At 44.4% G+C, this 144,179-nt stretch overlaps 1 protein-coding gene across 4 annotated transcripts; it reads right to left on the bottom strand.

Moving 5' to 3' along the window:
• Nucleotides 1-101,508: 101,508 nt before the first annotated feature.
• On the bottom strand, nt 101,509-140,111 carry TLE5 (TLE family member 5, transcriptional modulator). Of its 4 annotated transcripts, none has more exons than XM_073593848.1 (7): nt 139,931-140,111; nt 135,089-135,186; nt 128,376-128,439; nt 116,546-116,590; nt 110,696-110,758; nt 110,400-110,474; nt 101,509-102,114 (listed from the first exon to the last, which is right to left on the bottom strand). In XM_073593848.1, exons 1-7 carry the CDS (start codon nt 139,961-139,963, stop codon nt 101,896-101,898), a joined length of 597 nt encoding a protein of 198 aa, XP_073449949.1. In that variant the 5' UTR covers nt 139,964-140,111; the 3' UTR covers nt 101,509-101,895. The 4 variants fall into 4 exon arrangements, with proteins under 4 accessions (XP_073449949.1, XP_073449955.1, XP_073449963.1 ...); XM_073593854.1 differs by having other exon boundaries at nt 101,509-102,111; XM_073593862.1 differs by lacking the exon at nt 110,696-110,758.
• Nucleotides 140,112-144,179: the final 4,068 nt, after the last annotated feature.

Raw genomic sequence — 144,179 nt, 5'->3', positions numbered from 1 at the left:
CGGTCTGAAGGAACTGTTCAGGGTGCTGGCATAGCAGATGTGTTGTCCACAGCCCAGCAGCTCAAGTGTCAAGGTGACAATGTGACTTGTAATGACCTGCAGCGGCTCACTGACACTGGTGCAGAAGGGATAAGTGTGAGACATGTGTCTGACAGCGCTCCAGGGGAGCAACAGGCTGTGATGAGGGGTACCTCCAAGGAGTTGGAGGTCTCTTCAAATGTCTCAACCTCACAAGCTGCAGTGGATGAGCCCCTCTATGTCTTGGATAGGGAAAAAGACCCTAGAAAGCTCTGGTATTTAGACATGGGATGTTTAGAGATGACAGAAACCTTACTTGAAATGCTGGAGTTGGTAAAAACGCACTCACTGTACACTTGGGTGTCTCCACCGCAGTCAGACCAGGTGGTGCTGCGTGGTACCAATGGGTGGAGCCAGGTGGTATAGCCTGGGAAGCCTTGATCAAGAATGGTATCGGTGGGACCAGTGCTTATTAACAGTATGGCAGATAATCTTGAGGTTCTCTGAGAGGGTGCTCCCAGTTACTGAGTGGTATGGAAGGCGCTCAGGAGAACTGTTGGAGACATCAAAGGTTTCTCCGGCTGGTGCAGTGACTAGAAACATCTCTGCTAGTATGGTCCAAGGTGTGGCTGAGCAGTGGTCAGTAGAGGGTGTGGATACTGTCTCACCCGTTAAACCTCATGAGAAGGAAGGGCCCAAAATAGACGCAGCACTAGCAGAGATGCTTTCTATCACTCAGAGGTAGAACTTAAAGTACCCGGAGACACTGTAAAGGAAAGTGCTAATGTTGGTTGCTGCAACAATGTAATGTGTACATCAGAAAGAAGTAGTTTGTGCTTGGATCAGTGTCATTTGTTAGATCAGTTACCCATGGAGTGTTGGACAACAGGTGAGGTAAAGCTGTGCTATGGACCCGTAGGGTGTAATCACTTGCCTGTGTTTTGTCCCTCCTCAGGTCTGGTTCTAACAAGTACTGAGATAGATGGCACCGATTGTGTTTGACAGGGTGTCATTGAAATGTTTGATGCTGTTAAATGTGATGTGGTTGCCGTGGGTAACCAGAGAGGTTTTTGAACCTGAAAGACCTGTGGTGAAAGATATAAAACTGACTTCTGTAAGCTGAAAGGTAGGATCAGGGAAGGCAGAGTTCCCCCAAGAGAGGAGAGGATGCTCAGGGACCCCAAGAGAAGAGAGGGAAGGCAGAGTATACAGAATTATAGGACCCTGTTAAGATCCAAGGTGGGACGTACCTGGAAGCACACCAGAAAAAAGGGTTGGGCCTATGTGGCTGATGGCCAGCACAGAGGTGTCCCAACTTCTATGGTGGGTGCAGGTGTTTCTCCCTCCAGATCGAAACAAGAGGGGGGGGGCGGGGATGTGGCAGAGCAAAGCTCTATACCTATGAAAATGGGGTTAAAGTGGACATGGGGTCTGCATATTGGCTGAGTGCAGAGCTACAGAGCGTAACAGAGAAAAACAGACTGCTCTGGCAGTTTTCTCCAGGTTTTGCTAGTTCCCTATGGGGCTCTGCTGCTGAAGAGTAGCCAGGTGGGCTAGCATTTTCATTTGGATTTTGTGTATTTAATTGGGGCTTGGATCCCTGCGTGGGATTCCTGGATGGACTTGCTTTGTTTTTCCCTTTAATAAACGTGGGCTACCAGGCCCCTAACTTATAAATGCCTATCTGATGTGGACTCACTGCACCAATATCCATATCCATCCACTTCAGCTGAATATATGACGGTATGCGAGGTGATATAGTGGATAATCGCTACATTTCACCTCGCATTCGTTCTGTTGTAGGGTATTGAACTGTAATCCGGCCCGGGTTTTTCCAGCCTCTGTGGCAGGCTAGGTTCCGGTCCGGATGTTCTGGTCCACACTCAGGTGGACTTTAAATAACCAGGAAGAGCACTCAAACTCTGGTTTTGAGACTCGGGAAGGACCCTGAGTGATAGGAGCTCTGGCTATTGGACTATAAGGTTTGCTTTTACTGCATGTTTTGTGGGTGATGGGGACTGTTGTAGAATCTCATATTAGCCAATGTATTTCATATTATTCATATTGATTTGCATGTATTTTATTTATTATTATTATTTATTATTATTATTATTCATATTATATAGTAGTGGTTTTATCAATATTATTATTCAATAAGTAAAGCAACAATTATTAATCTTTAATAATGTATACTGTGTTATCCAGATTTAGAAAGTCTTCATTTTTAAATGCTGAACTTTGGATGACCTCTCTGCTTCTTTCTTATACTTTTATAGTTTACTGGGTGAAAGTTCATTAGAATAGATTCAAGTAATATAGAATTGTCTCAGACAGATAAGAAAACATGTGGTTAAAATAATTAGGTGGAATACAGGAAAGTTATGTACAGAACATTAATTAAGTTTGACAGGGTCAAAGGTCTGCTTGTGCCTTCATTAAAAATGTTAAAATACATGCATATAGTGAAACATATAAAACATCTGGTGGGGTTATTGAAAGTTAATTGTCTCAAAGTCGTAAATCTGCAAATCCTTGAAGCTAGTTAAATCTTATCAAGATAAGGAGAGTTTGATAACACAGCTGGGTGACAGACTGTCTCTATACAGGTGTTTTTAATTGGACAAAAACAGTTATAAATCACTTTAATGAACATATAGGAATTTTGGGAATAATTAAGTTTATCTGGTTGTACAACAGGTGTCAGATTTATGGTTGGTTACTTTGACGTAGATCTTAGCGACCAATCATATGTAAGAGAGATGGTTGAGATAAGACTTGTAAAATGGTATATAAATGCAAGCTCTGCAATTGTTAGACATACAAGTCAGATAGGAGCTCATAAGGCTGAACTCTGTGTATGCTGCCCTATTGCACGGGTCATAGAGGTCAGAACCAATGGGCAAGTATCTGTCCTAACTTGTCTCCTCGTACGAGTCAGAGAAGACTTCTTGACTTGTTCCAGAATGTGGTCTCAGGTGAATTTCCCTCACAAACTTGGTCGAGCTGGAACTCAGAACTCTGTGAGGGGACCAGACCACCGGCCAATTGGCTGGTCCCTATCAGGTGACAGGTTCCCAAGAATTGGCAGTAAAGACCCATTCTGGTTCAAGGTGAGAACAATTCACAATTGTTTCAATTGGGTTAGAGGATAAGAATATTTATATCTAATATGCATGCATTGTAAGGACCTGTATATTGCAATACTTTGAACATAAACCTGTATGTTATCAGCTGTTAATAAACCTGCATTGCTGAAGTTCTGCCTGATTCGATACTTTACTATTCTACTTCATTTTGTGGCCCGTACGGGGACAGCATAACCTCAACTCCGATCTTGCCTAACTCCATGCTGGTGAGGCACTGAGCTCAACACAATTTTGCGCAATTTATATCAGGTTAGCAGACACCTATTATTAGTTCTGCATTGTGTTGTGCCGTGTTTTGCTAGCGTTAGGAGGGGCAGGTGGTTGTTGTTGGGGTATCGCTGTCCACCAGGCAGATCTTTGTGATGGCAGGTTGGGCTTTCTCAACTGTAGGTGCCTTAAAGTACATTGTACAGGATGAGATACTCTGGGTAGAAAATGTATTTATTTTATTTTTTTTTCTCTTTTCCCTTTTTCTTTCAATTCTTTCTTTTCCGAAGGGGTACCCCTGTAGAGGGTTAATTACTCTCTATGTAAACCTAGGTTTAACATGCATGTTGGTTCCCTGGACTGCAAAAATTAGTCAGGAAGAGGTTTTGGGGATTTAGGACCCCTGGAGAACCTATGTTAACATGCATGTTGATTCCCTGGACTGCGAATTTAAGTCTGGATGAGGTTTTGGGGACTTAAAGACCCCAGGAGAACCTGCGTTAACATGCATGTTGGTATCCTGGATTGGTAATCAATCAGGAGAAGGCTTTGGGGTTATCAGATCCCTAGAAAGCCTAAGTTAAAAAAACAAAAACAGTACTGATATGTAGCTACTAGAAGAAAAAGGTACCTTTTTGTGGTGTAAAATAATACTCATGAGTTTAGAAGGTTGATGTCAGGAAAGGTAAGTCCTGACAGGTAAATAAGGTGAAGGTTTTGGAGCTCCATTTGTTAACAAAGTTAAAAGGTATGTATCGTCTTTGTGCTATAAATGTATGTGTTTATATGTATCTGTTATAACGGTCTGTGTACTAACTGAGTTAAGATCGGGTTGAGACATTCCTGATCGCCGTGGCAAGCAGGGCTTGGCGGTTTTTCGTGTCTTGAGACAAGCGTTTTGGTAAGGAGACGTATGCGCGTACGGTGCCTATTGGCTTTACTCTGAGCACTGCTGTCCATAAATAATTACTACATAAGCTGTCAGTTTTAATATTCTGTAAATATTTATATATAGTCAGGAATTTGTGTTCATATGTATGCATACTTTGCTAGGTGGAGTGGTTGTGTATTGCTATATAGAAAACATAAGATAATGACATTTTGTTAATGAATGTTCACAAATGTAAGTTAATTTCTTTGTAATCTTTGTAGACTGTTAGGGAATATTGTATGTGTGAGGGAGACTGATCATCTCCCAAATTAGGTTAGAATAAGTCTGTAGTGGTTGTAAAAACGTTGGTATGGAAGGACCCTGTGTGTTAGTTCTATGAGTGAATTGTAAGAAGTATGCAACTGATGCTGAATTCTGCATCGTGTATGATGAATATGGAAATGGTATGTATCTTCCATACAAATATAATTAGAATTTTCTGTGTCATATCTTTGATTTCGTGACACTTGTTCTTAGTATTTGATAGGAGGATTTATATTTATATGAGTTAAGTGTGTGTGTGTGTGTGTGTGTGTTTTTTTTTTTTTGTATGAGGTGTAAAATGAATCCCTATGTGAATGATTGTATGTCTTTCATGGAGAGGCTAGGGATTGATACATCTATGGTGACTGATTGACTTTAGCGTCAAAGTTCTAAATGTTATTGGCAGTGAGTGTGTGTGTGTGGAAGGCACGATTCATTAATGTTTTTATAATCTTTTGAATATGTACCTCAGCTAGTTAGCACCATGAATGAGCTGAGGGAGTTAGAAGTTATTTAAACTGTAGAAAAAAGAAAGTTGTTTGTTTTAAGTAATTTACGACACAAAGTTCTCCCATATTTTTTGTATCCAGCATACTGCTTCTGGAAGGAAAATATCTGTAGATAAATTCAATGCCGCTAATGTAATTAATGTCATGCTTAAAAGATTTTACAGTTGTAGGTTTTACATGTTAGACAAAATACTGTATTTTTTTTTTCAGTATGTGTTTAGGCGCTTATGTGCAACAGCATTAAATCACTTTTTGTGACAGCTCATCTCAGTGCTCTGTACTGAGATGAAAGGGGCACGTTTAGGTGCCTTTAGACAGAAACTGGATGAGCTGACCAGAAAATAAATAAAATCTCAGAATACGTTCTTATTCTTAAACATTTGTTGATTTTTTATTAGAATATAAACTGTAGATTATAATAGGTATTCTATCTTTTATATTATGGACTGTAGTAGTGAAAGGTGCATTTTATTTTTAGTGTATCACTCTTGTAAGTAGGGTGCTTATTCTCCCTTGTAGCTTTTGCTGTTTATTTTGTCATGTCCCTATCTTATTGTACAGTATTATGTATACTGTCATCTTTATATATTTGCCTACTTAGTAGTAATCACAAAGATAGTAATGGGATTTATTTGGTACAAGGGAACTCCAAATTTATTTTTGTTTCTTATTTTCTAAAAAGAATAGTGATGCATGGTAACAACCGTGCTACCATCTTATTATATGTGCTATATGTAGCACATACAGGGGGGTGAATTAGATAATTAGAGTCTTAATTTTTAATCTTAGCTTGTAAGCTCTGGTGAGCAAGGTCCCTTATTGGTATTGGCTATAACTTATTTTGTCTTACCTGATTACAATATTTAGTAATCATCAGGCTGATTATTAGTTTGCTTAAATAAATAATTTGTTTCTTTATTCCAGGAGCAGCCAGCACGTTTTCATATGTAAAGTTATACTTTGTAAAATTTCACTCCTTTTGATTTTTTTTTTATTATTCAAGTTCCTAGTTATGCTACTACAGGTGACAAAGTCAGTTTTTTGATTAGGGTCACTCTGCATTAATATGATCTAATTAACAGTAAAATTTGTATATAATTATTCTTAAGGAAGGGACATAGTAATGCACATTTTCTTAACCTCTTTAGATTTAACAGACTGTGCAAGTGACCATGTAATTTTATTTTGATTTCTTTTTAAGTATGAACAATCACAATGTAGTTTCACAAAATGTAGTTCTTCAAAGTCTATTTTGTGTGCCTGTATATAGACTTTATTGCAATGAAAGAACAAAGCTGTAGATATAGATATACTTTAATAAATGTCTGCTCCTTTTTAAAGTAAATCACAGTTTTTCATATGGTCATGCAAATGTATGAGACAACAGCTAAGTGTCTGTGTGGGAAATTTTTCCCAGGATTGGAGTGTATACAGTACTGATATCAGATAATCGTACCCATTTTTATGAAAAATCAGTTCCATTTTGCTCGCATAGACAATAGAACCTTGTGTCCACACTCATATTCATTGGTGGATAGGTTGTATGGGCTGTTGTAGACCAAATTTAAATACAATTTGCTGGGCCATATGAAACTTTGGATAGATTTGTCACTAAGTTTAGGGGTTCTAGAGACAAATGATAGTTGCTTAGACTTCATGCTGTACAGTGGGAGATAAAATGTTCATGTTTTTAAAATAATTAACCAAATTGGTGTAGTTTTGTTTCTAAACAGATCCTTGTTTTAGATGTGAACTCTTGTTCCAGTCAAAGCCACTAAAGGAATGTATGTCCGTAACTCTTGACTGCAAGTACATTTAAAGATCATAAAAGGAAGTGGAAGAATTCACAATTCAAGTGTCCATTTAAATCCACATTTGTGACAGTGACATTTTCAGTTTCTATAGTAGTCAAAGTCTGAGTGAGATTATCATGAATGTTATTCACATAAGTGCAAGTGGAATACATACAAGAGACTGTTGCAGACAAAGACATTGGAAGTATTTCAGTAATGGACAATGCTAATTAATTATATGTGATACTTTGTATGTAGAGACTTACTGTTGTTTTGTGTGTTATATATGTTTTAAGTATTATTATTGTGAACACCTTGAAGTGGAACTTTGGTCAGAAAATTAATTCCTGCTGGGTTACTTGAGGCTGACCCCTTTTGCAGGTGTAGCTATGAAACACAGTAAAAAAAAATAAGTGCCTATACTGTTTAAAATCCACTGTTCCACCCTGCTCTACACAAGCTCATTTGTGCTCTATTTTTTGCAATACTTAAAATCTAGAGGCCAGCCTGAAATTCTACTGCTGCTCAAAGGTTCTGGGCTTCAGTAAAATGGTAGCATAATAATTAATGTGGAATGTATTTTTCTTGCTAATGAACCTTATTTTATCACATTTTTGTGAGTAGAGTTCCACTTTGAATAAATGTTCAATCATTATAAACAAATAGTTTTTTTTTTTTTTTTTCAAAAAATGATAAAAGTGGGGAGGTGTAATGTAATGAGTATGACATTATCGCTAAGGACTGTATGCTATTGATGCTTTATAGAATATGTTATGATATTTGTCTTGATTTTGTTTTATAATTCATGTTTTAAGACATAGAAGAGGTAGGCTACTGACTTAGACAGTATAGCAGTGACTGACAGAAGAGACCCATGCTGACTGTTATTGTATAATATTCTGCAGTATAGTATGTGCAGAAATGGACAAAAAGTGAAATGGTTTTGGGTTTAGCAAACTTTGTGGGAAGACTACAAAATTAAAACGAATGAAATATCTGGACTGACTATATTGACAGTATGATATGACCAGGGTAATAGTGACTGATAGGTGGAGTCAAGATTAAGAAATTATAAGAATTTTACAATTATTGTATGGGAAATAGTATAGGTTGGGAAATGTAAAAGAATAGTCTATATAAAATACTTTGTACTGAAAACATGTACTTCAAGGGATTTATAATAATTATTATTAATATTGTAAGAGTATTGTATTATGATAAAACTATATAGATACATGTATATTATTTTAGCGTAAGTTGTAGAAGTAAAAGGAACACACTAAATTAAGTTATTAAATAAAATGAGAGTGTAGGAGCCATTGCTGTGTAGGTTGCCCTGAAGTGCTTGCCGGAGACCTATTGTATCCTGACACAGACTTTATTTTTACTTTTATTTTTTATAACTATATTTTTGAAGTGTATTTTATATCCAGACAAATATCGGGTGATCGCAGAAGACATGATGCAACTTGTTACAAATGTTAATTGCTACAAAGGAAGGATTTCATGCAATAAAGGAACATCTGAGACTTGTACCTTTGCAGAACAGGTATGCACTGAACTTGTGTCTTACAGCATCCAAAGCAGCTTATGCTATGATACTGGACCAGCAACTGATGATGAAGAAGGAGATCTCTACAAAAAACATCAAGCACTTGGCTAAGCTGAAAAGGCCTATGCAGGAAAAGGCAGAGCCTTATGGGACTGAGTCTGCTGAATGCTCCTTGGGACCACATACTTGGCTTTAATTCACTAACTAAACGGATTGTTCCTCTTCCCTGTTATCCTTGATGTGATGTTGCTGAGTAACTGTTGCAAGAAGTTTGTGGCAAGAATGATCACGATGCCACTGACAACTATGTTTTCCGTGCCACATATGGAGAAGGACTTTGCAGCTACAGAAGAAGATGCAGTGTTTTTGATTGGACTGATTTATTTATTTATTTTTTTATTTTTTGGACAATTTGTGATAAGTGTCGGGTGCATGGGGTCTCTGAAGAGCATGGTGGGTGATCTGTACTGTAATTGCTGTGAGGCTTATGCCTCAACAGGGGGGAAATGTTGTAGAATCTCATATTAGCCAATGTATTTCATATTATTCATATTGATTTGCATGTATTTTATTGATTATTATTATTATTATTATTATTATTATTATTATTATATAGTAGTGGTTTTATCAATATTATTATTCAATAAGTAAAGCAACAATTATTAATCTTTAATAATGTATACTGTGTTTTCCAGATTTAGAAAGTCTTCATTTTTAAATGCTGAACTTTGGATGACCTCTCTGCTTCTTTCTTATACTTTTATAGTTTACTGGGTGAAAGTTCATTAGAATAGATTCAAGTAATATAGAATTGTCTCAGACAGATAAGAAAACAGGTGGTTAAAATAATTAGGTGGAATACAGGAAAGTTATGTACAGAACATTAATTAAGTTTGACAGGGTCAAACAAAGGTCTGCTTGTGCCCTCATTGAAAATGTTAAAATACATGCATATAGTGAAACATATAAAACATCTGGTGGGGTTATTGAAAGTTAATTGTCTCAAAGTCGTAAATCTGCAAATCCTTGAAGCTAGTTAAATCTTATCAAGATAAGGAGAGTTTGATAACACAGCTGGGTGCCAGACTGTCTCTATACAGGTGTTTTTAATTGGACAAAAACAGTTATAAATCACTTTAATGAACATATAGGAATTTTGGGAATAATTAAGTTTATCTGGTTGTACAACAGGTGTCAGATTTATGGTTGGTTACTTTGATGTAGATCTTAGCGACCAATCATATGTAAGAGAGATGGTTGAGATAAGACTTGTAAAATGGTATATAAATGCAAGCTCTGCAATTGTTAGACAGACAAGTCAGATAGGGGCTCATAAGGCTGAACTCTGTGTATGCTGCCCTATTGCACGGGTCATAGAGGTCAGAACCAATGGGCAAGTATCTGTCCTAACTTGTCTCCTCGTACGAGTCAGAGAAGACTTCTTGACTTGTTCCAGAATGTGGTCTCAGGTGAATTTCCCTCACAAACTTGGTCGAGCTGGAACTCAGAACTCTGTGAGATGACCAGACCACCGGCCAATTGGCTGGTCCCTATCAGGTGACAGGTTCCCAAGAATTGGCAGTAAAGACCCATTCTGGTTCAAGGTGAGAACAATTCACAATTGTTTCAATTGGGTTAGAGGATAAGAATATTTATATCTAATATGCATGCATTGTAAGAAACTGTATAAATTAGACCTGTATATTGTAATACTTTGAACATAAACCTGTATGTTATCAGCTGTTAATAAACCTGCATTGCTGAAGTTCTGCCTGGTTCGATACTTTACTATTCTACTTCAGGACCAGCCCCGCACTGTCTAGAGAGTAGACTGTTTAGTTAGCGCCGGACAGCAAGGATTTACTTTACTGTTTTGTTTATTTTGCAAACCTCCTTGTAAATAAACTTGGCATCCGCCATATTTTTAAGAAAGTGCCCGTTTGCTGACTGTCCTTCAGAAAAGGTGAGCCCCACAAGCTAATCTTCCTACAATAAAAAAATATATATATATACACACTGCCTGCACTGACAAAATATAGAGTAAACACTGGAGAGAGAGAGAGAGAGAGAGAGAGAGAGAGAGAGAATATATATCTCTCTCAAGTACACTGCCACTTACTGAATAACCTGCTTAATCTAAATCAAGCTATCTCTCTGTCCACACCAACAACACTACACATGGCCGCCGTATAAGCAGCCTTATATAGTGTGGGGGTGGACTTGGTCCCCCTGTGCCATGATTGGCCAAAGGCACCCTGCCTTTGGCCAATTATGGCTCTCTTAGCAAAGCACTCTGTGATTGGCCAAAGCATGCAGGTCAGGTGCATTTTTTTGGCCAATCATGATACAGCAATTCACTGCAAACTCGCCTTGCCACAATTCTGTCTCTGAGCTCTTCAGGCAGTTCCTTTTGACCTCATGATTCTCATTTGCTCTGACATGCACTCTGAGCTGTAAGGTCTTGTATAGACAGGTGTGTGGTTTTCCTAATCAAGTCCATTCAGTATAACCAAACACAGCTGGACTCAAATGAAGGTGTAGAACCATCTCAAGGATGATCAGAAGAAATGGACAGCACCTGAGTTGAATATATGAGTGTCACAGCAAAGGGTCTGAATACTTAGGACCATGTGATGTTTCAGTTTTTTCTTTTAAAAAATCTGCAAAAAATGTCAACAATTCTGTGTTTTTCTGTCAATATGGGGTGCTGTGTGTGTACATTTAATGAGGAAAAAAATGAACTTAAATGATTTTAGCAATTTGCTGCAATATAACAAAGAGTGAAACATTTAAGGGGGTCTGAATACTTTCCGTCCCCACTGTATATTTGAAATAAATGCTTTATTATATTTTTGGCAACAACATGGTGTGGGCAGATTTCTGTCAGTCACAGGCTGTGTCACACCTAGGGATGAGCCGAACCCCCCCCCCCCCCCCATTTCGGTTTGCACCAGAACCTGCGAACGGACCGAAACTTTGCACGAATGTTAGAACCCCATTGAAGTCTATGGGACTCAACGTTAGAAATCAAAAGTGCTAATCTGCATGGTATTGTCCTAAAAATGGTTTGGGGACCCGGGTCCTGCCCCAGGGGACATGTATCAATGCAAAAAAAGTTTTAAAAACGGACGTTTTTTCGGGAGCAGTGATTTTAATGATGCTTAAAGCGGGGAAAAAAAAAAGTGAAATATTCCTTTTAAATATCGTACCTGGGGGGTGTCTATAGTATGCCTGTAAAGTGGCACGTGTTTCCCGTGCTTAGAACAGTCCTTGCACAAAATGACATTTTTAAAGGAATAAAAGTCATTTAAAACTGCTTGCGGCTTTAATGTAATGTCTCGACAATATGGATGAAAATCATTGAGACAAACGGCATGGGTACCCCCCCCCCCCAGTCCATTACCAGGCCCTTTGGGTCTTGTATGGATATTAAGGGGAACCCCGCACCCAAATTAAAAAAAGGAAAGGTGTGGGGCCCCCAGACCCTATATACTCTGAACAGCAGTATACAGGCGGTGCAAACAAGACAGGGACTGTAGGTTTGTTGTTAAGTAGAATCTGTTTGTAATTTTGAACTGGTACATTTTTAAAGTGTAGCTCCAGCCAAAAAATCTATTTTTGTTTTTTTGGAAAACATAGGGAAGGGTTATCACCCCTGTGACATTTGTTTTGCTGTCTGTGCTCCTCTTCAGAAGATTTCACCTCACTTTCTGTCACAATGACAAATGTTTTTAGAAAATTTTGGGTTTTTAGTGAAACAAGGATTGGTGATAAAGCATCAGTGGAAAGGAGAAACATTTTTCCCATATTAACTCTTACAGGAGAGAATTTCCCTTCCTAGGGGTAGATTTAATCTCACTTCCTGTTGTCTCCTTCCGTTTGCAAGTAGGAGTCGTTTGTAAGTTGGATGTTTAAAAGTAGGGGCCTGCCCTATATACTCTGCAGAAATTGTGGCCTTAGCTGTTGGTGTTGCCACAACACTGTAAGCCCTCACAGGGCCCTGCTGTGTAATATTAGATCAAGAATTGTAATTACATGCCCCTGTTGAACAGGGGCAGAAAAATTGGGCCTTTGGTGATGCTGGTGCCACAACACTGTAAGTCCTCACAGTTACTCTTGGTGGGCGCTGGAACGGGCCCTGCTGCAAAGAATTGCATCAAAAATTGTAATTGTTAAACAGGGGCTGAAAAATTGGGCCTTAGCCACTGGTGGCGGCGTCCAGAAACAAAAATATTCTTACAAGCTATCAGCATGATCATTGAGGAGGAAGAGTATAGTCATTCAGCATAACAGGATAGTCACTCAGCATCAGCATAGGCAGTCTTGAAGGGATCTGACATTTCAAAATTTATTCGGGTTACATCAGCATTAGGTGCTTGGTATCTGGTGGTGATTCAAGACTGATTCATTTTTATGAAGGTCAGTCAATCGACCGAGTTGGACAGGCGCACCCTGTGATCGGTTACAAAGCCTCCAGCAGCACTGAATGTGTGTTCCGAAAGAACACTGGATGCAGGACAGGCCAGTAGCTTAATTTCATACTGTGCAAGCTCTGGCCAGTGATCCATCCTCAAGACCCAGTAACCCAGAGGATTTTCGGTGGGAAAGGTGTCCAAGTCAGATCTTGCCCCAGGTATTCCTGCACCATGTAAAACAGACGCCGGCGATGGTTGCTGGAACCGATCATACCTTGGGGCTGCGGACTAAAAAATTGTCTGAACGCAACGGTCAGACGGCCACCTTCTCCACCTCTCCTTCTTTGACTGACCGAAGCCTCGGCAACATGTTGTCCAGGAACAGAAGTTTGTAACCTCCCAGTCTCTGGGAACGCATTGCACAGACCTTTCTGCAAGGCCTCCCGAAGATGTTTCATCCCCTGCTCCCTCTGCAATGGCAAGATAAGGTCTGCAACCTTACTCTTGTAACGTGGATCAAGGAGGGTTGCCAGCCAGTATTGATCCCTCTCCTTGATACCACAAATACGAGGATCCTTCTGCAGGCTTAGGGAGGCCATGCAGCGTAGGTTTGCTGAGGCATTCGGTCCGGAGTCCTCTGGGTCACTAAGGCTGACATTATCCGCAGCCACCTCCTCCCAGCCACGTACAAGTCCATGGGTTTCTTGGGACTGTAAATGATCCCTTAAAGACTGCTGCTGATGCTGAGTGCCAGGCTCCACCTCCATGCTGACACAATCCTCCTCCTCCTCCTCCTGTGTGATCTGCGGGCACGCAGGAACACTGTCTGGATAAAGGGGGCCTTGAGAGGTAAGGAAGTCCTCCTCTTCCTGCCTCAAGTGCCCTGTCCATTATTCCATGCAGTGTGTGCTCCAACAGGTGGACAAGGGGGACAGTGTCACTGATGCATGCACTGTCACTGCTCACCATCCTCATGGACTCCTCAAATGGTGACAGGACAGTGCATGCAATCCTGATCATGGCCCATGGCGTGAGGAAAAAAAAAAAAACAAACTCCCCTGTCCTGGTGCCATAGTCGCACAGGTACTCGTTGATGGCCCTCTGCTGCATGGCACCTTTTGACATCAGACCCCATGGTTGGACCTTATGTGCCCCTGGCTCCCACCATTACATACAGACATGCCACATCCCTAAACGACTTATTAGTCAAAAGTGAATTTCAGAGATCAGGGAGGGGAGACCCGTGTAAAACAATGGGAACGTTTCCCTGTGGCTCATGTGCGTATTGCAAGTACATGGACCACAGAAGAAACCTCTATTTACCCAATGGAATGCGATTCACACCCAAACCTTTTTCTAACTGTCAGCCAATGCAGTTGTCTATTTAATAATATGCAGCTGCAACTGCTTTTATGTGGGCAAGGCCATACAGAAACTTTGGCAAAGACTGTATCGTCATATTAAAGCTATGCAGACTGGTGACCCTGATGTACCCCTAGTTAGACATGTTCGACTTGCCCACAATGGTACTTGCCCAAGGATAAAAGTATTGGTCTTGGACAGAATACACCCCAGCTCTCGGGGAGGAGACCTTGACAAACTCCTCCTGCAACGAGAGCTTAGGTGGATATTTAACCTCAATGCCACGGTGCCCCCCGGCCTCAACGAGGCCTTTAATCTCAAGCCCTTTTTACCTGGTTTCATGTCAGGCTTCTATGACAAAGATCAATAAATAGAGGCAATTCATTATTCTTTTCCTTCTTGGCCATTATTTTTTCTCATTCTTCCCCCTTTCTTCTTCTTCTTTCCTTTCTTTTCCTTTCTTTCTCTTTTTCTGTCTCCTTTTTCCTTCTCCAAATCTATCAGCACAATATGATTATATGTGTTATTTGTCATTTGCTGTATTTATACTGTATATGGTTACAGGTTTATCTTACAATGTCCAGCAATATATTCAAAACCTGTACTGCATTTGTTACATTGTAATAATTGTTTTCTTCTGTTTTTAGACACCAAATATAAATGATTGGAGTTTAATTTTAATCGTCTAGACAGTAGCCGATGGATCGGATTGCTTGTGGCCATATCTAATAGTTCATTTTTCACAGGGTCCATTGGTGCCCTTGATGGTCTACCGAGGCTCCCCGGCACGGGGGGGCCCCACGGTGGCGCGCTCAGTGTGCCGCTTTGGGGCAGCTTCACCCCCGTTATGGGGGTGTCCTGGGCCAGTACACCTGTGGAGACAGTTGTTCTGCGCACTGGACCTTTCCTTCGTCCAGTGCATCCGCCCACTTCCGTGCCAGCAGCCGTGTCGACGTCTGACGTCACTGCGTAAGGCGCAGTGACGCCGCATCGGCCGGAGGATTCCCATTGGAGACTAACGTGGGTCTGGATTCAGCAGCACAGGTGATGCAGGGAGACTTCAGCTGACTATCCCCAGCACCTGTGTCAGCTTGTTTCCCTCTCCCTCTTCCTACTGCCTTAATAGCATGGCCTTAATTGGCCCTCCTTTGATCCCTGGGCGTATATATGCCTGACTGTGTGAGCAGTCATTGCTACACAGCCAGGAAACGCCGAGGATCTCTGCGAATACCAACTCACATGTTTACTGCAGGTATTTACACAATACTCATTTTTACTTATCCTTTGCACTTTTACAAGTGCAATGTTTGTCTTGGGGCAGTGACGTTTTGTTCACTTAACCCCATACAATACCTCCAATGTATGTATTCTCATTGCCACTTATTATTTCTATATTTCCTTATTCCACTAGATGTCCGTCCCCATCCATTAGGGATATCCCCGTGAGCATTGTTGGACCGCCCGGGTGCATCCACTGGTCATATCCACTTAGCACGGATTTTCCAGCATTCATTTCAACCATATGAGAGTGTTTTCCTCAAATACGTGTACATTTCGAAAATACGGCTAAGCAATACCCAAGTCCCGACGCTCTGTCTACTGGTGTGTGAAGTAAAAATATAAACACTGCTATGTAAGTACAGGCTACTTTCATTTACCTTACATGTACCATAATCAATCAGTTTGTTATAATAGATGGTGTATGTTAACATGTATTTATGTTTTTCTTTCAATAGAACTGAAGCAGCACGTCTGTTTTAACCCCCGAAGAAGGAAACATACATATCTTAAAAATCCCTCTTTTTGCTCTCCGAAACATGTTGGGATCCTTGGTACATATGCCCCACTAGTCGAACTTTATGTTTTGATCTGTGGTGCACTCCAAGCTCAGCGGCTGATTCCTTTTTTTTTCAGGTGTTCTATTCTTCATTGTTTTTAGGTGATTTTTGTATAAGATACTCCTGTATTGTATATTACTACTTTTTGTATTAATAAAAATATATACTTTTTTATCTATGGGTATACCCTTACTTCTCTCTGTGTCCGCAATATCCTTGGGGCTTTTTTCTTTTCTCCACATAGCCCTGTCCAGCGCGGCCAAGACATTGCCTTCCACATGCTGGTAGAGAGCCGGAATCGCCTTCCGTGAGAAAAAGTGGTGTTTGGGAACCTGCCACTGAGGAACCGCACATTCCACAAACTCATGGAAGGGGGCAGAGTCTACCAACTGAAAAGGTAGCCGTTGAAGTGCTAGCAATTTTGCCAGCTAGCATTCAACCGCTGGACATGTGGATGGCTGGGAGCAAACTTCTTTCTGCGGTGCAGCAGCTGCGGCAGGGAAATTTGCCTGGTACAATCTGACGTTGGTGTACCGATAGCAGATTGCCCGCAAGTACTTGGCTGTGACACACCTAATTGTACACCTTCATTCCTCTCAGTGCAGGTTTCAGAGGACTGAAGGTATAGTGGGGTTGGAGATCCTAGCTGATGAGGAGCAAGGAGAGGTCCTCTTTGTTCTTTGGTGTGGGTCTTTTAGGTACACTTGCCAACAAACTGCACGTCAGGTCAACATATGTCTGGTCAAGCATGTGGGGCCCAAGCAGGAGATGTTTTGGCCATGCGAGATACGCAACATATGTTGCAAATAGCAGCAGTGGGATCTGATGCACTCATCTCAAAAAAGGCCCACACCAAAGAACTTTTGGAATAACGCGCAGAGACAGCAGCGCCCTGCACATGCGGAGCTCTGCGGTGTGATGCAGTCAGTGTGCTGCCCTTAGGCTGGCCCCTGGAGGGCATCCTGCCTCGTTGGTGATGTGCATCCTCCTCCTCTCTCCTATCAGGCACCCATGTGGAGTCAGTGACCTCATCATCCCCTCCCTCCTCATCACTGGAGCAAACCTGGCAATATGCTGCAGCGGGGAGAACATGACTGCCCGATTGCTGTCCTTTCTTGGACACCCCCTCTGTCTGGGCTCATGTTACTGCCTTCCTCTAGCTGAGTACCATCATCAGAGCCTTCAAAATGCTGGGCATCCTCCTGGAGCATGTACCCAACACTGTGGTCAAACAGTTCGGGGGACTCCTCAGGAGGACATGGTGGGGCTAGGGAAGGAGTGACTGATGCCATTGAGCCGAGGGAAGAGGCCGTGTTGGCAGCTGCTTTGCCAGACAAAGTACCCTGAGCCTGGGTGAGAGAGGATGAGGAGGATGAGGACGGCTTGGTCATCCACTCGACCAAGTCTTCCGCATGTTGCGGCTCAACATGGCCAGCTGCCGAAAAAAAGGCCAAGCATGTCCCACGGCCACGTGCTGATGAGGATGCAACGTGTCCACGACCAGCACTTTTGCCTCTAGACACAGAGCCTGCTTGCCCTCTTTTATTGGCTTGTGACTGTCTGCTTCTCCTTGTTGGCCTTTTGACGTGAACGGCCCATATCGTTCGTAATTCCGCGAACGACCGAACACACAATGTTCGAGTCGAACATGCGTTCGACTCGAACACGAAGCTCATCCCTAGTCACAACCCTCCAGCTTGTGTCTTAGAACAAGAGGGAGGTGAACCCTCCATCAATCTACATGTCCCCCTTGTGTTTAGCTGGTTTGTGGGCATGAAAGAGGAGGGAAGGAGTGGGCTGTCATTTACCACTGTGTATACGCCCACATATGCGACTCTATAGTCACATAGGCTGCTCAGATGTGATAGGGAGGAAATGCTCAGCATAGAAACTCACTGAAAACTGAGCATAAAATATGCAGAGCTGCCAACACTGCTCTGCAAAATCCCTAGCTGCATTGGCGACTTGGACAGAATGGGGAGATATAGAACAGCAGGATCAACCAGGTTTTTGTTTGCAGAATACAGAAAACTAATCTTTTAGTTACTGAGTATGAACAGCATGTACAGTAATACACCATTTATTGATAGTGTTTTATGATATGGGTTTAGCAACATTTTAACTGTGTGTCTAGAGTCGATAATCTGCGCTAGTGCATGCTCTACTGAATCTTGTATAGTAGCAATAAACAGATGAAAGCACCCTGCACTGAAGTACAGCATTATGTATAACCTATTTAATCAATAATATCTGCTTTAATAACTTGCTGACTACAGTTTTACTGCTACAGGGCAGCAGCTATTCACCGGATCACGTATACATGATCCTCACTCTGTGTGTGTTCAAATTCATATGAATAATATGAAATACATGGGTTAATATAATATTCTACAACAGTTCCCGAGCCGGGGGCGGGCGCTGGTGCTGTGATTCGATCCAGCACCGATCTGTCATCCTGTCCACGTCCTGGACCAGCTGATTGGTTCATGGAACAGCATGTGGAACAGGCACAGGAAATCATATGCAGCAAGAGGCAGGGAAAACTGCCCAGCAGTGCATAATCCTGGAGGGATAGTTGTAAAGCAAACTGCAAAGCAAGTATTGTATAAAATGTCAACTGACCTCTGAAGAGGGATCCACTGCAGAGTGCTCTTCAGAGGGTAAAATATGTATAAATGTGCCAAGTGTGGTGGCGATTACCTTATTGGTGGGAATGAAAGGGTCTCAAGGAAATGTATGTGTGGCAATGTAACAAACCATAAAAGATGATTGCAAAAGTTGCAAAGTAAAAACTGAGAGACAAAATATAAACAAGAGGCGGGTAGCCCAAAGCACTATACACATTGTCACTGATTAGCTAGTAGGTGCAACTTGAAGCAGCCATGGGTGATTGCTGGGACACTATAAAAAACAAAAAAACAAAAGAGAAAAGACAAGCGCAACCTCTATAGTGTAGTAAACAAGGTGAACAATGTTTATTAATGATTAAAAACATACTCGCAAAAGGGGAAGCTTGTGGTAAGTCAAAGCTGTTGCCTCCGGAGCCGCTGTGGAATCCCCCTGCTTCAGTTGTGAGCAGGGGGAGAAGAGCACAAGGAGGGAGATACTGCTTCAGGAAGACAACCAGGGATGGATGCCAGAGCCTGGATGGAGAGGATGCCTGACACTGCTGGGAGTGCGCTGGGAGATATGCTTTGAAATACATCCCTGTCGCTTCTTCTACAGCCTATCTAAAAGTGGCTACCCGCTGAAAATAAATACAGCACTATAGGGGTGAGTCCAGGAATGGCTGCAACTGCGCACCAGGAGGTTCAAAAAGCCACAGGTGCTGGTTACAGGAGCCAGCTTGAGCTGCAAATGGCAGTGCAGGAGCAAGGGGTGAACTACTTCACATGTCATATACCCTGATAAGAGCAAATAATAAAGTTGTGGCTGTGTCATTGTAAAACGTATATGTGTGTGTGTGTGTGTATAATATATATATATACATATACATAGTATTCACCCCCCCCCCCCCTTGGCTTTTTTTTTTTTTCAAATATAATTTTTTTTTTTTTTTTTATTTAGAAATGCCCTACGTGGGCTTTAGACAATAAAATACATACATATATATTAGAAACAACTGGGGAGGGAAGGGAAGGAACACAATCTACTTCATCACGTGGAGGGAGAGAGAGGCAAAGTTCATATACACTTCAAACTTATCTTTATATATCTAGTGACAAATACCTCCCAACTAACCGCTGAGAGGCGAAAGCCCCCCTCATCAATAAATCCTCCAATAGGAGGCGGCAGAGGAAGGAAAGCCTCAGTCATCCTCCGCCTCCTCCCCCACCCCACCTGGGCGGAGCCTCATCGCCCGAGCCGGAAAATGAGGGGAAACAAAGGGGGAGAGGGGGTATGGGGTGGGTTGCAGGGATGGAGGGGTATGGGCCCTGGTTGATTCGGGACGGTCCTGGAGTCCATGTTCGCTGGGGTATTGACCTCATCAAGACGTTCTAAGGGTGATGCCTTCCGAAGAGAGAATGAATTGGTGCCAGAGTGCTCATGTCTTGTTATATTTTTCCTGTTGATTTCTCGCAGTGAGCACCAGGTCTTCCATTTTACTAATGTCTTCTACCCTCCGGATCCAACTCGCCACCGTGGGTGGGGTTTGACTTTTCCATTGAAGTGGGATACAGGGTTTAGCGGCATTTACCAAGTGGTGTACAACAGACTTTTTGTATCTTTTAATTGATACTATGTTTACATGCAAAAGGAAAAAGGCCGGGTCGTCTGGGATGTTATATTCCGTAAACTTCTGGATAGTTCTGACTGTAGACCAGAAATGGGATAGCTTCGAACAGGACCAAAATATATGCAACAACGTACTCCTTTCCACCCGACATCTCCAGCAAAATGCTGAGGTGTTCGGGTAGTATGTAGAGCATGTGGGGTTAAATACCACCTTGTTAGGAGCTTATAATTGGTTTCCTGTACTTATGTACAGATGGAGGATTTTAGGGCAAACATTATGATACATTGAGTCTGGTTCGAAGTAAATGTACAATTCAGATCCCTCTCCCACTTGCTCAGGAAGGTCAGGTGTGTGATATCCGTCGGGGCAATTAGGAGGTTGTACATTATGGACAGCGTTCTCCGGAGTGTACAATCTGCTGAGCAGTAGTCTTCAAACATAGTTAAGGGTTTGATAAACCCTTGCGGGTTAGGTATAGATGTAAGAAAATGTCTTAGTTGAACGGCAGTCCAGAATGGCAGTTTAAAGGGGACTGTTTTATTGCTTAGTGTCTCTAAGGAGGGCCAAGAGTCATTTCAGGAAGTGTCGTGCTTGCGTGCAATTTATGTTAGTTAATGTATTCTTAACTTGGGGGTCCAATCCTGAAGGAAATTGCGGGTTCCCTTTAATGGGTATAGCGGAGAGTTAGGTGTGGATTAGTGACTGCGTGAGACAGGTTTGTGACCCTACACGAAGCGTTGTCCCTATCAGTGGGTGTTTCTTTGCCGTAAGATGTTCATAACACCAAACAGCTCCTTGCAAGGACACCTGCTTTTGAGCTTGTTCCACGTGCATCCACAGTTTCAGATCTTGATGACGGGACCAGTCTATAATTCTACCTAGATGTACATCCTGGTAGTATTTCTTCACGTCTGGGATGGCTAGACCTCCATTAATCTTAGGTAAGATTAATGGAGGTCTAGCCATCCCAGACGTGAAGAAATGCTACCAGGCTGTACATTTAGGTAGAATTATAGACTAATAGGGTACTGGGTAATCTTGGTTTTATTATTTGCCCATGTGAATCTGTTGAATTGACTGTGTACCTGTCTGAAGAATGATGTGGGGATCGCAGTTGGGAGTGACTGTAATAAATAGAGGAATTTGGGTAAGATGCACATCTTAATAAGATTAAGATATGCCAAACCAGGAATGGAGGCCCTTATGCCATGATTCAAGTAGGGTCCGGGTTTTAGTTAGTTAAGGGGGAAAATTCAAATTAAAAGGTATGGATTAGATTAGTTTGGACGGAAGTGCCCAGGTATATCAGGGCTGAAGATGTTCATTTAAAATTAAAGTTGGAATGAAGTGCTTGCATTGCAGTTTGCAGAATCTCTATGCCCATGGCCTCCGACTTTTTGTAATTTATTTTAAGGTTGGATATGTTTCCGTATTTGTCAAATTCTCAGAGGAGGTTTGGGAGGGAGATTGCTGGCTTTGAAAGGGAAAATAGCAAATCGTCCGCGTATGCGGAGACCTTGTACTGGGTATCTCCAACCACAAGGCCTTGGATGTCTGGGTTATTCCTAATTTTACATAAGAATGGCTCCAATGATAGGGCAAAAAGGAGTGGAGACAGCGGGTAGCCTTGTCTAGTCCCGTTCGTAATTGGGAAGGGGTCCGAAAGAATTCTATTCACTTTAACTTGTGCAGTAGGGGTAGAATATATTTGGGCGATCCATCTAATCATCGTTTTGTTATGGAAATGATTAAGAGCTCCAATCGAGCTCAAGGTTATCTGCTGCTGTCTCTAATTTGAAAAGTGTTGATATGCATGCATATAAAAGTAAACACACTGAGACACGCTCAGTTTCGTTACTGTTACACTTCTAATTTATTCAAGGCGGTGTTAATGTTTTATACACACAAATACGTCATTGCTATGTCAGTCTAATAGGTACATCTCATTGGTTAAGATAGAAAAGAAGATGGATAATTTTCATAACGAGGTTTGGCTCTCTCTGGTCTTATCTCCAGTTCCGCATTCTTTTGATGTGTGGGAGGTAGGGGGTAATCGCCATCTTGAGAAAATATAGGAACAGAGCAAATCTGTATACTTATATAATGAGTAAGGAGAAAAATATGTATGCACATAAGAAAATAGACATTTTCAGATTACTATTATTATTATCTACATCACATTCCTTCACAATCCCCCCTAAAATGACTATTTTCTCTTTTCTGTCCCTAATACTAAAGGTCCTACTTTTTAGCCTGGCCCTTCTCCTCAGCAACTCTTTTAGGCTGTATATAGAATTGGGCAGCAACTGTTCACTTCCCTCCTCGATACAGCTGGAGAGGTGCAGTCAGGCGCTATCTATCCCTATAACCCTATAGGATTGTGAGATTATGGACAGGGAGTGATTGTAGAGGAGTGAAGGGTTTGTCATCTTCCATCATAAGGGGGTCCTCTTCTTCTTGGTGGAGAAATGTAGGTGTGCTATTGTCTACAGCCTTGCTCATTAACTTTTTTACAAAAGGTAGAATACAGCATATAATCAGGGCTAAAAGATCCAGGATTATTAATACCGTTACCCGTATCTGGGCGAACACCTTCTGCCACCCACTCATCCAGCTAAAATATTGATCCCATGGGTCTGTGATACCTGAGTTCTTCTTCAACTCTAGTGACAGATCTTCTAATTTCTTTATAGCTAAAGTAACCTTACCATTTGGGCCAATATTATCAGGAATGTATGTACAACAGGTTCCCGTTTTTTCCTATGATTTTACAAAACACCTCCTTTCCCAGATAACACCATGTCTAAGGCCATCCGGTCCTGGAATGTCATGTAGGAAGTGGGGGCTAACTGATCAGAAATTCCCTGGAGGGCATCTTTAGAGTAATTTACAAATCTCTGTTGGTTATAATATGTATAGTGTCAGGTCACCTAGACCTGACACTGGGTGACAGATGCACACCGTTGGGATCAGGAGTGCACTGCAAGGTAGTGGACCCTACGGGTGACTGCTGCGGATTGTACCTTGGGAGGTTCAGGAAGCAGGTCTACTGGATCACTGACACAGATCCCACTGGGAGCTAGAGCATAGATTCCCCAGGGCGCGGAGTCTAAGAGCCAGCAGGTGTTCACCAGAGCCTCTAGTGGTGAGGATGGACTGCGCTGCAGTCTGGCTCCAGGTCGCGGCCCCCAGGGTCTCACAGCTCACGCTCACGGTAGACTACAGGAGCAGAGGAAGGAGGGAGCTGGCTGGAACATCAGGGTCACAGGCAAACAGGGATGGCCGGGAACAGGCCAAAGTCGGTAACAGAAATCAGATGTAGGAAACATAGCAAGTACACACATAGGCTAACACACAGTGGTTGATCAGCACTGCTGGCTTGCAGTGCACAGGTTAATATAGGGTTCCCTGATAGGGCCTGGGGTGGGGCCATGCTTAGAGGGGAGGTTACAAAAGCAGTCAGGTGAGGGTCAGCTGGTCTCTAGAGATGAACACATGGAGACAGGTAAGCTGATCGACAAACTCTATTGCATAACCATGACATGTAGTTAATTCAATCTACATTCTTGCTGACAGTTGTTATGGGGATCAAAGACTCAAAACCAGCTTTTACCTGATCCCTGCCTTTAAACTCATCAGGGACCCCCCTTGTAACCCCTATGACATGTATGTATACATGGGGATCAAAGCTTCCGGAGAGAGCTGCTCGCTTCCTCCTCTGACTGTGTGCTGGGTCAGTGTATGTATCAGGGGTATCTTTGGTTAGGATATGGGGGCTTTCTATTTTCATCTTTTTTGTCTAATGCACTCTGTGGTCGCCCAGTCTGGCCCTGTGTTCCAACCCACTGGCCCCCACAGAAACCACAACTCTGTCCCCAGTAACTGTATGTATGGCATACATATATGTCCTTACCGTCAGGGATATCACTGTACCAATGGCATCACCATGAAGGGTCAAACGGACAAGGTACTATGTCACCGTAATCTAAGGTAAAGGTGGTCACATGTGTACCTGAAGAGTTACACCAAAACGTAATTATGTTATCATTTTTGTGATGGCCACCTCCTGGGCCCCTCTCCCCTAGATCAAACAGAAAAAGGATATGCAGCACCCGAAAACACGCTCTCCTGCAGTGATAAGCGTGCATTCAGGTGTTCTTCCTGGCCAACTTGACTGAGGTGGCTGTGGTCAGCAAAACTTGGAATGGACCATCATAACTTGGCTCAAGGATCTCCAGACAGTAGTTGGTGTGTTCCTGTATCTAATTCAGGATCTGGAATGGAAGAAAACACCTGGACATGCATTCAGGTTAATTCTCGTGATAATGTGGTTACATAATTAGTCAACACATCAGACTGTAACTGTAACTGTTGTGGAAAGTAACAACCAAGTCTGGGAGCTGAACCAAACAAAATTTCATAAGGGGATAGGGCATGTTTCCCCTGGGGGTGTGTCTGACACTGAACAGGGCAATGGGCTAACTGTCTGGCCAACTCATGTTAGTCTCTTGGGCCATCTTTAACATCCTGTTTTTAGTGTCCCATTCATCCTTTCTACCTTCCCGCTACTTTGAGGGTGGTATGGGATGTGTAGTGCCAACTGAACCCCCAGTGCTGCCCAAATCTCTTTAGTAAGGGTTGTTGTTAGGGCTGGTCCCTGATCTCTCAATATCACCTCTGGGACCCCAAATCTACATACTATCTCACTCAGTAATTTCTTAGCTGTGGTCCTGGCAGTCATGACCACTTCCACTAGGGCGTATTCGAATCTGCCACTTCTTGGCACTTGAGAATGATCAATTTGCATCCTCTGGAATGGGGTATAGGGCTTTTGCCAGGTGCTTCTTCTGTGCATTCTGGGTTACATTTGGTGCAGATAATGCATGATCTGCAGAAGCTGTCGGTCAGTGGAGTAACTCTTGGTGCAACACTTGTTGATAAGAGAGTTCATAAAAGTCTTTGTCAAGTGGGCAGCTCCATGTGCCCATTGCACCACGGCTGGGTACATACTCCTGGGTAGACAAGGCTTCTTGTTGCACTCGAATAGTCCATTTCTGAGAGTTGTTCCTCTCCGTTTCCAGCTTTCCTTCTTATCCGGACTTGCTGTTTCCTGTAGTTCTTTTAGATAAACTCTGTCCACTGGGAAAGTCTGTAAGGTAAGCACGGGGTGGTCTTCTTCTACCACCCTGCTGTCCACTTCCCGCGGACCACCAGCTGTCTGTTTGGCAGCTGTATTGGCTCGATGATTGCCTTAAGCTTCTTTTGAGTTCATTTTGTCGTGTGCTTTTACTCAGAATAGTCACTTGGGTTGGGAGAAGCAAGGCATCAATCAATTTTTCACAGGTGTTCCTGCAGCCATCAGGAATCCTCTGTCCTAGATAACACCATAATCATGGGCAATGCTGAAAGCATATCTTGAGTCCATGAATGTTGGCTCTTTTTCCCTCTGCCCATTTACGTGCTGTAGTAAGTGCTTATAGCTCTGCCTCCTGTGTAGACATCACCGGTGTTAAGGCTTCAGCTTGTAGAACAGTGTTTTCAGTGGTGACCGCGTGTCCTGTGCGGTCACGGGGGTAACAAGTCAAGACTCTACTCCTCCTCCTCCTTTCCCCCCTCGAGAAGTGGAAGAAGGGTGGTAGGGTTCAGTGTTTGACAACTTAATAGAGTAATGCTGTCCAGTAGGAGGGAACACAGGAGTCTCAAGTGTCTGGTAGTGGACAAGTGTTTCGGCTGGATCTTGGTTGAATATGGCAACAACGTCATGGGGAACAAGCAGAACGAGGCAGTGTCCGAGGACCAAGTTCAAAGTTTTGTCAAGCAAGTCTTGTGTAGCAAATCCAGCTCGCAGACACAATAGGCCTCCTCTTGCTACCGCATCCAGCCGACAGGAATAATATCCTATGGGGCGTAGGCTGATGCCGTGTGATTGGGTGAGTACACCTGCAGCATGTCCCAGACGTTCGGATACAAAGAGCTTGAGCGTTTTGTCGTAGGCTGGGAGCCCTAGCGCCGGGGGTGGCGCACTCAAGGGTTTCAAACTTTAGATATTTCTTCAGGAGACATCTGGAAGGGTCTGATTGCAGAGCATCAGTAGGAAGGCTTCTGGAATCCATGCTCTGCACTAGGAAATTAGTCCAAGGAAAATGACAGGTGTTGAGCACCACTGCAATTTGGGCTTTGAGGCTCTGCAGCCCTGGTTGGCAAGATAGCACAACAGGCTTTCTGAGGTGACTTCAACAGGGGGTAAGTCAGCTACACAAAGGAGAAGGTCATCAACATGTTGGAAGAGAATCACTTCCGGGTGTTCCTCTTGTCATGTGTCAAGGATGATAGCCATAGCTTTTGCAAACTGGCTTGGAAAGTTCTGTGCCCCTTGTGGCACAACGGTTTAGGTATGTTGCCGTTTCTTTCCGTGGATGAATGCGAAAAGGTACCAGCAGGAGGGGTGAGGGTGGACACTGAAGAAAACGTTTGTAAGGTCCACCTCTGTGAGGTACTTTGCAGTCAAAGGCATCCACAGTAGGTACCTGGTTCTCTTTTTAGGATTCTCTTCTTGGGGTTATTGTGGTTTCCGGGGCAATGAAGCGCCCTCTTTTAGCTTGACTGAAACTGGTGGCACCTTTTAAGTGACCGTTGTCTTCCGGTCCTGTGGACCATAGGCACGCAGGGATTCTGTCAAGTACTTCCTGCAGTATTGAACCTGAAGTTTTTGCTTCATTAAGTGTCATCAGGAGAGGCTGAGAACACAAAGCAGATGAGTCTTCTAAAAATAGGGGAGTATGTAACTTCACCCCCCCTTCAGGCGTGTCCTGATTGAGGCCTGTAGTCTGGACAACACATCAGCTCCTAGTAGATTCAAGGGACATGTAGAGGACACCACAAATTTGGCAAGCAAATCAGGAAGTGGACTGGAGCGGGGCACCCCATCCATTCCTACGCAGGAAACATCAATAGTGGAAAGGAAAGAATTATCAGGCAGGTCCACAGCCCTCAACACGCTTCTGGCTGTACCCGTAGAAAGGTGGTAGGTTTTCCTTGTATGGGTAACGTGACTTTTGCTAAGGGTCCCCCGGTTCCACTTGAGGACACTGCCATAAGGGGTGACACGGGTTTGCCCATTTCCTAGTGAGAGTTGGGGCGTGGTGGTGGTGGTTCATGTCCCCGTTGCCCTGCATAGGGTTCCCTGCCTCGTCTGGGACATCTTGGGGCTCTGCATTCTTTCTTTATGTGGCCCCGTTTCCCACAGTTGTAACAGGTGATCCTTTCCCTGGTATTGGGCAGTGGTGGTGGACGAGTGTAGGTGGGATCTTCGTCATGGGTTACCATGAGGGGCGTTGGTTTTTTACCTTTTTGATTTTCTATACCTCTGGCCACCAACAATAAATCAGACATTTTCATTGAATAGTATTCAGGGCGGGCCACCATCAGGCCTTTTCTGATATCCTCTCTGAGCCCTGAAACAAAAGCAGTTGATAACATGTGTGTGTGTGCCTTTATGAGTCTAGCATGATACTTCTTCACAGACTCCCCTTTATCTTGGGTAATATCTTGGATTGTGGTCTTCTGATCCGTCAACTTCTCCTTTGCCCAGTCGTGGAGTTGTGCACAGAACTCCACGCCTGAGGTGTAGGAAGTGGCACTTGTCAGGCAGGCATCATTGAAGGCCATCTGCATGACTGGCCAAAAGACATATCCTGCTTTGATTTGGCATAGGCTGATCAAGTCTCTCCAGGCAGCTGAGTAAGTTTCTTGTATTTGCACTATCCTGTGGTAGAAGGGAATTGGCTGCTTCTCTGGGTCAGGCAGACTTGTCACTAAGGCCGCTGCTTGTGATAGAGTAAAAGCGACATACATCACTGGTGCCCCTTCTGGTAACCGAGACTGTTGTTGGGGCGGGGGCTGACAAGAGGCACTGTTCTTTACGGTTGCCAGCATGTGTTTGAGATCCTCTCGGAACTGAGAGTCTGGAGCCGGATTGGGGGTTAAATCAGTGGGTGGCCTTGCTGCCTGCTGTCGGGCTTCCCACTCAGATGCTTCTTCATCATTAACATATCCAGCCTGGGAATGTGATGCTCCCGTATTGGGGAAGACAGGTGTGTGGTATGAACCATCTTGGTCTAAAACAGGGAGGGCTGGGTACAGGCTGTTTAAGCTTACTGGGTGTACCAAGATGGCCGCCGGCAGGAAGTGCACTGGACTGGGTAGAAAGTGAAGGCATGGGTGCACTAAGATGGCCGCCGGGCTGAGTTGTCACAGTGGGTTGTGCTTGGGTGGTGAGAAAGGAGTGGTTGTTAGACGGAGGGCAGTGCTGTCCCTCCCCTCCTTTGTTTAAAGTTCCAACATATCATCAGCTATACATACATAATACAATCGCCATCTTTCTTAACTTCCTTTATCCAATTTTCTTTATCACACAGGATTTTTCTCCCTGTTTCTTCTGCAACATAACTTTCGTCACTTCTTTCAACTTTGTTAACTATTTCAACATCTTCTTCTCTCCTTCTTTACAATATCACTTTCATTACAATATCACTTTCTGTTTCTCGGCTAACGGCTTGAGAGGGGAATACATACAACCAAGGAGTTAATATTTTTCTCAGCGTTCTTATCAGCAAATTCCTTCGGTGTGGGCACATAAGACTAATGTACAGTTAATCTCAGAACAAGAACAAACACATCAGGGGTAGTGAGGAGCAACGGCCCGCGACCCAACAGATCCCCCGGGCAGCCCCCCTCCCCCTCTCGTGTATATCAAACAATAAACCACAAATACAATCACGACAGGACATTACACCTGCCACTCTTCGAACTGCAAAATTTCAGCAGGCTAAAATAACCACAAGGGCAGACCACCCTGCAAAATAAACACGTTTATAGACGTTTGCCACAAGGGAAACAATCTCATGCCAGAGGCCAAAAGCTCATCTGGAGATGAGACTACCCATTCACACATGTAGCACTTCAGGCTGCAAAGCCAGCAGCTGAAATTCCCCTCAAAGGTTCGTCGAACCTAGAGTAACAAGTCTACAACGTTTGCTACACGGGAAACAATCTCATGCCAGAGGCCAAAAGCTCATCTGGAGATGAGACTACCCATTCACACATGTAGCACCCTTAGACTGCTGAGTTTCGTAGCCCAAAGAATGGCAGACAGTGAACAAAGAATACAGTCAGCAGAAACCCATTGGCAGGTTCGTTAAAACAACCTCAGGCGAGGAAATACCTGCCTCTAAAACAGTCTCAGCATACCGACAGAATCCAGCCGTCAACCGAAAGATAAGAGAGTCGTACAGTGGTAAGAATATCAATCAACTCACCGGTACTGTTAGGGCTGCGCAAACCCCACTCTCATTAATCAGTTAACGCCCGAATGCTTGTCGCGGTATAACTTCGACCGTAGCCTGAGATCCCGGGTTTTGGCACCATCTGTTATGGAAATGATTAAGAGCTCCAATCGAGCTCAAGGTTATCTGCTGCTGTCTCTAATTTGAAAAGTGTTGATATGCATGCATATAAAAGTAAACACACTGAGACACGCTCAGTTTCGTTACTGTTACACTTCTAATTTATTCAAGGCGGTGTTAATGTTTTATACACACAAATACGTCATTGCTATGTCAGTCTAATAGGTACATCTCATTGGTTAAGATAGAAAAGAAGATGGATAATTTTCATAACGAGGTTTGGCTCTCTCTGGTCTTATCTCCAGTTCCGCATTCTTTTGATGTGTGGGAGGTAGGGGGTAATCGCCATCTTGAGAAAATATAGGAACAGAGCAAATCTGTATACTTATATAATGAGTAAGGAGAAAAATATGTATGCACATAAGAAAATAGACATTTTCAGATTACTATTATTATTATCTACATCACATTCCTTCACAGTTTCCCCTAGCCCTATATATTGAAGAACTGTGAACATATAATCCCAATTAACCCTGCTGAAGGCTTTTTCCGCATCAGTATTTATAAAGACGGAGGGCGTGTGGGTCTGGTTGGCTATTAGATTCAGTACTTTAATTGTACTGTCTCTAGCTTCCCTAGTGGGGATAAAGCCCACTTGATCTAAGTGGACCAGAGTTTGTAGATGACGGGCTAGTCGGGTCGCTAAAATCTTGGCAAACAGCTTAATACTGACACATAATCACACACATAGGTTGGACTTGATGGACTTGTGTCTTTTTTCAACCTCACCTACTATGTAACTATGTAAGATCTGTGTTTAAAAGGCAAATCGGCCTGTAGCTGCTGCAAGCTGTGGGATCTTTACCTTCCTTTGGGATGACCGTGATATGTGCCTGCATAGTATCGCTGGAGAAGGCTGCCGTGTTCCCTATCTCATTAAAAAAGGTTACCATATGGGGGCCAAGGGATGGGAGTAATGTTCTGTAGTATTGAAGGGTAAGGCCATCTGGCCCAGGAGCTTTACCAGGCTTGTAGGTATCTGGGCGGAGGATAAATAGGCCTATATCAGGAGTTGTGCTCACGTTGGGGCCAGTAAATTATACAGGGTTTCATAATATTCCTTAAAGGTGTTAGTTATTTGATGTGCCAAGCTGACCTTCATATCTGTTGCTGTCTTAATATGGGAGATGTAGGTTTGCATCTTAATATCTTTGACTGCTCTGGCGAGAATCCACCCGCATTTGTCTCCTGATTCATAAGCTATGAGACTATCTTTTTCTAGCGCTGCTTTGGCCTTATAGCCAAGGAGGTCATTGATTTGATTGCGGAGGGAGGCAAGTTCAGCCTCCACCAGGGGGTCAGGGGAACTTTTATGTTGTGACTCAGTGGTATGAAGTTTGGCGAGGAGTAATTCTAATTGTTTTCCATTCTCTCCTTTTAATACGTGCGCCGTGTTTTATGAAGATACCCCTAATAACCGCCTTGTGTGGCTCCCATACCGATCCCAGGGTGCAGTCTACTGCTGTGTTAGTTTGAAAGTAAAATTTCAGTTCTCTAGTACCCTCCTCCAGGACTTCTGGTCTCTGTAGGAGGCTTTCATGTAAACGCCAGAAGCGGGTCCTATGAGAGGGGTTATTGGATAGCGTGTAGGTCAATGTTATAGGAGCATGGTAGGATCATGTCCTATGGCCTATAGTGGAGTTTTTAACAGCGTGTAGCTGGCCGTGGGGTATAAGGAAGTAGTCTATTCTTGTATATATTTTGTGGGGAGGGGAATAGAACATGTAGTCCCTTTCACTCGGGTGTTGAAGACGCCACACGTCGATCAACTGTGTTTCGTGTAAAGTTTTGGTGATTCGTTTATGGGCCCTTGTCGATATGGAGGATGATCCTGAGGAGGTGTCTACATTAGGGGCTAGAACGTTAAAGTCTCCTCCCAAATCAGTTGGCCTTCTTGAAAATTGGACAGTTTAGAGTGTGTCGCATAAAAGTATCCTGACAGTCGTTTGGGGCATATATGGTCGCTAACGTCAATTGCACATCCCCTATAAGACCCTTAATGAACGCAAATTGTCCCTCCCTGTCTATCATAGAATCGCGAGGGGTCCATTGTATTTTGCTGGATAGGAGGATAGAAGTCCCTCTAGATTTAGTTTTGTTGGTAGAATGATAGGTTGGGGAAATAATCTATTTTTTAAGGACTGGCAGACGGTCCTCTTTAACCACTTGACAACTGGGCACTTAAACCCCCTTCCTAACCAGACCAATTTTCAGCTTTCAGTGCTCTCACACTTTGAATGACAATTACTCAGTCATGCAACACTGTACCTAATATGAAATGTATGTCCTTTTTTTCACACAAATAGAGCTTTCTTTTGGTGGTATTTAATCACCGCTGGGTTTTTTATTTTTTGCGCTATAAACCAAAAAAGACTGAAAATTCGATAAAAAAAAAATTTCTTCGTTTCTGTTAAAATGTATTGGCAGAGTATTGCAGTGTTGCAGAGTATAGCACAGTGATGCAGAGTATTGGCGAGTATTGGCAGAGTATTGCACAGTGTTGCAGAGTATAGCACAGTGATGCAGAGTACTGCAGTGTGTTGCACAGTGTTGCAGAGCATTGCAGTATTGCAGATTATTGCCATTTTTTATATTGAGCAGCGCTGTGGGCACTAAACATCCAGCCCACAGCGCTGCCATCTCTCCCCCTCTCCCCCGCACTGTACCGATCGGTACAGAGAGGGGAGGGAGGAACCGGCGTCATGACGTGACGCTGGTTTGTTTACATGTGATCGCTCCGTCATTTGACGGAATGATCACGTGGTAAACGCCCGCGATCAGCGGCTATTTACCGTGATCCGTGATGCGCCGGGTCCGGTCATGGATGTTCCCGAGTGCGTGCCCCAGGGGGCGTGCGGGAGCAACATTCTGGAATGACGTCCATGGACGTCCACCCAGAACTAGCCGACCGCGCTGTTGCCATCTTTCGGCAATGACCCGGTCGGCAAGTGGTTAAAATGAGTTTCTTGAATAAAGGCTATATCAACCCGAGCTCGTTTTAAGTCATTCACCCACATACGCCGTTTCTCTGGCGTGTTGAGACCCTTCGCATTTATTGAGTATATTTTCAGGCTGTCCATTCTCAACCAGGGTAAAAAATTAAAAAAATTAAAAGGAGGGGGGAGGAAAAGGGGGGGGGACGGGATTTAGCTGCAGAGGAGTTACAAGAGGCCTCTACGGTGAGGTAGTATAATCAGTTCCTTTATTGGGGAGAATACAGCTTAAACTGGGATAGTTTATATAGTGGGAAAAACAAAACAAAAATAGAATTCAGGTCAGAGGGGAAAGAGAATAGCTACTAATGGCAAGCAATATGCTTGCATTTGCACTACTCAACCTACATCGGTCAAGGGATGTGCTGGCCTATGTGGGGGAGTAACTGGAGTAGGCTGCGGGGAGGTGCTCCCGACCCATCCCGTCCAGCCCGAGCCATGGGAGCTGCAAGTATTTAGTCCATCTCATCTTGTTTTCAGGATCTCCCCTCCCCTCTTTTTGGGGGTCGGGGGGGGAGAAGGAGGAGAAGGGGGCATCGACCCCCGCACCCGGGGTCTCCCCACGTGCCCCTGTCTTATATACAGGTAACCTTACCCTGGCTAACAGCGGGCAGACAGTATGTTGAAGCATTCAGAATCATTTCAGGCTGACATATATTTAGTGAAACCAACAGGAGTTCCAACGAGCCAAAAGGATTAGCATTTCTATCAACAAAATGCCAGTTATGAGTTTTTAGGTTCTTTGGCACCCTGGCTCCTGCCAGTTATCTGGCTGCATAGTATAAAACTGTTTGTTCAGCACACTACAAAGTGGGATACCCTTTATCCTACGACTACAGAGCAGTTTTAAGACCTGTATGACCTATTAGAACAAAGAAGACTATATTCAAAAAGATGTCCTGCATAATGATGACCTTCTGTGTTTTAATCAAACATATGCAGTATGTTTCCAGAGGTATTATAACATATTACAGTCCAAATCCACTGTAGTAAAAAATAAAAAAAGGGAAAAAAAAAACCATATAACAGGTAACAAGGCGCAGGGTGAACTAAAGGGGGGGGGCAGAAACCCGCCCCCACCTACTGTACTCGGGGTTCAGCCTCCTCGCCTCCCGGGCAAAAGGGTGTTGGTCTTCTCTTGAATGGCTGCATCTAGGAGCCATGTCCCCCCCCAGTCCCCAACAATGTCCCCAAAAATCAGGTTCTTTCGGTTAGTTTTTCAGATCCGTACAGCCACTCAGGTTTCACGTCTTGTCAGATCGTTTCATCTATGCGGTGGCGTCTTGTACGAGTCCAGAGGAGGGGGCCTGTGTTCCGCTCACAGCTAAAGCTACCCATATGGCATATGCAAATAACGCATTATCAGTATGATATCCCGAGGGTCTGTTCCCTCTGAGGGCGGGGGTGGGGTAATGGGGGACAGCTCCCCTCGTACTTTGAAATTCCATGGCAGGGGTCAGGTACTGCAAAGTCACGGCAGTGGGGCACCTAAGGGAAAGTCATATAGTGATCTCCTAGGGGCTCAGGGCGGAGATGTAAACACACATAAGAGGGAGAGGCAGCGGGGCAAGGTAAACAATGAGAATGGAAGTCTCGTGATCTTCGGCGCTGCATCTGCAGTCTCGGCTGGAAGTTCCTCTGCAAGGGCTGCGGGCCGGATCAGCCTCCCGACTGTGAAAGGAACATCAGCCAGTTCTGTATCCTGACGGGGGCCGTGTCCAGGAACGTGAATAGAGACGGTAGGTCTCTTGGAGAGCGGATGTTAAATGATTCCTGGTCTCTTTTGAAAGTCACTGATAGTGGGTACCCCCAGCGGTAGGTGGCCACCTGCCGGCGGGCCATCTCCAACACCGGGCGGAGCATGGCTCTTCTCTGTAGAGTAGCACGGGAGACATCTGGCAAAATCTTAACGATCGCTCCATCTAAATCTATGTCTCCCGCTACCCAGGCCTTGCGATGATAGATTCTTTATAGGAGTAATGATGGAGGCGACAGATAACGTCCCTTGGTCTGTTTGGGTCCTGCGATCTCGGTCCCGGTGTTTCAGTGAATACGATCGAACTCCCAGACTCTGAGGGACCGAGTCGCCTGAGAGTCTGCGGAAGATGGCTGTGGTAGTAGCGGCCAGGTCCTCTGGTCCTGTCGCCTCCGGAAGGCCGCACAGACGGAGGTTGTTTCGTCTGCTTCTGTCCTCCATTTCCTCCAGATGTAACATCGTTGCGGCATCTTGGAGATGTTCCAACGCCAACACCATCCTCTCTAGGTCGGTTACCGAGGTCTCTCCCGCAGTCAGCCTAGTGGCCAAGAAACCTAGTTCTCCCCTCACCTCCTGGATATCCTTGCGATGCTGTGCCTCCAAACGGCCGATGAGGGATTTCCATATCTGCCTTAGTAGGAAGGGCTTTAAGAAGCGCCCACATCTCGGCATCTCCTCTGGCTCTTTTAGAGCTTAGTAGCGGGGTCTCAGATCCCGATTGTAGAGCAGCAGGGACATCGGAATACGAGTCTAATTCCAGCGAGGCGGCTGGGGATGCCGGCCGGCTTCCTTGGGCCTCGCTCGCCTCTCCACGTGGTTCCGCCATCTTAGGAGCAGAGGGGGTGAGCCGGGGTTGTGTCAGAAAATGTTCTATAGTTCCCCCAGAATTGTTCGGTCTCGATTGTTTAGTTCTCCCCTTTGTTCTCCTCTTCTTAGAGTACATGCCTTGATCAAAGGGTGGATTTTAGAGCATAATAGGCTCAGCTAGCCGGGAGAAGGTCGGGAGCTCGAAGTAAAAGCGTCCTCACCCAGCCATGTCCAGGCCACGCCTCCTCCCCCTTGGCTTTATACCTATTCTGTTACATTATATGTGATGGATCAGAACACAATAGTCTAAGTTGGTGAAGTAAAATTAGAAAAATATATACATAAAACAATTTTTCAGAAATTAAAAACTGATAATGGGCATGTGCGTATGTATTTACCCCCTTTGTTATGAAGCCCATAAAAATTCTGGTGCAACCAATTACCTTCAGAAATCACATAGTTAGATTGCACACAGGTGGATATCATTTTACTAAGTGTCACATGATCTTTCATTACATATACACACCTTTTTGAAAGGCCCCAGAGGCTGCAACACCTAAGCAAGAGGCGCCACTAACCAAACACTGCTATGAAGACCAAGGAACTCTCCAAACAAGTAAGGGACAATGTTGCTGAGAACTACAAGTCAGGGTTAGGTTATAAAAAAAAAATATCCAAATCTTTGATGATCCCTAGGAGCACCATCAAATCTATCATAACCAAATGAAAAGAACATGGCACAACAGCAAACCTGCCAAGAGACGGCCGTACGCATAAACTCACAGACCGGGCAAGGAGGGCATTAATCAGAGAGGCAGCACAGAGACCTAAGGTAACCCTGGAGGAGCTGCAGAGTTCCACAACAGAGACTGGAGTATATGTACATAGGACAACAATAAGCCGTACGCTCCACAGAGTTGGGCTGTATGGCAGAGTGGCCATAAGAAAGCCATTTCTTTCAGCAAAAAATAAAATGGCACGTTTTGAGTTTGCGAAAAGGCATTTGGGAGACTCCCAAAATGTATATAGAGGAAGGTGCTCTGGTCTGATGAGACTAAAATTGAACTTTTTGGCCATCAAAGAAAACGCTATGTCTTGTGCAAACCCAACACATCACATCACCCAAAGAACACCATTTGGGACTGGGAAACTGGTCAGAGTTGAGGGAAAGATGTATGGTGCTAAATATAGGGATATTCTTGAGCAAAACCTGTACCACTCTGTGTGTGATTTGAGGCTAGGACGGAGGTTCACCTTCCAGCAGGACAATGACCCCAAACACACTGCTAAAGCAACACTTGAGTGGATTAAGGGGAAACATGTAAATGTGTTGGAATGGCCTAGTCAAAGCCCAGACCTCAATCCAATAGAAAATCTGTGGTCAGACTTAAAGATTGCTGTTCACAGGCGCAAACCATCCAACTTGAAGGAGCTGGAGCAGTTTTGCAAAGGGGAATGGGCAAAAATACCAGTGGTAAGATGTGGCAAGCTCATAGAGACTTATCCAAAGCGACTTGGAGCTGTGATAGCCGCAAAAGGTGGCTCTACAAAGTATTGACTTTACGGGGGTGAATAGTTATACACATTGACTTTTTCTGTTATTTTGTCCTATTTGTTGTTTGCTTCACAAAAAAAAAAATTTTCAAAGTTGTGGGCATGTTCTGTAAATTAAATGATGTAAAGCCTCAAACCATCCATGTTAATTCCAGGTTGTGAGGCAACAAAACACAAAAAAATGCCAAGGGGGGTGAATACTTTTGCAAGGCAGTGTGCGTGTGTGTGTGTGTGTGTGTGTGTGTGTATACACACCAGTTGTATTGGAATAAAAAAGTATAGTAATTGCATATACATTACAAAAGCGCACAAATAAATATGTATATTTATCTCTCTTGAGACCATACAATAAAATTCAATAAAAAATAGAGAATAGAAATATTTTGGATGAAATCAGAGACAAAGACTGGGTACAGCGGTCTGGGATAGAAACAAGTAGCATATAGCATATAATATGGTGTATGAACAGAGAAATATCTGATCACCTACGTACCTACAGTAGAAACAAAAAGTCTACACACCCCTGTTAAAATGTCAGGTTTCTGTGATGTAAGAAAATGAGACAAAGATAAATAATTTCAGAACTTTTTCCACCTTTTTAATGTGACCTATAAACTGTATAACTCAATTAAAAAAACAAACTGAAATATTTTAGGGGGAGGGGGAGTAATACAAAAAAACTAAAATATTGTGGTTGCATAAGTGTGCACACCCTCCTATAACTGCGGATGTGTTCAGAATTAAGCAATCACATTCAAACTCATAGAAGTCAGTACATACCTGCCATCATTTAAAGTGCCTCTGATTAACCCCAAATAAAGTTCAGCTGTTCTAGTAGGTGTTTGCTGACATTTTCTTAGTCTAATACTACAGCAAAAGCCATGGTCCGCAGAGAGCTTCCAAAGCATCAAAGGATCTCATTGTTAAAAGATATCAGTCAGGAGAAGAGTACAAAAGAAATATGGAGAAAATATGGCATGACAGTGACATTACCAAGAACTGGACGTCCCTCCAAAATTGATGAAGACAAGAAGAAAACTGATCAGGGAGGCTGCCAAGAGGCCTACAGCAACATTAAAGGAGCTGCAGGAATATCTGGCAAGTACTGGCTGTGTGGTACATGTGACAACAATCTCCCGTATTCTTTATATGTCTGGGCTATGGGGTAGAGGGGCAAGACAGAAGCATTTTCTTACAAAGAAAAACATCCAAGCCCAGCTAAATTTTGCAAAAACACATCTGAAGTCTTCCAAAAGCATGTTTGAAAATGTGTTATGGTCTGATGAAACCAAGGTTGAACTTTTATAATTATTATATAATAATTCCATAATTCCAAAAGATACAGTATCTCACAAAAGTGAGTAAAACCAGGGCTGCCATCAGGGGGGTACAGCCCATACACTTGTAAGGGGCCCGGCTCCAGGAGGGGGCGGTACAAATGCCCATTCTCTTGTGTGCTTTGTCCCTGATCCTGGACCATATCAGCAAACAGCTCGTAATCCCCGGCAGGACTGCCCTCTTGTTCCTCCCTAATCTCTGGACAGGCAACCCCTGCAGGATAACGGCAGAGCTCCAGATGGGAAAGTGTAGGCAACAGGAGTGTGCGGGCTTTGAAATCTTAGGGGAAGAAGCTGGTACTTGTCACTCCGGGACGCCTGCTGCATGCTCAGCCCAGCAAAGCACTCCCGACCTCCCCTCAGCCCCTGTCAGCAGAGTGTAGAGCTGGGGTTCCACGGTAGGATAATGAGCATGTGGGGGAGAAGCAGCTGGCTAAGTAGAGGATGTCTCTGAGAGAAGAACGCCATGCTTCCCGATCATTCTGGTCAGTGCTGGCACCCAGGGCAGGCTGAACTCCTTCAACTATGGCATCCTGCTGGCCATTTTTAGTAGGATATGTGCTGGGCAGAGCTTCTCCAGTACTAACCCACAAGCAGGGAGTGATTGTTGCCTTAGAATGTCCAAATTATGTCCATCTTATACATTATATTTAATATACTGGATAGACTGGAAGTGAGGGGAAATCTCAGTATATTGCTGGCTATGTCCCCACTGAGATTTCCCCTCACTTCCTGTCTTTGGTGTCACCAAGGATGGGGGAGGAGGAGGACATTGGATTGGGGGGTGCGGGTAACTGGAGGAGGAGAACATGGGATGGAGGAGGAGGAGATGGGAGAAGGAAGACATGGGATGGGACTGGAGGAGGAGAACATGGGATGGGACTGGAGAAGGAGGAGGATATGGGATAGGACTTGAGGAGGAGGAGGATATGTAATGGGACTGGAGGAGGAGGACATGGGATGAAGGAGGAGGAGAACATAGGATGGGACTGGAGGAGGACATGGGATGGAACTGGAGGAGGAGGACATGGGATTGAGGAGGAGGACATGGGATGGGACTGGAGGAGGAGAACATGAGATGGAGGAGGAGGGGATGGGACTGGATGAGGAGGAGGACATGGGATGGGAGATGGGACAGAAGGAGGAAGACATGGGATGGTGGGATGAGACTGGAGGAGGAAGAGGACATGGGATGGAGGGAATGGGACAGGAGGAGTAGAAGGACATGGGATAGAGGAGGAGGATGACGACAACATGGGATGGGGGGATGGGACTGGAGAAGGAGGATGAGACTTGGTGGGGCAGCCAGTGGGTGGATTCGGTGGGATAGCAAGTGGGGGGGCCCTGGGGAATTATGGTGGTGAGGCCCAGGTGGGCCCAGGCCTAAAGCTGTGTAAGGGGCTCCAAAATTTCTGATGGCTGCCCTGAGTACACCCCTCACATTTTTGTAAATATTTGAATATATCTTTTCATGTGACAACACTGAAGAAATGACACTTTGCTATAATTTAAAGAGTGAGTGTATAGCTTGTATAACAGTGTAAATTTGCTGTCCCCTCAAAATAACTCAACACACAGCCATTAATGTCTAAACCGCTGGTGTTAAAGTTTTGAACGGCACAACCAGAGCCCAGACCCAAATTCGATTGAAAATCTGTGGGGTGATCTGAAGAGGGCTGTGCACAGGAGATGGCCTCACAATCTGACAGATTTAGAGTGTTTTTGCAAAGAAGAGTGGGCAAATATTGCCAAGTCAAGGTATGCCATGCTGCTAGAATTATAAACAAAAAAACTGAGTGCTGTAATAAAATCAAAAGGTGCTTCAACAAAGTATTAGTTTAGGGCATGCACACTTATGCAACCATATTATTTTATTTTTTTTTTATTTTTTACTTCCCTCCACCTAAAAGATTTCAGTTTGTGGTTCAACTGAGTTGTACAGCTTTTTAGGTCACATTAAAGGTGGAAAAAGTTCTGAAATTAATTTTCTTTGTCTCATTTTTTTACATCACAGAAACCTGACATTTTAACAGGAGTGTGTAGACTTTTTCTATCCACTGTGTGTGTGTGTGTGTGTGTGTATATATATATGTGTGTGTGTGTGTGTGTATATGTGTGTGTGTGTATGTATGTATGTATATATATATATATATATATATATATATATATATATATATATATATATATATATATATATATATATATATACATACAGTTGTGCTCCTGAGTTCACATACTCTGGCAGAACTTATGATTTTTTTTTTGGCCATTTTTCAGAGAATATGAATGATAACACAAAAACATTTCTTTCACTCATGGTTAGTGTTTGGCTCAATCCATGTATTATCAATCAACTGTGTTTACTCTTTAAATCATAATGGCAACAGAAACTATCCAATTGTCCCTGATCAAAAGTTAACATACCCCATTTCTTAAAGCGGAGGTCTGCCCACCTCTGCAAAAATTAAAAGCCAGCAGCTACACATACTGCAGCTGTTGGCTTTTAATAACCGGACACTTACCTGTCCTGGAGTCCATCGATGTCAGCACCTAAGCTGTTTCCATTAGGTTTCGGGTGCTGCTGCCTCCATTGTGAGTAAAGGAACCCAGCAGTGTAGCCTTGTGGCTTCATGCCGGGAACCCTACTGTGCATGCGCTCGGCTCGGCTCATCTCTCCTACTGGCCCGGCGGCCGGGGAAGGAGGGAGGAGGAGGAGGAGGGAGCCTGAGCGGTGATGCAAATATCCACGGTTGAGGCTCCCGGAAGTGGGGACAGGATACCTGTGAAAAACAGGTATCCTGTCCCCCCTCCCTCCTGAAGAGGTGCCAAATGTGGCACCGGAGGTGAGGAGGAGTACAATGAGCGGAAGTTCCACTTAACATCAATGACAGCTTGAAGTCTTTTGTGGCATTTGTGGATGAGGCTCTTTATCTTCTCAGATGGTAAAGCTGCCCATTCCTCTTGGCAAAAAGCCTCCAGTTCCTGTAAATTCTTGGGCTGTCTTGCATGAACTGCACGTTTTGAGTGAGATCTCCCCAGAGTGGCTCAATGATATTGAGGTCAGGAGACTGAAATGGCCACTCCAGAACCTTTACTTTATTCAGCTGTAGCCAATAACAGGTCGACTTGGCCTTGTGTTTTGGATCATTGTCATGTTGGAATGTCCAAGTACGTCCCATGCGCAGCTTCCTGGCTGATGAATGCAAATGTTCCTCCAGTATTTTTTGATAACATACTGCATTCATCTTGCCAACAGTTTTGACCAAATTTCCTGTGCCTTTGTAGCTCACACATCCCCAAAACATCAGCGATCCACCTCCGTACCTTTCATCATAGGCCTTGTTGACTCCTCTCCAAATGTAGCGTTTATGGTTGTTGGCCAAAAATGACTTTGTGCCAGAAGGTTTGAGGCTTGTCTCTGTGCTGTTTGGTGTATTGTAAGCAGGATACTTTGTGGCATTTGCGTAGTAATGGCTTTCTTTTGGTGACTCGAGCATGCAGCCCATCTTTCTTCAAGTGCCTCCTTTATAGTGCATCTTGAAACAGCCATAGCACATGTTTTCAGAGAGTTCTGTATTTCCCCTGAAGTTATTTGTGGGTCTTTCTTTGCATCGCGAACAATTTTCCTGGCAGTTGTGGCTGAAATTTTAGTTGGTCTACCTGACCGTAGTTTGGTTTCAACAGAACCCCTCATTTTCCACTTCTTGATTAGTGTTTGAACGCTGCTGATTGGCATTCTCAATTCCTTGGATATCTTTTTATATCCCTTTCCTGTTTTATACTGTTCAACTACCTTTTTCCCCACAAATCCTTTGACAATTCTTTTGCTTTCCCCATGACTCAGAATCCAGAAACAGTGCAGCACTGGATGAAAGATGCAGAGTCCCTAAACTCATTGACCTTTTATACACACACACACACACACACACACACACACACACACACACACACACTAATTACAAGCAAACAGATCACAGGTGAGGATGGTTACCTCTAATAGCCATTCAAACCCCTTTGTGTCAACTTGTGTGCATGTTATTAGGCCAAAATCACCAGGGTATGAAAACTTTTGATCAGGATCATTTGGGTAGTTTCTGTTGCCATTATGATTTAAAGAGTAAACACAGTTGATTGATAATAAATGGCTTCAGCCAAACACTAACCATGAGTAAAATGGTTGTCTGAAAAATGGCCAAGAAATCATAAATTCTGCCAGGATATGTGAACTTATGAGCACAGCTGTATACACACACACATATATACATACACATACAGTGGGGCAAAAAAGTATTTAGTCAGCCACCAATTGTGCAAGTTCTCCCACTTAAAAAGATGAGAGAGGCCTGTAATTGTCATCATAGGTATACCTCAACTATGAGAGACAAAATGTGGAAACAAATCCAGACAATCACATTGTCTAATTTTTGAAAGAATTTATTTGCAAATTATGGTGGAAAATAAGTATTTGGTTACCTACAAACAAGCAAGATTTCTGGCTCTCACAGACCTGTATCTTATTCTTTAAGAGGCTCTTCTGTCCTCCACTCATTACCTGTATTAATGGCACCTGTTTGAACTTGTTATCAGTATAAAAGACACCTGTCCACAACCTCAAACAGTCACACTCCAAACTCCACTATGGTGAAGACCAAAGAGCTGTCGAATGACACCAGAAACAAAATTGTAGACCTGCACCAGGCTGGGAAGACTGAATCTGCAATAGGCAAGCAGCTTGGTGTGAAGAAATCAACTGTGGGAGCAATAATTAGAAAATGGAAGACATACAAGACCACTGATAATCTCCCTCGATCTGGGGCTCCACACAAGATCTCACCCCGTGGGGTCAAAATGATCACAAGAACAGAACCACACGGGGGACCTAGTGAATGACCTGCAGAGAGCTGGGACCAACGTAACAAAGGCTACCATCAGTAACACACTACGCCGCCAGGGACTCAGATCCTGCAGTGCCAGACGTGTCCCCCTGCTTAAGCCAGTATGCCAGTCTGAGGTTTGCTAGAGAGCATTTGGATGATCCAGAAGGGGATTGGGAGAATGTCATATGGTCAGATGAAACCAAAGTAGAACTGTTTGGTAGAAACACAACTCGTCGTGTTTGGAGGAGAGAGAATGCTGAGTTGCAACCAAAGAACACCATACCTACTGTGAAGCATGGGGATGGCAACATCATGCTTTGGGGCTGTTTCTCTGCAAAGGGAACAGGACGATTGATCCGTGTACCTGAAAGAATGAATGGGGCCATGTATCTTGAGATTTTGAGTGCAAACCTCCTCCCATCAGCAAGGGCATTGAAGATGAAACGTGGCTGGGTCTTTCAGCATACAATGATCCCAAACACACTGCCCGGGCAACGAAGGAGTGGCTTCGTAAGAAGCATTTCAAGGTCCTGGAGTGGCCTAGCCAGTCTCCAGATCTCAACCCCATAGAAAACCTTTGGTGGGAGTTGAAAGTCGGTGTTGCCCATAGACAGCCCCAAAACATCACTGCTCTAGAGGAGATCTGCATGGAGGGATGGGCCAACATAACAGCAACAGTGTGTGACAACCTTGTGAAGACTTACAGAAAACGTTTGACCTCTGTCATTGCCAACAAAGGATATATAACAAAGTATTGAGATGAACTTTTGATATTGACCAAATACTTAATTTATTTGCAAATTATGGTGGAAAATATTTAAAAAATCAGACAATGTAATTGTCTGGATTTGTTTCCACATTTTGTCTCTCATAGTGGAGGCATACCTATGATGACAATTACAGGCCTCTCTCATCTTTTTAAGTGGGAGAACTTGCACAATTGGTGGCTGACTACATAGTTACATAGTACATAGTAGGTGAGGTTGAAAAAAGACACAAGTCCATCAAGTCCAACCTATGTGTGTGATTATGTGTCAGTATTACATTACATATCCCTGTATATTGCGGTCATTCAGGTGATTATCTAATAGTTTCTTGAAGCTATCAATGCTCCCCGCTGAGACCACCGCCTGTGGAAGGGAATTCCTCATCCTTGCCGCTCTTACAGTAAAGAACCCTCTACGTAGTTTAAGGTTAAACCTCTTTTCTTCTAATTGTAATGAGTGGCCACGAGTCTTATTAAACTCTCTTCTGCGAAAAAGTTTTATCCCTATTGTGGGGTCACCAGTACAGTATTTGTAAATTGAAATCATATCCCCTCTCAAGCGTCTCTTCTCCAGAGAGAATAAGTTCAGTGCTCGCAACCTTTCCTCATAACTAAGATCCTCCAGACCCTTTATTAGCTTTGTTGCCCTTCTTTGTACTCGCTCCATTTCCAGTACGTCCCTCCTGAGGACTGGTGCCCAGAACTGGACAGCATACTCCAGGTGCGGGCGGACCAGAGTCTTGTAGAGCGGGAGAATTATCGTTTTATCTCTGCAGTTGATCCCCCTTTTAATGCATGCCAATATTCTGTTTGCTTAATTAGCAGCAGCTTGGCATTGCATGCCATTGCTGAGCCTATCATCCACTAGGACCCCCAGGTCCTTTTCCATCCTAGATTCCCCCAGAGGTTCTCCCCCCAGTGTATAGATTGCATTCATATTTTTGCCACCCAAATGCATTATTTTACATTTTTCTACATTGAACCTCATTTGCCATGTAGTCGCCCACCCCATTAATTTGTTCAGGTCTTTTTGCAAGATTTCCACATCCTGCAGAGAAGTTATTGCCCTGCTTAGCTTAGTATCGTCTGCAAATACAGAGATTGAACTGTTTATCCCATCCTCCAGGTCGTTTATGAACAAATTAAATAGGATTGGTCCCAGCACAGAACCCTGGGGAACCCCACTACCCACCCCTGACCATTCTGAGTACTCCCCATTTATCACCACCCTCTGAACACGCCCTTGTAGCCAGTTTTCAATCCATGTACTCACCCTATGGTCCATGCCAACGCACCTTATTTTGTACAGTAAACGTTTATGGGGAACTGTGTCAAATGCTTTTGCAAAATCCAGATACACCACGTCTACGGGCCTTCCTTTATCTAGATGGCAACTCACCTCCTCATAGAAGGTTAATAGATTGGTTTGGCAAGAACGATTCTTCATGAATCCATGCTGATTACTGCTAATGATATCATTCTTATTACTAAAATCTTGTATATAGTCCCTTATCATCCCCTCCAAGAGTTTACATACTATTGATGTTAGGCTAACTGGTCTGTAATTCCCAGGGATGTTTTTTGGGCCCTTTTTAAATATTGGTGCTACATTGGCTTTTCTCCAATCAGCTGGTACCATTCCAGTCAATAGACTGTCTGTAAAAATTAGGAACAACGGTCTGGCAATCACCTGACTGAGTTCCCTAAGTACCCTCGGATGCAAGCCATCTGGTTCCGGTGATTTATTAATGTTAAGTTTCTCAAGTCTAATTTTAATTCCGTCCTCTGTTAACCATGTAGGTGCTTCCTGTGTTGTGTCATGAGGATAAACACTGCAGTTTTGGTTACTGAAGCCCCCCAATTTACTCGTGAAGACTGAGGAGAATAAATTCAATACCTTTGCCATCTCCCCATCCTTTGTAACCAGATGTCCTTCCTCATTCTTTATGGGGCCAATATGGTCTGTCCTCCCTTTTTTACTGTTTACATACTTAAAGAATTTCTTGGGATTTTTTTTGCTCTCCTCCGCTATGTGTCTTTCATGTTCTATCTTAGCCATCCTAATTGCACCCTTACATTTCTTATTGCATTCTTTATAAAATCTGAATGCTGTGGATGATCCCTCAACCTTGTATTTTTTGAAGGCCTTCTCCTTTGCTTTTATATGCATTTTTACATTGGAGTTAAGCCATCCAGGATGTTCGTTCGCTCTTTTAAATTTATTACCCAATGGGATACATTGGCTAATGCCCTTATTTAATATGCTATTAAAGCAAACCCATCTCTCCTCCGTATTCTTTGTTCCTAATATTTTATCCCAATTTATGCCTTTTAGCAAAGTTTGTAGTTTAGGGAAGTTGGCTCTTTTGAAATTCAGTGTCTTTGTGTTCCCTTCATGTCTCCTATTTGTGTGATTTATACTGAAACTAATTGACCTATGATCGCTGTTACCTAAATTGCCCTGTATTTCCACATCTGTTATCAGGTCTGTATTGTTGGTAATCAGTAGATCTAGTAATGTTTTATTTCTAGTTGGTGCGTCTACCATCTGACCCATAAAATTGTCCTGCAAGACACTAAGGAACTGGCGAGCCTTAAATGAATGCGCGGTTCCCTCCGCCCAGTCTATGTCTGGATAATTAAAATCCCCCATTATGATAACACTTCCCATCCTTGCTGCTAATCCAATTTGTGATAGGAGATCCGTCTCCACTTCCTCCCTCAGGTTAGGGGGCCTATAGCATACTCCCAGTATTATTTTCCCCTTAGCTTCATCCCTTTGGAGCTCTACCCATAAAGATTCCACCTCCTCCCTAGCCCCCTCAGTGATGTCATCTCTCACATTCACTTGTACATTATTCTTGATATATAGGCATACCCCTCCCCCTTTTTTACCCTCTCTATCCTTGCGGTATAGGGTATACCCTTGAATGTTTGCCAGCCAATCATGAGAGCTGTTAAACCAGGTCTCTGAAATTCCCACAAAATCCAAATCCTCCTTGTACAACAGTATCTCTAGTTCACCCATCTTGTCCGCCAGACTCCTGGCATTGGTGAACATGCCACATAGTTTAGACCGGTCGCATATTGTCCTCGTATTGGGTGTTTCAAGATTGCAACTTGGACTTGCTACTATACTCACCTTGTGTTTTTGTGCTTTGGTTAACCTACCACTAATGTCCCCAATACTACCCTCTGGAATATCTTCCGCGCTGGCTATCACTGTCTCTGGACCCTCCCCCCCATCGCCTAGTTTAAAAACCCCTCTAACTTTTTGGCCATCTTCATTCCCAGCAGACTAAATACTTTTTGCCCACTGTATATATATACTCACATCTATACACATAGGGATATAAACGTAATTAACCACTTGCCGACCGGGCCATAGCCAAATGACGGCTACAGAGCAGTCGGATAACTCTGGGAGGGCGTACTATGACGACCTCCCAGAATCGTGCTACCGTGCGCCCCCTGGAGTGCGCACCCGGGAATGCCCATGACCGTCGGGTCTCCCAGACCCGGTCTGTCACGGATCGGGGTAAAGGGCCAATACCAGCGGCCCTTTACCATGTGATCGCGCCATCCAATGATGGCTGGAGCATGTCTGGTTCGGCTCCTCCCCTCTCTTCACACCGATCAGTAAAGCGTGTGAGGAGAGGGGGAGAGCCGGGTGCAGCAGCACTGTGGGCTGGATCTGAAGTTCCCACAGCGCTGATCTGTGCTCATACAAGTTTCATCTATCCATCCATCCCTGGGCTCATCCATTCACATTCATGGCTCATCCATCTCCATTCATGGCTCATTCATGCTCACCCATCCCCATCCATGGCTCATCCATGCCACATCAGTTCTCGTCCATGCCACATTAGTGCTCATTTGTGCCACATCGGTACTCATCAGTGCTCATCCGTGCCACATCAGTTCTCATATGTACCACATCCATGCCACTACAGTGCCTCACAAAAGTGTAATGGGTAGTCAAATTAGATTTGAAATTTATGTCCCTAGAACACCTGATGGTGCTCCCTGCATGTTGGGCCTCTGTATGTGGCCAGGCTGTGTAAAAGTCTCACACATGTAGTATCGCCATACTCGGGACAAGTAGCAGAATGTATTTTGGGGTGTCATTTTTGCTATGTGTTAGAAATATCTTATAAATGAACAACTTTGTGTAAAAAAATAAATAAATAATGCGTTTTCATTTTTTTCCCACATTTTCCAAAAACTTGTGGAAAAAAAAATGACATGTTCAAAAGACTCATTATGCCTCATAGAATGTACCTTGGGTGTTTTCTTTCCAAAATGGGGTCATTTTTTTGGGCATTTCCATTGTCCTAGTGCTCCAGGACCTTCAAAAGTGTAAGAGGTAGTCAAGAAATTATGTGTAGTTTATGCTCCTAGAACATCGAATGGTGCTCCCTGCATGTTGGGCCTCTGTATGTGGCCAGGCTGTGTAAAAGTTGCACTGCAGACAATGAATGATGACCAGACACCTCCTTAGGCCATTGGGGGATATAGTGTTAAAACTAAATTTTCAATAAGTCTCTCTGGAGCACAATGCCTTGAAACGTTTGCCCTGCGGCAGGGACCGTGTGATGGATTCAATCACAAACACTGAGTACACTGGGATCATTGTGATGTTGCAAAAGACAATGTCTGGATACCCTGAATTTGGGGAGGCCTTTCTCCACATTCCTATGAAGCTCTTCAAATCTTGCTCAAAGTGGTCTGACAGCCCTACCCACGTACTGCATACCATAAGAGCATTGTATGCTGTACACTACAAAGGAGGTGGAGCAGGTATAAAAACCTTCAATGGGGTAAGGGTGGCCCTGTGACTCATCACTTGGTGACATGGCGAGTCCCATAAGTGTAGTCCAAGCTGGTGCAGTGGCTAGCACAAGTAGTATCCCACAACCACCAAGAATTAGAACACAGGCCCATAGAACCCATAGAGTCCTTCCTGATGTGCTTGCACGTGCAGATTGGCAGCCCACAGATTCTGCAGCACCCATACTTCCCCCTATTCATTGCCCAACCTAAAATTCAGGTGGAAAGAGCAAATTTAACTACTCCCCTTGATTTTTTTGAGCTGTTTTTCACAGAAGATCTGTATCAATTGATTGTGGACAAAAGCAATTTTTATGCCAAGCCATTTATCGTTGTGAACCCAAATACGTTTCTTGCCAGATGATTCGAATGGAAACCTATTACGGTTTCCAAGTTTAAAACTTTTTTGGGCCTAACCCTCAACATGGGCATTACTAAAGAATGCGTCAGTCATATTGATCCACAGACCCGATTCATATGCCTGTGTTCTCTGCTGCCATGGCCAGGCATAGATATGAGAATATAAAGCGATTTATGTATTTCAACAACACTACACTCTGTTGTCCTCGGCGTGGACAATAATTATACCAGCATGCCACTTTTTAGACACCTTTTAGATCTTGGAATTGGCTCATATGGCACAGTGGGACCTAATCGCAGAGGCTTCCTCCAACAGCTTGTAAATACCTGACTTAGAAAGGGGGAGAAAGCCTGCTTGAGAAATAATGAATTGCTTGAAGTGAAGCGGAAGGACAAACGGGATGTTTTTGTCCTGTCTTCCATTCACGCAGGCACATCAGTCCAAATTACAATGGCATCTGTTGCCTCTCTGTGTCCATGACTACAATCTTAACATAGGAGGGGTGGACTACAATGACCAGATGATGAAGCCGTACTTTGTTTCCTGTAAAGACAGAAGCTGATACAAGAAAGTGACTGCAAATTTATTTAAATTGGCTCTGTTCAACACTTTTGTACTTTATAAAGCGTCAGGAAGAAGTGGATCCTTCCTAAAAATTCAGGAAGAGATCACTGTGTTTTTGTATCCAGAAGGTGCTGTGGCCCAAACTCCCAATCCAGAGGCAGCTGCATGAGAGGCATTTTCAGGATGCCATTCCTGGTACCATGACCCAAAAGTTACCCTAAAAAAAGATGTCTGTAGTAGACACGGAATAAGAAAAGATGCCCGCTTTTTCTGTCCCTCTTGTCCTGGCAAACCTAGTCTCTGCCTCAAGAATTGCTTCCGTCCATTAGTATAAGGCACAGCATGGCACAGTCTAGGGTACACCTTCACACAGAGAATTGAAAGATATTAGTCAGGAAACTGGCTATCACATTTTGAGAGACCCTAGCCTGGAAAGTTTACAGCTTATAAGTTCCGAAAAAGTTAAAAAAATAAATCACAAATCGTCGTTTTGTTCAGCTCTTACTGTGTTTGTTTTATTGTTAACCGTTTGCTTTGCAGGAACACCATTCAGCTGCAGCTCTGATAAGTTTATTACGACAGCAATTGATTGTTACTCTCAGAATATACAGTATACATCAGCGCTTGCAGCACGTCTGGAGATTTATCATCCTTCGGCCCCTCTACGCTTCCTGCTGAAACCACTGCTTGTAGAAGAGAATTCCACATTCTTACTGCTCTTACTGTAAAGAACCCTCTACGCTGTTTCGGGTTAAATAGCTTTTTCTCTAATTTTAGCGAATGGCCACGAGTCTTTTTAAATGCCCTTTTGCAGAAAAGTTTTATCCCTATTGTGGGGTCACCAGTATGGTATTTGTACATTGAAATCATGTCCCCTCTCAGGCATCCCTTCTCCATAGAGAAAAAGTTCAGCGCTTGTAATCTTTCCTCAGAACTAAGATCCTCCAGTCCCTTTATTAGCTTTATTGCCCTTCTCTCCATTTCCAGCACATCCTTTCTGAGGACCAGAGCCCAGAACTGGATGGCCTACTCTAGGTATGGCCAGACAAGAGTCTTGTAGAGTGGGAGAATTATCGTTTTATCTCTGGTGTTAATTCCCTTTTTAAGGCATGCCAATATTCTATTGGCTTTGCTTGCAGCAGCTTGGCATTGCATGCCGTTGCTGCGCCCATCATCTACTAGGACCCCCAGGTCCTTTTCCATCCTAGAAAGGGAAGGACACAAGGAAGGGAAGGGAGTGCTGCTCACCCCTATTGTTTAAGACAAAAAAGGAAAAGATTCCCCAAGTGGGGTTTTTAGGCAGCGCAAAGGAGGTGATAGGCCAATGTATGTAAAAATAGATTAATTTTATTATACAAAAAAAAGCTTCAACACACTGGTTAAAAAATGAGCTCCAATACAGAGTGTTTACAAATCTCCTGACACTCAACACATACAATGTAAGCACGTATTCATAACAACATTGTGCATGTATTGACAGTATTAGAAATGTAGACCTGACGCGTTTCGACCTATAGATTCCAGGTCTTCTTCAAAGGTCAATCTGCTAAAATTTGTACAACAAAGGTGCATATGTCAGAAAAATAATTAATTATATAGATTTCAAAAACAGGTATACCATATATTAACATGACATAATTACCCAATGATGAGTGTCCTATAGCGAGACGCTTTCTGTAAAAGGAGTCCCCTTAAAATCAAAAGATTGCCTGTTCACTTTCCCCTAGAGATCCCATGGCACCACCGCTGCAGCCTCCAATCCCAGGGGAAGGTCCTAAAGATGTGGCTTACGAGAGATCACACAATGAGGCGCCCCCTATCTGTAAGCACGGACTCCGCGGCCAGTCAGGTGGGGAGGACACCTGCAGCAACAACCCAGGAAGAAAAAGATGATTTGGAAAAGTATGCATTATATGCACTCCAAAGTTGAGTCTAGAGAATATAGCCATATATCAGCCCAGTTGTAAGGTACCATGGATACATGTGTACACCCATTGAACAGGTCAGAGCCTTGTTGTGCTGGGTGTATATGTGTGTGTAAAAACAACGCACATATATATATATATATATACATGTCCATACATATAGTTTGTAATTAAACTTTTATCATGGAGAATATCTCTAGGTGTATGCATAAAGTATATCAGAGTGGAAGAAGAAGGGATTAATTTTGTAAAAACACCTCAACCATGTAGGTGAGGGGTATAAATAAACTAGTCAATGCAGATGGTGGGAAGTGACAATAGGGGGTGAAGTGTTGAAAAAAGTGTGGGAGCAACAAACCGTGGGTCCCTGGTGTGGGCAGCAAAGGTGGGTGGAGAGTGAACACGCAGAAAGTGTCGTGCAGTACCAAAATGGGTGATAAGTGAATAAAAATGGAGAAAAAGTAGTGAAAAAGTACCCACAAGCCAAGTCAATAAAGTGTATTACCTAATGAAGAGGTGAAGATAATATGTAAAGGCCGCACTGTGTTGCCCTATATGCTTACAATCGTTTGTGACCTGACCCGGGATTGGCCACAGCCTTGAACTGGGCTCAATAGACGCCCGTCCAAGTTGACATTTAGCAAGTCTGAAAATAAAAAGTAAGGAAATATTGTATACATTCAAGCATTTAAATGCATATAAGGTCATTGTAATAGACCGAGTATCCTGTAAGGGACAGCAACAGAGCGAAAACATATTATCATAGTGTGTACTTACAGAGTGAAACTGCAAGGGAAACCACCAACCAGACGGAAAGATTCTCAGTGTGATATGGAGAAGGATGAGAGGGTATATATGCCCTTGATTTGGGGCGTGTATCTAACGAGGGTTGATTGGAGACAGGTACAGACGCCTCCCCCATCTGATAGGACCGATCATGGGAGACCGTGCTAGGGGGCATGGCAGCCAAATGGCAGCCTCGTGTGGCCTCCCCGGCGTTCGGGGCGGGTCGAAACTCCGTCACCTGACGTCATCGCCATCGCAATCGCGTGACGCTTCCGCATCACGCGCGGGGCCCCGCGCATGCGCAGTGAGCGGAAACGTCCGGGGATGTCCCCGAACGCCGCCGGCAAGGAGGGAATCCCCAACGTGGTAGCCAGGACCAGCCTGGGTATCCAATGGGGAAAGGGGGGAGGAGGGGCCGGCGATGCCGGTGACCCTCCCACCCCCCTACCTTGCCGGGAAGACACATCTGGGGAAAAAGAACCCTGGTATGAGGGCAGCAGCAGCAGTCATGATGACGGCTCTTGTGAGGGGGGGGCGAACAAGGCATGGGGGAAACACAAGGCTCAATTGATGTACAAGATTGAGAAGGAAGATACATATGGACTGACGGTCCATCGCATATATGGACACATCATCCTATATTGATACATACATTAATTGGCAGAAAAAATTATTATACATGAGATATCCATATGTGTAGAGTCAATTCACATGCCTAGGTATATGAGAAGCAAAACACATATTTAAAGCAAAAACAAAAAAAGGGACAACAATAAAATATAAAAATATACAAAAAGAAAAGAATAAAAAAAAAAATCAATACATAAATGTCGTAAATGCCGTTAGGCTACCAGGGGGGAAGGGGGAAGGGGAGAAAAGCACAAAAGAATATTTGAAGATGGAACAGGGGGAAGACCCATAATAGGCAAGATTACTCTATGTTGCCTACAGGGAGCCAAGAGGGCTTTACTGAGTCTTGCCCGAAACAAACCCTTTTAGGAACGGGGCAAATGAGATAGCCTCATTTAATCCCGGGGGCGAGGTGGCATTTAATTTAAATATCCACCTCTGTTCGTGTTGCAACAGGATTTTGTTCCAATCACCCCCTCGATTTGGTATATGTACCCGATCGAGGGCGGTGAAGGACACTTTTGGCATTCTATAGTTGTGTACTGACACTACATGTCGGCCTAATGGTAGATAATGGTTGCCAATCTGCATGTGATAAATGTGCTTAGACATGCGGCGATGGAATTCCTGCTTGGTCTTGCCAACATAATAAGCACCACACTCACATGACATAAGATATACAATACCTCGTGTTTGGCAATTAGTGAAGTGTTTGGGCTTGAATAATGCCCCATTTGGAAGACGGAAGGTTTTATCACGTCTGATGTATTGGCAAGATGAACAGTGTCCGCAGGGAAAAGACCCCAAAATTGAACAGTGTTTGGATCTTTTTTGTTCATCCTTGAACTCACTTTGAACCAGTTTATCTCTTAGCGACATTGTGCGCTTATAGGTAATTGATGGTCTATTAGAGATAAAGTTGCGGACCTTCGAATCGTTCATCAATATAGGCCAATGTTTTTGAATGATATTGCTGACCACCTGATGTTGCCTAGAGAAGCGTAGAATGATCCTGGTAGGGCCGGTGTTGGGGCCCTCCATTGACCTTTTTTTGGAAAGAAGTTCAGACCGGGATTGTGCAGCCGCTCTGTTATATGCCTTCCGTAGGCAAGAGCGGCTGTAACCTCGTGCCAGCAATCTAGTTTGTAAATTGTAGGCTTCCTGTTTGAAGAGAGCATCATCCGAACAGTTCCTGCGTAGGCGCAGGTACTGTCCATATGGAATTGACCTCTTCAAAACTGTAGGGTGAAAGCTCTCGGCGTGCAACACTGTGTTGCCAGCCGTGCTTTTTCGAAAAAGAGTGCTTGAGATCTTATTGTCAGGGGTGCGTTCCAACTTGACATCCAAAAATGTCATTTGATCACGATCATAAGTCGTGGTAAATTTTAGATTGTATTTATTCTGATTGATACAGTTCAAAAATTGGAGTAGCATTCCCTCAGAGCCCTCCCAGATGATGAGGACGTCATCGATGTACCGTAACCACAAAGATATGTGGCCCGTGTACACCGTGAGGTCCCCATCATCTAGGAGGGCCTTCTCCCACTCCCCCAGGTACAGGTTGGCGTAGGCCGGGGCGCAACAAGTGCCCATGGCCACGCCCTGCACCTGGAGGTAGTGGGAGTTGTTGAAACAAAAAAAGTTGTGGTGCAGGATATAGTCGAGTCCATCAATGATGAACTCATTCAATGCCTCATCATATTTTTGGTCTCGATGCAATAGCGCCCGCACAGCAGCGATCCCCTGAGTGTGGGAGATCGAGCTGTACAGGGCCTCGACGTCGATAGCCACCAAAAACGAATCCGCTGAGAGAGTAAGCCCTTCAATTGATTGTAACAGGTGTATTGTGTCCTTCAAGAACGAGGGCATACTCAAAACAAAGGGCTGCAAGAAGGAGTCAATAACTCGGCTCAGGTTTTCCGATATACCCCCATTCCCAGAGACAATTGGTCGTCCGGGAGGGTCTATCTGACTTTTGTGTATCTTGGGCAAGCTATAAAATGTTGCCACCCTTGGGTGTTTAATCCAGATGAACTCGTATTGGTCCTTAGTAATTACTCCTTTTTCAAATGCTGATTGAATCATTTTGTAAAATTCAATGTAGGAGGCTTGTATGAGTCTAATGGGAATGGTTTTGTACCATTCACCATTATCAAGAATGTTTTGACACATACGTACGTAGTCCTCATTGTTCATCAGGACTACGTTGCCTCCCTTATCGGATGGTTTGATTGTAATTTTAGTGTTATTGCATAGGGAGTCAAGGGCTTGGGATTCTTTTATGGCTAAGTTTTGAGGGCGTACGTTTTTATTATGTTGGAGCTTTAGAAGATCTCTTAATGTTTGTTTGACAAAAATCTCTATGCTAGGATTCAGGTTGAGGGGAGGGAATTTTGCAGACGGTTTTTTGAAACGTATGAGGGGATTCTTTGTAGATTCATTGGCAGTGGAGAGTAAAGTCTCCAAATCAATTTGGTCAATGAGATCTAAGGTGTTACTTTCTTGAAAGAGAAGGGTTAAGTCCCGTAGGGCCTTGAACTCTCTCATACTGAAGCTGGCCCAATCAGTTGTATCGATGTTCTCATCTACTTTTGCATGGAGGCTCTTAAGTAGTAGCCGCCGTGCAAAGAGATGCAGGTCAGTGATCACTTCAAAGATGTCAAGGTTGTCTTGTGGGCAAAAAGTCAGGCCGCGTGACAGTACACTAATTTCTGCTGTAGATAAAGGATAGGAGGACAGATTAATTACACTGAGGGATTCTGATGTCCCCTCGTGACAAAGGCGTCCAAATTTCCTGTTCCCCTGTTTGTCTGGGGTAGGGGAGGTCCCCGTGTCGGGTTTAAAGGACTCTGAGGTCCAATTTTCGGGCGCCCTAGTGTTTGATTTGTATGAATAGTATTCGTAGGAGTATTCAAAAGTGGAAGATCTGTTTCGCTCGTTCCTATGGTTGAGCTATCAGATCTAAAGTTGGAAAATATGGGTTGTTCAATCGCGGGGGTGTCATGTACCTCCTCCACATTGGTATCCACAATACGTTTTTTCCTATCTTGCTCGGGTGAGCCCCTGTTGTTCCGATTTTTTTTAAACTTCCCAGGTCCCTTAAGGGATCCCTTTTGATTCTGAATGGGAGCAGATTTATCGTTGGGTTTGGATGCATTATTTGTATTCTTTTTATTGTTCGTGTTCCTGGGTTGTTGTTGTAGTGTATGTTGTTTGTTTTTTAAATTTCGCGAAATATGAGTGTTCCATTTATATGCCCGCCCATCTGTAAATGCCGATTTGTCCCTCCAGAATTTTGTCTCTTTTTTCTGTAAGATGCCCCTATTATAGGCTGACAGGCTATCCCGAAGGTTCACCTGCAGCTCCAAGAGGAGGGCATGCTGTGCATAGGGTTTTAAGGCTACTTCTATATGGTTGATTTCTACATCTAATGATGCTATTTGTTTATTATACTCTCGGGTGAGGATGGCCATCATCTCCCGAGAGCATGCATCAAGATTGGCCTCCCATTCGTTTTTAAGGTCGGCACTAATTTGATCCAGGTTAGGAAACACCTGGATCCGTAGTCCCAGGGAGGGCCCCAACACCGGCCCTACCAGGATTATTCTACGCTTCTCTAGGCAACATCAGGTGGTCAGCAATATCATTCAAAAACATTGGCCTATATTGATGAACGATTCGAAGGTCCGCAACTTTATCTCTAATAGACCATCAATTACCTATAAGCGCGCAATGTCGCTAAGAGATAAACTGGTTCAAAGTGAGTTCAAGGATGAACAAAAAAGATCCAAACACTGTTCAATTTGGGGTCTTTTCCCTGCGGACACTGTTCATCTTGCCAATACATCAGACGTGATAAAACCTTCCGTCTTCCAAATGGGGCATTATTCAAGCCCAAACACTTCACTAATTGCCAAACACGAGGTATTGTATATCTTATGTCATGTGAGTGTGGTGCTTATTATGTTGGCAAGACCAAGCAGGAATTCCATCGCCGCATGTCTAAGCACATTTATCACATGCAGATTGGCAACCATTATCTACCATTAGGCCGACAGGTAGTGTCAGTACACAACTATAGAATGCCAAAAGTGTCCTTCACCGCCCTCGATCGGGTACATATACCAAATCGAGGGGGTGATTGGAACAAAATCCTGTTGCAACACGAACAGAGGTGGATATTTAAATTAAATGCCACCTCACCCCCGGGATTAAATGAGGCTATCTCATTTGCCCCGTTCCTAAAAGGGTTTGTTTCGGGCAAGACTCAGTAAAGCCCTCTTGGCCCCCTGTAGGCAACATAGAGTAATCTTGCCTATTATGGGTCTTCCCCCTGTTCCATCTTCAAATATTCTTTTGTGCTTTTCTCCCCTTCCCCCTTCCCCCCTGGTAGCCTAACGGCATTTACGACATTTATGTATTGATTTTTTTTTTTTATTCTTTTCTTTTTGTATATTTTTATATTTTATTGTTGTCCCTTTTTTTGTTTTTGCTTTAAATATGTGTTTTGCTTCTCATATACCTAGGCATGTGAATTGACTCTACACATATGGATATCTCATGTATAATAATTTTTTCTGCCAATTAATGTATGTATCAATATAGGATGATGTGTCCATATATGCGATGGACCGTCAGTCCATATGTATCTTCCTTCTCAATCTTGTACATCAATTGAGCCTTGTGTTTCCCCCATGCCTTGTTCGCCCCCCCCTCACAAGAGCCGTCATCATGACTGCTGCTGCTGCCCTCATACCAGGGTTCTTTTTCCCCAGATGTGTCTTCCCGGCAAGGTAGGGGGGTGGGAGGGTCACCGGCATCGCCGGCCCCTCCTCCCCCCTTTCCCCATTGGATACCCAGGCTGGTCCTGGCTACCACGTTGGGGATTCCCTCCTTGCCGGCGGCGTTCAAGGACATCCCCGGACGTTTCCGCTCACTGCGCATGCGCGGGGCCCCGCGCGTGATGCGGAAGCGTCACGCGATTGCGATGGCGATGACGTCAGGTGACGGAGTTTCGACCCGCCCCGAACGCCGGGGAGGCCACACGAGGCTGCCATTTGGCTGCCATGCCCCCTAGCACGGTCTCCCATGATCGGTCCTATCAGATGGGGGAGGCGTCTGTACCTGTCTCCAATCAACCCTCGTTAGATACACGCCCCAAATCAAGGGCATATATACCCTCTCATCCTTCTCCATATCACACTGAGAATCTTTCCGTCTGGTTGGTGGTTTCCCTTGCAGTTTCACTCTGTAAGTACACACTATGATAATATGTTTTCGCTCTGTTGCTGTCCCTTACAGGATACTCGGTCTATTACAATGACCTTATATGCATTTAAATGCTTGAATGTATACAATATTTCCTTACTTTTTATTTTCAGACTTGCTAAATGTCAACTTGGACGGGCGTCTATTGAGCCCAGTTCAAGGCTGTGGCCAATCCCGGGTCAGGTCACAAACGATTGTAAGCATATAGGGCAACACAGTGCGGCCTTTACATATTATCTTCACCTCTTCATTAGGTAATACACTTTATTGACTTGGCTTGTGGGTACTTTTTCACTACTTTTTCTCCATTTTTATTCACTTATCACCCATTTTGGTACTGCACGACACTTTCTGCGTGTTCACTCTCCACCCACCTTTGCTGCCCACACCAGGGACCCACGGTTTGTTGCTCCCACACTTTTTTCAACACTTCACCCCCTATTGTCACTTCCCACCATCTGCATTGACTAGTTTATTTATACCCCTCACCTACATGGTTGAGGTGTTTTTACAAAATTAATTCCTTCTTCTTCCACTCTGATATACTTTATGCATACACCTAGAGATATTCTCCATGATAAAAGTTTAATTACAAACTATATGTATGGACATGTGTATATATATATATATATGTGTGCATATACATATGTGTGTTGTTTTTACACACACATATACACCCAGCACAACAAGGCTCTGACCTGTTCGATGGGTGTACACATGTATCCATGGTACCTTACAACTGGGCTGATATATGGCTATATTCTCTAGACTCAACTTTGGAGTGCATATAATGCATACTTTTCCAAATCATCTTTTTCTTCCTGGGTTGTTGCTGCAGGTGTCCTCCCCACCTGACTGGCCGCGGAGTCCGTGCTTACAGATAGGGGGCGCCTCATTGTGTGATCTCTCGTAAGCCACATCTTTAGGACCTTCCCCTGGGATTGGAGGCTGCAGCGGTGGTGCCATGGGATCTCTAGGGGAAAGTGAACAGGCAATCTTTTGATTTTAAGGGGACTCCTTTTACAGAAATCGTCTCGCTATAGGACACTCATCATTGGGTAATTGTGTCATGTTAATATATGGTATACCTGTTTTTGAAATCTATATAATTAATTATTTTTCTGACATATGCACCTTTGTTGTACAAATTTTAGCAGACTGACCTTTGAAGAAGACCTGGAATCTATAGGTCGAAACGCGTCAGATCTACATTTCTAATACTGTCAATACATGCACAATGTTGTTATGAATACGTGCTTACATTGTATGTGTTGAGTGTCAGGAGATTTGTAAACACTCTGTATTGGAGCTCATTTTTTAACCAGTGTGTTGAAGCTATTTTTGTATAATATCTATTTTTACATACATTGGCCTATCACCTCCTTTGCGCTGCCTAAAAACCCCACTTGGGGAATCTTTTCCTTTTTTGTCTTTTCCATCCTAGAGTCCTCCCCAGAGGTTCTCCCCTAGTGAGTAGATTATGCATTTAGGTGGTAAAAACATAAATGCAATTTTAAATTTGTCTACATTAAATCATTTGCCATGTAGTTGCCCACCCCATTAATTTGTTCAAATCTTCTTGCAAGGTTACCACATCCTGCTGAGAAGCTATTGCCCCACTTAGCATAGTCTGCAACTACTGAGATTAAGCTGTTTATCCCATCCTCCAGGTCATTTATGAATAAATTAAATAGGACTGGTCCCAGGACAGAACCCTGAGGGACCCCACTTTCCACATTGGACCACTCTGAATACTCCCCATTTATCACTACCCTCTGAACTCGCCCTTGTAGCCAGTTTTCAATGGTACTCACCCTTTGGTCCATGTCGACAGACCTTAGCTGGTATAGCAAACGTTTGTGGGGAACTGTATCAAATGTCTTTGCAAAAAATCCAGATGGACAACATCTACGGGCTTTCCTTCATCTAGATGGCAGCTCAGCTCCTCATAGAAGGTTAATAGATTTGTTTGGCAAGAATGATTCTTCATGAATCCATGCCGATTACTGCTAACGATACCGTTTTCATAACTAAAATGTTGCATACAGGGCAGCCATCAGATATTTTTGGGCCCCTTACACAGCTTTAGACCTGGGCCTCCCCCCACGAGCCCGACCACCAACATTCTCCAGGGCTTGCCCACGGGCCATCCTACCGAATCCGCACACCCCACCTGTACACACTCTGCCCCCTCAATCCTGTATATATGTCAGCCCCCTTACACACACCTGGATATAGGTCAGTCCCCCCCACACATAAGTAGATATGTCAGCCCCCTCACACCTGTATATATGCTGCCCCCCCCCCCCCCCCACACACACACCTGTATATATGTCAGCCCCCCCCCCAGGCTGGTGCTCAAAAATTTTTAGGGGGGGGGTGCAAACTGAAAAATTCAGAAAAAAAAAATCAAAAACGCTGACACTGTGCCCCATCAAATGCAGCCACTGTGCCCATTTAAAAGTAAACACTGTAACCCCCCTGCACACTCGCTGTCTGCCTGGCCCTTAGCCTCGGTAGGGCAGCAGGTGTCGGTGGCGAGCTGTGTCCTCCATGTGTCTCCTCTCCTCCTCCTGATTGGTTAAAATGACAGGCGCTGTGATTGGATGCCTATCAGGTGACGGATAACACACCCACGCTTCCTTTTCGGCAGGGAGGTGATTCAGTGTTAGAAAAGTGAATATTCATTCGCTGTTCTAACACACCTGGGTGAACTACGATCGCAATGCTCTGCGCTCGCAGTTCACCTTTTTTGAAGCCTATGACTCTAATCAGGTGCTTCAAAAATACACGCCGGTCACTGTAATTTAGGTGCCCAGCCTCCGAAAAGGGGCCGGACACCTCAATAGAGGGTGGCTACAGCGGCCATGGATAGATTCATGCAATGCATGAATCTATCCATGTTATATAGAGATGGGTGACTGGAGAGAGGGGGCAGTCGCACTGCCACTGCCTGTATATATGCCAGCCCCCCCACACACTCTATATATGTCAGCCCCACACATACACAAATCTGTAACCACACAAGGATTTAGCCCCTCCCTGTACACAAACAGCCCCCCTCCCTTTCCTTCACAGCCCCTACTTGTAAAGAATTTCTTCCTACCTGGTCCCAGCTCGTTTTTACAAAGCTGACATGTTGCTGACACAGAAAAGCCCAGTACATGAGGGGTGTACATGCACATAGTAGCCAGAGGTGGCAGTAAAGAGCTTGATGTCTGAGCTCAATGCCACAGAGAGCACACGCTGTGAGATAATTTCTGTACTGTACAGCACAGATCCCCTTCACCCATCCTGACTTCTTCTGGCCCGGGCAGGCACCTTACAGTTGTAACGGCTGTACCCCCAATGGCAGTCCTGCTTGCATATAGTCCCTTATCATCCCCTCCAAGAGCTTTCATACTATTGATGTTAGGCTAACTGGTCTGTAGATCCTAGGGATAGCTCTTGATCCTTTTTTAAAGATTGCTGCTACATTGGCTTTTCTCCAATCAGCTGGTACCATATATACACACACACACACACACACACACACACACACACACACCACTCCTCCACATAGGCAGAGCTGTGCTGTAACAAGTCAAGCTCTTTGCCATTCTATTTATAGCAACCTCCCTGGACACAAATTTCAGGCTGGTTTTATTTCGGTTGATGGAGAACTGTCAGGAGTTATCATGCTGATAACAGAGCAACAAAACAGCAGAAAGACACAGGACTCGGGGCTTTGGAGAGAGATAACAAAACACTACAGATATAGGTGCTTAGGTCAAATTTCATGAATCAGGTTAACATCCACTTTAACCGTTGTTTGCTTTGCAGTAATGCCATGCAGCAATGATCTGTCTATTCTGACAGCAGCAGGGTGTGCTTTCAAAATATATACATCAGCGCTTGCAACAATGGTGGAGGAGATTTTTCAGGCGCAGTTAAAAAGAAAAAAACCCACGTATATGCCCAAGCATGAGGTGCTTGGGGTGGCTAGTGGGCGAATCACCCCATGCTTCAGCATATATTTTTTTTTGCAGATTTCTTCATCCACATTGATCAATATGATTGGAGGAATCTGGTAGGTTCCTTCATTCAGCCCATTGACCGACCGGAAGAAAAAAAAACAACACGAACATTATATATACAGTGGGGAAAATAATTATTTGATCTTTTATACACATTACGAGTTGTCATTAGGAGCACCTTCCTAACAAGACTAATCTGTACTACATGCTGTAGCCAGTCTGTGGGAGCCAGAATTATTGTTGGTTGGCAGGGGATCAAATACTAATTTTACTCACTGAACTGCAACTCAAATTATAACATTTGTATCGTGTGTTTTTTCTGGATTTTTGGTTGATTTCCTGTCTGTCATTTAAAATACACCTATGATGGACCGGATGCCGTTGTGAGAGGGAGTGTGTGCGAGCTCTCTCCTAGCTCCGGCCTACATGCTGCTCAGCACTGTTCCCGGTGACCCAGCCCATCCTGCCATCTAGCCTGCTGCCAGTTTATTGGCTATTCGACCTGCCTCCCAGCCTCCGATGTTCGCTCCCTGCCTTCGTCGGCCGCTGTGACCGGCCAGCTGCACCTCACCCTCACCGCTGCACCGCGCTGTCGTGTACCGGCCTGGGCCCTGCCTGGCTCGCTTCTCGTACGGGCCGCGCTGTGGGCCCCCCCGTGGTAGCGGGATTGGTCGCCTAGCAACGCCCGGGGATCTCGCGAGAGCTGTGAGAGCCGCCTGTGATCCGAGCCAGGAACCTGGGAGTCTCAGCCAAAGCGCCCTGCTTCAGCTCCAGTATCGACTCCGACCTCCCTCCCCTCGCATCAGCCACAGCCACAGCTACAGTAGCAGACACCAGCCAACGGCAAACAGTCATCAGACGCAGGTGGAGAGAGCTGTCTCGAAGCACTTTCAGGACAGGTACGAGTGCTTTGCAGGCTTAGCTTAAAAAGCCTGGGGGTTGTAGAGGAGGACTTTTATAGTACCTTGTAAAGATTATACTCTGCCATATTCCATGCTATACACCTTTTACAGTAGCTGGTAAATGAGTCTCGGAAAATGTAAAAGAAGGAGAGGCAGGGGGAGTGAGGGAAGAGGAGCGCAGAGTGCAGCGAGGAGTGTAAAGAAGTAAGGAAAGCGGCGGTTGAAGAGGGAAGGCAAGAAGGGAAAAGAAAGAAAGAAAGAAAGTAAAGCGAAGTCCAATTAAGTCCCATCCGGGGCCCTAAGACTGTCACGGTTACCCCAGAGGGCGTGCTGCAGGGGGGGCGATTGTAGTAGCCTTTGGACACATCGCACAGTAGATAAGGGGCAAGCCACTGCTGGAACCACTCTTTTTTTCAGTATCTCCAATGATGACCAGGAAAAAGGGAGAGGAGCCCCAATAGTTAAACGAAAATACAACAACACAGGCAACCCGCTCTGTCAAGGATAGGGGGGCCCCGGCAGCGTCAGCCCCCCTAGCGGTGACAGCTGCAGCAAAATTGGAAAAGTTTGCGCATACCCCTGCTCATACCTCCGTTAAAGGCAATCAGCCCCCTCATGAGAAGACACAGACAGGGCCACCTGGGGAGCGGAAAAGCGTGGGCAGAATGTCAGCAGCTCCAGCTGTATTACCGGTTGGTACTAAAACCGCATTAAATAAAAAAAGCCCAGAGATAGCCCCCTTGGAGAAAGTAACTGTATCAATCAGCGGTGCCTCAGCTGGTCCTACCATAGCACCTGAACCAGAACCCACATTAAAGGAGGTACTAGCTGCAGTGAACTCATGTAAGGGGACTTTGAATGACCTGTGTGACCAACTGGGGGGCCTCAAGGTAGAACTACGCTCTATGAGCCAGGAGCTTCAGAAGGTACTAGAAAGGACTGCCCTTATAGAAGAAAGACTGAGCCAACTTGAGGATACGGTGTTTCCGATACAGCGGGAATTTAAGAATATACAAACGCAGTTTGAAATGTATAGAAATAAAATGGACGAAATGGAGAATAGAATGCGCAGATGCAATGTTAGGGTCTTGGGTCTCCCTGAGGGAAGTGAAGGTCCCTGTCCTGAAGATTACATGGAAAATCTGCTTAGAGGCTTCTTTGGGTCTGATATATTCTCACCTTACTTTGCCATCGAGAGGGCGCTTCGAATCCCCACTAGGCCTACAGCATCGGGGGGACGCCCTAGACCAATGATTCTTAAGCTGCTCTGCTATAAGGACAAGGTGGCGTTAATGCAAAAATCAAGAGAGAAAGGAGATATCTCCCACAATGGCAGCAGGATTTCACTGTACCCCGACTTCTCCCCGGAATTGCAAAAAAAAAGGGCAGGCTTTCTGGAGGTGAAGCGTGCTTTGCGGTCCCATAAAATTCCATATGCCCTACTATATCCAGCGCGATTGAGGGTAGAAGTTTCGGGGTCAGTTTACTTTTTTGATGCAGCTGATAAGGCCTCAGCATGGCTGGAAGACCACAAAGTGAACTTATAATCCTAGGAAATCAGGAGAGCTGCAAAAGAGGAGAATGAAGAGGGCAAATTAAAATGTCGTAGTATTAAAAGATGGATGGTGGGACGGGGCTGGGGGGCTGGGGGAGGGTTTATTATTCTCTTGTTATTCAGGGTGGGCCGGAGGTGGTGGGGAGAGCGGGTTGAAGAATTTGTGAAAGGTTTAAATGTGGGATGGTACACGATTAAGGTTGTGGGGTGTTTTGTTTTTTTCTTTTGTCCTACTACTTTAGGGTTCTCCCTAAGGGTGATGATATAAAGATAGGGAGGGGGGGGGGGGGGGCAGGAGGAGGTTAATGGGAGGGTATGGTTGGTATTAGGTGTGATAGGGAGGCATGGGGTAGAATGGGTCACAATAAAAGCCCCTAGGGCCAGCCGAAATAGGCATGGGTGGGTTAAGGGAAAGTCACTAGATAAAGAGTTAATTAGTCCCCATGCGGGACTTAAACACATTAATAAACTGAACTAGGGGGGGAGGGAGGGTAATAATTTAAATAAGGGTTTATGTTATTTACTTACGCATGCGGAAAGAATGAGTGTAGTGGGAGCTTGGGGGGGTCAGGGGGGGAGGGGTTTCTCCCTTCTCCCTCTTCTCCACATGCCCCTAAAATATTGTTCCAGCACTGTTGGTAGGCCTAGGAATCAGAGTAGAGCCATAATAAACGTTAAGAAGCTCGGCGCCCTGGGGTGGGATTTAGAAAGTGGCATATGCTGTATACCTTACGACATGGTTGTTTTTTATTCTCCTGCTAAAAACTTTTTTTTTGTTGTTTTTTTTTATTGATGCTTAGTGTGATTGGAATAGGTTCATGGAACGTCAGGGGATTGGGCGATCCCAATAAGAGATCTGCTGTATTATCTGAGTTGGAGGCCCAGGGTGTTGATCTGCTCTGCTTGCAGGAGACGCATCTAACAAACGAAACTAGGACAAAATTGGGGGGTAGGAAATTTCAATCGCAATTTCATGCTGTTTACTCCTCCTATTCGAGAGGAGTAAGCATATTGATTAAAAAAGGGGTGTCGTTTACCTGCAGGAGTGCGCGGATCGACACGCTGGGCTGCTATATTTTTTTACACTGCCTACTAGACGGTAGAGAATTTGTTATTGCAAATATATATATTCCTCCTCCTAGCAAGTTGGAAATTCTATACTATCTGTTAGAATATATGGAGAACAAGACAGGGATCCCATTGATCCTGGTTGGGGACTTTAACACAGTCCTTGATAGTCGGCAGGATAGACTTTCATCTAGTACCCGGACAGGGAGGGCAACGGAGGGGAGGCTTAAGCAGTTTCTAGAAGAAGTGGGGTGGTGCGACTTATGGAGAATCCGCAACCCAAACGCTAGACAATATTCTTGCTACTCAGGGACGCACTGCACACTATCTCGAATAGACCTAGCCATAGGCAATAAGGAAGCGTTTCCCATAGTACATAAAATAGATTACGGCCCAAGGGGATTATCAGACCATTCACCCTTAAAACTGCTGTTATGCACCGGGGATAGACAGATATATAGGCCTTGGTCAGTAAATCCAGTATGGTTGGAGGTAATAGGGAACATGGAAGAAATTTCTACTGGCCTAAAGGAGTTCATATTGAGCAACTCGGGCACAGCGGCAGGGGGGGTGGTATGGGACGCTCTAAGGCCTGATTCACACCTATGCATTTTTAGTGCTTTTTGCATTTTGCAGATTTGCACTACAAAATGTGTTCCATAGGAAACCATGTTAAATGGACTGTAGTGCAAATCTGCAAAATGCAAAAAGCACAAAAAATGCATAGGTGTGAATCCAGCCTAAAGGCCTTTCTTAGAGGGCTCCTAATCCAGCAAATAGCAAGGGCAAAGCGAAAAACAAAAACGCAGGAGGACCGCATCAGAAAGGAGGTTATAGACCTGGAAAGACAGTATGTTCTGTGCCCTACTATAGAGCTAAGGGAGTTATGGGTTAAGAAACAGCAGGAATACAAAGCGGTAACAATGAGAAAGGCTGAAAATAAAAGGCTTTTCCAGAGGCGGAGATTTTTTGAGGAGGGGGAAAGAGTGGGCCGTATGCTCGCTGTAGTGGCTAGCACCAACTCCCCGTCCTCAACAATCTCCGCGATTAGATCCCCAAAGGGGGAAATCGTGACAGATCCTGTGAGGGTAAGGGAGATATTCCTCGACTTTTATAGTTCCCTGTACAAAACGAAACAGCCCGCAGAAAATGATGCACTAGACAGACTACTGGAGGGAATTACATTACCAACTTTAACCACAATAGATAAAATTAATTTAGAGGCCCCTATAACCCTAGAGGAACTAAGAAGCGCGGTGGCTGCTATGCCCAATCATAAAACTCCAGGCCCAGACGGACTCCCCCTGGAAATTTACAAATATTATGGGGAGATTTTGCTCCCCACTCTTCTGAGGACACTAGAGGAGGCGTTCGTGGATGGAGGCCTCCCCTCCTCAATGTCAGAGTCTAATATTATACTTATTCAAAAGGAAGGGAAAGATCAACTAGAGGTAGCCTCATACAGACCAATCTCCTTGCTTTGTTCGGACATCAAAATCCTAGCAAAGGTATTGGCAACCAGACTAAGCAAATGCATTGACAAACTGATTCATCCAGACCAGACGGGATTTATTCCCCATAGGTCTACCAGTGTTAATATTAGGAGAGCATATTTGAACTTGCAGACCCCAGTTGTAGACGGGGATTCTAGAGCAGTTATGTCTCTGGGTATCGCTAAAGCTTTTGATAGCTTGGAGTGGGGCTACCTCTGGGGAATAATGGATAAATTTGGGTTTGGCCCGATTTTTGTTAAGTGCGTAAAAATCTTGTATAGCCACCCATCAGCCAAGCTAAAGATTAACAATGAGTATACAGACAGTCTGACATTGGAGAGGGGCACAAGGCAGGGGTGCCCGCTGTCCCCCCCTCCTGTTCGCCCTGGCGATGGAACCGCTGGCGGAGGTTATAAGGAGGGCACCGGACATACGGGGTTTCAGGAGGAAGGGTAGCGAAGAAAGAATCGCACTCTACGCGGACGATGTCCTGGTATTCCTGGGTGATACGGGCCCATCTCTGGAAAAAATGATGCAACTGGTAGAAGGATTTGGGAAAGTATCGGGCCTAGTAGTTAACTGGGACAAATCTTCATTACTACAGATGGACCCAATTAATAACCCCCTCTCTGACGGCCTCCCTGGGCTAAAAGTAACTGATAGGATAAAGTACCTGGGAATAGAAATGGCTAGCGATCCCAACGATTACATTCGGGATAACTTGGTCCTTCTACTCACGAAGCTTAAAAAAAAATGCGATATCTGGTGTCGGCTTCCTCTGTCGCTGGCAGGGCGTTCAAACTTGATCAGAATGATCTGGTTACCACAAATCCTCTATATTCTCCATAACTCCCCCGTATGGATCGGGAGAAAATGGTTTATAAAAATAGACTCTTTATTTAGGGACCTCCTCTGGAAGAAAGGCCAGGCCAGGATTAAACTGCAGGCACTACAGCGTCCTATTTGGGAGGGAGGATTAGCAATTCCCCATCCGTATGGATATTTTCTAGCTGCCCAGATGCAGCACCTAGGGGGCTGTGAATCCCTGAGCGAATCAAGTGCTAGCAATAAAATAATGCTGGAAGGCAGCCCACATAGGCGCTTGGTAGATGCACTTGAGGCCGGCTCTCTCCAGAGAAACTTACCAACATTTAAACTAGTAAGCAAAACTTGGCAGACAGTTAAGCTGATTATGGGGTACAGGGGCATTACTGAATATTCGCCAATATGGTCTAACGAATCCCTGGGGGAATTAAGGGCTATAGAAAAGAACCCTGTTTGGGAAAGCCATGGAATCCATAGATTGGTGCAGTTATATACTGACATCAACCTGAAATCCTTTACGGATCTCAGAACGGAATTTGGCATCCCATACAATACATTCTATAAATACCTGCAGATAAGGCATGCGCTGAGTACTCAATTTAAGTCCTCCCCTATGGAGCGAAGTAAAACACCTCTCCTCAATAAAATTGTTAAAGGAACAAACACTAAGGGGTTGATTGGAGCTGTGTATACACAGCTAGTGGACAAGATACTGGCTCAAAGTGTGGCTGTTGGGCCTAGAGCGGGTTGGGAGGCGGATGTGGGGAAGTTGTCGGACGCCCAGTGGAAAAAATACTGAAATCGGGGCAGATGGTGTCCGTCTCTCCCTCACAGAAGGCCTCACACCTACTCCTTATACATAGAGCTTACTACACCCCTAGAAGATTATATAGATTTGGGAGTAGGCCAGACGACAGATGCCCTAGGTGTTGCAGGACAGGGGATCTCATACATATGATTTGGAGATGTCCAAAATTGGTAAGATACTGGACGGAAGTGGTCAGGACAATTCATCGCAGATTTAAAATTAGCTTGGAGCTAGACCCCAGGGTATGCGTGCTGGGAGTGGTGGGAGATATTACGGGTCATACCAGTACAACCACTGCCATAGTTAGATGCCTATACCAGGCGAGAAAGCTGATAGCACAATCCTGGCTCGCGAAAAAACCCCCATCTATGGAGGAATGGCTTAAAACAATGGATTCCCTGGTCTGGACAGAAAGGACAGTATACATTAAAAAAGGGAACTACAGAAAATTTATTGGTATATGGAAGCCCTGGTTGCAGGAACTGAACACCCGCTATTTATTCTGAATCAACTACCTTTGAATCTCTGATGAATACAGGGGCGAATAGCTAGCCAGGGCCGTAAAAGCCAGAGTGCTGGAGCAGGCCCCATTGGGGCCTAAACAGATACAATATGACGCGAATCTTAGAGTTTTTCCTTTTTTGACCCTAACTTATGTGGTGATTATAAGATAAGGGAAGGGAAGGGGGCAGTAAGGGGATCAGTAGATAAAGGGGGGGCGGGAAAATCAGGGGGGCAAAGGGGAAGGGAAAAAAGGGGATAAATGTAGCACATTATAAAATATTGCCACGTATCCACATGTCAACACTTGAAATCACTATAGAGCACAGTAGACACGTGAAGTATTGGGTTTTAATATATTGTTTGAATTATGTCTTACTGCTTGCGACAAATGCACCTTAAATGTACCCTGTTATGTAAAGTGTGTAATTCTTTTTCTATACTGCTACAAAAAAATAAAAGCAATTAAAAAAAAAAAAAAATACACCTATGATAAATTTTAGACCCTTAAATTCTTTGTAAGTGGGCAAACTTACAAAATCTGCAGGGGATCAAATAATTATTTTCCCACTGTATGCCTTACATTAGATTTGGGTGGATACAGGATGGTATATTCTAATGGTGGCCATTCCACAAACTTTATCTGGCAGAGATATCTTCATCCACATCGATCAATGTTAATGGAATGAAATTGGCTAGGTTCTTTTTTCATTCAGCACACAGGCTGCATTGGGGGGGGGAACCACAACATTAAATATATGCCCAACAAAGATAAGAAACGTACTGGTACGTTGCATGTCGGTATGTAAACGGCAGTTGCACCATGCATGTGCGGCATCACCGCGAACATCGGATCGAGGGCAGTAATTCTACCACTAGACAACCTGTATAAATATAAAGCGATAACCTGTAAAGGCTTTTAAAGAGTGTCACCTATGGATATTAAAAATGTATCTAGTTTGCTGCCATTGCACGGGCGTGTGCAATTTTAAAGCATGTCATGATTTACTAGGCGCAAGCTCGTCTTTTATAGTTTACCAAACAATTGGGCAATATACTGTGTTTTGTGCATTAAAATTTTTTAAAAAATGTATTTTTTCCCCAAAATTTGCTGAATCAGTGGGAGCCATGAGCGTGGCACCTGCCACCAGATTCAGCTTGTCTGTTGCCTGCCACCAGATGCAAATTGTCACTTGCCTGTTGTCACTTTCCTGCCACCAGCTGAAACTTCCCACTGTTGCCTGCCACCAAAAAAATACCAGATGCAACTTGTCCCTTTTTTTAATGTAAAGGTAATTTGGTGGCAGGCAACAGTGACAGCAGAGAAAGGCTTCTGGTAGCCTTTCAACGGCCGAGCGAGAAACTGCACATATGTATTAACTAGGTCCCAGAGTGAGAGCAGGAAGTGGGAGATGATGTCAGCTCCCCGCCAGGGCTGGTGCAAGGATTTTTGACACCCCAGGCGAAACCTCATTTTGCCGGCCCCGCCCCTGAATCCACCCCTTTGCCCGAGCATCAGTGTGACAGAAGCCAGTGCTAAAGGAAGCATGGGTAGAGAGCACTGATCATAGAGACACGCAGGGGATATTTGCTTCCGTTCTATCAGGACATGTCCTCCATTGCTGCGCCTCTATAATGACACTACAGAGCAGCTGCCTGAGTAACATGCAGCGGCCACTACAGGTTATAACATTTTATTAGAGGTATTTAGAATACAGCACTGAAAACTTACATCGCACGGACATGAGGGAAACCAGCATCCGGGCGCCCTAGGCGGCTGCCTAGTTTGCCTAGTGGTAGCACCAGCCCTGCTCCCCGTGCCTGCACATAACAGAGCAGCATTTGGCTGTGAGGGCAGAAACTGCGGGGTGGGCGGTGCGAGATGTCACCTCTCTGCTCACCTGCCCATCGCCCAGGTGATAGAGCAGCCATCGCAGCCTGGTGGTTGGGGACCCCTGACTTACATGCCATGTGTCGCTGTGGCATTACACCCCAAACTACATTGCTACTTCTCCTGAGGATGGGGATACCATATGTGAGAGATGTTTTGGCAGTCTAGCCCCATACAGGACCCCAAAATCCAATAACACAGTTTCAAAGGCTGAAGGTGATTATTTCCTCATTACACTTCCTAACCACTTATCATAGTTTTGAAGACCCTGAAATGCCAGGATAGTACACCCCTTCAATTCCCCTTTCATTACTTTTTTTTGGAAAGTAGGCATTCCAAGGTAGTTGTCAAGAGGCATGGTAAGTATTTTGCAGATCTCATTTGTTGGCCACGTTTTTTTAGGAACAATTTTTTTTCTTTTAATAATTTTCAAAACCTTGTGCCAAAAAATGAGATCTGCAAAATACTCACTATGCCTCTTATAAAATTCCTTGGGGTGTCTTTTTTTAGAAAGAGGGGGGAGGGGGGGTGTTTGTACTATTCTGGCACTTCAGGGCCTCCGAAACTGATAGATGGTGAGAAAGTGACATGAGGAAATGCACCCTTTAAAAGCCTGAAGGTGGTCATTGGATTTGTTGGCCTGTACGTGGCTAAGCTGCCAAAAGACCTCCCACATGTGGCATCCCCATACGTGGAAGTAGTAACAGAATCGTGACAAGGAACTGGATTTTTTTTATTTGTTACTCCCTCTAAAATCCCTTTCTCCAAGTTCATTGCCGGACACAGCGTCTATTCTCAGCCATAGGGTTATATCACCACCTACAGAAGTAGGGCACTAGGCAGAAAAAAAAAAAACTCAGCACCGCCTATGGGCAGTCCTGGCTGACATAAACCCTTCCTCTGCATAGGCAATCTAGTTAGACACAAGCGGTGTCAAAAGAGAAAACCAGAAAGGGGCGAGTGCTGTGTCCGTCAATACACTCAAATATATTTTACAGTAACATAAAAAAAAAGGTTTAAATTTCAATAATTGACAGACACAGCATCTTCTGTTCTCAACCAAAGGGACATCCCAAAGCAGTGCCAAACAAGTGAGGGATGGGAGAAACCAAAAGGCCAAACATTGAAAAGGCAAAGAAAAAAAAAAGCGGCCAAAAAGGGGCTCAACGGGAATACATGAGCGCAACCAGAACATACACCCCTCAGGAGGGAACAGAAGCCCCAAACAGCCGCTTCAACACTTTGCGGCCAAAATACACATTAGAAGATGCCAGAACATTCACCTGCAAATTTTAGGGAAGGTGTGCACAGATGACCAGGTAATCATCTCACACATCTGAGAGAGATACCGGAGGACGGAAATCCCAGGAAGCACTAAGCCCCTGAATAGAGTGCACCATTATGGGAAAGGGAGGAACCTGACCCTCAATATAAGCATGAATCAGTCTGTCAAATCCATCCAGAAATGGTGGCAGAGGACACAGCCAATCCCCTCCTTGGCCCATCTGTGATCACAAAAAAAGAGCATTCGACCTCTGAAAAGTAGTCAGTAGCAGACAAAAACCAAAATGTGCCAAAATGCACCCCACCAAGGAGTGCACAGCAAATTCCTCTAGGATGTGACGAGTGAGGGCATAAGGAAAGGTAGGACAATGTCCTCGTTCAAATGAAAGGCAGAGATTGCCTTCAGGAGAAAAGAAAGGGCACAGACAGAGAACCACCTTATCCTTGCACAGAACCAAATAAGGAAGGCTGCCACCTCTGACATTCTGAGATCAGAAGTGATAGCTATTAAAAAAGGGCCACCTTCTGTGACAGAAAATAAATTTTAAAAGGAAGCTGTTGAAAAACAAAAAAAGAGAACCAGGTTAAGATGCCAAGGCGGCAACAGGGAGCGCACAGGAGGTACCACCAGCCAAACCCCTTGAGCGAAAGTACGGATCAAAGAGTGCGTGATTAGGGGTTGTTGAAAGAAAATCACCAGATCAGAAATCTGGACCTTGATGGTACCTAAAAAGAGGAACTGCAGTCTGCTCACATAATTTGTAATAAACACATCTTTGCCATTTTGAAGCTTCCTTCCGACTTTGCATATTTTATATAGTTGCAATAAAAAGTATGTGAACCCTTTTGGAATGATATGGATTTCTCCACAAATTGGTCATAAAATGTGATCTAATCTTCATCTAAGTCACAACAATAGACAATCACTAAAAACACACAAATAATTAAATGTTACCATGTTTTTATTGAACATACCATGTAAATATTCACAATGCAGGTGGAAAAAGTATGTGAACACTTGGATTTAATAACTGGTTGAACATCCTTTGGCAGCAATAACTTCAACCAAACGTTTCCTGTAGTTGCAGATCAGACGTGCACAACGGTCAGGAGTAATTCTTGACCATTCCTCTTTACAGAACTGTTTCAGTTCAGCAATATTCTTGGGATGTTTGGTGTGAATCGCTTTCTTGAGGTCATGCCACAGCATCTCAATTGGGTTGAGGTCAGGACTCTGACTGGGCCACTCCAGAAGGCATATTTTCTTCTGTTGATTTACTTCTATGCTTTGGGTCGTTGTCCTGTTGCAACACCCATCTTCTGTTGAGCTTCAGCTGGTGGACAGATGGCCTTAAGTTCTCCTGCAAAATGTCTTGATAAACTTGGGAATTCATTTTTCCTTCGATGATAGCAATCCGTCCAGGTCCTGACACAGCAAAGCAGCCCCAAACCATGATGCCCCCACCACCATACTTCACAGTTGGGATGAGGTTTTGATGTTGGTGTGCTGTGCCTCTTTTTCTCCACACATAGTGTTGTGTGTTTCTTCCAAACAACTCAACTTTGGTTCCATCTGTTCACAGAATATTTTGCCAGTACTTCTATGGAACATCCAGGTGCTCTTGTGCAAACTGTAAACGTGCAGCAATGTTTTTGTGGACAGCAGTGGCTTCCTCTGTGGTATCCTCCTATGAAATCCATTCTTGTTTAGTGTTTTACATATCGTAGATTCGCTAACAGGGATGTTAGCATATGCCAGAGACTTTTGTAAGTCTTTAGCTGACACTGTAGGATTCTTCCTCACCTCATTGAGCAGTGTGCGCTGTGCTCTTGCAGTCATCTTTACAGGGCGCCCACTCATAGGGAGAGTAGCAGCAGTGCTGAACTTTCTCCATTTATAGACAATTTGTCTTACTGTGGACTGATGAACAGCAAGGCTTTTGGAGATACTTTTATAACCCTTTCCAGCTTTATGCAAGTCAACAATTCTTAATCGTAGGTCCTCTGAGAGCTCTTTTGTGCAAGGCATCATTCACATCAGGCAATGCTTCTTGTGAAAAGCAAACCCAGAACTGGTGTGTTTTTTATAGGGCAGGGCAGCTGTCACCAACACCTCCAATCTCATCTCATTGATTAGACTCCAGTTGGCTGACACCTCACTCCAATTAGCTCTTGGAGATCTCGTTAGTCTAGGGGTTCACATACTTTTTCCACCTGCACTGTGAATGTTTACATGGTGTGTTCAATAAAAAACATGGTAACATTTAATTATTTGTGTGTTTTTAGTTTAACCACTTGAGCCCCGGACCATTATGCTGCCTAAGGACCAGAGGTCTTTTTCCAATTTGGCACTGCGTCGCTTTAACTGCTAATTGCGCGGTCATGCAATGCTGTACCCAAACAAAATTTGCGTCCTTTTCTTCCCACAAATAGAGCTTTCTTTTGATGGTATTTGATCACCTTTGCGGTTTTTATTTTTTGCGCTATAAACGGAAAAAGACTTTTTGTTATAAAAAAAAATCCAATAGGCTCAATTTTAGTCATACATTTAGGCCAAAATTTATTCGGCCACATGTCTTTGGTAAAAAAAATGTCAATAAGCGTATATTTATTGGTTTGCGCAAAAGTTATAGCGTCTACAAACTAGGGTACATTTTCTGGAATTTACACAGCTTTTAGTTTATGACTGCCTATGTCATTTCTTGAGGTGCTAAAATGGCAGGGCAGTACAAAACCCCCCCAAATGACCCCATTTTGGAAAGTAGACACCCCAAGGAAATTGCTGAGAGGCATGTTGAACCCATTGAATATTAATTTTTTTGTCCCAAGTGATTGAATAATGACAAAAAAAAAAAAAAATTTACAAAAAGTTGTCACTAAATGATATATTGCTCACACAGGCCATGGGCATATGTGGAATTGCACCCCAAAATACATTTAGCTGCTTCTCCTGAGTATGGGGATACCACATGTGTGGGACCTTTTGGGAGCCTAGCTGCGTACGGGGCCCCGAAAACCAAGCACCGCCTTCAGGATTTCTAAGGGCATAAATTTTTGATTTCACTCCTCACTACCTATCACAGTTTTGAAGGCCATAAAATGCCAAGATGGCACAAAACCCCCCCAAATGACCCCATTTTGGAAAGTAGACACCCCAAGCTATTTGCTGAGAGGCATGTTGAGTCCATGGAATATTTTATTTTTTGACACAAGTTGCGGGAAAGTGACAATTTTTTTTTTTTTGCACAAAGTTGTCACTAAATGATATATTTCTCACACAGACCATGGGTATATGTGGAATTGCACCCCAAAATACATTTAGCTGCTTCTCCTGAGTATGGGGATACCACGTGTGTGGGACTTTTTGGGAGCCTAGCCGCATACGGGGCCCCGAAAACCAAGCACCGCCTTCAGGATTTCTAAGGGCGTAAAGTTGTGATTTCACTCCTCACTGCCTATCACAGTTTTGAAGGCCATAAAAAGCCCAGATGGCACAAAACCCCCCCAAATGACCCCATTTTGGAAAGTAGGCACCCCAAGCTGTTTGCTGAGAGGCATGTTGAGTCCATGGAATATTTTATATTTTGACACAAGTTGCGGGAAAGTGACAATTTTTTTTTTTTTGCACAAAGTTGTCACTAAATGATATATTGCTCAAACATGCCATGGGCATATGTGGAATTACACCCCAAAATATATTCTGCTGCTTCTCCTGAGTACGGGGATACCACGTGTGGGAATTTTTAGGATCCTAGCTGCATACGGGGCCCCGAAAACCAAGCACCAGCTTCAGGATTTCTAAGGGCGTTAAGTTGTGATTTCACTCCTCACTACCTATCACAGTTTTGAAGGCCATAAAATGCCAAGATGGCACAAAACCCGCCCAAATGACCCCATTTTGGAAAGTAGACACCCCAAGCTATTTGCTGAGAGGCATGGTGAGTATTTTGCAGCTCTCATTTGTTTTTGAAAATGAAGAAAGACAAGAAAAATTTTTTTTTTTTTTCTTTTTTCAATTTTCAAAAGTTTGTGACAAAAAGTGAGGTCTGCAAAATACTCACTATACCTCTCAGCAAATAGCTTGGGGTGTCTATTTTCCAAAATGGGGTCATTTGGGGGGGGTTGTGCCATCTGGGCATTCCATGGCCTCCGAAACTGTGCTAGGCAGTGAAGAGTGAAATCAAAAATTTACGCCCTTAGAAAGCCTGAAGGCGGTGCTTGGTTTTCGGGGTCCCGTGCGCGGCTAGGCTCCCAAAAAGTCTCACACATGTGGTATCCCCATACTTAGGAGAAGCAACAGAATGTATTTTGGGGTGTAATTTCACATATTCCCATGGCATGTTTGAGCAATATATCATTTAGTGACAACTTTGTGCAAAAAAAAAAAAAAAAAAAAAAAAAAAAGATTTGTCTCTTTCCCGCAACTTGTGTCACAATATAAAATATTCCATGGACTCGACATGCCTCTCAGCAAATAGCTTGGGGTGTCTACTTTCCAAAATGGGGTCATTTGGGGGGGGGTTTGAACTGTCCTGGCATTTTATGCACAACATTTAGAAGCTTATGTCACACATCACCCACTCTTCTAACCACTTGAAGACAAAGCCCTTTCTGACACTTTTTGATTACATGAAAAAATTATTTTTTTTTTGCAAGAAAATTAGTTTGAACCCCCAAACATTATATATTTTTTTAAAGCAAATGCCCTACAGATTGAAATGGTGGGTGTTTCATATTTTTTTTTCACACAGTATTTGCGCAGAGATTTTTCAAACGCATTTTTTTGGGAAAAAACACACTTTTTAAAAAATTTTAATGCACTAAAACACACTGTATTGCCCAAATGTTTGATGAAATAAAAAAGATGATCTTAGGCCGAGTACATGGATACCAAACATGACATGCTTTAAAATTGCGCACAAACGTGCAGCGGTGACAAAATAAATACATTTTTAAAAGCCTTTAAAAGCCTTTACAGGTTACCACTTTAGATTTACAGAGGAGGTCTACTGCTAAAATTACTGCACTCGTTCTGACCTTCGCAGTGATACCTCACATGCATGGTGCAATTGCTGTTTACATTTGACGCCAAACCGACGCTTGCGTTCGCCTTTGTGCGAGAGCAGGGGGGGACAGTGGTGCTTTTTTTTTTTTTTTTCTTTATTATTTTTTTGCTTTTTTATCTTATTTTTAAACTGTTCCTTTCATTTTTATTTTTTTTTTTTTATTAATTTTATCGTTATCTCAGGGAATGTAAATATCCCCTATGATAGCAATAGGTAGTGACAGGTACTCTTTTTTTAAAAAAATTGGGCTCTATTAGACCCTAGATCTCTCCTCTGCCCTCAAAGCATCTGACCACACCAAGATCGGTGTGATAAAATGCTTTCCCAATTTCCCAATGGCGCTGTTTACATTCGGCGAAATCTAAGTCATGAAATGCTCGTAGCTTCCGGTTTCTTAGGCCATAGAGATGTTTGGAGCCATTCTGGTCTCTGATCAGCTCTATGGTCAGCTGGCTGAATCACCAGCTGCATTTTCAGGTTCCCTGTTGGGACAGGAGAGCCAGAGAAAAACATGGAAGACGGTGGGGGGGGGGGGCATTGCCTCCCACTGCTTGCAAAAGCAGTCTAGAGGCTAATTAGCCACTAGGATTGCTTTTACATGAAAGCCGACCGCTGGCTGAAAAGAATGATACCAAGATGATACCTAAACCTGCAGGCATCATTCTGGTATAACCACTCAAAGTCCAGCAACATACCAGTACGTTGCTGGTCCTTGTTGGGCATATATTGTAAACTTTTTTTTCATGCAGCCTGTGGGCTGAACGAAAAAAAAGATATTGATCGGTGGGTATGCCCACCATTAGAATACCTCCCTTCATCCACCCACTTCTAATGATGGACATACATGCACCATTTATATATGCCGAAGCATGGGGGCATCCTCCCGCAAAAGGCAGGAGCAAATTGCTCCTCCACCCACTGCTGCCCCCACGCTTCGGCATATATGCTGAAGTATGTAACTGTGGTGGTGAAATCACCTCCGACAGAGCTGGAGTCACGGCTTTATATATCGTGGGAGCAAACGCTGTTGCTGTCAAGATAAGTAAATCCGCGCTGCAACTGAATGGCATACCTGAAAACAATAAAATGGTTACCAACAAAACACAGTAAACAGTAAAGTATAAAAAATCTGAAAAGCAAACATGGTAAAACATAATAACAATAAAACATTGCAGAATAGAATAGAGTAAAAAAGAGCAGAACAATAGAGAGAGAGAGAGAACAATAAAACAACAACTATTTTTGGTTTTTTTATTTTATATTTTTTTTGTGTTTTTATTTTTTTAAATTTTTTTTTTTACACTTTTAGTAACTTAACTTTTGTAACTGGTTCCAGGTTTGGGTCTCTCAAAATGCAATGGCATCTTGGGAGACCCTGTGTTAGTGTGCCTAGTCTGTGCAGTGCTGAACCCTACGCTAATACTCAACTAGTATGGTAGCGTTCAAAGCATTCACCCATGCAAAGACCAGGATTGCCAGGACAGGAGGGACAATAAGACCGGGTGTCACGCCTAAATCCGCGCTTGCTGCAGACACGACATTTTTTTGGGGGGCTCGTTGGGTAGGGGTACTCGGGACGGCATAAAGAAAATGCCTCTCATGCAGCCGGCTTACTGCATTTGGCTGGGGAAGGTGAGGTAGAGCACCGTCTGGAAACAGAAGGGCTCTGACGATCTCTTCCTGGAATTTAAGGAAGGATCCAGTCCATCCTGAAGCTCTGTATAGCACATGAGCGTTCAGCAAAGCCAATTGAAATAAATAAACAGACACTTTTTTGTACCAGCGTCTGGCCTTACGGGCAACTAGGTACGGCGCCAACAACTGGTCGTTGAGGTCCACCCCTCCCATATTAAGGTTGTATTCGTGGACACAGAGGGGTTTCTCCACAACACCAGTCGCCGTAGGAATTTGGGTCGTCGTGTCTGCATGAAGGGAGGTGAGAACGAAAACATTCTTCTTATCCCTCCACTTCATAGCGAGCAAATTATTATACTTCAAGCAGGCTCTCTCCCCCAGCCTAAGACGGGAATCTACAAGCCGCTGGGGAAAGCCCCGGCGATTAGGTCGCACGGTGCCACATGCTCCAATCTGATGATCAAACAAGTGACTAAAAAGTGGCACGCTCGTATAATAATTGTCCACGTACAAGTGGTACCCCTTTCCGAATAAGGGTGACACCAAGTCCCACACTATCTTGCCAGCGCTTCCTATGTAGTCAGGGCAGTTTGTCGACTATCTTTGCCCTCGTAAACCATAAAACTATATGTATAGCCTGTGGCCCTGTCACAGAGCTTATACATCTTGACCCCGTATCTGGCACGCTTGCTGGGAAGGTACTGTTTGAATGACAAGCGGCCAGAAAATTTAATCAGGGACTCATCAATGCAGACAACTTGATGGGGGGTAAACAAGTCTGCAAAACGTTGGTTGAAGTGGTTTACGAGGGGCCGAATTTTGTAGAGCCGATCGTATGCAGGGTCTCCACAAGGACGACAGAGTTCATTGTCGTTGAAGTGCATGAACCGCAAAATCTGCTCGTATCGTGCCCTGGCCATGGAAGCAGAGAACAAGGGCGAATGGTAAATTGGGTCAGTGGACCAATATGACCGCAACTTACTCTTTTTATTCAACCCCATGAGGAGGGAAAGGCCCAGAAAGATCTTAAATTCGGAGACCGTAATTGGTCTCCAATCTCTGGCAAGGGAGGACTGGGAATTAGCGGCGATGTGTTGACCAGCGTATAAATTGCTTTGGTCCACAATAGATCTATAGAGATCTTCGGTGAAAAACAGTTAATAAAAATCCAGTGGCGTAAAGTCAACTGTTTCCACCTGAATTCCGGGTTGGCCAGTGAAAGGGGGAAGTACGGGTGCTGCAGAAGTGGTGGGTTCCCAATTCGGATTGGCGAATGCAGCAGAAAGGGCACTATGGGCACGACGGGCCTGTCTTTGTCTTCTTGGTGGCAGCGGGACACTACTAGTGCTTGCCACCTCACCAGCTTGAACTGCACTTATGGGACTCGCCACGTCACCACGTGATACTGCAGTGCTGGATGTACGACCAGGGTGTACTAGGCCGCTGGTGCTTGCCAGTTCACCAGAAGGAATAGCGGCGCTAGTACTTCTCTGCTCCATACGAGAGCCCTGCGGTTCTTGCACTTCAAGGACAGAAGAAGATTGGGGTCTGGTACGCCTGACCTTAGCAGGGACCACAACTATCTGTCATGGAGCCGCTGTCCTCTACAGGATCGTATTCTGAGCCTGAATCTGACAGATGAGTGACTTCCTCTTCACTATCTGTCATGCTCAGAAACGTGTAGGCCTCTTCACTAGTGTACCTTCGATTTGCCATTTTGGGCTCTAAATTTAGGGGTACACTAGTGAGACTCACAGGCAAAAAAGCTCCTGACTGTCAGCGACTGTATCAAAACGCTACCAAAAAACTGTTAGCGATCAGGGATCAGGCCTGACTCTGCGAACGCTGCAGTTATGTGTGCTTAGTGTATTGTAAGTGTCAGTTATCGATCGATACTGCACTTGGGTGGGCTGGGCAGGGCTGGGCCGAGGGGCAAAACGCAGGTGCTAGCAGGTATCTGGGCTGATCCCGCTAACACTGTGTTTATGGGAACCCTAAACTGCTGGGGAGTATAGATCTGATCGGATCAGATATCGATCCGCTCAGATACTATAGCACTAAGGGAGGTGTATGCTGCGTGCGTGGGTTTTAGCGGTACTGGCGCTAACCTGACGCTGCCTGGGGCGACGCAGACCTTAGCTGACCCTAAAAACGTAATTTATATCACCGCCGGGCAATTAGGGGGTTAAACCTTTATAAGGTAATAAACGGCGGGTGCCCTAAAACTATAATAAACTACAAAAAACTACAAAAAACAAACTAGCTAACCAGCGTCACCCGTAACACTTAAACGGTGATCGCTGGTGAAAGGGTTAACTAGGGGGCAATCAGGGGGTTAAAACCTTTAGCAGGTAGTATATGGGGGTCCCTGTCGCTATAAAACACTGACAGCGAACCTATATACTTACCTCCCTAACTAGCGTCACCTGTGTCACTAATACAGCGATCAGAAAAACAATCGCTTAGCGACACTGGTGACGGGGGGTAATCAAGGGGTTAACCTTTATTAGGGGGGGTACCCTGGACCTAAGGGGGGGTACCCTAGACCTAAAGGGGGCTAACCTAACTGCCCTAACACTTGTAACTGACACAAACTGACACCAATGCAAAAAAAAAAAAAATGCTATTGGTGTCAGAGTGACAGGGGGTACAGGGGGGTGACAAGTGTGCCTGGCGTGTTCTACTGTTAGTGTAGTGTTGTGCAGACTTACTTGATGTCTTCTCTCCTCGGCGCCGGGATGAAAAGACCGGCTCGAGGAGGGATGACATCACTTCCTTTCCCTCTGTTTACATTACAGAGGGAAAGGAAGCATTTTCATTCGCCGGGAGCGATCGGGAGGGGGTGGCCAACAATGGATGGCCTCCCCCTGACCTCTCATCGCCCGGGAAGAAATGGCGACCGCCTCGGGCACCGGGGGGGGGGTCCGATCGGTCCCCCCACCCGCGGAAGGCAAATCACGTATATGTACGTGATTTTGCCTGTCCGTGCCACCTTGCCAACGTACATCGGCGTGAGGCGGTCGTCAAGTGGTTAAGCAGACTGATTGTCTATTGTTGTGACTTAGATGAAGATCAGATCACATTTTATGACCAATTTGTGCAGAAATCCATAGCATTCCAAAAGGGTTCACATACTTTTTATTGCAACTGTATACTGTGATTCTGTACTTGCCAAATATGCTGCAGAAATCTCCCTCCACCGAGTCTAGCTGCATCCATTTTAACTGTAGGCAGCTGAAGTTGCTGCCTGCTCACTTCCTGGATTTACATAGACACACTCACCTCCAGCTCTCATTGGTCCTCTTATGACTCTCTCTCTCTCTCTCTCTCTCTCTCTCTCTAGAGAGAGATTATGTCATAAGCCTAGGCTTTTTACCAGACAAGAAACAGGAAGGTGGCTGTATAAGCTTTTTACTGGAAAAAAAAAAACATTTAACTATCCAAAGTTAAAACAAGGGCAGAAGATTTACTAGATGACAAGTTAAAAAAAATTACTGAAGTTCCACTTTAACGCCATCCTCCTAACACCCAGACACACAAAAGACAAAAAAATTCTAGCCATCAGAAGGTACACAAATGAACACCCACACACCACAATATATAAGCCTTCCAGCTGCAAGGGTATAAGTAGCCTGCCGTGCTGTCAGCATGGTAGGCAGCATTGACTCCGACAGTCCCCAGTCTTTTAGAGCCTGACTTTCAACAGCCAAGGCGGTAAGGCCAATGACTGCAAGGCAGGGTAGAAGAACAGCCCTCGAGGCAGTAGTTCTCCAAGGGACGCTAAGGGATGTCTGCAACCAACCGCACCACGTCAGCATACCAGGGGCGGTGGGGCCAATCCAGAGCCACCAGAATGACTGGAAGGCCTTTGGCTTCCATTCTTCACAGCAGGCGGGACAGAAGCCCGAGGGGAGGGAACGGATAGAGGCGAGGATCCTGACTCCGATACCTCCAGGGCGTCTGTGTTCACAAGAGGATCCCTCATCAAAAATCTCAGCACTTCCCTGTTGAACAGAGACGCTAGTAGATTCACGTTCAGAGTGCCACACCAGAGGCAAATCTGATGAAACCCAACAAGATGCAGTGACCACTCGCCTTGTCCAAAGTTTGGAGGCGGAGGCAGTCCACCTGCCAAATGCCAACACAGGTGATTGTACATGGTGAAAAATGCCAGCAAGTGACGTTCTGCCCACCCGAAAATGCAGGAGGCCTCCAGCGATGCTGCCACACTCCCTTTTCCCCCCATTGGTGATTGACATAGGCCACCGCCGTTGCAATGTCCGACTAGATTTGGTCCGAGTTCCCCCACACAGATGCTCCCATCCACTGCTCTAGGCAAAACCAGATTGTCTGAAGTTTCAGGACATGGATTGGTAACTGGAATTTGTCCAGCGAGCCTGTGCAGATTTTCCCTCCCGAAGGACAGAAGGATGAAGCCACCAAGGCAGAGGACATCCTGGTCTGTGGAGCCAGGCCAACCTGGGTGTCCAAGGAGTCAGGAACTTGCTCCACTTGGATAAGATCTCCTTCTGGAGGGTCCTGTTATGGAACTGCCTCAAAGGCAGAGACCATCAGCCCCTGGACCTGCATGCAACAGCAAAGGAAGGACCGCCTGCAAAACAGCAGCAGCCGATCGCCAACTGAAGCTTTCGAACCTTGCCCAGCAGTAGGAGCACCCTGGCCAATAGCGTGCCAAGAGATAGTCCAGCTTTCTGGTTGGGATCAGAGCGGGCATTTGGAAATTCAGGATCCACCCAAACTCCTGTAAAGGTGCTGATCGTGATCGCCACATCGTCCTCTAAGGCCGAGCGAGACTCTGCCCTCGAAAGTAGGTTCTCTGGAAAACCAATCACACCAATCCCCCATTATCTCAGCAAAGCCAGAACCAGAGCCAGCACTTCGGTGAACACCCGAGGAGCAGAAGTGAGACCAAAAAGAATAGAGCCAAAAACCAATAATGCTACTCTCTCATTGTGAAGCAGATGAAACACCAGTGCCCGACCCAGATGAGGATGTGCAAGTAGACATCAGTGATTGTTTGTAGATGCCAAGAATTCTCTTGATGAAGGGAGACCACCACAGGATAAAAGGGACTCCCATCCTGAACCTCTGCACACGCACAAAGCAGTTAAAAGCCTTGAGATCCAGGATCATGCAAAACCACGCTTCATTTTCTGGAATGGCAAACAGTTTGGAGTAGAACCCCCTGAAAATCTCATATGTACCCAGGCCGAATCAGCTCATGTACCCACTTGTCGGAAACAGAGGTCCACAAGGGCGTAAACCAACGCAGACAACTCCCCACCCTGAACATGGGTGGGAGCGCACCTTTATGATGAAGACTTGACCGGCTTGGCAGCCCAGGGACCTTCGGTACCCCCTGGGGGGGTCTTGTAGGATTTCTAAATCTTGTCTGCAGATCCAGGGGGGTGCAAGAAACACTTCTGGTGGGAAAAAAAAAAGGGGGGGGGGAAACCACACTTGACAAGGTTCTCACCCCTCTGGACTGTGGAAGAAACAAACTCTTCCCCCTCCAGAGAGCTTCTTGATGATGTCCTTTAGGGTAGCGGCAAAAAGGCAATTGTCCTGGAAAGGCAAATCCGTTAGAGCAGCCCTCAAATTTTCCACTCGCCTACTCGAAAAATGATGGCTAGAGTTCTGCCACCGATCACCAAGGGGGAAGTGAGAAGAGCAGGCGGCCGTATTATCAGAGAGCGTGAAACATTGAGTAACAGCTTTAATTTGCATTGCCGTGTAGTACAGCGATGTTCCCCGCTCTCTGATAATCCGGCCGCAATACTCTTCCCGGGCACAGGTGAGGCTGCCCTGTTGGGCACTGATAAAGTTGTTAATATTTTATTTTTGTAACTTAATTCTGCATAAAAAAAAACAAAAAAAAAAACTTTTAAGTGTCTATTCATGCGATAATTTATGAGGGCATGTTTAGGGGCAGGGCAGGGTAGGGGTTGGGTGGGGCAACTGGTGGCAAGTAACCCTTAAGGCCTGGCTAGTAGCTCAGGACTTGACATTTTGAGCCCCGCATTAGAGCCTTTTTGGACGTCTGGCCTGCTGACCAACCATTGAGCCCTAATTCCACATAAGCAGAGGGAACTTGCTCCCGAACCACGCTGAGGCAAAAGCCAAGCCGCCGAGCCTCTCCACTCGCATTACGGTGGCCTATTCAGCCTGGAAATAAGACGGTCCATGACAGGCAGCGCAGACCACTTCTTCCGAAGGGAACTTTCAAATGGGCAAAACGCATGGCAAGCCATGTTTGGGACCACAAAGGGTCTTAGGACTCCCATCTTTGTAGACAATTTGTCAAAATATGGGAGATGAGGGAAACTGTCACTGTGCGAGGCAGCTCATGCATGCCAAAACGTATCCAGTCGCCCCAGAGGCATCCTTCATTGTTAGGGTTTTGCACACAGAGGTGATAAGTGCATCTACCAGCACCTTTCCAGCAGAACAGCAGCAGCAGACTTCTCATCCTCACTGTAAGAGTCGGGTCACAGGTAGGGCGAGCTAAACCATGCAGCAATCTGTGAGCCATACGAGTCCTACGTCTTCCCATAGGAAGATCGCATCTGCCCCACTCTTATCACCGGCAGGACCCCAAAAACATGGCCACCAGCTGGGACCACACCAAAATGGCCAGCACTAGGAGGCAGGGGATGAGCGGCAGTAGCAACAGGGCAACGCCCTGCCCGCTGTCCCCCTAGCTTTGTCCCGCCAGGGGCAGAGCAGAGATTCTGTGGAGTGAGGCAAAGAAGGGCGGATGCCCGAAGGAAAATGGCGCATGGCCTTGCCTGCCCAGCAGGCCACAAAGCAGTGGCCTAAAGTGTCGGATAGCCCGACCGCATGGCATACCGGTAGCACCGTTGTACAGCTCCAAGACCTCAAAACAGCGACATTATGCCCAGCACAGGTTGGTACCCACTGTAGCTGCACGAGATTGCATGCTTTACACCCCACTGCCATGCCTTTACCCACCCAGCCAGTACAGGAGTGGGGTTTGTGCCATCTTTGCATTTCAGGACCTCCAAAACTGTGATTAGTGAGGAAGTGAAATTAGCAATTTATGCCTTTTGAAAGCCTGATTGGTTTTTGGCACCTGTACGCAACGAGGCTTTCAAAAAGTCTCACGTGTGAAATCCCCATACTCAGGAGAAACAGATTAATGTATATAGGGAGATGTCAAAGGTATTGAATTAATTCTTCTCCTCAGTCTTCACAAGGGAATTCGGGGGGCTTCAGTAACAAAAACTGCAGTGTTCATCCTCAAGACACATCACAGGAAGCACCCTCATGGCTAACAGAGCACAGAATAAGACTTGGGAAAGTTAAGTTAATTCATAAATCACCGGGACCAGATGGCTTGCACCCGAGGGTACTTAGGGAACTCAGTCAAGTAATTGCCAGACCATTGTTCCTAATTTTCTCTGACAGTCTACTGACTGGAATGGTACCAGCGGATTAGAGAAAAGCCAATGTAGCAACAATATTTAAAAAAGGGCTCAAACACATCCCTGGGAATTACAGACCAGTTAGCCTAACATCAATAGTATGCAAGCTCTTGGAGGGGATGATAAGGGACTATATGCAAGATTTTAGTAATGAGAACAGTATCATTAGCAGTAATCAGCATGGATTCATGAAGAATCATTCTTGCCAAACCACTCTATTAACCTTCTATAAGGAGGCGAGTTGCCATCTAGATAAAAGGAAGGCCCGTAGACGCGGTGTATCTAGATTTGAAAAAGCATTTGACACAGTTCCCCATAAACGTTTACTGTACAAAATAGGGTCTGTTAGCATGGACCATGGGGAGTATGTGGATTGAAAACTGGCTACAAGGGCGAGTTCAGAGGGTTGTGATAAATGGAGAGTACTCGGAATGGTCAGAGGTGGGTAGTGGGGTCCCACAGGGTTCGGTGCTGGGACCAACCCTATTTATTTTATTCATAATCGCTCCTGGAGGATGGGGTAAACAGTTCAATCTCTGTATTTGCAGATGATACCAAGCTAAGCAGGGCAATATCTTCTCTGCAGGATGTGGAAACCTTGCAGAAAAAGATCTGAACAAATTAATGGGGTGGACAACTACAGGGCAAATGTTGACAATGTAGAAAAATGTAAAATAATGCATTTTGGTGGCAAATATATGAATGCAATCTATAGACTAGGGGGGGGAGAACCTCTGGGGGAATCTAGGATGGAAAAGGACGTGGGGGTCCTAGTAGATGATAGGCTCAGCAATGGCATGCAATGCCAAGCTGCTTCTAACACAGCAAACAGAATATTGGCATGCATTAACTCCAAGGATAAAGCGATAATTCTCCCACTCTGGAAGACTCTGGTCCGGGCACACCTGGAGCATGCTGTCCAGTTCTGGGCACCAGTCCTCAGGAAGGATGTACTGGAAATGGAGCGAGTACAAAGAAGGGCAACAAGCTAATAAAGGGTCTGGAGGACATTAGTTATGAAGAAAGGGGATACGATTTCAATTTACAAATACCATACTGGTGACCCCACAATAGGGAAAAAACAAAATTCACGGCAGGGAGTTTAAGAAGACACGTGGCCACTCAATAAAATTATAAGAAAGGTGAAGGAAAACCTTCCAAGAAGGCCACAACTGCAGGACACTACGGTTGAATTCAGTAAATTTTATTATAGAAAAAGCACCATAATTATAAAAAAAAACACAATAGCAATTCCGGTGTAAACCTTTCAAAGCAAACATTAAAAGAGGGATCATAGCTGCGCATGTATCCATTCAACCAGTCACACTAAACCTCAGAGATATGGAAAAATTATTATAGTAAACCATACAAAAAAAACTTTCTAGTATCACTATCGTATTTCCAATACAATCCCAGGTTTCAATTTAGGCCAGAAACAGTACATATCTGGTTGCTGGTTAGATGTTGATGCAATTAAGGTAAGGAATTTCCCAGAGCCGCCCTATAATCAAATACTGTGTGTTGCAGTCCAGAGGTAACTGGAAGTCCTTACAACTAAGGGCTTGTCTCTCATTTACCTATGTGAGGCATTGGTGGCTGACATATACAGGCTACAATGTCCATGAGTGAGCTGCGGGGGGGGGGGGGGGAAATCAGCCTCTGGTGAGCAATATTGAATATAACGATCATTCGTCCGTGGAGTGGAGGATGTAAACAGAGGGAGGACAGAAAAATGCCAGTCCACAGCCGGTCAATGTTAAACAGGGAAAGATACTCTCACCATCTCCTATGCTTCCTCAGACCTCCACTCATCCCTCTGGATTGAGTTCAGCGTTACGGGTCACCAGGGAATTTCCAGCAGTATCTTGTTCACTCACTGAATGAGGAACTGTCTCTGCCTCCGGTAAATTTTCAAAAGCGTCACTTTGCTGCCGCCACACTATGCTACTCGTGCTGTAAGCTGCGATCCCACGATCGTCATGGACGTGCTGACGCATTTCGTTAGCCAACAACTGCCAACTTCTTCAAAGCGAGGAGTTAGAGATGCTAGCTTAAAGTGGATGTAAACCCCAATTTTTTTTTTTTTTTAATATCATACTGTAGAGTATAAGATTTCCTATCATTTGAGCCTAGTCTTGCCACACAGAGTTAATCCATCGCTGAGCAATCCTCTTTTATTGTTCATTGAGAAAAATCTTGACAAACTGAGAAAAACTGTCAAATACTCCCCCTTGCTGTGAGTGACAGGTGATTTACATCTTGTGCACTAGCCTAAGACACAGGCATTATTTTTTAATTCCCTCCCCCACTCCTTTTTTCAGCAGCTCTGCAAGGATTGGCTGTTCCACACCTCAGCATGATTTGGCATTCTGAAGTCATGTGGTTACTTTCCTGTCTTTTCACTGGATGTTAGAGATCATAGTAGAAGTTCAATGTTAGAAATACACAGGAGAAAATGCATATTGACAAGGGGAGTGTAGAGGTGAGCGGGGAGTCTACTGACATCAGGACTCCACCCACCGAGCGCCAGCCAACAGACCCACCCACAGAATCTGCAGTTTTTCGGGTCTAATAACAGAGGGGAGACATTTGACAGGTAAAGATACATGCAGGAGGCATGTATATCCTTATAGATAACCCTTATGGCAGTAGTTTAGAAAGGATGATATTGGGTTTACATTCACTTTAAATATCTGCACTATATATTGCAGTACCTAATTTCGGCAACTAGATGACACCCATACATTCTCCTCCATTAAACATTCATCTCAAAAACAGGTTAACAAGCCATTGAGTACACTTGGCTCAATAAAATTAGAAGAAAAGGAGGTTTAACCTTAAACTAAATAGAGGGTTCTTTACTGTAAGAACGGCAAGGGTGTAAAATTCCCTTCCACAAGCGGTGGTCTCAGTGGGGTGCATCAATAGTTTCAAAAAAACTATTAGAGAAGCACCTGAACGACCGCAACATACAGGGATATACAATGTAATACTGACATAACACATAGGTTGGACTTGTGTCTTTTCAGCCTCAACTACTATGTATTTTGTGGTGTAATTCCACATATACCCATGGCATGTGTGAGCAATACATCATTTAAGTGACAACACAACAAAACAATTTTGTTTATTATAAATGCACCTTGAAGATTGAGCCAACATGAAAAAAAAGGTGTTATGATCAAATGAGCCTACAATTTTATTTGTCTGGCAGAAATCCAATATAGCTTATCATCCAATAACACCATTCCCAAGGGTAAGGCATGAAGGTGGTAATATCCTGATAAGGGGAGGTTTCTCTGCAGCAGGGACTGGAACACTTGTTAGGATAGAAGAAAAATGGATGGGTCAAAATTCCATTAAATCCTTAAGGAAATCTGCTGTCCTCTGCCAGAACGTTATCCAACCAACCGCACAGAAAAAAAAAATATGACCATACAGGGAAGGAGAAAAAGGTGAATGTCCTTGCATGGCTTAGTCAGAGCCCAGACTTAAACTCCATTGAAAATCTGTGGAAAGATTGCAGTCCACAATTGGTCACCAACAAATTTAACTGAACTTGAGCAGTTCTGCAAAGAAGAGTGGGCAAATATTGCAAAGCCTAGATGTGCAAAGTTAGTAGCGACATATGCCAACAGACTAAAGGCTGTCATCAAAGCAAAAGGTGGTTCAAAATACTGACACAAGGAGGTGATCCTTTTTCCAACTCAGTTATTCTGTTTATTCAATTTAATTTTTTTCTGACATGTTGGCGTTATATCATTCACTTGGATGTTATAAGTTGCACTAGTAAAAACAGCTAGATTAAAAAAAAAAAAAAAAAAAAGTGTCTTCATTTCAGGCTGCAAAGCAACAAAATAAGATTTAAAAAAAAAAAAAAGGGGGCGATTCTTTTCTATACCCACTGTATATACTAGTTTGTAGATGCTATAAAAAACTTTCACACAAACCAATTGGTATACACTTATCGTGATTTTTTTTTTTTTTTTACCAAAGACACTCCAGGTTGGCCCCTTTTGCAGGTATAGCTATGTAAAACATTAACCACTTAAGGACCAGCCTCGTTTTGGAATTTAGGTGTGTACATGTTTAAAACAGTTTTTTTTGCTAGAAAAGTACTTAGAAAAAAAACAATATATAATGTTTGGGGGTTCTAACACCCTAGAGAATAAAATGGGGGTCATTGCAATACTTTTTTTTCATATCGTATTTGCGTAGCGCTCTTACAAGCGCGCTTTTCTGGAAAAAAATTCACTTTTTTAAATAAAAAAAAATAAATAAAAAAAACAGTAAAGTTAGCCCAATTTTTTTTTTATATTGTGAAAAAGCAGAGTTAGACTTACCGGTAACTCCTTTTCTGAGAGTCTTCCAGGACAGCCCATGAGACCTTGGGCTCCTCCTACCAGGACAGGAAACGCGTCACCCCCACCAGATAAAAGGGCGGTCCTCCAGGCCCATGTCAGTATTCTCAAGAACCGTAGGACCCTGCAAAACATATGCATAATACACATAACTTCAGACAATACCGGGTGGGAATCCGGCTGTCCTGGAAGACTCTCAGAAAAGGAGTTACCGGTAAGTCTAACTCAGCTTTTCTCCAAGCGTCTTCCAGGACAGCCCATGAGACGATGAGCCAGAACTTACCAGTCTAGGGAGGGACAACTGCCTGAAGGACCTTACGACCAAACGCCTGCTCCTGAGCTGATAGGAGATCCAGGCGATAATGTTTAATGAAGGTCGAGTAACTGGACCAAGTGGCAGCCCTGCAAATTTGTTCCGGTGAGGCACCAGCCCTCTCAGCCCAAGACGTAGACAAGGCTCTAGTTGAGTGCGCAGTAACAAAAGGTGTAGGGACCTCCCTAATTTTGTAAGCTTCCAAGATGGCTTGCTTTATCCATCTAGCCAATGTGGCTTTAGATGCACTATTCCCCTTGTGAACTCCAGAAAAGAGGACAAACAAGGCATCAGTTTTCCTAAAGGTCTTCGTGACTTCAAGATAGACCAAGAGAATCCTTCTTACATCTAGAAAACTAAATTTTCTTTCTAAGTCGCCCTGTGGCGAACTACAAAAGGTTGGCAATACAATGTTCTGAGATCGGTGGAATGTACTTGCCACCTTGGGCAAAAAACCTGGATCGGTTCGTAACACAACTCGATCCTCAAAAATCATGAGGAAGGGCTCCCTTACTGATAGGGCCTGCAACTCACTTACCCTACGAGCTGAGGTAACAGCTATAAGGAACACAGTTTTTAATGTAAGTAACTTAACTGACATACTTTCCAGAGGTTCAAACGGAAATTCTACCAGAGTTTGAAGTACTAGGGACAGATCCCAACTTCTCACTACTACTGGTCTGGCCCTAGAGATAGATTTGAAAAATCTATCTATAGTGGGATTTTCCAGGAGAGAAAACTGGAGGAACACACTAATAGCTGCCGCCTGTACCTTTAAGGTACTAACAGAAAGACCTTTGTCGACACCCTCTTGGAAAAATTCCAAAATAGACGGAATATCATGAGTTAATCTATCACTTTCAGATAACCATGAGTTAAACCTTTTCCAAACTTTGGAATATATGGCTCTAGTAACCGGCTTCCTGCAATTAATGAGAGTCCTGACTACTTTGTCAGAGAACCCTTGGGCGCTCAGTATCTTTTCTTTAGATACCAGACCGTCAAGTTTAAGGAAACCACCTGAGGGTGATACTGGACCCTGCAATAATAGGTCTTCCCTTTTCGGAAGACTCCACGGAGGCTCTGAAACCAGAGACTGTAGCAGGGAAAACCATGGCCTCTTGGGCCAAAACGGGGCAATTAGAATCAGATCTGTCTCTTCCAGCCGAAACTTCCGGAGGACTTCTGGAATCAGTCCGATTGGCGGAAAGGCATAACATAGGCCTGGAGGCCACGGGTTTGCCAGAGCATCGATCCCCAAGGCTTGCTCTGCCGGGTTCATGGAAAAGAATATCTCCGTCTTGCGGTTGTTTCGGTTTGCGAACAAATCCGCTACGGGATAACCCCATCTCTTGGTGAGGTCTGCAAAGACTTCGGGATGAAGGGACCAGTTGTCTCGGTCTATCCTGTGACGGCTGAGATAATCTGCCAGGCAATTGTTTGTCCCCTTCAGGTGTACAGCAGAAATAGAGGCTAGATTCCCCTCTGCCCATGAAAGGATCTCCTGGGCAATGGACTGAAGCCTCCGGCTTCTCGTGCCTCCTTGCTTGTTGATATACGCGACTGTCGCTATATTGTCTGACAGAATTTGGAGGTTGTGACCCCTGATCTCCATCTGAAAAGACTGGAGGGCTCTCTGGACTGCAAGCAGCTCTCTTTGATTGGATGAGGCCCTTGCCTCCTCTGGGGACCACTCTCCTTGTGCTACTGCATTGCTGAGGTGGGCCCCCCATCCCCAGGAACTCGCATCCGTGGTAATCCTTCGGGATATGGGAAAGGACCATGGGAGACCTCCTGCTAGGTGCTGACCAGCTCTCCACCACCACAGGCTTCTTTTTATCCTGTCGGGAAGCCAGATCCTTGACTCCAGGGACCTTACGTCCCCGTCCCAGTTTCTTTAAAGAAACCTTTGTAATGGACGCTGACGGAGTCTCACCCATGGTACTGCGGGAAAACATGAGGTCATAAGACCCACTGCCCTCGACACCTGTCTCAGAGAGACCGACTGGTTGGTCTGTAATGCTGACATAGTCTGGAACATTTTGGTAATCTCCTGAGGAAGAAAAACTCTTTGGTTCACTGAGCAAAAAATCGTAACCCAGATAAGTTACTTTCTGGGCCGGAATCAAGGACGATTTTTCTTTGTTTATTAGCCAGCCTAGGGACTGTAAGAAGTCCTGTACAGCCTGGAGATCCTCCAACAGCCTTTGGTATGATTTTGCCACTATCAGGAGGTCGTCTAAGTAAGGGATAACCGTTATTGCCTTTAATCTTAGTGGAGCCAGCGCTTCCCCCAACACCTTTGTAAAGATGCGTGGGGCTGAGGAAAGACCGAAGGGGAGGGCCTGACATTGAAAACGTCGGGTCCCCATACCCGTCTTCACTGCCAATCTCAAAAACTTTTGGAAGGCTGGATGGATAGGGATGTGAAGATAAGCATCCCTTAAGTCCAACGTGGCCATAAAGCAGTTTGGGTATAATAGGTTTTTGATTGTAAAAACCGTCTCCATACGGAAATGCTTGTATCTAATGGACTGTTTAAGGTCCGGAGATTCAGGATAAGTCAAAACTTTCCTGCCGGCTTTCTGACCACAAATACATGGGAATAGAATTCCTTGCCCTGCTCCGATCGAGGAACAGGAATCAGTACTTTTTGATCTAATAAGTCTCCGATCTGGAGACCCAGAGCCCTCGCTTTCTCCCGATCTTGTGGAGGAAATGTGACCAACAAACGTTCTGGTGGTTGGTGAACAAACTCCAGCCTGTACCCGTTGGTCACTAGGTCCAGGACGAAGGGGCTCAGAGTGACTGCTGCCCACTGTGGGATGAAGGCCCTCAATCTCCCTCCCACCGGGGAACACAAGTCACTGCGGCTTGGCGGGCTGCTGAGGAGGGTTAAAAAGCACTCCCCCTTTGCCTCTGCCTTTGTGCCCAGTCCAATGCTTTTTCGGCCAGCTGTCCTTTTCTCTGTTGCCTGCTTGGGCCACGAAAAAATTTTCTGGCTGTCTGAACTCTCTTGTTCTCTGGAAACGCCTTTTTCTTATCAGCCGTGCGTTCCAGTGCCTCCTGTAGACCTGGGCCAAATAAATTATCGCCAGTTAAAGGAAGGCCACAAAGGCGCAACTTGGAGGCCGATTCCCCTGACCAGGTCTTAAGCCAAAGGCTTCTCCTGGCCGAGTTCACTAGAGCCGAAGTCCTGGCTGACATTCTTACCGACTCAGCGAAAGAATCTGCCAAAAAACCCACTGCCTGAAATAGGAGAGGAAAAGACTTTAAAATTTGCTCTCTGGGAGGTACCTGCTGACAGATGTGACTGAATCTGAGTCAACCAAACCTTCAGATTTCTGGCCACACAAGTGGAAGCCAGAGCTGGTTTTAGGTTTCCAACTGCTGAGTTCCAGGCTCTGTGGAGAAGGATATCCCCCCTCTTGTCCATCGGATCCTTAAGCGTACCCATATCATCTAACGCCAGGTCCGAGTTTTTTGAAACCTTTGAAAGAGGTGCGTCTAACTTGGGATTCTTATTCCATGGCTGCGCAGTGTCCTCATCAAAAGGAAACCTCCTTTTTAGGTTACTAGAGAAGAATGGTTTTCTCTCAGGATTATCCCATTCCAGTTTAATAGTATCAACCAAAGAACTATGAACTGGAAAAACTCTTGATTTTCTCTTATGCAATCCTTTATACATAAGATCATGTATGGATAACTGAACCTCTTCCTCTTTTAATTCAAGGGTAGTATAGATAGCCTTTAATAAGTCATCTACATCCTCAACAGATAACTTAAATCTTGAGCCTCGAGTGGATTCTCTATCTCTGGGCTCTGTATCTGACCCTGATTCTTCCAGAGAAGAACGGGTAGATCTGACCTCAGCCTCAGAGTCCTCACTCTCTGCCTGCTGCGGAGTGTTTACTGACGCCTTCAGTGAAGACGGACTCTCTGCTGGAGTCTGGAGCTTGTCAATAAGCGTTCTAAAGGAACTGAAGGTGGACGCAAGCTCATCCCTAACAGAAGTAAGCATCTTCTGGCAAGAGGCAACCGGGTCATCCTTTACTAGGCCTTCTATACAGGTGTGACAAACTGCTTTGCTCCATGAGGAGCTCAATTTGTTTGCGCAAACCGCACATTTCCTTTTAAGTGGCTGCGCTTGGGCCTTGTCCTGAGTCTTGGTCTGCAAGACAAAATAAATGACCCACAATGTAATTAAAGCCACCCAATCACTCCGTAACACCACGTGCAGGAGGGAGGAAATGTGTCCCCTTACACCCACTACTACAGAGGGGGGAGGGGAGGGAACACTCACAGGGATAGCAAGGTGGTGACAGAACACCCTAGGCTTACCTGTGAGGTGCTGGTGTTGGGAACTGCATCCGCTGCCTGTGCAGGTACTGCAGGAGGATCCATTCTGCCCCTCTTGGTCATCCACAGCCTGGCTGCTTAACACCAAGAAACACCAGCAGCCAGCGTTCTTGTTCGCGCCGTTTATGAAGACTGGAACCTCGTCTCCGGCGCCCGATGAGGAGGTCATATGCCCCGGAAGTAACCCTCTCCAGGCACTTCCTGTGGGCCAGCTTGGAGCGCAATAGCTCTGCCCCCTCGAGCGCTGTGGCTTCCTCCATTCCCTGCTCAGATCAGCCACGCTGTCGGCAGGGAAGGACAACCGAAGCTCAGCTGAGCTATAGTGCAATGCACTGCGCTAGGGGCACGACCTCACATCGGTCCTGGCCCTCTCCAGGCACTGAGGACAGGGAACAGCAGCACAGCCAACCTCCCCAGCGGTGTGCTGCTTCTGATAGAGGAAGAGGTAAGTGATATGCCCCAGAAAATAGCCATAAAAAGCCCCTGCTTATAAGGCCTATGGGAGCAGGTTCCATGAACATGTTACCCCCCGTCCGGAGGAAACACAGATAACTGACATGGGCCTGGAGGACCGCCCTTTTATCTGGTGGGGGTGATGTGTTTCCTGTCCTGGTAGGAGGAGCCCAAGGTCTCATGGGCTGTCCTGGAAGACGCTTGGAGAAAATAACGTTACGCCGAGTAAATTGATACCCAACATGTCACGCTTCAAAATTGCGCCCGCTCGTGGAATGGCGTCAAACTTTACCCTCAAAAATCTCCATAGGCAACGTTTAAAAAATTCTACAGGTTGCATGTTTTGCGTTACAGAGGAGGTCTAGGGCTAGAATTATTGCTCTCGCTCTAACAATTGCAGAGATACCTCACGTGTGGTTTGACCACCGTTTTCATATGCGGGCGCTACTCACGTATGCGTTCGCTTCTGCACGCGAGCTCGTCGGGACAGGGGTTTTTTTTTTTAAAAAATTTATTTTATTTATTTTTACACTGTTTAAAAAAAAAAAAAAATTGTGTCACTTTTATTCCTATTACAAGGAATGTAAACATCCCTTGTAATAGAAAAAAGCATGACAGGATCTCTTAAATATGAGATCTGGGGTCAAAAAGACCTCAGATCTCATATGTACACAAAAAAAAAAAAAAATCATTTAAAAAAATGACATTGAAAAAAATGTGCCTTTAAGACGTATGGGCGGAAGTGACGTTTTGACGTCGCTTCCGCCCAGCAGTGTCATGGAGACGAGTGGGCGCCGTCTTAGCCTCACTCGTCTCCAGGCACAGCACGGAGAAGGATGTGATCGCCTCCGCCGCTACCGACGGCTCCAGATCGTGGCGGAGGGCACCGGATCGCGGCGGGAGGGGGGCCCTCTCCCGCCACCGATAAGTGATCTCGCTGCGAATCCGCCGCAAAGACCACTTTTATCTGAAAGCCGACCGCCGCACGAAAACGGGGATACCGGGGTTATGGCAGCTAGATGCTGCCATAACGATATCCGCCGGCAAACTTTGGACTTACATCGGCGTGCGGCGGTTGGCAAGTGGTTAAAAAGATGTGCCTATACTGTTTAAAATCCAGTAATACACGGTCTGACCCTGCTCTGCACATTCTCAGTTTCTCCCCATTTTTAGTCACTGCCGAGTTTGTAGAGGCCCATCTGCTGCCAGCCTTAAAGCAGAAGTAAACCCTCCTATCCTTTACAGCCAAGAAAGCTTCTTCTGTTTGAGCTGCAACTGCCATAGTGCTGCACATGTGATCAGTTATAACACCAGCCATTTAATGGTTTGACAGTTTGGTTGAGGGACAAGCAAAATATGACAACTTGCAATCTCTGACTTCCAGGAATGTAATTTTTTTTTTAAACCGTTATATCATTGGGTTTAGTTTTGCTTTATGATTTACTGCTGTTCAGGGGCTTTGGGCTTCAGCAAAATGGCAGCATCTTGCAAGAAGAAACAAAAGCAATGCAGAAGGCAAATTACAGCACATACTAAGTTTGGTAGCATAATGATTAATGTGTAAACATGATTTTTTTTTTCTCAAGTTATAGGTCAAGTTCCGCTTTAAGGAACACATAAGGAAACCACTACCAAACTACTGGTAGGAAATGTTTCTCATGGCAAAAAATACACATCAAATTTTAAAGAGAAGCCAATGTTGTGAGAGATAGCCGAAATTTGTATGCCCTCATTGCTTCAAATCCATCATCTAAGCCAAAGGTCTCCAAACAGGGGCCTGATGTGGCTCTGTGTTTCTCCCACTGACACCATTGACGAGGCACCATTCTTTCAAATTAAACAGTGGGGCACTAACTCATCCCACTGACACTGATGGGCCATTATTTCTTCTGCCGATACCAATGATGGGGCAATATGCCTTCCACTAACAATGAGAGCACACTATTCCTCCTCCTACTGACCACAGGCCCATTTTCAACTCCCAGTGGCCACAGTCCAAACCCTCTCAAAGTCTGAAGGACTTTGCTTAGAAAGTTTAAAGACCCCTGATCTAAGCAGACAATAAGAGTCATGTTCAGCGCAGGCATTGAAAACGATTTATTGAAAAAGGCACAGTCACGCCCTCCACACAGAATACCAACACAGTCAGTGATCAGACAAAACAAAACAAAAAAAAAAAAAACAAAAACAAAAAAAAAAAAAAAAAAAGGAAAAAAAAAAAAAAAAAAAAAGAAGAAGTATAGAAGTATATAAGGGAGGTGCTTTAGCATTTCTACAGGACTATATACAGGAGCACACACCTGGTCCGGGTACAAGCTACTTTACAAATAGATGGAGGGGTGTCATTTTTCTTTTATCCTTCTACAATGCCATGCAAATTATTGGCAAATGGGGGTTAAAATTTTTTTTTTTCTTGTTTATAACCGTCAAACGGCAGGATTAAAGATGCAGCGCTGTTATGCAGAGACTGAATAATGCAAACCTTTCCATTACAGAGGTTAAAGATTTTACTTAACTATCAATGCCACTTACCAAATTGGGAAAACTGGAACTCAAACAAGTACATACAACTTCGGGCAATATCAGATGTGGGGGGGGGGGGTTGGACTGCTCTCCTTGCTTCTGAGAAGGAGTAAAAAGTGCATTCGTTCTGGTGTTGAGCTGATGCTGCTCAGCAAGGGGTAAACCTAATGTCTATTGGGAAATGCACAGCATGTCAGATTGCCCATCTGAGAATGCCCTTATATAACACTATACCTTTAACCACAAGGGCCTTACAACTGAAAAAGCAAATGCCCATTCAATAAAGAAATTGTCCCCACAAGTTTAACCATTTGTTTTTTACATTTGGTGTTAACCATTCTAGTATGAAAATCACCAAGAACATTAAACACATAATCACCTTGCATCAGCCTTCCTGTGATCATTATTTTTTTTTTTTTTTTTTTAACAGTCCGAGGAGAATTGATGCACAGTAACTAGCAGCAACCATGCTTTAAAAGTCTCTTGTAATCTAATGATTTATGATTACTGCTATGAATTACTGTGTGTTCCCCCCCTCTTTTTTTTTTTTTTTTTTTACACCCTTGAATCCAGTTAAATGTTCAATAAAATGTATTTTTAAATATGGCTAGCGTAAATACCCACCTGTCTACTGGCTTGCTGTAATCCCCATATGAAGCAGCTCTCACACTGGGGCATTAGGGCAGTCTGTGCTCTTTTGCTTTGCAAAACTTCATCAGTCTAACAATAGAAAACGGCTACAGATGGGGAGCACAAGGATGACCGAAAAGCTGCTGCACTTTCCTTGTCGAATCAGCTTTGCTAGGGAAGAAGTTGTGACTAAGGAAGCAAAACGTCAGCAGCCATTTTTTCCCCTATAGTCATTCATTAGATGGAGTGGCATTGTCAGAATTACAGGGGGAGGGGGGGAGTTACACAGAGGATTCTTGCAGATTTGAGAATAAGGAAGGACATATTTAAGATCCTAAGATTAGGATTCTCTTATGGGTCTTTACTTTGAGAGTATAAATCGGTATTGCTTTCCAAAAGAATTTCCAAACCATCAATCGGTTAACCTAGGCATCAGTAGAAAGGTGGTCAAAATGGCACTTTAAATAGGTACAGGGTTATACAAGCAACATACCAGTATAAAATTATGAGAACTGCCATTCCTAAAAGTGCAACATCCAGAGCTGTAATCCTTGTCCTTCTTTCACTACTTAGTCTATGATCAGGTGCAAGTATGTACAGTATTTTTTTTTTTTGACCTGCATATGCTTGTTCCATACAAAATGACTCACCAAGGAGTAAAATATAGGTCAGGAGAGTCTTCAACCAAAACTAAATTAGTGAAACCAGCTCCCATATTTTTAAAGTGAATCCTCACAAGTCTGCAATAATAAATTGCTTGTATGCTATAACAAACAGTAACAGTATAATTTCAAAAAAAAAAAAAAAAAAAAAAAAAAAAAGGATGTACCTTAGTTCAGCAACACAGGCCTTGAGCTCCTTTCAATAAACTGCTTAGGCAGGGTCTCTTAAGATTTGCTTTAGAAATTTACACTGGGAGAACAGAGTCTGCTTCTTCAGTCTAGTCTCCCCCCAGTCCCCCCATGACAAGCTGTATTATTTTATAGCAAGTCCCAGAGTGAGATGCTGCAGTAGGAACTAATCTGTATAAGGAACTAGATACACAAGTCTGACTGCATCATCCCTGGGCCAGCATCTTAGTCAAGTAAATGCTGACCCTGAATGTTAACTGGCCCCAGCTCTCTGCTAAAACAGAAAGATTAAAATGTATTCCCAGGAGGAGTATTAGGAGTATTGAGATTTTCTTGAAGGGGTAATGAATACCCTTTAGTGCTACAAATATATATTTATTAAATACAACAGCGGACTCTTTCCAATTCTGTTCTGTGAAATTTTTAAAGTAAAAACATTTTTAAACATTGACTTGATTTGGGTATTAAACAAATAAGACTAAAATCACAGAAAAGAATGTGGAGAAGCTGCCTAAAACCAATAATTCAGACTTCCGATGTGATCTTCCTACTGGGATTTAGAAGAAAGTAGAGTCTTCTATAACAGACAACTTTTTCTCAGCCCTTATACTGTGGTAGCCACTATCGGGATATGTCAGACAAAGGATCATAAGGGACAAAATTAATAAAGCTGGCCATACACCCTACAATCTGAATATGACATTTCCTTTAGATTTATCAAAGCAATGCACCCATTTTGTTACTAATTATGTAGGGTCCCGTACTATGCAAAGTTCTAAAGAGTATAGGTTAGATCACATGGCAAAACCTATGGTCAGTTTAAGGGATAATTTACAATTGCCTATAGTATAGTCGCTCAATGTTTGAAGCAGTGAAATCGCACGAGTGAGATTCTCTAGGGCAGTGATGGCGAACCTTGGCACCCCAGATGTTTTGGAACTACATTTCCCATGATGATCATGCACTCTGCAGTGTAGTTGAGCATGATGGGAAATGTAGTTTCAAAACATCTGGGGTGCCAAGGTTCGCCATCACTGCTCTAGGGTTTTGGGCCAGTGAGGGAGCAATTACATAGGGTTAATGGCAGCCTCACCGCAATATTGTAATGTATTAACAGCAGCAGAATTGCCCACCTGAAGCTAGTAAAGCTGGTTTTGCCATTGGTTTCTAGTAAACTGCTGCATGCTGGTTCAACCCAAAGTACCTACCTCTACTTTGTGCCACGTGGTCAAAATTGTTTCCAATATTTTAATATGGGGCTAACTACTACTGCCATTTGCCAGGAATTATCTGTACAAGTAGACAGGCAATTACAGAGTTGGATATTATGGGGCAACCAGGTTATATTTAGTATATGTTCTGCAAAAAAGATACACAAAAATACCTTAAACAGTTCAAAATGGTCCATAAACCAAACAAATATGATGGCATGAGTTTTGTATAAAAATTGTAAGTTTGTGCTTTTGGTAAAATTATTAGCCAATTTACAATACAATTTGCATTACATTCCAAATATATATAGGTTTTCATAGTCCATTAACATATACAGCAGACCTCTTGGCTGACAGTCTTTTGCTTTGTTAACAGTTTGACAAAAGAGACTTTCCAGTGCACGTTGGGATAATACTCTACAATGTAACTCCACTAGACAGTGCTAGAGTTACCACTGCGCTGCACCTTTATCCATCTAAATTTCCTCCAAGTCTTAATCTGACTTGTCTCCGTCGTCATCAGGCCGAGGATCCCCATCATGACCATTCTTGTCTTCTTTGGGAAGATGTCCTTGGGAACCTAGTGCAGACAGGGAGAGAAGGCCACTGCTTGCACTGACAGGCAGAGAGGGTGCCTGCAGACCCACAGGTAGAGGGGTGAGAGGGAGCGCAAGAGCCTGTAGCTGAGACAGCTGGTGAACTTGAAGTTGCTGCTGTAAAGCAAGTAAGTAAAAACACATCATAAAAGGGAGTTAAACCAGGCCACAAAAGGATTACTCAAAAACAGAAAAACAGAAAGCAAAACACCAGCCCTTGATTAAAGTTATTGTAAAGGCAGAAGGTTTTTTGTCTTTATACATTAAGATAAAAAGCCTTCTGTGTGCATCAGACCCCCTAATACTTAGCTGAGGTCCATCTAGATATGTTGCAGGAGTGTCTTGGCTGCCCAGAACTTCTCATTGGCCGAGACAGCAGCATGGCGCCATTGGCTCCTGCTGCTGTCAAAGGCATTCAACCAATGAGAGAAAGGGGACAGGGCTCTGTGTCTGCATGGACATGGGGAGCTGTGGCTCGACTTGGGTGCCCCCATAGCAAGCGGCTTGCTGTGGAGGTACTCAACAGGAAGGAAGGGCCAGAACCAAAAATCCTATTTAAAGTGTATATTAAGCAACTGAAATTTAACTTGGGCACATCCTAGTGTGTTTAAAAGCAGTCCATAACATGAGTGGAGGGCAAAAATGGCAAACAAAAGGCCAACAGGCCCAAGAAAACCAACAGGCTAAAAAGAGGGGACTCAACAGACGTGCAGAGCCACCTTTAAAATCTTATGACTGAGGCCAGCATCAGCCAAGGCCTGACTGAACATTCTCCTGGTAAGACCTAAAATGGTTGTAAACCTAAGAAATAAAATATGACCAAAGCATATCCCTCTATAGTGTGTACTTGTCTCAACCCAGAGCACCAAGGCCTAGTTTAGACTTCTGGTTTGAGGTACAGTGGCAAAAATGTACAGTTGAGCCACATTTTTGCCACCGGCCTAATGTCCCCCCTTAAGCTGCAATAGGCAGCGGACAGAGGAGTTTAGATGCTGCGACCATTATGAATATGCATTGCAATCATGGCACAGTTGACCTAACTTTTAGCGATCAGCGGGTGGCAAGCCCGCTGAATGCGACACATTCAAGTCTATAGAGGGAGAGTGTCGCAAACAATCGCAACTACATGCAATGCACTCAGTTGTGGCGAGTTTGTCAGAAAAAAAAAAAAAAAAAAGGCAGGTTAAACAGGCAGTGAGGAGCACTTCACTTTCACCACTTATCAGTAGCCTCTGGAGCTTGATCCAAACACAGATTGAGCATCAGTGGCAAGGATATTTAGACGCATGTTTCAATCTACCTCAAGCATCATTTCTATCTGCAGCATAGAGCCTGTTATTGACAGCCTCAGTTCTGTTCCTGTGTGAAAGGGGACGTGTCCCTCCCTGCCAATTAGCTCTCCTGAGATCTCCAGAGTAACTTCGGCTCTCCGCCCCCTAGGGACTGGGGAAAAGACAGAATACAGCCCATAGAATAATTTCTGGAATGGAATTTGGATAGAAAAAGAAAAGGTTTTGCTTCACTCAGGTGAGATACAACAGGAGTGAGATGGGTTACACTAAAAACTCTCCTCAAAGCTTTGTTTTCCAATGTCCAATTTCCTGAAAGCAGCAGCATAAACGCAATGTACACAACTACATCATCTGTTCTTTAAAAAGGTAGGATTATGAAACAAGAATTTTGTATAGACATCTGAGTTATACCGCCACCTACGGGAATATTTGGACACCAAAATAAATGGAAAAATGCCTCAGGCTCTTAGCATACCTCAGTTTTGTAACAAAACATCACTAGACCATAAAAGTGATAGTTTGAACCTCCTCTGCTACGGTGTGATCAAAACAAATCAATCCTAAATTACTGTGCTTAACCATGTCCCACCCAGCCACTGCCCATATATGGCCGGGTATATATGGCCGTCTGAGTGGAGGTTCAGGAACATCCCTCAGAAGGATAGGGGATCGCGCGTGCAGCGGCGTGATACCGATGCACTGTGTCCAGGTGACACAAGCGCATCTCCAATTTGCAGGAGGGCTTGTGATTGGCCCTCATCACATGACGGCTGTGTCCAATCAGAGCTGTCATGTGATGTAAATAGAGAGATGGTTGCTAGGCGATCGGCTCGGCTCTCCTCACGCAGAAGTTGTCAGGGAGGAGAGCAGATCGCTGCAGCCAGCGATCAGTGAGTATGAGTTTTTTTTTTTTTTTTTTTTTTTTTTTTACAGCTTTTTACACACTGATCACCGGCACAGTGTCCCTACACATGTAAAACACACAAAGTCCCCAAAACACTGTCCCCACACAATAAAAAACAACCTGTCCCCCACATATGTAACATTAAAATCATATGTCCCAATGATCATCTGCACACATATGTCCATAATCACACAAACCGATTATTATACACTTAACAGGATTTTTTTTTACCAAAGACATGTAGCAGAATACATTTTGGCTTAAATTTATGAAAAAAAAAAAAAAAAAAAAAAAAAAAAAAAATTTAGATTTTATTGTATTTCTTTTAAAACAAAAGTAGAATTTTTTCTGCAAAATTTCCGCGCTTTTGCTTATATCGCAAAAAATAAAAAATTGATTTGTGAATACCACCAAAAGAAAGCTCTATTTGTGTGAACAAAATGATAAATTCCATTAGGGTACAGTGTTGCATGACCGCACAATTCTTATTGAAAGTGCAAGAGCACTGAAAGCTGAAAATTGGCCTGGGAAGGAAGGGGGTGAAAGTGCCCAGTATTGAAGTGGTTAAACAAAAACACCAATCTGTGTTGTTCCCACAAATAATCATAAGAGTGTAGCACTGCTGAGTGTGACTACTATATACTTCTATTATACAAGTATTTAAAACGTGCAATTGAATAACACCAATAATATTCAAATTAATAACATACCATGTGAATAGTGGCGATGATATAAAAACTAAAAAACAAAAAAAAAAAAAAAAAAAAAAAAAACACTTAACAAAAAAAATAACGCAAAGTTCATAAATCAGTTATTCCAGAAAATATCTTTCACTTATGCAGTGCTTGGAAATATCCGACTACTGTATCCCGCACACCGTTGTGAATCAAATAGTGCTTATAAAAGTTTGACCACCACATGCTCCCAGAACTCTCACCTCCAATTGAAGCTTGTAGGCATAGGAGTCCTGGATGGGAAGAGCAAGATGGTATCAAAGGCGTGGAAAACAGCATTAAATTATGGCCGTATGAATACCTGAGGCATCTTAAAAGGCACCACACCACCCATATTCCCTGGAGGCTGTATTTGGCATGCCAAGGTAGACCCCTGTGGACAGAGGCTAAAGTGGTCCTGCAGATAGGAGCCGAAATCCAGGAGGATTTGTTTTATACAAGCCTACACATTCCAAAATTGGAGGTGAGAGTTCTGGGAGCCTGGAGGGAGCACATGGTGTTCAAATTTATAAGCACTATTGTTTGATTCACAACGCTGTGGGATACAAAAGTCAAACATATTTGCAAGCAATGCATAAGTGAAGGATATTTTCTGGAAAGACTAATTAAATGAACTTTACTTTGTGATGTTTTGTTAAGTTTTAATATCATAAATCATGACTATGCACATATGGTAGGTTATTCTGGATATTAGTGGTGGTTATTCTAATGCACATTTAAAACATGCAATTTAAATATTATATTAATATTAAATATACTCTTATAATTAAGCTCAAGACCATAATGAAATCCAAGAAAAGGATTTTTTTTTTTTAAACAATAAAAAAGGGAGAAGAAGGAGGGGAATCCTGTTTACACTCTTAAAGTGGTTGTAACTCATGTATTATTTACCTTAGATCAAAGCCCCCGCAGCGGTCCTTGTTCAACGCTCCGGCGACAATCGCTCCCGGAGTTACTCCGCGTTGTCATTAGCCGGAGCCGCGATGACATTCCCACGCATGCACGCGGGAGCTGCTGGTAATGGCAGTGTCTAACTTAAGCAATGGCACATACGTGCCGTTGCTTCAGTGTGCATGTGCCTGTGACGTCGGCACATGCAAATACAGGGGATCGCTCTTAAACCGTTTACCGTAGGCGATATCCAGCCTTATTATAGGCTTACCTTGTAGCAAAATGTGTGTTGTAAGGGTTTACAACCACTTTAATCATTGAGGGACACAGATCAAAATGTATGGTATGGCCAAAAGCAGTCCAAATGAGTGGTGGGTAACATACGAAGTTCAAACAGGCCCTCCAAAAAAAAAAATTGTAGGCTGCCTGCAGTTTAAAGAGCAGAAGATCCTGATGATCTAGAATGCCCACAGAGCATCTGAGGTTGGAGTACCACATCCACCTTGACCAATTAAGAGCTATAAAGGATCACAGAATGACCTCCATCTTGATACTACAGAGCAAACAAGGAAGGAACTTCAGAAGAAAAGCACAGATCAGGCTGTATTGATCCCAGCCATTAAAGCCACATAAGATCTATGGAGACGAACCTATACATTTTATTATTGAACCTGGAGGTTTACATCTACCTGTGACACAGGTCCTTAACAATTTTGGGTGTAGAGCCTATTCCTCTAGAAATGGCACGGTCAGCTGTAGAAATCTATCTACCAATTGTCCATGCCTGGAACGTTCTTTCCAAGACCGAATTCTTTCTACTTCTTGCAGCAGCAAGACTCCTGGTCCCTCCCATGTGGATGATGTAGGAGCACGTCAGGGGCATTCTCTGACTGGATCCTGAATGGATAACCCACCAGTAAGAATTTCCATCATTGTGGGGACAACCAAATGGCCCAGAGCTCCAAAATGTTAAAGAAAGGAGATGGGATTCCTCTGGCTTCCAAGGCTCCTGCCCCAAAAAGATGTCTTGGATTACCACCTAGCTTAACATGCTGTTTTGCAATGTGAAAATCCTCCAAGAGATTGGAAGAATGGATTGCTCTAACTCCAGAGCTGGACTTGTGATCCACCAGGCCAAAGATAACCTGTTACTCAGCAACAGGTGAATAGATTTGTACAGTGACTCGACCGATTTGTCCCACAATGAGAGGATGTTGGAGTCGCAGGGGCCTGGAGTGGAACTGAGCAAACAGGACTGTCTCAAAGGATGCTGCTATCAGTGTCCCATAACCCCACACAAAAGCATAAGAGTTGGTCAACTCAAGACAGGTCTTTGAGCAGAAAGTTTAAAATTTCTCTTGCTGAAGAAAAACTTGCACTTGAGTTATGTCTAGGATACTCCAGGCAATGAGTTGGCTCCAAAACTGAATATCAAAGATGGGATGAACACCCTCTTTTGGTTGCAATAAAGTCCCAGAAACCTTTTTTTCCGCAGTAATTGGGACAATAACCAGCCTATCCAGAAGGCCTGCAAGGTCTGCATTTCAGTCTGCTAACCTGTGTGGTCACACAAAAAGGTTTAAAGCCAATAAGTGGGAAAGTGGCAAGTGGAACTGGTTTGTAAAAATTGGAAACCAGCTCCTATACCCAGACACCTAGCCAATACTATCTGTCCAGACGTTCACAATGTCTAACAAACGATCACCCACCATGGAAGAGTGGGGGGCAGGTGTCCCTTCATGCTAAGAGAGGAATTGTTCTCAGGTTTGGGTGATTCTAGATGCCCAGGGTTTGTGACTGAATTGGGCTCCTGCCTTGGGTTTGGTCTTAGAACTTAAAGCCTGGAAGTAAACTTTATCTGGTCTTCAAAAGTAGTAGTGTAGAAACTCAGGCACAAACTGAGCATTGGATTCAGATTTTCTAAGGGTCAATGAAATTGTCACACTGGCTCCATTTTTATGTCGTGTGGTTTTGCTGCATTTTCAGAAAGTGCACTACATAATAGAAGTCTATGGCAAAGATAGCTAAACTGCACAAAAACCGTGGGTACACTGCGCTACACCTGCACTGAAGGAGAACTGCACCAAATCAGTGTAAAGGTGCCCCAGTGAATGCAAAGGAGCTTGGTAGTAATGTAGGGCAGCCAGCAAGCACTCAAAGCGATCTACAAAACACGGTGATCAGTGTTTATGAAAATTGGATCGCTTTTAGGAGTTTAATCCGTTCCCTCAATGTTTGATACACTAACATCACAGCCACAGAAGACTGCAATGCAAGGCCGGCCAGAGAAAAAAAAAAAAAAAAAAAAAAAAAAAAAAAAAAAAAAAAAAAAAAAAAAAAAAAACACAAGATTGACAACGTCCAAATGTTTATTTAGGAGATACTTAAGAATGCATTCCTGTAAAGGATTCGCCAGTGCTCTTTTAATTCGCACTTTGATTTTGGGGTGCATAACATTGGAGGTGTGGATAGAGGTTTTCCAGTCCGCGTACAGGACATCAGAAATAATTTTATAGACTCTTGGCAGGATTCACACCATTGCGAATTGGATGTGGAATTTGCGCATCCAATTCGCAATAGCAGGAGATTTTGAGAAGTTCACCGCAGGTCTGGTGTGTTTTGCACAAAAAACGCTGTGCGTCTTTTGGTCCGTTTCAGGTCGGAATTCAGCCCAAAATTTAGGCTGAAATCAGACCCGAAACTGTGAACCAGCACGCATCGGACCCCTGCTGTGAGCTGCATGCGGCTCATATGTGAACCGAGCCTAAGAGAATCCAGTCTAGCTTGGAAGGAAATGGCAGCTGCCTGTGACTCCTCAGGGTCAACAGGATCCAGCAAGGATTCTTTAAACTCTGCAGGCCACCCCAGGAACTGTTAAGAGGACCCTGAACTGGAGGGCCCGATACAGTGGCACTGCTCCTCTTTTGACTGGGTTCCAATACGTAACACTGCTTGGCAAAACAACTTTGCTCAGAACACCAGGTAAAATTTTGGGTACTCAAGAACCAACTGCTAAAAACAGGATGGGTTCAAAACATAGGAAGGAAAGCGGCAACAAGGACTAACTGAACTGCCCATCTCCTGCAAACAGAAGCATTGTGGGAAAGCACCACCTCACACTGATAGTGAGAAAGCGTGGAGAACGTGCTTAGGACCCTACACATTCCACAGCATTTTAACTCTTTCAGGGAAAACAAATAGGAAAAAGGAATAATGGCACCCAATCTTTTTAATAAAATAAATAGCTTCTTATGCTCAGCCCCCATGGCCTACTTATAAATGAGATTTCAGAAAGACAGTGGCAGACCAGGGGCTGTGTCATGGCTCTGGAAAGCACTCCATGGCTAACAGTACACAAAGGTCTGGAAAGCACACAACACAGAGCCCAGTGCCCAAAGGTTACATTCCAGACAGGCTCAGCTAACATCCAATTTAGTGGATTCTGGATACAGCCTTGAAAGCTAATGCCGAGGATAAAACAATCTGGATAGCTACAAAAAGATAATCTTAAGCAGCATGTAAAGAAGGAACTTAATTGAAGAAAACAATATATGGTTATTATGGTAACATTTTCTCAGTAAAGTGGGAGGTATAATGTCAGGCTGGTATTTTTTTTTCAGCCAGTGTCAAAATTCTTCTGTGGGTGACAGTATAACACAAAAGTTTCTGAAACTTGTGTCCCTCAACAAATGGGAACAGGACACAATATACAAATGTAATATTCCGCTCATTTACAAATTTCTGTAAAAAAGGCAACTATGACCTTATGAAATGCAGGCACCAATTCCCTGGCTATTAGGCTCAACACTGGGCCGCTCTAACAGTCAAAGCTCCAACACATCAGGATAGTGTTGAAATCTGCCCACTAGTTTCCTGTACATTCTTACTGACCAGTAAAGCCTCATACGCACACGATGAGAATAGCGGACGGATGATCATCCGTTTTTTTTTGCATGCTGGTTTCATATCGAAAATTAAGAGTTTTCTAAAGTTACGAAAAATTCCCGGACGACAGAATACAACTTCGAAAGTAATGTAATGTATTCTTTATTTTTATTGTTTCAGACAAGTACTGTACCGATTAAAACAAATAGTACTGGCATTGTACGAGAAGCTGTGTACTAGATCGTACAATTGCGTCAAAAGTGGAGTTTGTCTGATTTTCTCATCATGTGTACTAGGCATAAGGCTACCCATCACAGTGATGGGTCAATAGAAACGTATGAAATGTAGAAGGCTCCAACACTAGCAGTTAATTTTGATCTGCTAGTCAGATCTTACATTTGAGGTACATTGCCTTTTATTACTAATGCTACAGAAAAGACATTATCCAATAATAAGCATAAAATATATGATCCAGGAGTCACAGCCTTCCCACCCAGTGAAAACCGTCTCCTTTAAACACAATTAAATTATATCAAAAAGGGACAAAGGCCCATTTTAGTGTGTTTGTAATACAGTGTCAGACATGTCAAGTTAAAGAGAAGAGCACACTGAATGCAAGTTTATTTCCCCCCCCCCCATCAAAAACACTACAAGTTTATGTTTCTCCTTTCAACAAGCCAGAAAACACTAACATACACGAATAATGGAATTCAGTTCTGGAGCAGTCACTTGCTTTGCTCTCTCAATGGCTCCCAGGACTTGTTGCTGATGCTGCAAAGAGAGAATTAAGATCAGTACAGAGATAGACAAAAATAATCAAGCATGTATTAATGTGGCCAGGGCAAATTTACTAATGTTTTATTACACCAAGGCAACATACACATTTGAAGAAATTTTCAGCTAAAGCCAGATAAAAAGGGAAGGGGAACTGTATCACGCTGTTTTATGTTTTTAAGTTTTCTATCCCTTAACTATGCAGTAACATAACATACCTCTTGGGAGAGGTAAGGCAAAACCTGGGCGCAAATGCCATTTAACCTTTTGACAATTTCAGCCTGGAAAAAAAGAAAAATATTTAACAATGCATAAATATGTGAGCACAAAAGAATAATGTCAATCTTTCGGTCATTTTCTGCACAAGACCTTAAAAAAATGCTGGCATTAAGGCTCAACTATAGCTTTACCTTCAGTCTACCAGTGTTGTTCTGCTGCACTGAAATCACTTAAGCCCCTTTCACACTTATACGACTTGTCCCAAAATTTTGTACTGCAAAATCGTATGACAAGTCATTCTCCATGATTTTCAATGACTACCATTCATATTGGCACGACTTTAAGTCGTGCCGACTTGAAAGTAGTCCCTGCACTACTTTGGTCCAACTTCTATGCGAGTTGTACTCCATAGACCTCAATGTTAAACCCTCAAGTAGCATGCAAATCGTGCCTGAATAATATAGACACGATTTCAGTACGACTTTGTAAGCACAAGCCTGGCTCGCTGATCGGGAAAGGAAAACTTTTTTTCCTTTCGCGATGAGCGACAGGCAGTGCTGACAGCTGTCTGGTATGAATCATGAGGGGGAACGCCGCGCCAAGTTTTAAATGAAAGGTCTGGTGTGGATCAAAGGGGAACCCCTTACGCCGAAAAATCGGCGTGGGGTCCCCCCCAAAATCCATACCAGACCCTTATCCGAGCACGCAGCCCGGCCGGTCAGGAATGGGGGTGGGGACGAGCGAGCATCCCCCCCCCTCCTGGACCGTACCAGGCCGCATGCCCTCAACATGGGGGGTGGGTGCTTTGGGGCATGGGAGGCACCCTGCGGGCCCCCCCACCCCAAAGCACCTTGTCCCCATGTTGATGAGGACAAGGGCCTCTTCCCGACAACCCTGGCCGTTGGTTGTCGGGGTCTGCGGGCGGGGGGCTTATCTGAATCCCGGAGACCCCTTTAATAAAGGGGCCCCCAGATCCCGGCCCCCCCTGATCTTCTGCCGGCTCCTCTGCTATCTTCTGCAGCTCAATTGCTAGCGGTGGCCCGGACTTCTGCCTTCTTCTTTTCTTCCAGAGACGTTGACACAACGCTCTCTCCAGCTGAAATGGTCTCCGAACGCTCCGCAGCGGACTTCCATAGGCGGTGACCCCGCCCCCTTATGAGGTCACTGTCCCGGGGCATGCTGGGACTGTGCCGTCATAAGGGGGCGTGGTCATCACCCGGTGACCACGCCTCCTAAAAACGTCACAGTCCCAGCATGCCCAGGGACTGTGACGGCATAAGGGGGCGGGGTCACCGCCTATATAAGTCCGTTGCGGAGCGTTCAGAGACCATTGCAGCTGGAGAGAGCGTCGTGTCAACATCTCTGGAAGAGAAGAGGGAAGAAGACGATCCAGAAGTCCGGGCCACCACTGGCAAAAGAGCGGCAGAAGATAGCGGTGGAGCCGGCAGAAGATGCGGACACCGCCGGAGAGACCCCCGAAGTCGGAAGAGGACCCCCGAAGTCGGAAGAAGACCCCGGAGCGGCCTAATAATTTAAAACCTGTGTACTGTGTTTTTTATTGACACTTTTTTCCCCTAGGTGAATGGGTAGGGGTACCATGTACCCCATACTCCTTCACATAGGGTGGGGGGCCGGGATCTGGGGGCCCCTTTATTAAGCCCCCCGCCCGCAGACCCCGACAACCAACGGCCAGGCCAGGGTTGTCGGGAAGAGGCCCTTGTCCTCATCAACATGGGGACAAGGTGCTTTGGTGTGGGGGGACCGCAGGGCGCCCCCATGCCCCAAAGCACCCACCCCCCCATGTTGAGGGCATGCGGCCTGGTACGGTCCAGGAGGGGGGCGCTCGCTCGTCCCCACCCCCATTCCTGACCGGCCGGGCTGCGTGCTCAGATAAGGGTCTGGTATGGATTTTGGGGGGACCCCCACGTCGATCTTTCGGCGTAGGGGGTTCCCCTTACAATCCATACCAGACCTAAGGGCCTGGTATGCCCCTGGGGGGGAACCCACGCCAGTTTTTTTATTTAAAACTTGGCGTGGAGTTCCCCCTTATGATTCATACCAACTACTGTATGTTTTCATTTGTTAATGGCAAAAATGTGGCAAAGTCGTACAAAGTGGTACTGCTCCCAAATCGCAGTAAAATCGCGGTAAAATCGCGCGACTTTGAAGTCGTATAAGTGTGAAAGGGGCCTTACTCTGATTTTACCACACACACACACACACACACACACACACACATTGTGAGCTTTTCACTGTAAACATTAGAAGTTCAAGTCGGATTCCATCTCCTTTGCTACCATCCCATCTCGTCACCTTAATCTGACTTTCACTGGTCCATCCCTTCCAGTCATTAGTTTAATTTTTCAATCCAAAAGTGGTGTTGACACGTGGGTGGTACCAAGGGTTCACTGCATGCAAATACAGCCTGTCTAGAAACACCCACCCATCAAAGCATTTTGCATAACTCCACCTAAGGGTCCATTGCGTGCATCAGGGCTGGCAGCGGTTAGGATACTTGCACATGGTACTGATATTTGAACAAAAAACACCTGGTGCATATAGTACAGTAAAAATGCTACTGAATTCCTCTCATTTATCTTGCGACTACACACGTGAAATAAAGTCTAGCTCCCAGAATGCAATTCTAAGGTCTCCAATTACGTGCATATTTGCACATAAAAGACTGACCAGCAACAAAGATTTTTTTTTTTTTTTTTTTTAACTGATCTATGTGTCTTTTTGTACAGGCACCTCGAGAACAATGGTCTGCATTTACAAAAAAGGGAAAGAAGAAGGTTTAACTACTGGGCACTTTGACCTCTTTCCTGCCCAGGCCAATTATCAGAGCTTTTAGCGCTGTTGCACTATGAATGACAATTGCGTGATAATGCAACACTATACCGAAATTACATTTTTTATAATTTTTTTTCACACAAATAGAGCTTTCCTTTGGCAATATTTAATCACTGCAGGGTTTTAAAATTCATAGTTTGTTAAAATTTTGCAAACTGGTCATTTCTCTCCTTAACCACTTGCTTACTGGGCACTTAAACCCCCCTCCTATCCAGACCAATTTTCAGCTTTCGGCGCTGACGCACTTTGAATGACAATTGCGTGGTCATACAACACTGTACCCAAATGAAATTTTTATCATTTTTTCACCACAAATAGAGCTTTATTTTGGTGGTATTTGATCACCTCTGCAGTTTTTACTTTTTATTAAAAAAATGTAAAAAACTGATTTTTTTTTTTAAAAAAAGTTTATTTTTTTATATTTTGTTTTAAAAAATTTTAAACGGGTAATTTTTCTCCTTCATTGATGTATGCTGATGAGGCGGCAGTGATGGGCACTGATAGGCGGCAGTGATGGGCACTGATGGGTGGCACTGATTGGCACGGCAGGTGGGCACTGTTAGGTGGCACTGTTAGGTGGCACTGATGAGGCAGATGTCCCTCACATCCGATCCGGTGATCGGCTTTTTTTTCTACTCGCGCTGTCAGCGTGAGTAAAAAAAAAAAAAACGATTACCGATCTTTTGTTTACATCATGTGATCAGCTGTCATTGGCTGACAGCTGATCACATGGTAAGGGGCCGGGACCGGCCCCTTACACAGATCGGTGATCAGCCGAGTCTCAGTGACTCGGTGATCACAACACGCCCGGCGCGCGCCCTGCAGGGCGCGCGCAGGGAGCGTGCACAGGGGAGGACGTCATATGATGCCAAGCGGTTAACTGATGTGAACCAATGAAGCTGCACTGATGGGCTCTGACAGGCGGCACTGATAGGAGACACCGAATGGCAGCACTGGTGGGACTGCACTGATAATCAGGACACTGATGAACAGTGCCAATGTCCCTTTAACACAAGCCAGTTATCGGCTCTCTTCTCTCCTCACACTGTCCGCATGAGGAAAGAAAATCCAATAACCGGCTTGTGTTTACCAAGTGATCAGCTGTGCCCAATGATAGCTGATCACAGATGTAAAGGGCCACTGCGATTGGCCCTTTACCCCGATCAGCTGAGTCCGAAAAACTCAGCGATCACAGAGCGCGCTGCAGGGAGCGTGCAGGCAGCAGGATCACAGGAGGATGTCAATGAAGGTCCTCCCGGCAAAGTAAGCCCACGCTGTAGCAGTCATTCGACTATAGCCCCAGCAGGATAGGGTTAATTAAAAACCTTACAATGTTAATGAAGGGGTGAAAAGGCAAAATATATGCAGATTAAGCTTCGACAGACATTAAACATCTAACCGAGCAACCTGTAATGCTCTACTTCCCAGGCATATATGCATTTTAATAATAAGTCTGGAGACCAGTTTTTGTTTTAAGCAACTGCAGCCAATATCCAGATACTGTTCTTTAGAACAGACAATGGGCTTTCTGGTATGGCAAGTGTGAACGAACATCTCTACAGCTGTCCAATCACATTCACCAGCGACAGAAGTGGCTGCTGAAAGCCACCATTTGCACCTGTTGCTTCAGGTGCACTGAATAACGTCAGAAACCTGAAGCGTCAAGGTTTTACTCACTTCCAGTTTTGTTTACAGGCCATTACTGCTTGTAAAGCAGCCAATCTGATAGGCTGCTTTGGAGGGCAGAGGAGAGATCTGGGATCTATTAGATCCCAGATCTCTCTCTCTCAAAAAAAAAAAAAAGTAGGCAAGTGGTAATCGCACCACACACACACGTCACCTATGAATAATTTAATGTACCATAGTTTGTCACCATTCCACGCGCGTGTGCAATTTTGACGTGCGACAGGTTATGTATCCATTTACACATTAAAATATTTTCTATTTTACCAAAAAAATTGGGTATTATGCATTTGTGCGCACTAAAATTCATTAGTGTATTTTTTCACAAAATTTTGGTTTGATAAACCACTGCGCAAATGATGTGTGACATACAAAATTGCAGCACCCACCATTTTTTTTCTCCAGTACCCGCTTTCAGAAAATATGAATTGTTTGGGGGTTTTAGGTAATTTTCTCAGAATGCCATGCATTCCTATGTGTATTAAGAGGATATAGTATCTCAGGACCCTCATTCTCACTGAGTAATGCACAATCACCTGGACTACTTTTCTAGGTTAAAGGAAGTAAATTTCAACTTCACAAGTCCTTTTACAGAACTATTTTCAGTTTCCAAGCCTATTCTACCCTTATAATTCATTCAATTCTTTGCCCTTCTAAGAACTTTCACACAGCTGGTTTTCTGAATTTTCAAACTGATAGATTTTTTACATTTCTAAATCTGTTCTACCTGAGAGGGCGCAGAAAGGGGAAGAGAGACCAACCAATAGAATCCACTTTTTCTAACAAGAAAACATTCTCTCCAGGGTAAAGTTTGGAAGTAATGCAGTTGGAATCCAATACAGAAGCACTTGGACTTAGGAAGACATTTTCCCCGATAATTGGCCTCAATGCAATAAATCTAAATTCAGCAGACAGAAAGGGAATATCTCATCCAAATCCTAAGCTGGATGTGGAATTTTGCACAACTTTCGTAATACAAGTGATCCAAAAACATCTGACGATTTTGAGTCTATGCAAATGATTCATAACAGCTGTGCAGCCAGGTTATTGTGGTGGTTATGGTCTGGGTCTTATGTGGAAGTTCCCAGGCCTACAAATACAAGAAAGGCTTTGCTGGCAAGACGTCTGGTAAATCTGTACGAAATTCCCAGTTATAAAAGATGGCTAGTTCTGGGGTCATATTTAAAGAATGCAGACGACATCTTGGATCATATTTGAAAAACGCAGCCATCATACAGAAAGATACAAAAAAAAAAAAAAAAAAAAAAAAAAAAAAAACACACCACAACTAAATGCCACTGCATTGTGCTTACCTGTTTGTGCATTTCAATGTTCAGGCCATAGGACATCTCATAATACTGAAGAGAACAGAAATTCTGTTAATAATCAGAAACTACACTGATGTATATGAATAACGACAGACAATACTGAAAGATTTTTTTTTTATTTTTTTTCATAAAACATCACTTGACCTACCAAGAAAAACACACATTTGTCAAATACATTGTGATTGTGCTACATGATATACAAATTATGTCCCCGAATACAGGAAATGTGCGTGCAACTGCTCGATTTCACAATGGCAAACCAAGCCGCTTAGAATTTCAGTACCATAAAATTATCGTATTGATTGGCGTATAACACACACTTTTTTTCCCCCGAAAATAGGGGGCAGTCCCGCCTCCGCCACCAGCATTGGACCAGTGTTCTGTCTTTCACAGGAGGTGGCCCAATGCCGAGGGGGGGCGGGCCTGTGGGTGTGAGAGCTGAGTAACCAGGAGATGACGGCTCGGTGATTTCCTGCATGATTCGGGCTGCAGATGGACATTGGTCAGGCTGCATTGATGGGAGATGGGGAGACTGCATATGGGCACTGACTCTTAATTTGCTTCAAAGTTGTTTATTTAAAAAATACGTTTTCCTGAAGCTTTCCTCGTAAAATGAAGATGCATGTTAAAAGCTGATAAATACGGTCATTTCTCGCCAACAATAGCAATCCATTGCAAGGATTACTTGACAATTGATCACTGCAAGCAAGAGAGTGGCTACATTTCTACATACAGAGGGACCATGGTGAACGAACATAGCCACCCTCTGGAGGAGGCAGAGAGCACCAGGAGGTCACAGCATTCGATTGATGCTTCAGCACAGCTTTTTTTTTTTTTTTTTTTTTTAATATATATATATATATATCTTAATACATTAACCACTTCAGCCCCGGAAGAATTTAACCCCTTCCTGACCAGTGCGTTTTTGCGATTCGGCACTGCGTCGCTTTAACTGACAATTGCGCGGTCGTGCGACGTGGCTCCCAAACAAAATTGATGTCCTTTTTTTCCCACAAATAGAGCTTTCTTTTGGTGGGATTTGATCACCTCTGGTTTTTATTTTTTGCGCTATAATAAAAAAAAAAAAAAAAAAAAAAAAGTGATATCCCCCAAAAATAATTAAATAAATTGCAATAAGCGTTTATTGATTGGTTTGTGCAAAAGTTATAGCGTCTACAAAATAGGGGATAGTTTTATGGCATTTTTTATTTTTTTAACTAGTAATGGCGGCGATCAGCGATTTTTATTGTGACTGCAACATTATTGCGGACACATCGGACATTTTGACACATTTTTGGGACCATTGTCATTTATACAGCAGTGCTATACAAAATGCACCAATTCCTGTGTAAATGACACTGGCAGTGAAGGGGTTAACCACTAGGGGGCAGTGTAAGGGTTAAATATGTCCTGGGGAGTGTGGCTACGTGTGACACATCACTGATCTCTGCTCCCGATCACAGGCAGCAGAGATCAGTGACACTGTCACTAGGCAGAACGGGGAGATCTTTATTTACATTAGCATCTCTCCGTGGTGACAGAGTCCACAGGACGAAAGAACGAACGAAGGAACGAACGAAAGTTAAAGAGGCACCGAGCAGTTTAACCAGTTCAGGTCCGCCCCATAGCAGTTGAACGGCTACAGGGCGGCCTGTGTGTCAGATTTTTTTTTATATATTATACACAGTGGGGATGGAAAGTATTCAGACCCCCTTAAAATGTACTCTGTTATATTGCAGCCATTTGCTAAAATCATTTAAGTTCATTTTTTTCCTCATTAATGTACACACAGCACCCAATATTAAACAGAAAAAGAATTTACATTTTTTGCAGATTTATTAAAAAAAGAAAAAAAAAATAACTCAGGTGCTGTCCATTTCTTCTGATCATCCCTGAGATGGTTCTACACCTTCATTTGAGTCCAGCTGTGTTTGATTATACTGACTTGACTAGGAAAGCCACACACCTGTCTATATAAGACCTTACAGCTCACAGTGCATGTCAGAGCAAATGAGAATCATGAGGTCAAAGGAACTGCCTGAAGAGCTCAGAGACAGAATTGTGGCAAGGCACAGATCTGGCCAAGGTTACAAAAAAATTTCTGCTGCACTTAAGGTTCCTAAGAGCACAGTGGCCTCCATAATCCTTAAATGGAAGACGTTTGGGATGACCAGAACCCTTCCTAGAGCTGGCCGTCCAGCCAAACTGAGCTATCGGGGGAGAAGAGCCTTGGTGAGAGAGGTAAAGAAGAACCCAAAGATCACTGTGGCTGAGCTCCAGAGATGCAGTCGGGAGAAAGGTGTACTCTGGCTTTCACACTGGGACTGCAGATGAGGCATTTTTCAGGCACTTTACAGGCGCTATTTTTAGTGCTAAAGCGCCTGAAAACACCCCAGTGTGAAAGGGTCTTAGTATACACAGTCCTGACTGCCACAGAGGGCTGTCAATCAAAAATAGTAGCATTATATCAGAACTTTGAGTTATGACACTGCAGAATGAGGTCACCTAACAGTGCAGTTCACTACAGAAATGCAACAAAGAGCTAAGCTGGCAATAGACAGATTGAAATTTGGAGGATTCAGCAGGGACCTGCTGAATTTTAATTCATGTGTGGCTGTCTGTTCGACATAAGTCGATCAAGCCGAAAAACTTGATCATTGCCTAAAGCTGGTGATCAGTGTATAACGACAGTACTGAGCCCTGCTGTCAGAATACCAAAAACGCAGCAGGAGTGGGGGATTCCTCCATCATCATTTGTACAGAGGGATCCCCCCCCCCAAATTCAGCCCAGTGGCTGAAAAAATAAAACTACTCGTCGTTGGCCAGCTTTGAGCTGAGTTGAAATCTGGGCTGCTAAATGAGACATTACCATTCTACTAATACCATAATAATGTTGTAAGTTCTAACTTACAGTAAATATACCACTGTAACCAGTTGTCTGAAACGGTTAAAATACAATGATCCCTGTCTGGGAAGCTGCCCCCTTCACCTCCTCCCCAGAGTCTGACCTCTTTGTCTTACAAGTCCCAGAAAGATTTTTAGGCAGATTTACACTCTGCCCCGGCCCTCTCCCCTCCCCATCCTGTAACAAGCAGCTGTCTGGAAGAGTGAATGAATGGCATAACCCCACAAGAGAGGGATAAGCCAGGAGACCTGCTGAGAGGGGAAGGGGGGGGGGGGGTGGAATTATATTTTGGCAGGCAGCTATGCACTACTCAAGCTCCAGTTTTTCCTGCTTCCATCTCTTGGAAAGGCTACAGCCATCCAACGTAACCCATTCCTTCCCAGCACTCTGATGAAGACAAACTGACTTACACTTGTGGAAAGACATTTAAGCAGGATAGTAACCAGAAATAAAGAATCCATGCACACAAGCTCTGTTTGTTTATGCTTAGAATTGTTATGGCCCCTTGAGGTGAATTTTAGGAGGGAAGGATCATTACACCATATACAAACAGGAAGGTTTCTGTAATTGCCCTCAGGGGTTAAAGGGAAGCAGGAACATTGCTGGCTGCTTAACCATCTGCAGCTACATCTTGGCAGACATAATTAAAGACCTAATTGCCCTGAACTGAGGGAGTAAAGAGCTTCTCCAAGGGGATAAAAATGAGGAAGGCCTCCTAAATTGATCACAAAACTCTTGGCACCAGAGAAGCTGGCCTCTTTAGCAAGTACTGTACTACCATGGGTCAGAAATGTGCACGCAAAGTCAGAAACACATTTTTAACAACCAGGGCTTCAATGAAACAAGGAATACTATGTCCCAATATAGAGGCACTTGAAGGTAAAACTATGTGAAATTAATTTATGGTGAAAATAGCAAACAGAAAACAAAAACCAAAATGAACCTAGATAGAAAGCTGCATACCCGTTCACTGACAAATGAACACACTTTGTTTTATCTAAATTATAGCGTGTATTGTTATCAGTGCTATAGGGTGGGGAAGAGCTCAGATCCTGGTATGAACCCACCTGATCCTGTCAGCACGCAGAAACAGCTACCTAGTGGGATAGCTCAGGTGGGTTCAGACCAGGCCCCTCACAAGGGACTCCTTACAGTTGAGAGAGACGCAGTCACCTTGCCCATTCAGGTCATAGTGGCAGTGTCTGTGTCCAATCCAAACCAGTTTATGATCACCTCCCTAGCAATCCGCCACCACTTCTTTTGGTTCCACCACTGCAAGTACCCAGGTATGTGGGAGAGCATGTGTCCTCATGCAGTGCTTGGACCCAGTGTTCTATTGCTAGAAATGAGCGCTGTCATGAGGTGAAGGGGTTCTGACAGCAGCCAAAAACTAGGCATTTTTATGGCAGGTGTGAAAAAAGGAAAGAGTGGACACAAAGGTGAGTAATGTGGTCAGGGGGCGGCTTTACATACATGCAACATTACCAACTGAGACCACTACACTTGCTTGTCCATCAGTCTGACACATTTACAGTATTAACATACAAAAGGAAATAATAGGGCGCACAAGCCTAGGGCATTATCAAATAAACTTTATTCAACAAAATAAATGAGTGCATTCTATGGGGACACTCATGTGGGCTCGCTCAAGAGCCTTGCTGTCTGCATCTATAGACCTGGTCACTGGCTTTGATTGCCAATGGCTCCCGCTGCCTCAACAAAGCCTGTGAGACCAGGAAATGAGGAGAGATAAGCTGCAGATAGGCACAGGGCTGGATCCAATAAAGGCTCAGGTAATACTGATGCCTAAACATTTTTAACCTTAACCACTTGAGCCCCGGACCATTATGCTGCCTAAGGACCAGAGGTCTTTTTCCAATTTGGCACTGCGTCGCTTTAACTGCTAATTGCGCGGTCATGCAATGCTGTACCCAAACGAAATTTGCGTCCTTTTCTTCCCACAAATAGAGCTTTCTTTTGATGGTATTTGATCCCCTCTGCCGTTTTTATTTTTTGCGCTATAAACGGAAAAAGACCGAAAATTTTGAAAAAAAATGATATTTTCTACTTTTTGTTATAAAAAAAATCCAATAAACTCAATTTTAGTCATACATTTAGGCCAAAATGTATTCGGCCACATGTCTGGTAAAATAAGCGTATATTTATTGGTTTGCACAAAAGTTATAGCGTCTACAAACTAGGGTACATTTTCTGTAATTTACACAGCTTTTAGTTTATGACTGCCTATGTCATTTCTTGAGGTGCTAAAATGGCAGGGCAGTACAAAACCCCCACAAATGACCCCATTTTGGAAAGTAGACACCCCAAGGAAATTGCTGAGAGGCATGTTGAACCCATTGAATATTTATTTTTTTTGTCCCAAGTGATTGAAGAATGACAAAAAAAAAAAAAAAAAAAATATTTACAAAAAGTTGTCACTAAATGATATATTGCTCACACAGGCCATGGGCCTATGTGGAATTGCACCCCAAAATACATTCTGCTGCTTCTCCTGAGTATGGGGATACCACATGTGTGGAACTTTTTGGGAGCCTAGCCGCGTACGGGGCCCGAAAACCAATCACCGCCTTCAGGATTTCTAAGGGTGTAAATTTTTGATTTCACTCTTCACTGCCTATCACAGTTTCGGAGGCCATGTAATGCCCAGGTGGCACAAACCACCCCCCAAATGACCTTATTTTGAAGAGTAGACACCCCAAGCTATTTGCTGAGAGGCATGGTGAGCATTTTGCAGCTCATTTGTTTTTGAAAATGAAGACAGACAAGAAACATTTTTTTTTTTTTTCTTTTTTCAATTTTCAAAACTTTGTGACAAAAAGTGAGGTCTGCAAAATACTCACTATACCTCTCAGCAAATAGCTTGGGGTGTCTACTTTCCAAAATGGGGTCATTTGGGGGGGTTTTGTGCCACCTGGGCATTCCATGGCCTCCGAAACTGTGATAGGCAGTGAAGAGTGAAATCAAAAATTCACGCCCTTAGAAAGCCTGAAGGCGGTGCTTGGTTTTCGGGGTTCCGTACGCGGCTAGGCTCCCAAAAAGTCTCACATGTGGTATCCCCGTACTCAGGAGAAGCAGCAAAATGTATTTTGGGGTGTAATTTCACATATTCCCATGGCATGTTTGAGCAATATATCATTTAGTGACAACTTTGTGCAAAAAAAAAAAAAAAAAAAAAAAAAAATTTGTCTCTTTCCCGCAACTTGTGTCGCAATATAAAATATTCCATGGACTCGACATGCCTCTCAGCAAATAGCTTGGGGTGTCTACTTTCCAAAATGGGGTCATTTGGGGGGGGGGGGTTTGAACTGTCCTGGCATTTTATGCACAACATTTAGAAGCTTATGTCACACATCACCCACTCTTCTAATCACTTGAAGACAAAGCCCTTTCTGACACTTATTGTTTACATGAAAAAGTTATTTTTTTTTTGCAAGAAAATTACTTTGAACCCCCAAACATTATATATTTTTTTAAAGCAAATGCCCTACAGATTAAAATGGTGGGTGTTTCATTTTTTTTTTTTCCACACAGTATTTGCGCAGCGATTTTTCAAACGCATTTTTTGGGGAAAAAACACACTTTTTTAAATTTTAATGCACTAAAACACACTATATTGCCCAAATGTTTGATGAAATAAAAAAAGATGATCTTAGGCCGAGTACATGGATACCAAACATGACATGCTTTACAATTGCGCACAAACGTGCAGTGGCAACAAAATAAATACATTTTTAAAAGCCTTTAAAGGTTACCACTTTAGATTTACAGAGGAGGTCTACTGCAAAAATTAATGCCCTCGATCTAGCCTTCGCGGGGATACCTCACATGCATGGTGCAATTGCTGTTTACGTTTGACGACAGACCGCCGCTTGCGTTCGCCTTAGCGCGAGAGCAGGGGGCGACAGGGGTGCTTTTTTTTTTTTTTTTCTCTATTTTTTTGCTTTTTTATCTTATTTTTAAACTGTTCCTTTCATTTTTTTTTTTTTTTAATCATTTTTATTGTTATCTCGGGGAATGTAAATATCCCCTATGATAGCAATAGGTAGTGACAGGTACTCTTTTTTGAAAAAATTGGGGTCTATTAGACCCTAGATCTCTCCTCTGCCCTCAAAGCATCTGACCACACCAAGATCGGTGTGATAAAATGCTTCCCCAATGGCGCTATTTACATCCGGCGAAATCTAAGTCGTAAAATGCTCGTAGCTTCCAGTTTCTTAGGCCATAGAGATGTTTGGAGCCACTCTGGTCTCTGATCAGCTCTATGGTCAGCTGGCTGAATCACCGGCTGCATTTTCAGGTTCCCTGTTGAGACAGGAGAGCAAGAGAAAAACACTGAAGACGGTGGGGGGGGGTTGGGGCGGCATTCCCTCCCAGGGCTTGTAAAAGCAGTCTAGAGGCTAATTAGCCGCTAGGATTGCTTTTACATGAAAGCCGACCGCTGGCTGAAAAGAATGATACCAAGATGATACCTAAACCTGCAGGCATCATTCTGGTATAACCACTCAAAGTTGTGAATGGCGTACCTGAAGACAAAAAAATGGTTAACAATAAAGCACAGTAAACGGTAAAGTATAAAAAATTGCATACCTGAAAAGCAAACATGATAAAACATAATAACAATAAAACATTGCAGAATAGAATACAGTAAAAAAGAGGAGAGAGAGAGAGAGAGAGAGAGAGAGAGAGAGAGAGAGAGAGAGAGAGAGAGAGAGAGAGAGAGAGAGAGAGAGAGAGAGAGAGAGAGAGAGAGAGAGAGAGAGAGAGAGAGAGAGAGAGAGAGAGAGAGAGAGAGAGAGAGAGAGAGAGAGAGAGAGAGAGAGAGAGAGAGAATAAAACTATTTATTTTATATATTTTTTTTTTTTTCCACACTTTTTTTGTAACTAACTTTTATAACGGTAACCGTTTCCAGGTTCGGGTCTCTCAAAATGCGATGGCATCTTGGGAGACCCTGTGAAAGTGTCCTAGTCTGTGGAATGCTGTACCCTACGCTAATACTCAACTAGTGCATAGTAGCGTTCAAAACATTCACCAATGCAAAGACCAGGATTGTCAGGACAGGAGGGACAATAATAGTGGGTGTCACGTCTATATCTGTGCTTGCTGCAGACACATCTTTTTTGGGGGGTTCGTTGGGTAGGGGTACTCGGGAGGACAAAGAAAATGCCTCTCATGCAGCCGACTGCATTTGGTTGGGGATGTGAATGGGGGAAGTATGGGCGCTGCAGAAGCGGTGGGTTTCCAATTAGGATTGGCAAACGCAGCAGGAAGGGCACTATGGGCACAACGGGCCTGTGTTTGTCTTTTTGGTGGCAGCGGGACACTACTTGTGCTTGCCACCTCACCAGCTTGAACTGCACTTATGGGACTCGCCACGTCACCAAGTGTTACTGCAGTGCTGGTTTGTCTACGACCAGGGTGTACTAGGCCGCTGGTGCTTGCCAGTTCACCAAAACGCTACCAAAAAAACTGTTAGCAATCGCAGGGATCAGGCCTGACTCTGCGAACGCTGCAGTTATGCGTTTAGCCTTTTGTAAGTGACAGTGATCGATCGATACTGCACTTGGGTGGGCTGGGCTGGGCGGAGGGGCAAAACGCAGGTGCTAGCAGGTATCTGTGCTGATCCCACTAACACTGCGTTTTTGGGAACCCTAAACTGCTGGGGACGCTAGTATAGATCTGATCGGATCAGATATTGATCCGTTCAGATACTATACCACTAAGGGAGGCGTATGCTGCGTGCGTGGGTGTTGGCGCTACCCTGACGCTGCCTGGGGCTGGTGCTTGCCAGTTCACCAAAATACTACCAAAAAAACTATTAGCGATCGCAGGGATCAGGCCTGACTCTGCGAACGCTGCAGTTATGCGTTTAGCCTTTTGTAAGTGACAGTGATCGATCGATACTGCACTTGGGTGGGCTGGGCTGGGCGGAGGGGCAAAACGCAGGTGCTAGCAGGTATCTGTGCTGATCCCACTAACACTGCGTTTTTGGGAACCCTAAACTGCTGGGGACGCTAGTATAGATCTGATCGGATCAGATATTGATCCGTTCAGATACTATACCACTAAGGGAGGCGTATGCTGCGTGCGTGGGTGTTGGCGCTACCCTGACGCTGCCTGGGGCTGGTGCTTGCCAGTTCACCAAAATACTACCAAAAAAACTATTAGCGATCGCAGGGATCAGGCCTGACTCTGCGAACGCTGCAGTTATGCGTTTAGTGTTTTGTAAGTGACAGTGATCGATCGATACTGCACTTGGGTGGGCTGGGCGGAGGGGCAAAACGCATGTGCTAGCAGGTATCTGGGCTGATCCCGCTAACACTGCGTTTTTGGGAACCCTAAACTGCTGGGGACGCTAGTATAGATCTGATCAGATCAGATATTGATCCGTTCAGATACTATACCACTAGGGGAGGCGTATGCTGCGTGCGTGGGTGTTAGCGGTACTGGCGCTAATCTGACGTTGCCTGGGGCGACGCATATCACCGCCGGGCGATCAGGGGGCTAAACCTTTATTCGGTAATAAACGGCGGGTGCCCTGACACTATAAAAAAAATAAACGAACTAACCAGCGTCACCCGTAACACTTATACGGTGATCAGTGGTGAAAGGGGTTAACTAGGGGGCCATCAAAGGGTTAAAACATTTATTCGGTAGTATATGGGGTTCCCTGACGCTATAAAACGCTGACGGCGAACCTCAATATTTACGTCCCTAACTAGCGTCACCAGCGACACTAATACAGCGATCAGAAAAATGATCGCTTAGCGACACTGGTGACAGGGGGTGATCAAGGGGTTAAAACTTTATTAGGGGGGGTATCCTAGACCTAAAGGGGGGGTAACAGTAACTGTCCCAACACTAACTGTCAAACTGACACCAATGCAGTAATCAGAAAAAAAAAAAAAAAACTGCTTGGTGTCAGTTTGTGACAGGGGGGGGGGAAATCGGGGTGTTTTGTGTGCCTGGCATGTTCTACTGTGTGTGTGTGTAGTGTTGTGCACTCACAGTGAAGTCTTCTCTCCTCGGGCCGGAACGGAAATTACCGAGCCGAGGAGAGATGACATCATTTCCTTTGCTGCTGTTTAGCATACAGCAGCAAAGGAATGATTCGATTGGCCGGCGGCGATCGCGAGGGGGGGGCCACGAACGGATGGCCTCCCCCTCACCTCCGATCGCCGTGGGACAAAACACGACCGCCTCGGGCACCGGGGCGGGGTCCAATCGGACCCCCCACCCGCGGAAGGCAAATCACGTACATGTACGTGATTTTGCCTGTCCGTGCCACCTTGCCGACGTACATCGGCGTGAGGCGGTCGTCAAGTGGTTAAAGTGTTACTAAAATTACCAACAGTAAAATCTGTCTGTATATGCAGTAAAGCATGCTGGTTATACTCACTGTGGAACCTAAGGTGTTAATCCTTTGCATTGTGTTTAAAGGCTGTGTGATCCTGTCTCTGATCCGCCTTTTCTTTAACTGACTCCAATCCATCTCGTGATGGAAGAGAGCATCTAGAGTCACGCTGCACATGCTCAGTTTGGAGAGTATTGCTAGAGTTTTTTTTCCTTTGGAGAATGCATGCGATCAGCTTCGGGGCCAATCAGCACTGACCAGAGGATCAGGGGAGAATGAAAACGCCTCCTACAAGCTTTAAGCAGAGACTGATACAAGTTAGAAGATTGCTATATATTGCAGATGAGAAAATGTATTTAGCAGTTTAGATTTATTAAAATAATTGCATTTCCATGTTCTGTGTACTGAGGGAGACCAGATATATTGAATGCAGGTTCTGGGTTTAGTAACAGTTTAAAGAGTTACCAAACCCAGGACCCTGCATTCACTATATCTGGTCTCCCACAGCACACAGAACATGGAAATAGCAATTCATTTTTAGTAAATCTAAACTGCTAAATACATTTTCTCATCAGCAGTTAGGCTACCTTCACACTGAAGGTGTTTTAGCTCTAAAAAGAGCACCTGAAAACCGCCTCCTATGCCATCCTAGTATGAAAGCCTGTGGGGCAGTACAAAAAGACCTGCAAGTAGCATCTTTGAAGTGGTTTGGGAGTGCTGTATACAGCGCTCCTAAACCAATCTTGCCCATTGGAATGCATGGGCGGTTTTAACCCTTTCTTCAGCCACTAGCAGGCGTTAAAAGCACCCCGCTAGCAGCCAAAAAGCGTTGATAAAACGAGCGGCGCTTTACCGCTAACACGGCATGGCTACAGTGTGAAAGTAGCCTTAGAGCAGTCTTTTGACTTCTATCAGTGTCTGGTTAAAGCTTGTAGGAGGAGTTTTCATTCTCCCCTAATTGTCCTATGAGGCTGCAGGACCCCTGACCCTCTTTCTGGACACTGCCAATTGGCCCTGTGCTGAGTGCATGCATCCTCAAAAAAAAATAAAATAAACACCTCTCTAGCAATACACACCAAACAGAGCATGTGCAGCTTGCCCCCAAGGCTCTGTTCTATCAAGAGACTATAGAAGGGGAGGATCAGAGAAGACAGGATCAAACAGTCTTTTTACACAATGCAGAGGATTAACCCCTTAGGTTCCACAGCAAGTAAAAAACGAAAAGAATGAACCACTTTAGGATAGGATCCTGCTGCCAAGAAGTCTAAGGCAGCTTAACTTCTACATGTATGGGCAAATTTTAGAGCAAAATCAAAAATTTATACAAGACGGTGCTCAGGGGGAAAAAAAAAAAAAAAAAAATTATATTTAGAATATATTTAAATAAGTTTGGAAAGGTAAGAAGTTGTAAATGAGCTAACATGCCACTCGATTGCAAAGATAGTATTCAACACAATGATGCATATTATGTTGCAACTATTAAAAGGTGACAATATTTGTGGTCAAAGACTGACAGTTCCCCTCCCAAGAAACTTACCATGACGTAGTGTCGTTGCATCTCCGATTTCTCACTGGCCAACTTGTCGCATTCCAATTTTAGACTGAAAAATATAAATAATCTGCTAAAGAGCCAATATAGATGCACTGCTAGTCTACTAAAATCTCTGGCAAACTGCATCCCAAATTACCAAATAACTTGCAGATAGGCAAAACATTAACAAGTGCCTTGTTTGCAACTGGGGCATTAGCTTTTTAACCACAACTAAAGCCAAAACAAAAGACTTTACACTCTGCAGCTTTTAAGATGTTGTGGGTGTATTAGCTTTTTTTTTGCAGGCTTTTATCCCTTTATTTTCATCAAATAATCTGTTGAATACACTCATATGGGGTATAACTCTTCACTAACTGTGGAGCAGCAATGGTAGTCACACAAGTCTGGCCTTGTTCACCAACATGACATGGTAGTTGATGAAATTAGTAGCTTAAAGAATAGATAGGAGACTTTGATCAATGTGCATTGTAAGAATTTTAACATATCCTACCCGCTTCTGCTTTGATGAAAAAACTGAAAGCAGTTTGTTTGACCAGGCCCTTTGAATGCGTATTCTGAATGAGAGGGACTGATTCATTATAATCAGCTGGTACACTCCGTGTTCTGATCATGAAAGCTGCAGTGTCTGCATCCCTTTGGAAATTTTTTATTTTTTTTTTTTTTTCCTTCTTTTACACATTTTGAACAGAGTGTAGAGGGATTGGAACACCATGTTTTTATTGCGGTCTGTGCGATTATATTTACTGTTATCAAAAGTAAAAGAAAAATACCAAACTTCATGTTGTCCCCAGAGCAGTAATGGAGGAAAATCTACCAATGGGGACACTAGTTAAGGGGACAAAAAAAAAAAAAAAAAAAAAAAAAAAAAAAGAAAGTGTTCTACTTTAGTCCTTGGAGTATCTCACCAAAAATGGCATTTCTGTTGCAGAGGGTGCCTAAAAACTGATCTGTATCCTAGTGTAGACTTCTGGGAAAATCAGTGAGACAATAACACAAGCAAAAAAATTACATTTTTTGAAGTGTTCTGTATACCAACAACGTACAGAATGTCTAGGTTGCCATTTTGCATTTTACAGTAAGTTACAGCACAAGAATGGAAAGGTAATTTTTAGTTACATTAAATCATGTTATGGTTTGTGTAACAATTGCATAAGCTATATTTTTTTCACCACAAAAGTGGAGTTACTCTTTAACCACTTAAGCACCAGCCGCCACAGTTGTACTGCGGCAGGTTGGCTCCCCTGCTCAAATCGCCGTACTTGTATGGCGGCTTGCGCAGTTGTGGTGGGCGGACTCGATCATCTAGTACAGAGGAAGAATGTGGATCTGCCTTTGTAAACAAGACAGATCCCCATTCTGACAGATGACATGAGAGATCTACTGTTCCTAGTGATCAGAAACAGTCATCTCTCTCATGCCCCAGGCATATATTTAAAAAAAAAAAAAAAAGCCACACAAACGCAGCCACCACATAGGGACTGTTAAGCTGCAATATATTACATTTCAGTTTAAACTATGTAAGAATACAATGAAAACGGCATTGTTTAGTTTCTATTTTGATATTGTAATTTTGTCATTAATACCTAGTGATCTTGCCTGTGAAATCAATGCAGAATTGTGATACTTTTATTGTTATGCAGGCAGAGAAAGAGGGTTCTTATTCCAATTCATCTCTACAGCTATGGGCATTATCGAGAAACTGATCTTCAAATTTCACAACAGACACACCAAAATCTTTGCTCTCTTATTGGTACTTTCTAATGCACCAGAAATGTGGCACACTGCCAGTGCTCTAATGTTAATTAAGGCCTTTTCACAAAGTTGAGTCCGCCTGTCAATTTTTCAGGTGAACCCGATCAAACCCTCCAGTCTCCTCTATGGAGTGGTGGGAGTCAACGGACATGTGTCTGCTGACACCTGCCAACATCCAATATGTTAAAAACAGGATGGATGGGGGGGGGGGGGGAATCTGTTCCCAATTCATCTGGCGGATCGGATGGCAGTCAGGTGTAAATGGACAGGCGGTCCGTTAACATCCCACTGCCCATAGAGGAGAGCATAAATGGAGCAGACATGGACCAGCCATTCACCTGCTCAGTGGGGATCAGTGGACAGATTCCTCGCTGAGCAGGCAGATTCCCAACAGAGCCCACCTTGTGTGCAAGAGGCGCTAAGCTGCTAGAAACCTGCTGAACCGGATTTTAGTCTTTTCTGTGATTTTGAGAATTAAAGCGTATATTAAACCCTCATGAAGTAAATGAGTCAGAGCATGTAGCAGCATACCTTTTATATTTACATTTGTATCCCTTTTCTCTTTGCAGCAAAATCATTCAGTGAAATTCAAATCCAATATTGCCACCCTGATGTCCTGCCTACAGCTTGATGTGCTAATGCTCTGTATGTAGGCAAGTAACAAGGGCCGCATTTAAAGCAGGGTTCCGGGCACGAAAAAAAAAAAAACATTTAAAAAAGTCAGCAGCTACAAACACTGTAGCTGCTGACTTTAAATAAGTACACTCACCTGTCCTGGGTGCCCGCAATGTCGGCTGCCCGAGGCCGACCCGTCCCTCGGCTCTCGGGTCCCAGCACCGCCATCCTAACTAAGGGAAACAGGCAGTGGAGCCTTACTGCTTCACTGCCCGTTTCCTACTGCGCATGCGCGAGTCACGCAGCGCTTTGTGAATGGGACGCGATGTGTTGTGGGACACACACAGTTCCTATAACACACCGCGCCCCATTCCCCAGAAGACAACGCGGAGAGGAGAAGACAGAAGATCACAGCGGCGTAGGAAGAGGCAGATTAGGAAGCAACAGCCTAGCAACAGAAATTTCAGGTGAGTTTAAAAAAAAAAAAAAAAAAATCCCCCCCCACCTTCCTTCAATTTTTTTTTAGGGATTTTTTTTTTTTGGTGCGATTTTTTTTTTTTTTTTTTGTGGTGGACCTCCACTTTAACGGGTCAAGCACAAACCACGCCTCTGCTCCACCTACAAGTGACACCGGCTTCATTACAAATACTTTCCTGAGCCAGTGCTGTACAATGACTTGAACAATGCACTCTTCCTAACTGGAAGTTCACAGAAGCAAGGGAAGTAGAAGTCTTTGGGGCAAATTTAAAAAAAAAAAAAAAAAAAACAAACACAACATTGCAATAATTATTAGTGACATGGAGCTATAAGGGAGAAATTTTTGCAACAATTGTTTAACACCACCTTAATTACTTTCCATTACAAGCAGCTAGAGAGGTGGCTTGTTTAAAAGCTCTTGATGGCTTGGTAATATACGTATAAACATAATCCATGGCCTGGACACAAGGGCACTTTAAAAACACTTGGTATGCTCCGGTTTATTATTTGAACAAAGTAAATACTTAAACCAGAGGTCCGCCCACCGCTGCAAAAATTAAAAGCCAGCAGCTACACATACTGCAGCTGCTGGCAATTTAATAATCCGACACTTATCTGTCCTGGAGTCCAGCGATGCCGGCGCTGCAGCTGATGTTTCCATCAGCTGTCGGGTGCTGCTGCCATTGCAGGTAAGGGAACCCGGAAGTGTAGCCTTAAAGGGGTTGTAAAGGTAAATGTTTTTTCACCTTAATGCATTCTATGCATCAAGGTGAAAAAATTTCCGACAATACCGCTGCCCCCAGCCCCCCCGTTTTACTTACCTGACCCCTCGAAAGTCCCGCGCTCGCTCCCGACATCCTCTTCTCCGCTCAGCCTGGCCGCTGATTGGCTACAGTGGATTGAAAGCAACGCAGCCATTGGCTTGCGCTGCTGTCAATCACATCCAATGACGCGGGGGCGGGGCCAAGTGATAGAGTGAGCGGCTATAGCCGCAGGCTGTATCATGGGAGCGCGCCCGCAAGAACCAACCACCATGCAAGGGAGCTCGCATTAAGGTGTTGAGTCCTTGCGGGGAGGAGCTGAAACAGTCGCCGAAAGACCCCAGAAGACCAGGTTCGGGGCCACTCTGTGCAAAACGAGCTGCACAGTGAAGGTAAGTATAACATGTTTGTCATTAACAAAAAAAAAAACAAAAAAAAACAAACACACCTTTACAACCCCTTTAAAGCTTCATGTCGGGAACTGTACTGCGCATGCGCGAGGCTCCACTCCTCTCTCCTACTGGCCCGGCAGCCAGGGGAAGGAGGGAGCGAGCCTAGGGTTGACGTCAACAGCCGTGGCTCCCAGAAGTGGGAACAGGATATCTGTCTAAGTACATTCACATAAAAAAACCTTCTGCCTCTACAACCCCTTTAACACAAGTATCTACCAGGGTCAGCACTTTATTTCTTGCGCCAGAATTTTAGAAATGTATTCTATTATACTGATCTAACAACACGCCTGTTGTACAGAGCCAGCAAAGCTAAACTACCAACAAAAAAAATGTAATATATTGCAACTTATCAGAACTAAAATGTGGTAGCTGTATTCGTTTCTTTTCAGCTCCTCCCCTTATTTTAACCTGGCGATCCTGCCATTAACACTTTCTGTGCCAGTGCTCACTGTACAGTATTGTATCTATGGAGAAGCAGCTTTGTCATCCTGGAAACCAGTACTACAAAAACCTCCAGATCTCCCCTTCATAATATAGCGCAGGCTGGTTCTGAAGTACAGGCATAGAGTGTAGGAAGTCATCAGCTAACATGGTTTCAGGCAGATCTGGTATTTTTTTTTTTTTTTTACACGCATCAAAAACAAATTATATATATATATATATATATATATATATATATATATATATATATATATATATATCTCTGCTTACTGCAGATTGGCACAATGCTGGATCGAGATGAGGCTTTAGGTAAGCGGTTAAGGGTGGGGAAAACGCATTTAAGGGTTTGTTTTTTTTGTTTTTTTTTTTTTACCTTAAGGCTCGGTTCACACTATGAACCACACAGAAACCGGGCCACTGTGTAATTTTAGCCCATTTATTTTGAATGGGCTTAAATCGCACCAAAAACCTGCATGCATCTTTTTGAGCAGCGCCAGATCCAGTGCAGGCAAATGCACTGCGTTTACGACCTGCGTTTGGCGTGTCGTCCAGAGACTATGGGGTTGATTTACTAAAATACAATAAAAAAAAAGTATCAGTTAAGGACAACCTCAAAACATTACAATTGGGAGAGGTTTTGATTTGTCATGGCAATCGGTCATAACCAACTTTTAGATGCATATGTGGATTTGGCCTACATCTGAACTCCGGGATCCAAGTTCCCATTTCATAAAACTGTCCATCCGCCAATTCAGAGTAGATGCATACTTTTACTAGTCCGATACTAAATTTGGTGTGCAGGAAAATCATATTTTATTACCTGTGACTTCACAGTAATCTAGCTGATACACAGCATTTGCTTTGGCTGGACCCCGAAAAGAGGGTTCAGTGATCCGTTGTGGCTAACTGAACTTAACGGCCCAGGATTTCTTTGAACTCCTGTTACGTTGGTGGGCACAGAGAGCTCTCAGCCTTTTTTTCTTTTTTCAGTGCTCAAAAAGACACCCACACCTTTTATCAGCAGCATACTGTTTCTTCCACAACAAGGTTAGGTATTTTATAATCTATCTATGGTGCCAATAATTTGATGGGGGGCAGGGGCATTGTGGGAGATCTCTATAAAAGAATACACTCACTGATAACTGATGATGCAAGGATGGCAACATGATTCTTGGAACTACAATGAGGACGTTACATGACTGGTTGCTGTGCACTACAGCGCAAGTAATGTTTGCCAGTTATGAAAGTCTTCCTCACACTAGTTAAGGGGCATATTGGAGATAATTTTAAAAGACAACTTGTAAATAACGAGAGTTTATAACAAGGTAAGCCTGTGGCTCTGTAAGGACTTTTTAAGCTGACGGAGTCAACTAAACCCAAAATTGATACTTCAACGGTCACAACAAGTCACATGATCATTTTCTAAAATGCTTAGTGACTCCACTGAGGAAAAATTCCCCAGCATAACTCTCAGTGCCATCTGAATATCATGACTGTAAAAGTCAAATTACAGCATCCAAATTATGAACTTGCTAGTATCCAAACAAAAATGAGGCCACATGGACGTTTACATACGAAAGTTAAATGTTTGGGAAACTTGTAGGTGCGGGTAATCAGCAATGCAGAGGAGAATCAACATTTACAAGCTTACAGACATTCAGTTGTATGGGCAGGCAGTAGTACCCAGCTCCCTGGGTGCAGCGAAGTGGGACAAGCTTGTGCTAGAAGACAACTTTCAGCACGTAAAGGTTTGTGTACATAATGCTTAAAATATCAGCTTTATTAGAGTTCCCCTTTAAATCATTGATTACATGCTTATATACAGAATATTAGCATAAAGGATCAAAGAATATGCAACGTTCCTCACCCGTGGATAAACTGCTCTATATACTTAAAACAATCAGTGAGCATAGTGTAAAGTCCTAGACAGAGGGGAAAATAGTTCATTACAGAAACTGCAGGTTTGGCAGCTGGCCAGAAGAAAGGTGATGCGCCAATTATGTACATATTATGTTCAGTGCAGAAGAGGTTTCAACTTCCAAACTGCAAGCAGAAGAGCTCAAACCTCTTTTGAGGACTGGTGCTACATGATGTATAGCCACCAGATTGTACAAGATACTGCTGGAGGAGTCTGGTTTAAATTACAATGTTAAGGGGGGAGGGAAGGTTGTCTGAGGGTTATGATTGCACCCATTCCTACCTGTGATATTGTGCCTGAAGCAACTGGAACTCATCTTTAATCCTATCACAGGAATCGGAGGTTGTGAACTTGAGTTGCTGGGGCAGGTGAGAGGAACCCTGGGGAGGAGAGATGAGACTTCAGACAATGCACACAAATAATACTCTTTGTACCATTTTTTTTTTTTTTTTACGCTATTGTGACAAGGGCAAGAAAAAAAAACCTAACCCATTGTGGGGGATACATCAGACAGGAAACCAGACACAATAAGGTCCTAATCTAACACAATGCCTGCTATCTTTCTTTTAGCAAATCAAATGTTGTTAGTCTATTTGCAATCTTAGCCAAGTGAAAGTTTCGAAATCAACAGAATTAGCAAGGTACATAGCAAGGGCATCAATGAATTTAAACAATATGTATTTCTAGCAATTATTTTTTGGGGTCCCCAAAGGGGAAATGAATCCTCTCCATTTGTCCTGTTGGCTACGGTCACTGAAACAGAAAAAGAGGGGAAAAAAAAAAAATAGAAACTTTCCAGCAACCCGCAGAAGAGGAATAGAGGCGAAATCTCCCAAAAGGGACATCAGTTTTAGGGATGACCAAGAGGGAAAATCCCCTCTATTTGTAGTGATTTACTCTCACTTTCTGTGTGAGGTCTACCTAAACAATCCATTTAGTAAGAATCCAATTAAGGAAGGCCCATGCATAGTAGAAGTATATAAGGAGATTTTACAATTGTTACAATCAGATTGTAAAAAGTATGGGCAGTTTAAAAGAGAAGTATGCAGTTGGGTTTTATTCTGAATCATACTTGCCTAGGTGGATACAGCATCGGTCCCCCGCCAGCTCCAACGCTGAGAACTGAGCGATCAAACACTGCCAATCACTTGGTTCTCAGAGCAGAGAGCTGGTAACTGTTAGTCAGCTTCTGCTCTGCCCACTTGCACTCACTGGAGCGCTGGGCTGTGGAGGTGGCAGGAGTGGCTGGCTCAGGCTCTCATTGGCTCGCTGAGAGGCTGAGCTGGGTGGCAGTCCAGGCATGTGGGCAGACTTCATTGTTGCAATGGTGCATGGACGGCCTCTATGACCTCACAGAACAAACTGCACTTGTTCACATCTGTGCAATTTTTCATTTGTCATAAACCTCACATGACAAGAGGAATCCCATCTTTTTCTACTGTGCCTGTGCTCTTGAAAACGCTGCCATTTTGCTGCTGTACAGCCACTGAAGATATTCAACCAGTTGCTCCCTGTATTGTATTAAATCTTCTGCTTTAACTTTCCTTCTTTTTAAAAACTGTTGATCTTGCAAGGTACAGTTTGCCTTTCTACTTCCTGTGTTACAGTGACGCTACCCAAGTGTCCCTCTACAGATGGGAAGTTGTCAACCCTCCACTGGGTGCTACAAGCTCACGTGCTAACAAGTGAAGAATCAGCAAGTTCAGCCTATTAGAAAAGGGGCAGTTGTACAGGGAGAAAGGAGGAGGGAAAAAAAAAAAAGTAGCACGTGCTGCATTTTTTCTGCACAGAACTGTACAGGAACCTTGAATTGTATCAAAAGGCACTGGAACTGTGTGCTGTGAACTGTAAGCAAAAACTGATCCAGAACGTATGAGTGCATTTTTGTGGTGTGAATGGCCATAAAAATGCATGCAGTGTTTTCCATGTATTACAGTGGCTCTAGTTCACACCAGTGCAGTCAGTTTCTGCACTGGATACTGACTGCATTGGTGTGAACTAGAGCCATTGGAATATACTGTGCATGCATTTTTAGTGCAGAAAAAAAAGAAGCGCATGGAACTGCATTTAGTGTGAACTGGCCCTTAGACTTACCGTTAACTCTAGTTCCAGTAGTCTTCCAGGACTGCCCATGGGAGGACCTCTATCTCTCAAGGGCTGTCCTGAAAGACTGGGGGAAAAAAAAAAAAAAGGCTGCAAATGGTTTAACTGACATTTTCATTGCACAAGCTCTTTTGATGCTGAGGGTTTAAATATACATTACTGAAAACAAATGGCTTTAACCACTTGACCTCCAGAAGGTTTTACCCCTTTCGTGACCGAAACATCTTTTGCTATTCAGCACTGTGCTACTTTAACTGGCAATTGTGCAGTCATGCAACACTGTACCCAAATTAAATTTATACATTTTTTTTTTCACACAAATAGGGCTTTATTTGGTGATATTTAATCACCACTAGGCTTTTTATCTTTTACTAAACGAAAAAAAAGTAACAAAAGAAATATATATATATATATATATATATATATATATATAGAGATATATTTTTTTTTCTTCTTTTGTAAACAAATAATCTTTCTTCATAAATTTAGGCATTTACTTTGGTGAAAAAGCACAAATCGATCGGTGTATATTTAGTCTGTGTGAGTTAGAGAGTCTACAAACTTTAGAATATATATTTGAAAATTAAACACATTCTGATGTGCTCATTTCTTGAAGCGCTAAAATGGCAGGACAGTACAAATACCCCCAAAATGACCCCTTTTTGGAAAGTAGGCAGTCTAAGGTATTTTATTAAATGGCGAGTATTTTGAAGGTTGTAATTCGTCAGTTTTTTTGCAAAATGAAGTTTAAATTTGTTTAATTTTTTTTTTTACATACGGTCACCGTATGACTGTGTGGTGGTGATCAAGGATACTGACTGGTGACTATTATATAAAAAAATAAATAAAAAATTCATAGACATACATTTTATTTATTTATTTTTTTATTTAATTATCTTAAAACTTATTTTTTTTTTTAAGATTTCTTTTTTGCATACTCTCAGCAGAGCAGTTCACGGGTCACCACAGTGACACGCTAGTACTCTGAGGGGACGATTGGGGGGGGGGGGGGGGGTGGTTTCCTCACTTCCTGTCTGCTGAAACTGTTGTAACCAAGACAGGAAGTGAGGATACATTTCTAATTTAGAGAGAAGCCAGGCACATGTTCTAATCTTTAAATCACGTGATCAGAGGGCCAGGAAGAGACAGAGTCCCCCGTTGACGCACTTCGGTACAAGCGCTGTACAGGACTCCAAGTAGAGATGAACTCAGACATGCTTGGACGCGAGTTTGAACCTGCCTGAGCTGTCTTGCTGGGAAACCGTCAAAGCCAAGAAATAATCATAGGCGGCCAAGGCTTTTATGTTGGTCTGCGGGAGGGGAATGCCTCTGACGCCTATAACAGCTTCCTGGTGGGATAGCTCAGGCGGGTTTGGACTCACATTTGAATATGCCCGAGCTCAGTTCTGAACCTGAGGCCTCCTGGGATGCAGGTATCCCCGGAGGCTGAGGGCGACTGGGACATCATTCTCATCTAGACAGGAACCCTGGAAGTGCCAGAAAGTTTTTTTTTTTTTTCTACAAGAAAAGTATTTGGAAAAGATAAATAAGTGTTTGCTTGTGGAGAGATAGGCAATGATGGAAAGTAGGTACGAAAGTTAAATGTGTGCTTAAAAGGTGTGAATGCACCTTGCATCCGATTAGACACAATCAGGTGCGAGAGGCAGCCCCATTGAAAACAGGGGGGGGGGGCTGCTGGCTCTTACAACTAATTGCACCCACTTGCATATATCCTCTCATGCCACAATCAGGTCTGGACACACACTGCCTAACGTTGAGGGCCGATCACTTGCATGTGATCGCTGCCTGAGTGATTACATGCGAATGGCTGCAAGATACAAAGTCAGAATCGCTGACCCATCAGATTTGGTAACGGAAGTGACGTCCCATCAGCTGCGTATGCATCCACCCCTACCAGGTCTGCTCATCTGACAGAAGAAGGCAGCGGACATCTTACTACACCCAGCTACGCCTTGAATTCCACAGTAGATTTAGCAATAAAGTGAGCAAATATCAATAAATACAGCGTATTGACATTGGTGGTGCTGTTTAATTTGAAAGCCTAAAAAGGTTTAGCGCTGAGCAGTGCGGGGTGTACCAAGATGGCCTCCTCCACCCTCCAACTGCTGGTGCCCAATTTCTTTCAAAATCTATCCTCCAAACAGAAATATATATATATATATATATATATATATATATATATATATATATATATTTATTTATTTTAATATTACACACATTACATACTTTATTGCTAAAATTGATGTGAATTTCAAGATGTAGCTGGGTGTACTAGGGCAGCGGTTCTCAACCCTGTCCCCATGTACCTCCCAACAGGCCACATTCGTAAAACATGGCCTGTTGGGGGTACTTGAGGACAGGGTTGAGGACTGCTTTACTAAGATGTCCACTGCCTTCTTCTGCCTTGCAGGTGTTCTGTCAGAGGAGCAAACCTGATAGCGGTGGAGCGCATGCGCAGATGAAGGAACGTCACTTCCGTTACCTAATCTGACGGAACACTGGCAGCCTCCCAACGGCAGGAATCTAATTGGATGCATTCAACCTTGACACTCCCCCAGCCCCCTTACCTGTTAAGCGGAGTTCTCTTCCAAGTACACACTCACCTGCCTGGTGGATCCACATTGTCCTACGCCGGTCCTCCTCCAGATTCAGGCAGCCCAGCTCCTGACAAGCTCCTCCTGGAATATGTGATGGGGATATTCCAGGAGGCAGCAGGGCTCATGTACACCTAGGCCAGAAAAAAAAACTGCTACACTAATTGTGGCCTCCCTTTGTAAAGATTTCTCTTCACTTCCTGTTTTATTACTGTGACAGGAAGTGAAGAGAAATCTCACAGTAAAATCTAAGTCTGGTGGGTTACAAAAACCTATGGAACAGTGAGAAGCCCTGAAAGTTGTGTGTCCGTGGCCTGGAAGGAAGGCCCTATGGTCGTTCAGCAGTCTCTTCCCTTATCCATGAGATCACACACGTAGATCACACAGGCCGGGGCCTTGTCCTCACCGAGTGTCGGCTATTGCTTTGCGGAAACATCATATCCCCGGTGTGGGCGGATGTGACACACGGAGGCGCTATACGTTCTCAGCCCCCAGCCGTCTCTCCCGCTGCTTAGAATGAGGCTCAGCGCCTCCCCCCCCCACGTCCGAGGCCTTCACTGCGTCTTCTCCGTTCTGTAGGCCAAGAGCGTCCCGCTTTCACAACCCCCTTCGCACACGGCTCAGCCCGATCTTTCACCCGATTCTCTCCTCCCCTCAACCCCTGGCCTGTCCCAGCTCTCTCTGCTCCTCTTTCTCAGCACTCTCCCCACAGGGGATCCTTTTGTTTAATGACGGTTTCCGCTAAAGCGAGCCTCTCGCGCCCTCTGCTGGCCAAGAGTGGGTGGAGCTCTGGAGGCGCTCATGCGGCACAGCGTGTTAGGTGTGCTCACACCTGGGGGGTGTTTTCCTCTATTACGGTGGCCAGACGTGGAACGACCAATGCCAACCCCCTCCCCCAATGACTTTTTTTTTTTTTACTAGAAAAGCATAGAAAGTTTACTGATGGAGCACCTTTTTTGACTGACAGAAACTACTATTTTAAGCAAAGGCTATCAATATTTAACCACTCAATGACTGGGCCTATTTTTTACACTTGGTGTTTACAAGTTAAAATCATTTTTTTTTTTTTGCTAGAAAATTACTTAGAACCCCAAACATTATATATATTCTTTTCAGATACCCTAGAGCAGGGGTAGGCAACCTGGGGCCCTCCAGCTGTTGCAGAACTACAAGTCCCATCATGCCTCTGGGAGTAATTGTAGCTGCCAGCCTTGCAATGCCTCATGGGAAATGTAGTTCCACAACAGCTGGAGGGCCCCAGGTTGCCTACCCATACTTACCAACTGTCCGCTAGAGGTCCGCCAGCCGCCATTTTTAAGGAGACCAGGAACGGCTGGGTGGCTAGACGAAGCTCCTGCGTCGCCACCCTCCCTGTGCCCCACTCCGCCTCACCCCACCTACCCCCCCCGCCCCGCTGCCGGTCTGCTATGGAAAGGTAAGGGGGGGCACTGCTGGGGACACCTGATGTTAGGAGGGGGGCACCGCTGGGGACACCTGATGTTAGGAGGGGGGGCACCGCTGGGGACACCTGATGTTAGGAGGGGGGGCACCGCTGGGGACACCTGATGTTAGGGGGGGGTCGCACCGCTGGGGACACCTGATGTTAGGAGGGGGGCACCCCTGGGGACACCTGATGTTAGGGGGGCTCCGCTGGGGACATCTGATGTAGGGGGGGCTCCGCTGGTGACACCTGATGTAAGGGGGGCTCCACTGGGGACATCTGATGTAAGGGGGGGCTCTGCTGGGGACACCTGATGTTAGGAGGGGGGCACCGCTGGGGACACCTGATGTTAGGAGGGGGGGCACCGCTGGGGACACCTGATGTTAGGAGGGGGGGCACCGCTGGGGACACCTGATGTTAGGGGGGGGTCGCACCGCTGGGGACACCTGATGTTAGGAGGGGGGCACCCCTGGGGACACCTGATGTTAGGGGGGCTCCGCTGGGGACATCTGATGTAGGGGGGGCTCCGCTGGTGACACCTGATGTAAGGGGGGCTCCACTGGGGACATCTGATGTAAGGGGGGGCTCTGCTGGGGACACCTGATGTAAGGGTGGCTTTGCTGGGGACACCTGATGTAAGGGGGGCTCTGCTGGGGACACCTGATGTAAGGGGGGGCTCCGCTGGGGACACTATGTAAGGGGGGGCTCCGCTGGGGACATCTGATGTAAGGGGGGGGCTCCGCTGGGGACATCTGATGCAAGGACGGACTCTGCTGGGACACGTGATGCAAGGACGGACTCTGCTGGGGGCACCTGATGCAAGGACGGACGGCTGGTGGCAGGCGACGTGGCAGGTGACACGCTCAGGGATCCCACTGATTCGGCATTATGGTGTGTTGAATGATTTCATTTTATATTACAATGTAATAAAAGAAATAATGCACTTCAATCATCCTGACACCATAACAACCATGGTGCCGCGATGATTGAAGCACTAACACCAGGTGTTTGGAGTATCTTTATCTGCTGGTTGTTAAACTTTCTAGAATACACATATTTCCATTGTTGTGTAGGATCTGGGCCTGCTGTCCCTCCATCCCTCTCCCCCCCTTTCCCTCTCCATCCCTCATTCATCTCAGACTCTAACCACAAACCCCTTTGAGCCATGCCCACTTAAGACACACCCACTATTTTGCATAAACCATGCCCATTTTTCACTGCGCCACATTTTTACTTTCCCCCTGTGCCACGCCTACAAACGCATGCCCCGCCCCCTTTATTATAAGACTCCGCCTACAGCCAAAAAAGTGTCCCTAAAAATTTTTTTTCAATGTTGGTAACTATGCCTACCCCTGCCCTCAAGAATAAAATGGCGGTCTTTGCAATACTTTATGTCACACCCAGGGGCGGACTGACAACTCATGGGGCCACCATGCAATAGAAGAATAGAAGATCATGGGGCCCCCTGTGTCTCCACCCACACGCAAGCAACACAGACACAAAGCCCCACCTACATAAATCATGGAGCACACAGTAAGGCACCTCACATGGCACACATCAGTGCATGGGGAACACAGTAGGGCACATCACAGGGCACACAGGAGGACACATAATGGGGCACCCAGCAGAGCACTGAGCACATCACAGGGCATGGGGCACATCACAGGGCACACAGTAGGGCACATCACGGGGCACACAGCAGGGTTTATTATGCTGTAAACAGCAGGGCACATTATTGAGCACAGCATGGTGCATCACAGGGGGTACAGGGCACATCAGTGAGTAAACAGTGGGGCACATTACAGGGCACATCAGGGGATACACAGCAGGGCATGCCGCACATCACAGGGCATGTGGCACATAGTAGGGCACACAGCAGAGCACACAGTAGGGCACATCCTTGGAAACAGGACACATTAGGCGGTACACATCAGGGCACATCACAGGGCATGAGGCACACAGTAGAGCACATCACAGGGCACACAGTAGAGCACAACAGGCGGTACGCAGCAGGGCATAGGGCACACAGCAGGGCACATCACAAGGCACAGGACACATCACAGGGCAAGGGGCACACAGTAGGGAACATCAGGGGGTACACAGCAGGGCACATCACAGGCCATGGGGCACGAAGTAGGGCAAATAGCAGGGCACAAACCAAAACACAGGGCACACAGTAGAGCACTGGGATCCTCCAGACTCAGCACAGTGTCTCTCAGGGTAGCCATCAGGGGGGAAGGCGACACAGTGGGGGGTGGAGGACACAGGGGGACACAGTTGGAGAGAGAAGACACAGGGTGACACTGTGGGGGGGTTGGAGGGCACAGGGAGACACCATGGGGGGTTGGAGGGCACAGGTAGACACCGTGGGGGGGGGGGTGGAGGGCACAGGGGGAGACGGTGGGTGGAGGGCACAGGGGACACTGTGGGTGGCACAGGGGGACACTGTAGGTGGGTGGGTGGCACAGGGAAACACCATAGGGGGGTGGAAGGCACAGGGGGACACTGTGGGGGGGTGAAGGGCACAGGGGGACACTGTGGGGGGGGAGGGTGAAGGGCACAGGGGGACACTGTGGTTGGGTGGCACAGGGGGTCACTGTGGGGGGGTGGAGGGCACAGGGGGACAATGTGGGGAGGGAGGGTGAAGGGCACAGGGGGACACTGTGGTTGGGTGGCACAGGGGGTCACTGTGGGGGGGTGGAGGGCACAGGGGGACAATGTGGGGGGGGGGAGTGGAGGGCACAGGGGGATACTATGGGGAGGTGGCTCAGGGGGACACTGTGGGTGGGTGTTACAGGGTTCTTTGTGGGGGGGGGTGGAGGGCACAGGGGGACACTGTGGGAAGGTGGAGGGCACAGGGGTACACTGTGGGGGGATGGAGGGCACAGGGGGACACTGTGGGGAGGTGGCTCAGGGAGACACTGTGGGTGGGTGTTACAGGGGGTCACTGTGGGGAGGTGGAGGGCACAGGGGGACAATGTGGGGGGGGGGGAGTGGAGGGCACAGGGGGATACTATGGGGAGGTGGCTCAGGGGGACACTGTGGGTGGGTGTTACAGGGTTCTTTGTGGGGGGGGGGTGGAGGGCACAGGGGGACACTGTGGGAAGGTGGAGGGCACAGGGGTACACTGTGGGGGGATGGAGGGCACAGGGGGACACTGTGGGGAGGTGGCTCAGGGAGACACTGTGGGTGGGTGTTACAGGGGGTCACTGTG

Source organism: Aquarana catesbeiana, linkage group LG01 (assembly GCF_042186555.1).
Source record: "Aquarana catesbeiana isolate 2022-GZ linkage group LG01, ASM4218655v1, whole genome shotgun sequence".
NCBI lineage: Eukaryota > Metazoa > Chordata > Amphibia > Anura > Ranidae > Aquarana > Aquarana catesbeiana.
The sequence above is the reverse complement of the archived record's forward strand: the minus strand, read 5'-3'. Positions and strand labels throughout refer to the sequence as shown.

What these genes read in the sequence shown, in the direction of transcription:
- TLE5 (XM_073593848.1), bottom strand. Translation starts at nt 139,963, where the DNA reads ATGATGTTTCCGCAAAGCAATAGCCGACACTCG. An exon ending in AAAGCAATAGCCGACACTCG is followed by an intron (nt 135,187 to 139,930) that starts GTGAGGACAAGG and finishes TCTCCTCCCCAG; the next exon opens with GGTTCCTCTCACCTGCCCCA. An exon ending in TGCAACGACACTACGTCATG is followed by an intron (nt 116,591 to 128,375) that starts GTAAGTTTCTTG and finishes TGTTCTCTTCAG; the next exon opens with TATTATGAGATGTCCTATGG.